Source organism: Schistocerca americana, chromosome 6, assembly GCF_021461395.2.
Source record: "Schistocerca americana isolate TAMUIC-IGC-003095 chromosome 6, iqSchAmer2.1, whole genome shotgun sequence".
In the NCBI taxonomy this organism is placed as follows: Eukaryota; Metazoa; Arthropoda; class Insecta; order Orthoptera; family Acrididae; genus Schistocerca; species Schistocerca americana.
In genome coordinates this window covers 183,425,551-183,531,298 of record NC_060124.1, presented here as the reverse complement: position 1 = coordinate 183,531,298, position 105,748 = coordinate 183,425,551, and the positions used below count along the sequence as shown (strand labels likewise).

At 40.3% G+C, this 105,748-nt stretch overlaps 1 protein-coding gene across 1 annotated transcript; it reads left to right on the top strand.

Moving 5' to 3' along the window:
* Window positions 1-9,251: 9,251 nt before the first annotated feature.
* Window positions 9,252-101,827, top strand: LOC124619876 (cytoplasmic dynein 2 intermediate chain 2-like). Its single transcript, XM_047146499.1, has 10 exons — window positions 9,252-9,712; window positions 9,834-9,918; window positions 40,359-40,586; window positions 40,662-40,783; window positions 46,097-46,212; window positions 67,033-67,225; window positions 68,874-69,058; window positions 84,225-84,379; window positions 99,051-99,241; window positions 101,663-101,827. Exons 1-10 carry the CDS (start codon window positions 9,654-9,656, stop codon window positions 101,745-101,747), a joined length of 1,419 nt encoding a protein of 472 aa, XP_047002455.1. The 5' UTR covers window positions 9,252-9,653; the 3' UTR covers window positions 101,748-101,827.
* Window positions 101,828-105,748: the final 3,921 nt, after the last annotated feature.

Sequence of the window (105,748 nt, the reverse complement as noted above, 5' to 3'; positions counted from 1 at the left end):
CCTGAAATGTGCACGAACAGTCAACCGAACAATTTACATTGGAGGGAAGAACACTCCATCACAATCAGACCATCTTCCTAAAGTTCCACTTGATCACGGAAGCCGCCCAACACATAATAAGTATTAGTTCGCTATTTGCCCATCTAGACGAGGGCAAAGTTAATTCATATACATTCCTTCAATCGAAGAGGCCTCTACATTCGCACGGATGCTGCTGTTAACATGAGACGTCAGTCATTACTACCACGGACTTCGCATACACGGAATCATGCCTGAAAACCGGTCGCATATATCTTTATCATTGTACCTACAATTAAATGTTACGATCGCGCCCTCAATCGAACAACATCCGAGAATGAGCGAGGTATCGGAAATACACCCTCTTGTCGGCAGTGGCTCTGGAAATTGCTGTGCCGTCCTTACAACTGGACAATCTCCCCCTACTGCTATCACAGTACTCCAAGTCAAATCCTTGCCCTCCCCCCCTCCCCCACAACAGGGCATCCTCATCTCCTTTCCAAAAGCACACATACTTTATAAACCTGATGCTCAAATGCGAACATATCACGCACCCATCAGTAATACTAAGTATATTACTTCGTCAATAACTGACTGCCTACCACACAAAACAATACTGATCGATGGGCGTGCATGTCTCTTAAGTTCTTATTCCGAGTCCTGCCACTGTGTCCTAGAAAGACACACGTAATCGGTGAGAATTTAAAGAAAATAAAACAATCTCAGCAACTAGCGCACGTTACTGTAACAGTCTTGGTTCTGTAGGTGCACACGAGTATCCATGTTAAAACTTATACCCTCATTACGAATCGATGTACGACATTACCTATGAATGAGGTCATTTTTTCTGGACAAATACCATGACGGTGATCATAGGAATACCTATTATCAGCCAGCGATACAGCCTAGGGATAGAATCATTGAACTTTGAAAGTGATTTGGCTAAGGAACGTGGTATGCAAGCGCTGTTTGCGAATCCATCACACCGCACCCAACTACATAATTCATTAGTCTTTGCAACGCATTCTGTCTCCAGACCATATCAGAGGTTCCGCAATATATCTGCTCAGTTATAGGCAATGACAGACAGTAGTAGTAGATGATGTGCTGATTGGGGTCGTAAGAAGAAAAATATACACTAACTTCTCAGATCTCTAACGTTATGCTATATGTTAGAAATTACGTCCATTCAAACACATACTTGCATAGGCTCACACCCACAAGTCAATCATATTTCGCGCACTCTCATATCTCTAAACGAGTCACCTTCCTCAAACCTGTCAGCTACAGTAAAATTACAACCTCGTTTTAATCACACCCTACACATATTGCAGTCGCACCCATTTCTACAGCTTTCCACAAGTGCTCATTCCAATTTGAGTCTGAACTGAGCAGAAGTCGGAGAAAGACATATCCAACACCTTATGCAACCCGTGTAGAAACAGATCGAGCTGAGATACTACAACAGGACCATATTTTGACCATTCGGTGGAAATGCGGGCAATGTGGTACATCCCCAAACTACATACAAGTACTACAGATCCACTTCCATTCAAATCAATCAGCCCAAGAGATAAAAATTACGAACTATAAAAGCTCATAACAAGTAGAAGTTACCAAGGCACCGATGTGAGCGCCATGAGACATAGCTGCCGTCAGCCTCCAGTGCGAAGAAAGAGATTTCACAATAAGTGCCCAGAATAGCGTAGAATGCTGCCATCGAAGCATTCCTAGCGATATAGCCCCTTCCTCACCGGCTCTCACGTCAAACTGCTACTGCTACTCCTGTTGTGTTTATGACACGATTCTATTAAATATACAGACCCCGCAGAGACCACTTTTAAAGTTTCATCACCTATACACTAAGCAAATTATCGTATGAGACGCTCCCTCTGGTCCCGATTCAAACTCTTTTCTAACACGCTTTTGTACGCTGCCAAACATTTCGTTTTCTGCCACGACTTCGAGGTCTGTGTCAGATTCAAAACTGACATTAAGATGCTCTGATCCACGACCTCTCACAGAAAACTAGACATTGCACGGTGTAAATAGTATTCTTATGGCGGATAGCATAACAATCTATCATTTTTAAATAAAACACACTTACAACATAAGGAAACTAGAAGAGTTTGGTAGCGTTATGGAGAGTTTCCAAACTACTGTCCGAAAGTGATTGACGACCTCTACATTTAAACTCATGTGTCACAGTGACGGAATAGATGATGGCTCCGTGTTCCATATCCACTCATTCCTCATATTGCACTCATCTACAGGATCACTGTTTCGCTGCTAGCAACTCCCGGAAGCTGCCATCCATCCACGAAAACGTTTTCCCCAACTCAAACAAGCCATATCAGTCAATCATTATCTGCTAACCAATGCAGGAATGGGATGGAAAAGACACCATCCATGTACTCTAATAATAAACATGAAACTTGATAGCGGGAACAATTTTACACTAACTTCAACACCAGCCAATCATGTGACAGCATGTTTTCTCATTTTCAGTATCATAGCTAAACCATCCATTCTCTACTCGGCGAGTATCATTGCGAACATGGATAGATGATTACTTACCACCCCCATTCAGAGTTAATTCTCAAACACTTAAATCATCGAAGTATACAAGACAGCACTCTACATATTTCTAAGACCTCGAGCATAGTACTTAATTTACGATACATCTCCCTGCGTATGGGAGTCACAGAGCACTCTCAACTCTATTCTTCTAGAGTCTAGGATCTGTACTTGGAAGGTATTGGTAAGAGAGAGAACATAAACACACGCACTCCTAAGACTACAACGTTCTGCACTTAAAAACGGGCTATAATGTTAGATAGATTACCTTTCCGGCCTATCAGACATACATCCTTCTTCACAGTTTCTCTACGCTGAACTATCTTATCGAATCGTAAAACGAAAAAACTACTTCCACAAAACATTTACTTTGCATCATACGAGCACAATATAGCTTTGTGGAGACGTTTAGTGTCAGCTGTTCACATCCGATCACGGTTCGGAAATTATACCATGCCTGCATCAGGCCTATATAAAATGACAGTAGCGGTGGATACATCTTACAAGAAACAGATGAACGCATAGCAACAGCGTCCGACATGTGAAAATTACAAGTCATTCCGCCACTAACTCTGTAAACACAACATATGTCAGGCAAATGTGTACACTGAGATTGTAGCGCATCACAAGCTCATACCGATAACTTAGTCATGATGCTGAAGGCTCGATTTTACACACACAAGATGCGACAGGCGCGATCGCATAAACCAAAGCTCGTTTAGAGGAGTGTGTCAAGTTTCTTTGCACATGAGATGGAAGTCCTCTGATGACAGACAGGTTTACCGTTAACGATCGCACGTAGACAGTGCTTTAAAACACATACGGAACACGTAGCTGTATACAAGTAGAACGAGGGCTATGTTACGTGACTGATGCAACCGGACAGAACACTTGACAAAAAAAAATGACCTCCATCAACTTATCCTTCTCTAGAATGAATCTGTCAGCCATTAAATCATATTTCGTTACAACTCCATCTCAATCGATCACCCAGTTCACTCTCTGTTATCCTTTAATGCAGATAGGAGTAAGTTTAGAAATGAATCGTTCCCCAAAAAGCATTAAGTACAGTAGTCAACTCGCGTGTGTCACTGGTACCTCAATAGACATACAGTATAATGCTACCTCAAAGGGAAAAAAATCACTGCCTCCCTTATTCCCTTCGTTTCGATGTCCACATTTTCCTGGATTCCTCCTGTTGCTGCATACTTGGTCCCATATACAAATTGTTCGGCGCGAACCAGAAGATAGCAAACTACTTCCTCAATTTAACTGCATTTCGGTCTATATTCGGTCAATTTATACCTATTTTCTCGTCATTTTTCGCAATTCTATCGATTTTAGGTCAGATCTATCCATACGATCATGACAGAACATCTCGTTCTGTGTTCTAAAATGGATTGTAAATGTAGCACAGCTGCCAACACCTAGCCCAAATGCACTGATCAGGAGGTGTAATATAGCACTGCACTAGACTGTGTCCAGTCACTTCCACATTCAGACAGCATTTACTCTGCTTTCTGTATGTCTCTGTACATGCAAGCCTCATGGATGGGTCTCATGAACCACTCCCATCCGCTGGTGGACCAAACTTCGAACATTGAATACGAGTCCAGACGTAACGCGTGGTTGGTCCACCCACAGAGTCTATCGCAGATGTGGCGTGTGGTGGATCTGTCTCCGAACATAGCTCTGTATATATAGGCCGTGACAGATCCACACCGGAATACTAACTCAGAGGTGATATATTGTGGATCTGCATCCTAACACAGCTTTGTACATTGCGCGTGACAGATTCACCTCGAAACCTTTTCCCATGCGCGGCATATTGTGGATCTGCATCTCAACATCGATCCAGATATAACATGCAGCGGATCCACAGTTGAACGCTAACTCAGGTCTACTGTGGGTCCTGGGAACCGTCCACGAGGCGTGCATGTACACAGACATACATAAAGCAGAGCAAATGCTCTGCCAATGTGGAGGTGACTAGACACAGTCGAGTGCAGTGCTATTTTACACCTCCCGATCAGTGCGTTTGGGCTAGGAGTTGGTAGCTGTGCTACATTTACAATCAATTTTAGAACACAGAACGAGATGTTATGTCATGATCGCATGGATAGATCTGACCTAAAATCGATAGAATTGCGAAAAATGACAGGAGAACAGGTATAAATTGACCGAATATAGACCGAAATGCGGTTAAATTGAGGAAGTGGTTTGCTATCTTCTGGTTTGTGCTGAACAACTTGTATATGTATATATGGTTCTCGGGCAAGACGTCGGATGTCACAGTGAAAACTCCACAATATTTCATCAGCGCAACTGGCCGACATCTTCAGGTGCGACAAACACACTGCTAAGGCAAGACTAGAGCCCCCTATTTATGCCAGTCTTAGGCAGGAAGTGCGCATGCGTGGAGGCGCCACATTCGATGGCCAATAGCGGTGATATCAACCGATAGCTGGAAGGACAGCAACGCCACCTACAAGATGAAGAACCAAAGAGTCCGGCGCATGCACAGAGGCTGCCACTGCTGCTCTGCGCTGCCATCGCCTGCCCCAGCGACCTCTGTCGGAAGATGCAAGCAAAAATGCGCGTCCGCGTACGGCGCGTGACTATCCTCCCATTGTCAACAGAATATTTATGTTGCTGGCGAATCGTCATCCGTCGTATGACCAATAGTACTCCTCTCAGCTCGATGCGACTTCAATATGCCCACTGCTGGATCCCAAGCTGTACTGAGCTGGAAGCCCTTGTCTCTGTTTACAAGATTCGTCGAGCTACGTATTTCCACTGCTTCCTTAATAACACTGTCCCAGTACGAACTCGTCGACGCGAGAATTTTGGTGTGTTGATAATTCATAGAATGGCCTGCTCCTTCCCGATCATGTTGGCGCGTGTGTCTTGCAATCGCATTGTCATCGGTGTCAAGCGGATAGGAATTTCTCATGTGTTATGTATGAATGGGGGTGCCGCCAACTCATGCTTATGGAAGCCAAGCACGGGCTGTGCGCGGTTTGACATCTGACGGATGCATCACTTATCGTTACCCCCTGTGTACTCTACTGGACAGGGGGTGGCGGACTGTGCCTTCGTGCATTGATTGCATTATTTCGCGAGCGGGTCTGTAGGCCCTGCTATTCGCTATTTGGACAGTTTATGAGTACTGAGCATGTCTACACATCAGTGTGAAGAATTATTTAGGAGGAGTTTGCTATTGTGTACTGTAATCATGAGTTGGTTGCATGTCTGTGGGCTGTGCAACATGACCCCAGGTACATCAAGGTGGATGTTTTGTATTAGTGTGATAGATGTAATCTATCCTTTAATAAGTTGTTTGAAAGTAAATAGAGTGCACTTGATACTTACTCTCTTCGGCAGCCTAGAGAAGGCTGAGTCGTTTCCCCACCATTTCCTATCACCATCTTGGTTTGCATCACGAAAAGGACGACAGCGTCCTCTGCTGGTGGTATTGAGTACTAGACCTCGTGCAGAACACGCTGTTGCCGGCCGGTGTGGCCGTGCGTTTCTAGGTGCTTCAGTCTGGAACCGCGTGACCGCTATGGTCGCAGGTTCGAATCCTGCCTCGGGCATGGATGTGTGTGATGTCCTTAGGTTAGTTAGGTTTAAGTAGTTCTAAGTTCTAGGGGACTGATGACCACAGATGTTAAGTCCCATAGTGCTCAGAGCCATTTGAACCTTAGAACACGCTGTTTGCTGCTGTCATGGATAACTGTACTTGTGTCATCACCTGATGTCACGAAGGCGTCCTCTGGTGGCGACGAAATGTACTAAGACAGTTGGGGTCTGGAGCTTGTGGTGAACCTACTAGGTGGCGCCATTTTAGATTACGGTACTTGCGACATCAGTTGATGTCACTACAGCGTCCGCTAGTGGCATTGATATGAACTAAGTCAGTTGGGCTCTGGACACAGTGGTGAATACACTGGGTGGTCGTGCACCTCTAATTCTTTAAATAAAGGCTGGTGTATGATTTCGACAGTTGACGATTAGCAAGCAGAGTCTTTTAGATGGATTATTATTTTGACAATTTAGGAGTTGTTTGGCTATCTGTACATAAATGCATTGCATTATTTAAAAGTGGTTTGCATGTCTGTACACTGTGCAATGCGTTATTTTTGACAGTTTACAATTAGCACGCGTATGTGTAGAGCCTTATACATGAGTTATGTAGGAGTAGTTTGCAGGTCTGTATGCTGTGGGGTATCTCAGAGCGTGTGGATAACTGTACTTGTGTCATCACCTGATGTCACGAAGGCGTCCTCTGGTGGCGACGAAATGTACTAAGACAGTTGGGGTCTGGAGCTCGTGGTGAACCTAGTAGTTGGCACCATTTTAGATTATGGTACATCCCTAAATAAATTGCGCCCAAATTCCTCTCTCCATCAGCCTAGTGTGGGTTGAGTCCTTTTCCAATAGCACCAGCCCATGCACCAGCTGTGGCGACCGGGCAGCCCCCCGTGCTCGCTAACTGTCAGACGACGTGGCAGCTGTCAACAGCCCCAATGTGCTCCTGAACTGTCGGACAGTGTGGCGTGTTTGGGATGTCAGAGTAATCTTGAATAACGGTACTCGTGTGATAAGCTAACATCACAACAGCGTCCTCAGTGTACCAAGCCACATGGTGGATACACTGGGTGCAGCCATCTTGAATAACGGTACTTGTGTCATGATCTGACATCACAGTGGTGCTCTCTGGTGTCAGGAATATGAACTAGACCAGTTTGAGTCCAGACTCAGTGGCGAACACATCTGCTTGAAATTGGTTAAATAATAAAGACAAGTCCTTTGTTTCCACCTTTTTCTAAAGTGTGACGCATTATTCAGTAAGAATTTGAACTCCCCGCCAATTTTTCTGGAGGGTTAGGTTAGTAGAGGTAGCCCAGTTGACCTACCTTCCCGCCAAAATCCACCATGTTGGATGATGTCATGTGCTGTTGCCAAGTCTACACGACGCCATCTTGGATACATCTGACAACAATGGAATGTGGGGTGACATGCAGGTTGTCCCACTAGTGATGACGAAATACTGTGAGTGTTCAGCCGTACTCGATGCGTGGACCCCGTGATTATAAGGTGATGAGGCTCCAGACGTACGCATCTCCTATTTGCTTTACAGGTGTACTACTCGTTATGACTCTTGCATTCCGTTTTGGAGGTCTTGTCTCTTGAATTCCTTTGTTGTAACACCCGTTAATTTTTTGTTTTCATTTCTGTGAGAGGTGTATGCGCCATCTAACCTGCTCTCAACGTTCAACACAGTTACTTGCGACAGTAATATGTTTTTATCACATAACTGATGCTCTATAACCAGTGTCTAGTATGACAATTGCAAAGACTATAGAAGAAGATCAGGGACGTTAATGACCAGACAGTGAATTCATAATTTTGTGAAAAAAAAGGGGACGAGGGAGATTTGAACATGGATCTCCCACATCGCAGTCCAACGCCGTGACCATATAACCAACACATCACGGTTTTTAGGTTTTACTCGATGTTGCATATGCTTAGCTTGGACCATTCACTGGTTCTGTTTTGTTTCTTTTTCCACAGTTCAGTGCACTTTCTCCCTGTTTTCATGCTTGATCAGTGTTCTGTTTTCGTTGTGCTACCCACTGGGCCATTTTGCCACTAGTTTCCCTTGTAAGTACTGGTTTAAGTCATATCTAGGGAACCAGGTGCAATGCGGTGAGATCTCACATACTTCACGGGCGCTGATGACCACGCAGTTGAGCGCCACACAAACCAAACATCGTCATCATCACATACTACAAAAGGGTTTCTAATAACGAACCTGTCATATACAAATTATATTTGTTGTTGTTGTGGTCTTCAGTCCTGAGACTGGTTTGATGCAGCTCTCCATGCTACTCTATCCTTATTAATATAGTCATACCACAGGGGACAGTCATTTTGCTTATTTACGTTAAGGATTCCCCGTAGTGTGTCGGATGTGGTAAAAAAAAATTCGTTTGCTGATGACAGCAACACAGCAATCACAGCCAGAGAGGAAAGGCTTAATGCAGCCCTCAAAGATGTCCACAGAAAAATAAAGTAACTCTAACTGTAAGGAAAACTAATTGCATGTACTTCTATTTTAATAAAAAACACAGTGATGCTAATAAAAAATACAATTATGCTAGACTAAGAATTAATGATGACGTATTGGACTGTGTAAATAAACAGTGGCACACCAAATTTATAATAGTCTTCCACAAAATGTAAAAATCATATCATCAGTCACACTCTTTTGCAAATCCCTAAGGGTATTTTTATTAGATCACTGTTTCTAATCAGCAGCAGAATTTTTTGAGCATCTAAGGTACAAGAGACTTGAAACAAGACTGCTTCAACTGCAAGCTCTTTTGTGGATAAAGTTAAAAATTATGTATCCGCTGAAATAATACAGTACTTTTGCTGTGATGTGTTACTGTTTTGTTTGGTGTTTGTTCTATGTCCCAGAGTCTGAAAGATTTTTTATGAATAAATAAATAAATTGTTCTACATAAATATTTCATTCAATCATGTACAAACGTAAGATCGCTACACGTTAGATACAACTGAATGAGGTTTTTTTAATAATAGTCTTTGTTAAGACACTGGTCCCATATTCCGGCGAATGGAAGCTCATGCTTAATATGGGCATCGTAATTTACGTTTCCTGTCGGTTTCCTAAGTCATTACAAATGCCCAGTTACTTTCTTCACTAAAGCACACCCTGCCCAGTCCTCGATAAAAACGTGTGTTTATTCATGTGTCTAAAGTGATTCTTAGAGTAACAGGTTATTAATACTAATATGGAAACGTGTAGCTTATACATCTAAAATAATAACATTAGCGCTGATGTAGGTACGGTACCGTGACTTATATTTATGTGGTCAATATTCCGTTGCTTTGGTAGCACTGAATCCAAGTTGCGACAAGTTGTGTTGCTAAGGTAACCGAAAGTAAATAAACAAGGCTAGAGTGAGAAGTACGGAAGGTGTGAAGAGAAGGAGTGTTGACAACGCGGAATCTAAAACTAATAACTTGTTATGTTCAGCGAACATTCTTCGGAATCTGTAGGTTTCTCGTCTGCTTGGAAATCAGAAAGGTAACCAGAAGCGAAATGTAGCCCTGCGGTATTGTGTTCTGAACGTTGATCTCATTTCAGTTGTGATTTAAAATTTCTTACACGGAGCTTCCTACTATGTACAATATTTTATGTATTTCAGAGCTGTCTGTGATGGAGAGACCCAAACAAATGATTGTCAGAGTGTTGACAAAGAGGCCCAAGCGGTGACTTCGAGACATGCGGAGGTAATTCAGTATGATTTATGGTTAATGAAACAAATTGTTTTATTATCGAAATAGAAAAATAACTTTAAACGAAAGGAATGTTGAGCGTACTTAAGGCGACGTTGTCATTCTTAGGATGTATTATTGTACGCTAAAAGGCCTCATTCTTAACTCACATATCGCATAAAAAAATACCTTGGTACCATTGATAACATGTCATTACGATCCTTGTGTAGAGACTATGATACATTCCAACAGAGCATTTGCTAATTGCCACCGAAACATAACTCACTATAGTATAGTTACACTTTTCCCAGTTCCAAACTGTAGAGTAACGCTATTTCAATGAAGTATGCATATGATTGCTGTAGTAATTCTAATGGTCTGAATGGTGTACTTACAACATGAAAAGTTTTGTATAATGCTAGTCTGTAGTTCTAAAAGAAGTAGGCCTATGTAATATGGTGTAGTTATGAATGTCAGGCCAAAATTGGCATATTTTGTTAAAGTAACAAATAGCCACTCACTTTATGCAGATATAGTGAACTTTCAAAAATTGCTCACAACAATGATGAACCCTAACATATGATTGTAGAAGAATTGAATTTCATAGAACAATACTGGTTTATTGTACATTCCCCCCCCCCCTTTCAGTGATAGAGAATATGTGACCTTCTCATTGCCCTGTTGTACATTTATTAGCTATGTTATGTTGTTTTCTTTTTTGTGGTCATCTGAGTTTAAAAAAAGGGAACCTTTGAGAGGTGTTATAATTGCTTGTACAATGAGTGTATTGAAAATTTTTTATTTATTTATTCATCCAGTTATATTATACATCCATCTTGTATAATGGTGCAGGATTTGTCATCATAATACACTGAAAATATACATACCCACAGAACATATAAATATGCTCTATGAGGATAGGACAGGTGGTCGATCTTGGCCTTGATGAAGGAATCACCCTGGCAGTCGCTTGAAATGATTTAGGAAAACTTAATCAGCATGGCCAGACATAGTCAACTCCATCCTCTGGAAGATGAGGTCAGCATATTAACAAATGCACTGGCTCATTTTGTTAGTCCTCATTGTACAATGTTCTTTGATAGAAACACAGTTTTCCTCTTCATTTGCTACACATATCAAGGACACCTGCCAGTGACTCCAGAACTGTGAGCTTGCTTGCTGCTATGCCCCTCGCACTTAACTCTGACCCATTCAGAAAGTTGATTCCATTCCTGTAAACATGCCACTATTCTCCATCTTCATGTTCTCTTTTTAGTCCACCTGAAAAACTGAGCTATCATCCCCCACATGGTGAGTAAGATGTTGTTTATTAGGAGAATAGCGAGACATTACTATCATGCACTGTAGATCTTGGCACTTGATTTTCTTCCAAAAGCATTATGTTATTGTAGTGTGACAAAGTATTGTAGTTATCCCCTTGCATTATTAACCACTACTCCGAATGATGTGTTGCAAAATACTTGTGTGTTCTCCAGCATTGTCCTCTACCATCAGACCTGCCACAGATTGCTGCCTATCCTGCTTAAGTGAGAGGCGAGCCTCTGACCTCCATGTTCTTAGATGAGCTGTGTACATCCAACACATTGGCGCCTACTTGCGGTTCAGCTGCTTCGACCACTTTTCATAGGTATTCACGACAGTAGAATGTGAGCAGCCAGACAGCTTTGCCATTTCAGAGAGGCTTGTTCCCAGGCACCCGGCAGTGTCAGTCTCCCTTTAGTTATTAAAGTTGCGTCTGTCTGTGGATTTTCCCTCTTCGAGCCTGTATCGTCATGAGAAGGATTTCCCGTCATCTCTGCTCCATGTTAAAATGGACTGTACTGTCTCTCATGTCCATAACACCACCAGATAGTATTCAGTCTTGTGGTGGGCATTGGTCATGACATTTTGAGTCGTTGTGTGCAGGCATACCAAACAATATGATGCGTGCCACCATCCACAAGAACTAAATAATGTGATTTAAACAAAACACATGAATAATATCTGCAACAGAAACTTACAGATGAAAACATACCAGATGTCATCTACATGGCATATGTCAGACTTCAAAGAATTTACCTGTGGCTCAAATAGTTCACTAGACACTTTCACTCTGTGTGTTGTGATACACCTTTTGTGTCAGACACAGTAGCATTTTGTCTAAGAATACTGTTGGTTGTGAAATTACGGAATATATTATGTTGAGATCCGTGCAAATTGTGTGGTGCAGTGAGCGAGCACCAAAATTAATCCAAAGGTCTGGGGCTCATCCCCAGTTGGTCTGTTTTTGGTAATTAATTGCTTCTTTCGACTCAGGATAATTCCATGTCAGTTCAACACAGAAAAGCAACATTTTCAACCTGACCTTCTCAGTTTTTGGCACATACGTTGATCCAGATGGGAGATGGAAAACTGCCAGTTTGCAGAGGCGTATGACACTTGAGAAGAAAGTTACAGGTCTGTAAAATTTGGACTTTTTGTTAAATTTACCTGTTTCTGTCTCAGCATAAATGACTGGTAATTCTGGTTCTAATCCAGATGTAGCAGTGAAACTTGTATTATTGGAAAGCTAATGAGTAGAGCTTCATGTTGATATGCAACATGGCAGGTTTCACATAATTTTCACATTGAATGTTATGGACCATAATTTTCACATTGAATGTCATTGACTGTGACCTTTGAGCATTTTACCTCAAAACACCCCACAATTAACATTTTTTATAAAAAAATAAATTGTATTGTTTCAGTATGCTACTATAAACATGTTAAATTTCAATATGGCACAGCAAAGACATATTACCAAAAATTTATTTTATGACTGACAGTACACCATCAGAATGCAGAAGGCAGCACATAAATATGAGACACAAATTACTAAAAAGTACAGTCCATAAGTACTTCTGTATAGAAATATGGTTTATGTCATTTTAGCAGTATTATGAACCACGTACATTGTAGCTTCAGTGAAAAAGCAATAAAATTGGTTAAATCTTGTCTCACAAGTCTTCAGTCAAATTGGTAATGTTCACCACATTTGATGCAGGTAGAGTGTTTGTCCTTCCAGTTGGTGTCACTGGATCCAGTCTTATGAGAACATCACATGTTATGATAACACAAGTGTCTTGTTTGGCAGGAGACACAAGATAGAGATGGTCCATTTGGCTGCAAGAAGCTGGTTCTTTGTAAGTTTGTAAGACATATGCAATCCACCAGTGACTGTCATACATAAAAGCAACAGATCTGTGTGTGTCTGTTAACTGGATGTCTTTCACCACACCAGCCACTGACTCTTCTGTGTTCTCTAAAGAAGCAGAATATGTGTTTCTTTTCACTATACCTTTGTTAATATATATTGTACAATGGTGACTTAGAATCGACCTTGTATTTTTAAAACATTGCTTCAGCTTGGCATTGTCTCAATTATGATTAGAAGCTGATACATAGTGGAAGACACATGGATTAACTTTTTTTCATTGCATCATTAAAACAACAAGTTGTGATGTCAAAATATGGTTTTTATGAGGTTGCTTAAGGCTGTTGTGTGGCTAATATCTTTACAGCCTCTGCAACCTCATCACAAGGTCCTTTACCAGATGCTGTAGCAAAAACAATGCCATTCAACTTCCCCTTGGTAGGACAGATTCATGGAATTCTTTATGTTTTTGTATAGGGCTGCACGTTCACCCAAAAAGTAATAAATGTGTTTCGGTGATGGAAAGTGACATTTTGAGAAATTGATGAATTTCTACTGGATAGAATACTCACATAGTGTATCATGCTCAAGGCAGTCATATTTTTCCACATATGTCACATGGTATATTTCATTAGTATTCTTATCTCTGTAGTAAGCTACATATAGATGACTTGTAACGAATCACAAAGAAGAAGATATTCATCTACTTTGAGTTTCTCTGTGGTGATTCTAAAGAACTGTGACTGTCACAGTGTGATAAATGGGTGCGGTAGTAGCAATTGTAAACTTGCTGCAAACACCTCAATGAAATCATATGTCGATTTTCTTACAGTCTTGATAACTACTCTGCCTGTAGTTAACTAACACTTGTACATAGTTTCATCAGTGCAGTTTATACCAAACAGATAATCAGTCATTCTTGCAACACTTGGACAACATCTAAGAAACATGCTGCAAATGCAGGATTGCCTGTAACAAATGCTAATCAGTGTATGACAGTCATGCGCGTTCTTCACACTTACTTCTCTCCATTTACACACTGTAATCGTTAATGTAAAATTCTGATGTGAGACACACACTGATTTATGGATGACTCTGTGGAATATATGAGTCCCCAAAAAATTATCCTGTTTGCCAATGACACCAGCATATGGCTTACTGGATCCAGCCCAGGAGACATTGTAGTCAACAGCGGGAAGTTCTATGAAAAGACTTTCTGAGTGGTTCACAAAAAACAAAGTCATTGTAAATATTGAAAAAAGTTGTTTGTCAATTTTCACTTATTTCCTCCATATAATCAAAATGTGTATTCGAGCACAGTCAGAAACTGATCCCCTATAATATATGTCACAAAATTTTTGGGTCTTTGGGTTCAGCAGGACTTACGTGGGACATCTACATAAATAACTTGTCTAGGAAACTCTCATCCCTGTGCTATGGTGTAAGAATATTAACGTCTACAGCAAGCAAAACAACAGTACTGCAGGCTTATTATGCACAGTTCGTCACACTGTTTCAACATGGGATCAGTTTTTGGGGACACTCAACCCACAGCGTAAAGATTTTTAGAACATAAAAAAAGAGCTCTAAGAACAATTTGTGGCCATAAAAAAGGTGGAGTCCAATAAATCTCATTTTATTGAGCTTGGTGTTCTGAATGATGAAAACTTATTCATTGATGAAATTATCTTGTTCACTAGAGACTACCTCTTGAAAACAGGAAAACTACTGCAGAACAAAATTGTATACAACTATTGTACCAGAGAAAAATGAAATATGCCAAAAATATAGCAAAAATGCAGCCTAGCACAGGAGCATAATTAACATTGGAATAATATTAGCCTACACAATAAGATACCATAGAAAATAAAAAACAATGCTATGTAGCCAAAATTTAAAATTAAACTAAAGGTGTTACTAATAAAGCATTGTTTCTGCTGTGAAAAAGAATTTCTGAATATGTAACGTTACTTAAAAATTAAATTATAAGAAGAGGTACCTCATTTTAATTTGCTTACTATTTGCTAATACTACATATTATTGCAATTCTTCTTTGACCTGTCCTATATCAGTTGTACAATTTGTGTTGCATGATAAAACTTGACCAATAAAAAAAATCAGTCAATCATCAGACAGCATGGGCCCCAGTGGCGTTGGCAAGAACATGGTACTTTGGCCGCAGCTTCAAAATTTTGACAGTTCAGTATTTATATCTGGGTATGTATCTTCGAAATATGTGTACAAGTCCTTAAGATGTGTAACACTAGCCACTTCTCCTTCTGCACTTTAATTCCATTTCCTTTCATAAAGACAATCTTCATCCTAGCATCACACAGCTTGCATTGATATCACAGTAAAAATCACTTACACATTGAACAGTTTTCTCACACAGTGTTTTATGTGGCTTTGGATTTGGTGTCACCAATATACTGTGTACTACTAGCTATTTTGCTCTTAATACCATATAATCTGAATTTTGCTATACTCCAGCTCTTTAAAAGTGTTGTCAAAATTTGCATTTTGCCACACACACAGTCTGAATTGTGAAACCTATCTTTAAGCTGGGCTGTGCTCCCTCTTTCTCCATTTTTGTCACACACTTCTTATTCCAGCAGTGCCACATAAGTATGATCCATGCTGTGCACACATTTTCTCATGCTGGAGATTCACCTAAATACTGAAGACTAGTATTTAAAGAATCCAGTGTCAGATCTGGTACTATTTCATCTTCACTCACGTCTTCTCTGGAAGTACCTAACACAGCTGAGGCAACACCTGCAGGGGTTGGTGGCTTTTATGATGTTTGCTTTCTATATGTGCTGCAAATTTTTCCACCTAGCAATACACTACAACATTTCTTTACCATCCACTCCTGAACATTCTTTAAAAAATGGATTTCAGCAGTACAGTTTTGACAGGAAATCCATATTTTACAAACTACTACTACTACATACTACTTCACGGCACATGTTCACAGCAGTTGATTAAACAAACCGCACCCGCAAAACAAGCTAATGATGAGTGGTTGAAATAAAAGTGTCTGTAGTTGGGTGTTCGCAGCAAGAAATGTTCACCAGTTAGTCAGAATAATAGTGATTGCTGCTGGCTGCTGTTTTCAATTAAAAAAAAGATACATGGCTGGTTATTACATTTTGTTAGTGTTGTGATGTTGTTGTTGTTGTTGTGGTCTTCAGTCCTGAGAATGGTTTGATGCAGCTCTCCATGCTACTCTATCCTGTGCAAGCTTCTTCATCTCCCAGTACCTACTGCAACCTACATACTTCTGAATCTGCTTAGTGTATTGATCTCTTGGTCTCCCTCTACGATTTTTACCCTCCACGCTGCCCTCCAATGCCAAATTTGTGATTCCTTGATGCCTCCAAACATGTCCTACCAACCGATCCCTTCTTCTAGTCAAGTTGTGCCACAAACTTCTCTTCTCCCCAATCCTATTCAATACCTCCTCATTAGTTACGTGATCTACCCACCTTATCTTCAGCATTCTTCTGTAGCACCACATTTCGAAAGCTTCTATTCTCTTCTTGTCCAAACTAGTTATCGTCTATGTTTCACTTCCATACATGGCTACACTCCATACAAATATTTTCAGAAACGACTTCCTGACACTTAAATCTATACTCGATGTTAACAAATTTCTCTTCTTCAGAAACGATTTCCTTGCCATTGCCAGTCTACATTTTATATCCTCTCTACTTCGACCATCATCAGTTATTTTACTCCCTAAATAGCAAAACTCCTTTACTACTTTAAGTGTCTCATTTCCTAATCTAATCTGCTCAGCATCACCCGATTTAATTTGACTACATTCCATTATCCTTGTTTTGCTTTTGTTGATGTCCATCTTATATCCTCCTTTCAAGACACTGTCCATTCCGTTCAACTGCTCTTCCAAGTCCTTTGCTGTCTCTGACAGAATTACAATGTCATCAGCGAACCTCAAAGTTTTTACTTCTTCTCCATGAATTTTAATACCTACTCTGAATTTTTCTTTTGTTTCCTTTACTGCTAGCTCAATATACAGATTGAATAACATCGGGGACAGGCTACAACCCTGTCTTACTCCTTTCCCAACCACTGCTTCCCTTTCATGCCCCTCGACTCTTATAACTGCCATCTGGTTTCTGTACAAATCGTAAATAGCCTTTCGCTCCCTGTATTTTACCCCTGCCACCTTCAGTATTTGAAAGAGAGTATTCCAGTTAACATTGTCAAAAGCTTTCTCTAAGTCTACAAATGCTAGAAACGTAGGTTTGCCTTTTCTTAATCTTTCTTCTAAGATAAGTCGTAAGGTTAGTATTGCCTCACGTGTTCCAACATTTCTACGGAATCCAAACTGATCTTCCCCGAGGTCCGCTTCTACCTGTTTTTCCATTCGTCTGTAAAGAATTCGCGTTAGTATTTTGCAGCTGTCAACACCTGCTTTCTTTGGGATTGGAATTATTATATTCTTCTTGAAGTCTGAGGGTATTTCGCCTGTCTCATACATGTTGCTCACCAGATGGTAGAGTTTTGTCATGACTGGCTCTCCCAAGGCCATCAGTAGTTCTAATGGAATGTTGTCTACTCCCGGGGCCTTGTTTCGACTCAGGTCTTTCAGTGCTCTGTCAAACTCTTCACGCAGTATCTTATCTCCCATTTCATCTTCATCTAGATCCTCTTCCATTTCCATAATATTGTCCTCAAGTACATCGCCCTTGTATAAACCCTCTATATACTCCTTCCACCTTTCTGCCTTCCCTTCTTTGCTTAGAACTGGGTTGCCATCTGAGCTCTTGATATTCATACAAGTGGTTCTCTTCTCTCCAAAGGTCTCTTTAATTTTCCTGTAGGCAGTATCTATCTTACCCCTAGTGAAACAAGCCTCTACATCCTTACATTTGTCCTCTAGCCATCCCTGCTTAGCCATTTTGCACTTCCTGTCGATCTCATTTTTGAGACGTTTGTATTCCTTTTTGCCTGCTTCATTTACTGCATTTTTATATTTTCTCCTTTCATCAATTAAATTCAATATTTCTTCTGTTACCCAAGGATTTCTATTAGCCCTCGTCGTTTTACCTACTTGATCGTCTGCTGCCTTCACTACTTCATCCCTCAGAGCTACCCATTCTTCTTCTACTGTATTTCTTTCCCCCATTCCTGTCAATTGTTCCCTTATGCTCTCCCTCAAACTCTCTACAACCTCTGGTTCTTTCAGTTTATCCAGGTCCCATCTCCTTAAATTCCCCCCTTTTTGCAGTTTCTTCAGTTTCAATCTGCAGTTCATAACCAATAGATTGTGGTCAGAATCCACATCTGCCCCTGGAAATGTCTTACAATTTAAAATCTGGTTCCTAAATCTCTGTCTTACCATTATATAATCTATCTGATACCTTTTAGTATCTCCAGGATTCTTCCAGGTATACAACCTTCTTTTATGATTCTTGAACCAAGTGTTAGCTATGATTAATTTATGCTCTGTGCAAAATTCTACAAGGCGGCTTCCTCTTTCATTTCTTCCCCCCAATCCATATTCACCTACTATGTTTCCTTCTCTCCCTTTTCCTACTGATGAATTCCAGTCACCCATGACTATTAAATTTTCGTCTCCCTTCACCACCTGAATAATTTCTTTTATCTTGTCATACATTTCATCAATTTCTTCATCATCTGCAGAGCTAGTTGGCATGTAAACTTGTACTACTGTAGTAGGCATGGGCTTTGTGTCTATCTTGGCCACAATAATGCATTCACTATGCTGTTTGTAGTAGCTTACCCGCACTCCTATTTTTTTATTCATTATTAAACCTACTCCTGCATTACCCCTATTTGATTTTGTATTTATAACCCTGTAATCACCTGACCAAAAGTCTTGTTCCTCCTGCCACCGAACTTCACTAATTCCCACTGAATCTAACTTTAACCTATCCATTTCCCTTTTCAAATTTTCTAACCTACCTGCCCGATTAAGGGATCTGACATTCCACGCTCCGATCTGTAGAACACCAGTTTTCTTTCTCCTGATAACGACGTCCTCTTGAGTAGTCCCCGGCGATCCGAATGGGGGACTATTTTACCTCCGGAATATTTTACCCAAGAGGACGCCATCATCATTTAATCATACAGTAAAGCTACATGTCCTCGGGAAAAATTACAGCTGTAGTTTCCCCTTGCTTTCAGCCATTCGCAGTACCAGCACAGCCAGGCCATTTTGGTTATTGTTGCAAGGCCAGATCAGTCAATCATCCAGACTGTTGCCCTTGCAACTACTGAAAAGGCTGCTGCCCCTCTTCAGGAACCACACGTTTGTCTGGCCTCTCAACAGATACCCCTCCATTGTGGTTGCACCTACGGTACGGCCATCTGTATCGCTGAGGCACGCAAGCCTCCCCACCAACGGCAAGGTCCATGGTTCATGGAAATAAATTGGTAGGCCCTAATTTCTGATGGCTCTGAGCACTATGGGACTCAACTGCTGAGGTCATTAGTCCCCTAGAACTTAGAACTAGTTAAACCTAACTAACCTAAGGACATCACAAACATCCATGCCCGAGGCAGGATTCGAACCTGCAACCGTAGCGGTCTTGCGGTTCCAGACTGCAGCGCCTTTAACCGCACGGCCACTTCGGCCAGCCCCTAATTTCTGAAGATTTTTGTATCCAGGTATGTAAGAAACAGGGTATTGGCTCATGCTACTTATTGGAACTTAATGTGCTTCCTGCTCAGTGGGAGCAAGTCATTCATGCTGGCAGAAATGACACAAATCCTTCACCTCTGGAAAATTCACTCTGTGACCAACACTGCCAGCAGGTGTTGATCCTCTGCAGGTTTTCCTATATTCCACTTCGGTTTTCTAGAATTGTGACTTCACTCTGGCAATACATACCTCATTCTTCTTCTCAGACAGCACAGTCATCCACAGACAGCTACTCTGAGCTTCCAGTCTTATCCATAAGATAATTTATTTATTATGTGAATAGTAATGACTATCTGACACAGCCTTGGAGTATACCAAAAACTACTTTCTTGTTTGATGATTTGATGCCTTCTGAATCTTAGGAACAGAAGAAGCCAAGTTTCAGAAGACTTTTGTGTGTAAAATCCATGTGGGTTCCTACAGAGAAGACTTTTGTTCATATAATAGATATTGTAAGCAAGAATCAAATGTGTTCCGTAATTCTACAGCAGATTGTTATCAGCAATGTTTCTTGAAAACAGAAATAATCTGTACATTTTTCAATAGCTTGGATTTATGATAAAATTTTTCTAGAAGAGTTACTAGTTATTTGCAACAATCTGTCAAGAAACATATAGGTGTCCATCATGTCTAGTCACCTTTCCTCTAATGAACAATTTTAGCTATTTTCCTCTATTCTAATAGTAGTAGTTTGGTTGGTCATCTGTAGATCTCCTTTAAAAGAATATTTGAAATTCAGAAATAGTATAATTCACATATACAGACATTTACTACTTTCAGGTCTAATAGGACAAGGGTGGGACCTCTGTGGCCTTATAGTAGGGACCATTCCACCATTCACTGAAGTAATTTGTGGAAACCACAGAAAACATAACCGCAGTGGTTGGATGAAGATTAGAACCATCCCCTTTCCAAATACAAGGCCACTCTTTTTGGAACAGTGTTGCATCATTTGGTTCATCCCTATTGTACAATACCATTCTATAAATAAGTTATTTAGTAATGCAGAAGGCGAGTGCTATGCTGTTCATTCATTTCTTACACTCAGTCACTACACACTCTGTACACACATCGTTTCATAATACTGCACTACACATTCTGTGATTTCTCTTCTCAGTATGTCATTTTAGCGTGTGTGTGGTGAATGAAACGGGGATCTGTAGTATGATCATTCTCAGTTAAACAGCTTTTGAAAACGGTGTTCAGTATTTTGGACTTCTATGTCATCCTCTATTCTGGTGCCACTGTGATCACTGAGTGTCTGTGTAAGTAATTTTGAGCCATTTATTAATTTCACACAAGATCAAAACTAGGATTTTTTTATGAAATCATTGCACAGAATTTTACCATTAAATTCCTTTAATAATATTCACATTGCTATCCTTGTGCAAATTTCACTCTTGATTATCAACAACTCGTCTACTTCATCTGAAACTATGAGGAAGCTCTCTGCTAAACAACTTTCTGACATGACTTCTGAACAAGGGTAGTTTTAACCCATCCCATACAACTTTTCTGTATAGATGCATGTCTATATTGTAATGTTCATTACTCTGTTTTATCAGTGGCTGCTTTGTATTTTATCTCCATAAGGGGTATTGATGTTGCCTTCGCAGGTAAATTGCAATCTGTTTCTTTTTGTACCTTCCAAGCCGAAATATGTACCATTTTTATTAAGATTTCTTTTAATTTGCCATTGATGCTATAGCAGTCCTGTAGTCACTGATTCCCTCCTCTGATTAACTGTACCAAAAAGTTCAATCATTTGTAGATATAACATGTCACCGTCATGAATAGTTTTCCATGCAAATGCTCAAGGTAATTTTGAGATAAGATGTTCTGTACAGTACCACATGATTTTTGTCTCTGAAACCTTTTTGAACAACCCAAGTCTCTGATAAAATGAAATTGCCCCTGTTACCTTAGCCTGATAACAGACTTAATGCATGGCATTCACAGAGTTTTTCCTAAAGCCTTCTTCCAGCACAGTGCCCGAGGCAGATGAGCTATAAAAATAACCAGTGACCATATATGATCCATCTTTGGCAGAAGGTAAGCACCAGATAATTCTACATGCAGAAACTGTCCAAACTTCATTAGATATAATTGATTTTGCTATGGCAATAAATATGCCACCATCATCGATGACTAGCTTATCCTTGCAGTATATATTCCACTGGAATTCACGAAGTTCTACTGTTATTCACTTTTAGTAGCAAACAGTCTTTATTACCATTAATAAGTTAAATGCAGAAGCAGTGCTAGACAGGACAGGCAAGGACATTGTCATCTGAAGGAGTTCTTTTCAATAACCAAGGTAGTTAAAAGTCGACTCATTATATTCAGTGGACAAAGTACATATGAGCATCCTCTGGTTAGCCCTTGAGGCTGTCAGCCAGTCATAGGGATCATGAGAAGAAGTTAATTTCTGTCTCAGATCAAAGCCTGAGAAATAAGGAGAATAGAAATGAATTTATGCCAAGGTTCGCTGAAAGCCAGCGCCACAAAAAGCTTGTGCTGGGAGCCAACACCAGTCTGTGGAGCCCAAGAACAAGTGAACAGTGAGCGTGCCAGCAGTTTACATTCAACAGGCACAGAGAACCTGTGCGTAAATGATGGTCCTGTATGAGAATGTGAAAGTGAAAAAGTAGAAATAAAATCTCAATTTGATGTACCAATAGACTGGCTGGGTGATCTGCACAATTTCTATTTGTAAGGCCCCTGTGCAGGGACCTTTTTTTAACTACACTCCTGGAAATTGAAATAAGAACACCGTGAATTCATTGTCCCAGGAAGGGGAAACTTTATTGACACATTCCTGGGGTCAGATACATCACATGATCACACTGACAGAACCACAGGCACATAGACACAGGCAACAGCGCATGCACAATGTCGGCACTAGTACAGTGTATATCCACCTTTCGCAGCAATGCAGGCTGCTATTCTCCCATGGAGACGATCGTAGAGATGCTGCACATAGTCCTGTGGAACGGCTTGCCATGCCATTTCCACCTGGCGCCTCAGTTGGACCAGCGTTCGTGCTGGACGTGCAGACCGCGTGAGACGACGCTTCATCCAGTCCCAAACATGCTCAATGGGGGACAGATCCGGAGATCTTGCTGGCCAGGGTAGTTGACTTACACCTTCTAGAGCACGTTGGGTGGCACGGGATACATGCGGACGTGCATTGTCCTGTTGGAACAGCAAGTTCCCTTGCCGGTCTAGGAATGGTAGAACGATGGGTTCGATGACGGTTTGGATGTACCGTGCACTATTCAGTGTCCCCTCGACGATCACCAGTGGTGTACGGCCAGTGTAGGAGATCGCTCCCCACACCATGATGCCGGGTGTTGGCCCTGTTTGCCTCGGTCGTATGCAGTCCTGATTGTGGCGCTCACCTGCACGGCGCCATACACGCATACGACCATCATTGGCACCAAGGCAGAAGCGACTCTCATCGCTGAAGACGACACGTCTCCATTCGTCCCTCCATTCACGCCTGTCGCGACACCACTGGAGGCGGGCTGGACGATGTTGGGGCGTGAGCGGAAGACGGCCTAACGGTGTGCGGGACCGTAGCCCAGCTTCATGGAGACGGTTGCGAATGGTCCTCGCCGATACCCCAGGAGCAACAGTGTCCCTAATTTGCTGGGAAGTGGCGGTGCGGTCCCCTACGGCACTGCGTAGGATCCTACGGTCTTGGCGTGCATCCGTGCGTCGCTGCGGTCCGGTCCCAGTTCGACGGACACGTGCACCTTCTGCCGACCACTGGCGACAACATCGATGTACTGTGGAGACCTCACGCCCCATGTGTTGAGCAATTCAGCGGTATGTCCACCCGGCCTCCCGCATGCCCTCTATACGCCCTCGCTCAAAGTCCGTCAACTGCACATACGGTTCACGTCCACACTGTCGCGGCATGCTACCAGTGTTAAAGACTGCGATGGAGCTCCGTATGCCACGGCAAACTGGCTGACACTGACGGCGGCGGTGCACAAATGCTGCGCAGCTAGCGCCATTCGACGGCCAACACCGCAGTTCCTGGTGTGTCCGCTGTGCCGTGCGTGTGATCATTGCTTGTACAGCCCTCTCGCAGTGTCCAGAGCAAGTATGGTGGGTCTGACACACCGGTGTCAATGTGTTCTTTTTTCCATTTCCAGGAGTGTGTGTGTGTGTGTGTGTGTGTGTGTGTGTGTATATATATATATATATATATTTTTTTTTTTTTTTTTTTTTTTTTTTGTGTGTGTCTACCGACGTGCCAGCGCTTTCGTTTGGTAAGTCACATCATCTTTGTTTTTAGATATATTTTTCCCATGTGGAATGTTTCCCTCTATTAATTCACACACACATATATATATGTGTGTGTGTGTGTGTGTGTGTGTGTGTGTGTGTGTGTGTGTGAATTAATAGAGGGAAACATTCCACATGGGAAAAATATATCTAGAAACAAAGATGATGTGACTTACCAAACGAAAGCGCTGGCACGTCGATAGACACACAAACAAACACAAACATACACACAAAATTCAAGCTTTCACAACAAACTGTTGCCTCATCAGGAAAGAGGGAAGGAGAGGGAAAGACGAAAGGATGTGGGTTTTAAGGGAGAGGGTAAGGAGTCATTCCAATCCCGGGAGCGGAAAGCCCGGGATTGGAAAGATGGTCGGTTGCCATACCATTATAAAATACTGTGCAATGATTGCAGCAGATGTTGTATATGGCATGGCTGCCTTCACAGATGGCCTGGCCTCTGATGCAGTAGGGTAACCCCCCCCCCCCCCCCCTGCCCCTCGCTGGGTACGCCCGTGGTGCTCACACTGTACATCCTGAAAAGTGCCAATTAATAACTTTAACAACAAACACAGCGATGCACGTGCATCCTGTCATTAACACTGGCAGCTGAGTCGGCAGGTATATCGATGGCAAGAAGAGCAGGGTTTGACAGTTATGGGCCATGCTGGGCTGGACGATATTTGCACCGTGTCAGTAAGTGGTGGCACCTTTGACGCGCAGTGATTGGCGGAGCTCAGAGTATGAGAAAACTTAACTGCAGGTAGCAAGCTTGACGATCTAAACACGGGGTGCAAAAAACCCAAACGTTGGAGGGTAGCCACCATGGCTGAACCAACTGAATAAAGAAAATATGCAATAAGGGAAACTCTAAATAAAAACTGAACCAAATCAGTGACAGAGAAACCAGACACATGGTTTTAATGACAAAACTTGTAAACGAGTGCGTGAGTGAAGATGCTACAAGTTATTAAATGTTAAATGGTTTTTTTTTAATGTTAAAAGCTCTATACAGATTAATAACTCGCTAACGCCTTAAGCCATTCAGACAAACGCAGACAAACATAGTGTCGATCGATAGGACTCAGTGAGCACTATCGAAGTCGTCCATTCAGTTTCCTGCGAGTGTTTCATATTTCTAACCCCGGGGGGGAATGTATATACCGTACATGTAAAAGTGAATGTTCTTCCAATTGAAACATGTAACAGAAAATAGCGATAGCATTAGTAAATAGAGTTAATGAGAGATGTACGACTATAATTAGTTTAATTGTTTAATGTTTGTTAGTGATATAACAACACAAACGGCACCCATATGATCAAAAACACTACTTGTCAGAAAACCATTAAGGTTACATGAAAACTACGAGCAGCGTTGAAAAGCTTATAAATTTTGCGACCAGATTGACGTGTAATATGTCTTATATAGCATTAAATTTATAGTTTGTATATGTTTTCCAAAGTCCGAAATATTATAACTGATGCGCATTCAATGTGAGGCTATGAAGTATCAGTGGCCCCCAAAATATTTCTAAGTATTCGGCTGGGGCTTCCAAAAGTTTCGTATACGACGATTGTTAGGAATTCTGAAATAATTTCAGCTTGTGATGTTGAATTAATTTACGACACGTGAAGGATTGGTTGCGACTATAAATATTTCATGAGTGTCGATCGCAAAGAGTTTGAAATAATGTTCAGCGTTTGGTCCCTTGAATAATTTTGGGTAAGGCGACATTGTCTAAACCTCTATGAACTGTTCAGCAGTTAACATTGATGGTGATCGGCAATTAAAAACATCATTAGTTTGCGATTACAGAAACTTCAGCTTACAAGTGTGTTGAAGCACATTGAATAATTTCGTGTATTTCCTAAAGGTTAAGCGAACACATGATGATGGTCAACATTTTGATTCTCACACAGAAAAATATTATTTTAATAATAAATTGTTGTGGATACTGTGAAAGAATATTTCGCTTGTTTTTCTGGAATAAATTGAGATTGTGAAAAGTGAACATTATTTCACCGCAAATTCCCACCAGCAATTTTAATAAACCTGTGATTACTTTCATTTAGGGCTAAATGTGATGGATGTATTTGTTGGCTCCTGGACAGAGATGAAGTAAATATTTGGAAATCCACCCACACACTGGAAATCCCTATGAACGGTATTTTTCTTGCTTTAATTAATTTTTTATTCGTGCTGACGCATGTGGTGGTTCACGAGTCAAACTTTGGTGGAAGCAACGGTGAATAACTTCACCATTAGTCATTTACTCTTTCATTAAGCAAGTACCAAAAAGAAGGGAGTGTTTTAAAACAAACATCCCCCCCCCCCCCCCCAAAAAAAAAAAAAAAAAAAAAAAAAAAATTACCCCTACTTCGTTGCAACGTGCAGGCATTGCTGAAATGAGTGTTCTTTAGTGACAAAATGACAGTTTGCTGGTTGAGCGTTAAGAGAGTAAACAAGGAGGGTGGAAGGGTGATTGCAGAAATTGGACTTAGTGGATTTTAGAGAAGATAACCTGGAAAAACATGTTGAAATGGCAAAAGATTTAGATGAATGGACTCAGAGGTGTCACAACCTCAAGGTCTTCTACTTGCACATACTAAGAGTGTCGGCAAGTGGTTGCCGTGAGGTGACTATTCATGTTAAAAGTTTAATGTGAAAGCGCTGTTGGGACTAAGTGCATATACAAGTGATTTTGATGTTTTAACTTACATTTACTGCAATGAAGATGGCTACAAAGTGACCAAAATCTGGATATCAAATAATATTATTTGTGACTGATTATTGTACCCTTCACTACTTTGTACGAAAATTAGTCTGTTGTGACCCATCAGTAGCCTGGCTATACAGTAAGGGCACGAGAATTGGCCGCTGGCCATTCCAATACTGATCATTAGAAGTCGGCACCCTACAGATTCACATTTTGCATTGACTGTTCTATTTCATACCACTGCCAACCTCAGTGACCAGAAAGTTGTGTCACTGTAATTGCCTGACGATATGTTGTTGTTTTCACTCTGTAGCAGTGTCCGCTGATTTGAAACTTACTAGCAGATCACAGCTGTGTCCAGATTAGGGCTCTTACTTGGCACCCACGCCTTATGCAGGTAAATAATCTACCTGAGCACAACACATGACCCAGCCTCATAGCTTTACTTACACCAGGTAACCTGTATTTCAGGTTTGATTCTCAGACTGGCACACAGTCTTAATCTGCCAGGAAGTTTCATGATTACAAATGTTTATTAAATGTTTTTGATGCCTATTTCCTTCTATTTGTTGTATTGTACTACATCAAGCTTAATTTAATTTCATATACCTGACTATAAATGTGTACCGCATGTGAGGATGCCCATCTCTGTACTGCAAATTTACGAATCTATCTTATTTCCATGACAAAATTTGTACCACAGCAGCTGATCGGTACAAGTAGCGAACACCCGTGTTTTCAGTCCTGGAAGACAAACAATAAACATTCTCCATTTCTTATCCTTTAACCCCACAATGGCCACACTTCTTACTCTTCTGCCCCTGAGGTAAGCAGCCACCTGTACTTAGCTTACCACTGAATTCTTCAATGTCAGTTAAAATTAAGCACATATAAATATTTTTGTTTGTTACTGAGCAGGGGAAACTACAGTCTTAACCTTATTTTACATTTTTGGTTTCAGTTCTTGGTTACTAGATGCATATTATTATAAAATAATGGATGAGAACCATGGACGACACGAATACTTGATTCGGGTTGACAGCTACTGCTATAGGCTGTTTAGAGTCATCCCCATTCCTGTGCACCAAAACAGCCCCGATGCCATAGGCAGACGTATCAGTTGCCACTACCAATGGGCAACTGGGAGAGAATGACTTGAGGCAAGGGGCAGATTTCAGCATAGTTTTCAAATGGGTAAAAGCCCGGTCACAGGCAGGAGTCCAGTTGAAGGGCATCCTTTTTTGCAAATGCTCTTCACGGGAAGGTCTTGTGACAGTCATATCATCCTAATAATTCAAACAAGCGAGAATTTGCTGCGAGAGCTGTTCAAGTAACCTTTGGAAAATTGTGGGGACTGAGGCAATGCCAAATGGGAGGCACACGTACTTGCACAATCTAAAAATGTATTAAATGTATTAATTACAATGATGTACTGTGTACCTCATCTCAGGGTAACTGGAGGTAAGCATCAGTGAGGCCAATTTTGTAGTAGTATTCCACTCCAGTTAGTATGGTAAGGTTGTCTTCTGGCCACGGGATAGGATAAGTTTCCACCTGTGATTGAGCGTTGATTGTAGCCGTGAAATCTCTACACAGTTGGAGAGAACCACTGAACTCTCTGATGATGACTGGTGGAGTGGCCCATGTTCTAGATTTCACTGGCTCGATAACCCCAGCAGCCTGGAGACAATTTAGTTCCTGCTTCACATCAGCATGTAAGGCAACTGGAATTGGTCTGGCACAGTAAAAATAATGTGTGGCGTCTGGCCAAAGGATGATATGCACCTGAAAATCTGGGGCACAGCCCAAATCTGGCTCAAATATAGATGCAAACACAGGCAGATATCATACAGTTCCTGCAAAGGAATTGCGGCTGATACAACCTTTACTTCGGTGGAAATAGAAAATCCGAATGGTGTAAAGGGCATTGAGGCCAAAACAGTCAGTAGTAGATGGACAGTCGACAGAGTAATGTGATGACCCATGTGACACTTTTGTAGGCCACAGTTATTGAAAACTCCCCACAAAGTGAAATAGAATGTTCCCCATAGTTCACCAAATGCTGCGAGGATGATGACAACCTGGACATGCCCAGTTCTGCATACATCACCTGATTTATCAAAGAAACAGTGGCCCCTGTGTCCACCTGAAAACAGATGTCTTGGTGAGAAATGCGAAGCATCAGAAACAATTTCTGCATGGAGGGGTCACCTGGAGGGGACTCGTGACTGCAGCACATATACAGTTTCCTGGTGCACTATTGGGGGTAGGGATGGGAGTGGGTTGCACAGATTCGACACACTAAGTTGAGGTGACCCTCTTTGCCACAATGCATGCAGGGCACACAGCAGTCAAGATAGTATGCTAGTGAGTGGAAAGCATTATGGCGTGAATGGAGCGGTTCCCGTGACCTCAGCGAGGAGCTACTGGAGGCTCATACAGCTTAGAGATGTTGGACACCAATGAATCACAGTGTTGCTGCAACCTGGGAGTCGCCCTATGCCTGTGAAGTGGGTTCAGAACACTTGGTGATGCACAAACCCCATAACTATTGGTCTCACTGGAAGTCATTCGTTAGCTGCCTGCATAATTTTGAACAAGTGTATGACGTGCAAGATGCCCTCCAGTAATGAGTTATCCAGTTTTGGTGCTGCTTTGCTTACCTCGGTATTGGCTACCAACTGAACCTCATCACGAATCAAGGAGTCCCCGTTAAAAGCCTTGCAGCCTTGACAGGCTGAGACCTTGAAAGTCACTGGTTCAGAAGCGTGTTTATGGTATTGGTGAAACTTGAGCGTGGAGGCAAGCAAATGATATCTCCATGAATAATAATTAGTCAACAGAGTGCATTTCTCCTGAAAGGAGAGCACAGTGGGCTCAGACAATGGTGCCAAATTGTGGAGCAGAAGAAACATGTCTGGCGACACCTGAGACAGAAATAATGATCACTGCAATGAATTATTCATAACTTTAAACTGTGAAATGGTGCTTCAGTCGATGCAGATAGGTATCCCAGTTCTCCGTAGTGTCATTGAAAAGTGGAAACGACAAGGACAAATGAGGACATCAAGGAGGAGGGGGGGATGGTGCTGAGGCCTCGAGCAAAGTTGCCTTGTGTGCTTGGAGATTGTCCATCTGAAGCTACATTGACTTTAGTAACAAGTCTGTGTGATGCGGTTGCTCCAACAGGCAAACCCATTCTCAAAAGCTTGCAAACTTGAACAAATAATGAAGCCATGAAATTTGTCCCTTGATCTGTATCATACCAGGACTTCCATTAGGTAGAATGAAATGTGTAACTAATACTTTTGCTGCAGTTTCTGCTGTCACATCAGCAATTGGGGCGAAGGCTAGGTAACTTGAAAAGTGATCTGTCACCAATAATATGTACTTATTTTTGTGTTGTGTCTGTGGGTATGGTCCTAGGATGTCCAAAGCTACATTTCAAAGGGGCTGAGGACTTCAAGTAGTGTTTGGAGTAGGATTTTAGTCTTAGACTGTTGTGCATGCTGTGCACAAGGAATACAGTCAAGGATATGATATTCAGTGTTATTCCACTGACCTTTCTACCAATATTTAATGGTCTCACATAGACATTTATTGCTCACGTCCCACCATGTCAAGCTGGAACACTGTCGTGACAGTGGGCTATTAATGTGACTGAAATCCGTTAAATGTTATCAGTAAATTTCCTTGCAGGGTTTTATATTAGAAATCGCCATCTTCCGACACCAATTCTGGTAGAGCAGAAAGTTGCTGGCATTCTTCATCTTTTCCCTGTGACTCTTCCAATTCTTCTAACTGAATTTAGTCCAATTTCAATACACAGACTTTCCTACTTAGTACATCAGCATTTTGGTGAAGTTTGCCAGACTTATCTTGAATTTCGTAATCGTACTCACTGAGTCTTATACTTGGGTCCTTTAAATTTATAAGTCATAGTAGTGCAGAATGGGCAGGGTTACTGTAAAACATCTGCCATGAAGGTACCACTTGAAATAATTTACACTGAGTACTAGAGGCAGCAGCTCGTTCTTGGAAGTAGTGTGATTAATTTCTACTCTGTGAATCTGTTGGGATCCACAAAAAATTGGTTTCTCAACACCCTCTTGTTCTGACTGAGAACAAAACCAAAACTAATTGCTGGCATCGTGTATCAACTTTCTCAGGGTCCCAATAGGATGGTGGATGGGATTTTGTCAAAACATCTTTAATTTTCTCTATTGCCATGTCACATTTAGTAATCTAATGGAAAAATACTCTCTTTTTCAACAATTTAGTCAAAGGCTTTGTGACCATTGCATAATTGCATTGAGTGTTTCATTGACATAGAGGAAGGGATAAGAGTCAAGTGTGATACCTTAATTTACTGCTCACATATAGACACAGAGGTGATAATTTCCTTCCCCATTTATACCTTTTTTAGTTACTATGATGATGCCCACGTCACACAGGCCAGAAGAAGGCTGAATTGTTTCTGGATCTAATTGCTGTTGAAGGCTTTCTTCTATAGTGAACTGCAAGTGATAGGGAATTTGGTAAGGCCTCTATGCTATCAGCTGTGCATCCCCAGTTGGATTTTTGTGCAGTGTTAAATCTGCAGTCAACAAATACTGCCTTCCCTCAAACAACCATGAAGTACAACAGGTTTTTGTCCAGCTGTGACAAATGCATTAATTATCTCTCAGTTTATTTTTAATAGGTTATGAGATTGCATATACTTTTCTGTCCATCAACATTTTCAGATTCTTCATGTATTGTTTTCCATATTTTCTAACGCAGTGGTGAGTCTTCAAAGTTTGGTTAAATAATCCCTTGACCAACAATCAAAGCTACTAGCATTCTGTAGTGATTCAACAAATCCTACATAGGTTCATATGTCTCCTGCCAAATCTAGATGCAGAATAATCAACTGAAACCCATCAGGTCAAGAACACATTCAGCAAGTATTGCACACATTTTGTGGGGACATAGCTTACATCTATTTGTCTATCAAAAGGCATCTCTGCAGCTGTTCCTTTAGTTCCCGATTCCTAGGGATGAGGGCATTTATCTGATCTTGCAAAGATTTAAGTGAAACACTACTGCCTGCTTCTGCAGTATCTTCCACTTGCGGGTGGGTAGTCAGCATTTCATCCACTAAGGTTAGTGACAGGGCATGCACAGCCAAAAACTGAACATAAACGTGTAAATATGCTGTGAGTTCTCCCTTGAATTCGCCACCTAAAAATGCATCAACTTAAACTCTCTGAATGTGGCACATAATGGATCATTAGGTCTGTGGATGTGTTTCTCTATCCTAAAAAGCACATTCATACTCTGCTGCCTAAAGAACCACTCATGTGTGTAGCGCACTTCCAACCTTTTAAGATGGCCTCTTTAATTCTTCACACCATAACAAAAGTAAAATATCCATATCTAAGATCATTGCAGAGTTATTCCATTGGGTCCAAATCGGAGGACTGCAATTGGTTGTGAGAACAATGCTGCCAAGTCTAATTTGTGCTGTAGACTGTTCTCTTGTCAACATGGCCATACTTATGGAGACTTTGATTTGTGAATGAATACTGTGATATATCTGAATTTTCTGTTGCCATTTCATGCTGATTGAAGATAACATCTGTCTGCTCTTTCTGCAGCTTCGTAAAATATGTTTCAATTATGGACAGTTCCTGAGCTTAACCAGAACTTTTTTCCAGAGTTTAAATTGTTCGGTGGAGCTATCCTCTTACCCTGTGTTTCTTCAGACTGAAATAGACTGATGGAAGAAAATCACAACACCAAAAAAAAAAAAAAAAACCAAAAAAAAGAATTGATGTAGAGTAATGAAATTTTTTAGAATACATTTTGCTAGGTAACACATTTAAGAGATTAACAATGCAAGATCAAAGGTAAGTGCAAGATAAGCCATTGCATATGTGAAATGCTGGTACATTAATAACTGTTGTAACTGCCAGGTTGTTGAACGCAAGCATGCAAATGTGCATACATTGTGTTGAACAGGTGCCAGATGTTAGTTTGTGGGATGATGTTCTATGTTTGTTGCACTTGGTCGATCAATACAGGGATGGTTAGTGCTGGTTGTGGACAACACTGGAGTTGTCGTCCTATGATGTCCCATATGTGCTCAATTGGAGAAAGATCTGGTGATAAAGCAGGCCAAAGCAATGTGTCGGCACTCTGTAGAATGTTGGGTTACAACACTGGTATGTGGATGAGCGTTATCTTGTTAAAAAAACACCCACTGTAATGCTCTTCATGAATTGCAGCACAGTAGGCCGAATCATGGATTGACCTACAAATTTGCATTCAGGGTGCATGGGATAACCACAAGAGTGCTCCTGCTGTTGTATGAAGCCGCACCCCAGACCATGAATCTAGATGCGGGTCCAGTATGTGTAGCATACGGACATGGGCTGGTTGGAGGGCCTCAACTGGCCTCTTTCTAACCAACAAGCAGCCATCAATGGCACCAAGGCAGAACCAGCTTTCATCAGAAAACACAACAGACCTGCACCCTGCCCAAGTTCTCACTTGACACCACTGAAATCGCAAACAGCAGTGGTTTGGGATCAGTGGAATTCACACTACAGGGCATCTGGCTCAGAACTGTCCTTGAAGTAACTGATTTGTAACAGTTCATTGTGTTGCTGTGGTGCCAACTGCTGCTCAAATTGCTGCTGCAGATGCTGTACAATGCACCAGAGCCATATGCCGAACGCCCCCTGCGGGTCCTGGGGGTTAGAATAGGCCCGAGGTATTCCTGCCTGTCGTAAGAGGCGACTAAAAGGAGTCTCCCATTTTTCAGCCCTGAGAGTTCAGGTCCCATTCTGTAGTTTGACCTGCCACTTTCAAAATTCTACAGGAGTGTGGGCCATCTGGGGAAGGACGTCTTATGTGGAGCACGAGTTATCCATAGTGCCCTTGTATTTGATCTCTTGAATCTCTTCTCATGGCTTTTCATCTCCACCTACGATTCAACTATTTGGGTGAGGACACTTTCTGGGGTATGTCATCTTCTTACATTGCCTCCTGTCCTCTTTTGCCCCCATGACAATATTGGATTTCTTTGCATCCAATATGGTTGCCAGTCCGTTGTGGTGGGGCCGTCATGTATCCATTTGGTGGTAGCCCCCTGACAACACAGGGATCGCACTGCTGATACCTGAGCTGTAAACTCCCTATGTTATGCCAAGGAGTAGATGCCTGTCTTCTTTGGGCATCAGGGCTCCCAGCAACAGCCATCATGCCAATTGTCCTTTGCTGTGGCTGGGTAACGCCTGTGGGAAGAGCCCCTGATCGGAGTGGGTGACATCAGGGCGGACGACTCGCAATGAAGCGGACTAAGCCATCTCTTGCTGGTGACCGTACGGCACCAGCAGTCCCTTAAGAAAGGCAAGATCGAATACAGTGCCGACAGGTATGACCCTAAATCGTTTCTCTCCCTCACTACACCATGGAAGGAACGTAGGGCTCTAGAATGGAGAAAGCCATATTCACCTCAGTTTTTAGTCTGTAGCAGAACTGATGGGGACTCCTTCCTACCTACGAATCCTCAGTTTTTTGTTGAACACCTTGAGGATAAGTTTGGAGAAGTGACAGTGCTGTACAAGATGCAAAATGGTGCAGTCTTGACTCAGACAGCATCCCCAGCCCAATTCCAAGCGTTACTCACCTGTGACAAGCTGGGTGATATTCCTGTTTCCATCACTCCCCGTAAAAGCCTCAGCATGGTCCAGGGGATCATTTTCCATCATGATCTCCTCTTGCATTCTGACGAGGAGCTCCACGCCAATTTAAAATGGCAAGGTGTTCATTTCATCCAGCATGTTTACAGGTCCCCCAAAGGCAACAGGGTTGCTACCAGTGCTTTCATCTTCGCCTTTGAGGGTGATTCATTGCCTGAAAAGGTCAAGGTGATGGTTTACCGCTGTGACATTAAACCATACGTCCCTCCCCTATGCGGTGCTTTAAGTGCTGGAAGGTCGGGCACATGTCTTCCTGCTGCACTTCCAGCGCCACATGTCGAGACTGCAGATGTCCACTGCACCCAGATACTCTATGAGCGCCACCTCCCACTTGCATCAACTGTGAAGAGCACCACTCCCCCCCCCCCCCCCCCCTGCTTGCCAGACTGCTCAGTACTCCAAAAGGAGCAGAAAATCGTGGAGTACAAGACCCTGGACCAGTTGACTTACACAGAGGCTAAAAGTAAATTTGAAAGATTACACCCCATTTGGCTGACGTCAACATATGCTGCAGCTATGTCACCATCGCCGTCCCAAGTGCCAGTGCTTCCTCACTCTGCCATGAACAGTGAGCCCTCCGGGCCACCAGAATACACTGGCCCCCTTGGTGGTAGGGGCAAATCTTCCTCCAGTGCTCCCAAAGCACCTACTTCAGGAGCAAGGACCCCCAGATGCAGAGGACATCGGTCCTCTCCCCCCTGCTGGAGAAGCAACAGCCTCCTCCAGCTCCTCTCATGTGGAAAGGGGGTCCCCTAGGGGCCCTCTCTCCCAAGGTCTCCACTAATGCCACAGCAGACACTCGCCAGTGGCTCAAGGAGGCAAAAGCTGCTGGACGAAGAGCTTAACAGTCTTCCTCCGTGCCTGAAGCTGCTTCAGAGAAATCTTTCCAGCAAGCCCCTAAAGAGAAGTGAGACAGCAAGCAAACTAAGAAGTAGTCTGCTAAGAAACAGGACCCTCTGGTGACCTCAACACCACCACTCCATATCAATTCTGCATCTGAGGATGTGGTGGAGATCTTAGAGTCCCCTGCGGACCTGTATTTCACTGATGCCTCATCTGCTATAGAAATGGCTGCAAATACTCAATCTGTGGCAGCAGGTGACCCAGAGGCATAACCTGCCTCCTTGCACTCTTCATGCCTTCCCAGCCTCACGATAACGTCATTCTCCAGTGGAATTGCAGTGGTTTTTCCACCACCTGGCTTAGCTACGGCAATGCTTAAGCTTTACACCTGCTTTCTGCTTTGGCCTTCAGGAAACTTGATTCCTGGAAATGTGGACCCTTGCACTTCATGGCTATAGGAGATATTACAAGAACCATAATGACTATTGAGTGTCACGTAGAGTTTGTGTCTATGTCCTGAACTCAGTATGCAGTGTACCTGTGCCCCTTCAAACCCCTCTTGAAGATGTGGCTGTCAGGATAAAAACAATGGAGGAAATAACTGTCTGCAATGTATATCTTCCTCCAGATGGTGCAGTACCCCTGAATGCATTGGCTGCTCTGATTGATCAACTCTCTAAACCTTTCCTACTTTTGGGAGATTTTAATGCTCATAACCTCTTGTGGGGTGGCACCGTGCTTACTGGCCTAGGCAGAGATGTCGTAAATTTACCTATGCCTCTTAAATAAAGGTGCCCCCACACATTTCAGTGTGGCATATGGCACATATTCGGCCATTGGTCTTTCGATTTGCAGTTCTGGCCTTTTCCCATGTATCCACTAGAGAGCATGTGACGACCTGTGTAGTGTGACCACTTCCCCATCTTCCTGTCACTGCCCCGGGATCAGGCCCATGGACATCTGCCCAGATGGGCTTTAAACAAGGCAGACTGGGAAGCCTTCACCTCTGCTGTCACCATTGAATCTCCCCCACATGGTAACAACGATGTGGTGGTTGAGCAGGTAACTACAATGGTCATTTCTGCAGCAGAAAATGCGATCCCTCATTCTTTAGGGTGCCCCCGGCGAAAAACAGTCCTTTGGTAGTTGCTGGAATTACCTGAGGCAATTAAGGAGCATCAGCAAGCTCTACAGCGGCATAAGCGGCACCCTTCCCTGGAGCACATAGCCTTCAAACAGCTCTGTGCCCACATTTGCCAGCTTATCAAATGATGGAAACAGGAGTGCTGGAAGAGGAACGTCTTGACCATTGGGTGCCATACATCACCTTCCCAAGTCTGGTCGAAGATCAAACGAGTTTTTGGGTGCCAAACCTCAACAGGTGTTCCCGGTGTTAACATAAATGACATGTTACCTACCGATGCAAACACGATTGCCAAGCACTTTGCTGAGCACTACGCTCACGCCTCTGCGTCGGAGAATTCCCCCCACCCCCTCCACCCCCCTCCCCTCATCCACCCAGTCTTCCGCACTTTCAAATGGCGGATGGAAGGGAAAGTCCTCTCTTTCACTACACACCACAGTGAACCCTATAACACCCCATTGACAGAGTGGGAGTTCCTCAGTGCCCTTGCACATGGCCCTGACAGAGTATGTGGGACAGATCGTATCCACAGTCATATGATTAAACATCTCTCGTCTGACTACAAGCGACGTCTCCTCATGATCTTCAACCGGATCTGGTGCGGTGACGTCTTTCCATCGCACTGGTGGGAGAGCACCATCATACCAGTGCTCAAATCCGACAAAAACACACTTGATGTGGATAGCTCTCAGCCCATCATCCTCACAAAGGTTCTTTGTAAGCTGCTGGAACGTATGGTGTGTCGGCAGTTGGGTTGGGTTGGGTTGGGTCCTGGAGTCCTGTGGCCTACTGGCTCTGTGCCAGGGCAGTTTCCGCCTGGATTGCTCTAACACTGAATATTGTGTCCCTCGATTGTGCCATCTGAACAGCCTTTTCGAGATGCCAACACCTTGTTGCCATCTTTTTTGATTAACAAAAAGTGTGTGACATGACCTGGCGGCATCGTGTCCTTGCCACATTATACGAGTGGGGTCTCCGAGGCCTGCGCCCAATTTTTACGCAGAATTTACTGTTGCTTCATACTTTCCGCGCAGGGCTCTGTATTGAGTGTATCTCTAGTTTTAGTGGCCATTAATGGTCTAGCAGCAGCTGTAGGGCCATCTGTCTCACTCTCTCTGTGTGCAGACGACTTCTGCATTTCGTACTGCTCCACCAGTACTGGTGCTTCTGAGTGGCACCTACAGGCAGCCATCCACAAGGCGCAGTCATGGGCTCTAGCCACCACAACTTTACCTTATTGCAGTGGAGACATATTGATTTTTAGGACTGGTTTTCGATGCCCAATTGACTTGGCTTCCTCACCTTCGTCAGCTTAAGTGGAAGTCCTTGCAGCACCTCAATGCCCTCCGCAGCCTGAGCTACACCAACTGCGGTGCAGATCGCTCTACACAGCTGCAGCTCTACAGAGCTCTTGTTCAATCCTGCCTTGACTATGAGAGTTTGGTTTATGGTTCGGCGGCACCCCCAGCATTGCATGTACTCGACCCAGTGCACCACTGTGGTGTTTGACTAACAGTGGAAGCTTTTGGGATGAGTCCGGGGACCAGTGTCCTGGCGGAGGCTGGAGTCCCTCCATTGCAGGTCAGGCATGCACAACTGCTCACCAGTTACGTTGCACCCATTTGTAGTTCTCCTGTACATCCACATTACCATCTCCTTTTCCCGCCCACGGCAGTTCATCTCCCACATCGGAGGCCCAGGTCAGGGCTTGCAATAGCAGTTCACATCCAGTCCCTACTATCTGAACTGGAGTCCTTGCCTTTACCACCTATACTCGAGGTCCATTCCCGTACACCTCCATGGTGTACACCTAGGCAGCAGCTTCGCCTGGACCTTTCACATGGCCCAAAGGACTCAGTTCACCCCGCAGCTCTCCGCTGTCACTTCCTATAGATCCTTGACATGTACTGAGGCCATGAAGTGGTTTACACCCAAGGCTCGATGGCTGATGGTCACATCAGCTTCGCATATGTCCATCGAGGACATATTGAACAGCATTCCTTGCCCAATGGTCGCAGTGTTTTCACTGCAGAGCTGGTGGCTATATCTCGTGCTCTTGAGCAGATCCGTTCATCCCCTGGGGAGTTGTTTCTTCTGTGTACTGTCTCCTTGAGCAGCCTACAAGCTATCGACTAGTGCTAGCCTCACCATCCTTTGGCAGCAACCATCCAGGAGTCCATCTATACCCTGGAATGGTCTGATTCAGTGGTGTTTGTGTGGACCCAGGACAAGTCGGAATCCCAGGCAACGAACTTGCTGACAAGCTGGCCAAACAGGCTTCATGGAAACCACTTATGGAGATCGACATTCCAATAACTGACCTCCGTTCGTTTTTACACCACCAGGTTTTTCGGCTTTGGGCAACGGATGGCATAGTCTCAGTCTGCACAACAGACTGCGTGCCATTAAGGACACTACAAATGTGTGGTAATTCTCCATGCGGGCCTCTTGCAAGGACTCTGTGGTTCTCTGCCAGCTCCACATTGGCCACGCTTGGGTGCCCAACGGCCACCTCCTGTGCGTTGATGACCTGCCTGAGTGTCGATGGGGCGCCCTGTTGACAGTGGCCTATATTCTGGTGCACTGTCCCACTTTGACTGCCCTGTGACGAAATCTTTGGTTACGGACTCGTTGCTGCTAATTTGATCTGACAACACCTCATCGGCTTCTTTAGTTTTACGTTTTATTCATGAGGGTGGGTTTTATCATTTGATCTAAGTTTTAGTGCATGTCCTTTGTCCCTCTGTGTCATCCACCTTAGTGCTTTTAGGGTGGAGGTTTGAGTGTGTTGCAGAGTGGCTGGCTTCTCCTTTTTATTCTCATGGTCAGCCAGCCATGGTAATCTGTTTTGTCATTTTAATCTTTTCTACCTGTTTCTTGCGTTTCTGTGGTTTTCTTCTCCCCTTTTATCAATTTAAGTGTTTGTTGCTATTCTGTCGTTCTTGTGGTTTTTCCTTTGTCTCTGTTTTGTGTTGTCAGTCTCACTTGTTTTACTCTCACCCTTGTGGCATTGTTTTATTCAGAACAAGGGACCAATGACCTAGCAGTTTGGTCCCTTCCCCTAGCTTTTTAAACAAACCAATTTCAACTATATGCCGAACACAATGGTCTTCCCTCTCGGTAATGCCACATGGCCATCTGGAGCCCAGTCTTGCGGCCGTACCTTTGCATAGCTACCATTGCCAGTGATTGTGTACATTGGCTACATTCCTACCAAGTCATTTTCAATATCACAGAAGGAACTTCCAGCTTCTCGTAGTCCTGTTACATTACCTCGTTCAGTTTCAGTGAGGTGTTGATAACAGCATCTTTGTCGCCTTAAAGGCATGCTTTGTTAACATCAACCAACTCTGTCCAATCTCAAAGGCAACTAACACTCATTACTGTTACAGCATATATTTAAAGCAAACCTGATTTGCATCATAGTGGTGCTACTAGCGCCACTCTTATGCAACTGGTGTGAAATTTGAATAGATGTCATCTTTAAGATGTAGGTAAATGCCTTCGAACTTCCATTTATGTCACACAACTCCTTCCTAGTGTTGCAACATTTTTTTTCCAGCAGTGTGTATAGTGCTGTGCTGCTAATACTTATCACCATATTGATTCTGCATAGTAAAGTAAGTTAATTATTTGCTATGACTCTGTTTGAGTTATTCTTGTCCAGATTTATATGAATATGAAAGTTTTACTCTTTTTCTTCAGTTGTGTTACACAAGTGTTGCCTACTAAGTAAAACAGTGTTGGTGAACAAGTAAGTACTGTGTTGTATTTTGGTTGCCTATGTTTTTATCTTGTGTGTTCATCATTTCTGTTTTAGATTCAGACAGAGGAGAAAGAGCAGACTTCCTGTGCTCCTCAAGTGGACTATTCTAGACTTGCTTCATTTTTAAACAGGGTTTGCCCTGCAGTTGTAACAGAACTCGAAAAGAATAACAGAAGCCGTGCATTTGATGATTTACGCTATGCAAACAATTATGAAGATGACATAACTCAAGCACAAAAGTTGTACACTCTACAGCCATCCAGTGCAGCATGTGATGTAGAGGTATGGGTCCAGTGTGCTTTATTGAAATGGCTAATATATTTATATAGTATATCTAACTTGTTGCTTCCAAAACAGGTAAAAGTCACAGGAGTGTCATGGAACTGCAATGGCAGTATCTTAGCTGTGGCATCCAGTGCTGTGAAGCATGAGGCATGGTGTGACCACAGGGGATCAGTCTCCCTGTACAGTGTCAGTAGGTAAGATCATGTTAAATGCTGAGTTTTTGTTCACTTAAGGGTTAGGTGTGCTCTGTAATATAGGCTAAATAGGTGGCTTCTAGCTAAAAGGCAAGTTATCACATTTCAGTCTAATTCTATCATGGATAACAAAGTTATCAGGAAACCTTTCACAGACTCCCATTTGTTGCTTCAGACAATCAAAGAAAAAGAAGTGGATGGTACATGCAAAGATAATTGCATTATATAATTACCACTACTTTTACCGATACAAGTGATACCAATCTAAGCTGAAGTGCCATTTGCTGTACTGCAAATTACTGTCTGGCTCAGATAGGACACAAAAAAATATGACACACTTAGGTTCGTGCTGTTGATTCATTGAGGTGTTCAAAATTAGCTGCTGTGATGCATCTGTAGAGTCTGACAGAAGCTCACGAAACAAAACAGGTCAGATTTATCACACAGCATCTTTTAAATCAGTGGCAGTGTTAGGAGACCAGCTCGCGTCTCGCCGTGTGGAGAGGTCTTCAGCAGTGGACAGGCAAGGAGAACAGGATAACAACTTGCCAAACCACAACTGTTCTGTGCAGTGTAAAATTATTTATTGACTGGAGTTTTTACACTATCAGGTTTGAGAAACTGAGCCTTATCTTCAGGTGTCTATAAACATGTGCCCATATCAAAGCTTACTGACAAGACACCACATCTGCCATACATGACTCATCCAATTGAGTTTGCAGATGTGCTCTGCAAAAAAAAAACTTTTCAACTGTAAGTCATCTCATCCTTGTTGAGCAGCATATGTGTTAATTGAATTATCTGAATAGGTACCCATATTGAATGCTGCAAGTGATTGCAGTAAAGTTGGTGGATAGGCTGTTTGCCCAGGCAGCCCTACCTCTAATGTAGAAAAAATGCCAATGACAAGGTTGGGATAGTAGTCACTGTGTGACTGTTTGGAAGAGGCTTGCATCTGGGTAAGGGGCTGGAAGCAGTGTTAAAAGATGGACAGATGAGATTATTATGTAAGGTTGAATGAGCACTGAAAATACCTCTTTGATCAGAGTGCGAAGAGTATCCTCATTTCACGACACAAGAGAGTTAGTCTAAGATCTGTTGGAGAATGGGGTTCACTTGGTCCAGTCCTATGTAGTACTCAGTAATAGACGGGACACTTTCTCAAGATCATCATCAGTGCGTGAGGGATGTTGGATTTATATAGAGATCTGTTTCAGGACGAAATGAGGAGTACAGATTCCATTTGCAAAAGCCTCAACCTGACTTATGGTTTACTGAGTTATTGCTGTATTACACAGCAGATGCTGCAGCCATTGCTGGCAAAGCTGTGTAGAAGAGATTTTTTAGTTTGGAATGGGTGGCAGCTGTTGGAGTTCAGGTATTGCCAGTGACTGGTAAGTTTAATGTGAACAAACATTGTAATGAAGCTGCCGTTAGGTGGAAGTTAACATCCAGGTGGGGTATCCTCTGAGACAAGGAGGGACAATTGGAAGAGAAAGTGTTGAGATTCTGGACAAATGAGGATAGGGTTTCTCTCTTTTGGTCAGGGTCATAAAATGTGTTGTCAATGAGTTTGATGCATGTGAGTGATTATGGATTGTAGGAAAAGATTCCCCCCCCCCCTCTCCCCCATGCTCCTACATAAAATATCAGTTTCGTAACAGTGACCAAACCTGAAGCCCTGTATACGGCCATTTAAAGTTAAGCAAATAACTCTTAGTTGTGAATGTCCTATAGTCGAATCAACATAAGGTCCCTGATATTTGCTATAGGCCGGGCTTGTCAATTTCACATATCTATCTCAACCGGTAATGTAACATGATAATGTAAACATTTCTGTGGTAATGCCTTGGTGTTGCCAGAGCACAGTAGATGGCTATTGTTTCCATCTGCAGCCATTTGCACTTTACAACTGAAAGCTGGCAACAGTGCTACCGGCTGTCTGGAATCTTGTTACTCCAACTCTACTAGACAATGAAAATTTTCCAAGAATTAGATTTGTAATTACTAGAAACACCACATACTAATAGTACAAAAGAAATTCAGAATGAAAGGCCTGTGTTGGATCATCTTCATTTATAAGCTTCATTTTTACATTCCGTACCTCAGTCAATGATTTCTGAAACCTCCGGTGTGCCAGACAGGATTTGGACCCACATCAGTTGAGCTATCTAGTCTAGTGCCACCACTATTATTGGGTGCCACTGACTAAGGGAAACTCCCTATCACACCCCTCTCAGATTCAGTTGTAAGAGTTTTCAGTGGACAGCCCATCAGAAAGATCCAGCATGAAAATAGGAAGAAGGTGTACTGAACTATGAAAAAAAAGCAAAATAGGAACAGTGAATGGCCCAAGGACAAGTGCAGTATAGAGAAGCCTGGAAAAGCAATGGCATTGTGGTTAAGTGGTAACGATGTTGGACAGTCAAGCAGACGAACCACGTTCAAATCTCCCTCCTACCAGTTTCTTTCTTTCTTTTTTCCACTGTGTTCAAATTTGCGTCTGTGTCGTGGTGTAACATCCATTTGCAACAGCAAGGTGTAAGGAAGGGACATACAGTGACAGCTGATTCTGCACAACTACTGTATTAGCAGCCGAAAGGAAGTACCTTTTGAACGGGAACCGCAAATGTTTTATGACAAGTCAACCGAATCCTCCATCAGAAAACTCGTGTGGCGTTTCATACACGGCATTAATGACAGTATGTGTGTCATATGATAGGAATCTCTTATTGACGCATCTAATTTTTGTGCCTAGTGAGTGAGTGAGATATGCCTCCTTGCCTGATTTAGGAGTTCGTATTAATGTGAATGTAATCACTCCCAAGGAAATGATGAAAACATAATAGTTTGTCACAGAAGCAGCAACGAATGAATGAAAGAGTTTCACAATGACACAGGCTCTATGTCAAAGCATATGTTTTTAACATTTTTGAAGTTGCGTTCTGTTTTGAAAGTTTTGACTCTTGAAGTCCTTTGTTGTAACATAGCTAACACCCGTTTATTTGTTGTTTTCGTTTCTGTGAGACCTCTACACAACAGCTCGCCTGCGCTAACTACTCATCACATTTACTTGCAACAGTAATGTAATTTAACCACATAACACATATTCTATAATCATTGTATAGTATGACAACTGCCAAGACTACAGAAAGAGAACAAACGTGTTAGTGACGGGACGGACAGTCCATAATGTTGTGAGGGGGGGGGGAAGTAAATAGCATGAGTGAATTTTGAACACGGCTCATCTAGCTTGCAGTCCAACACTGTAACCAGTTAGCCACAATGCCATGGCTGTTTGATTTCAATCGATATTGCAGTTGTAAAGCTTGGACCCTTCACTGCTGCTTTTTTTCCATGGTTCAGTACACCTTCTTCCTGTTTTCATACTTGACCTGTATTAAGTTCTCGACAGGCTATCCACTGGGCCATCTTACCACTAAATCTGAGGGGGGTGCGATGGGGAGTTTCCCTGTGAGTAAAGTAGCAATGCTGCCCTGGCTGTTGGAAAGGGCCACGGGAGTAGGCAAGTGCATAGCAGACCAAAGTACTGTTACATCAGCTGCAGCAATGCCACTGGTCAGTTTCCACATAGCAAGTTGTGTCAGGGGCCAGCAACTCAGTAACATCGGTACAGCAGAAAAGGCAGCTGTGGCATCAGCTGGCTAGTTGCCACACCTTCGAGCTATGGGTTGTTACAGTGTATGTAGTTTGAAATGGTGCTTCAACAAAACAAGTAGGCCCTGAACCAGAACAAATACCCATTATTTTTAGCCATAAGGCCTCCAGTGTGGCAGCACCTTCTACAAGCCAAAGTCAGTGGTGACACGTTCCTACAAGCAGCCACCATGAAACATGGCATCCCCCATCTGCAGGCCTTCTGCTGATGCTAAGTCCATCGCTGTGGACACTCTGTGTTTTCTTTTGCAAGGGCGGACACCACTGCAGAGGACTGTGCTACCTTCCGCTGCTAGAATCACAGCAGCTGATTGAGCTGCAGAGCCATGTTGAGACAGTACACGTGCTGCCACAAACACCAGGTGTCAGCATTCCTGCCCAGCCGCTGGTGTCAAACAGGCTGCCTTCAGCACACTCACGAGGAGGCGATGGGTTATTGCCACTGCAAAGTATTGCTACGAGTGTTGTTGTGTATTCTTCAATAAAGTTAATGACTAATAATGATGAAACTTCCTGGCAGATTAAAACTGTGTGCCCGACCGAGACTCGAACTCAGGACCTTTGCCTTTCGCGGGCAAGTGCTCTATCATCTGATTTACCGAAGCACGACTCACGCCCAGTCCTCACAGCTTTACTTATGCCAGTATCTCCTCTCCTACCTTCCAAACTTTACAGAAGCTCTCCTGCCTGCTCTCTCTGCCAGGAAGTTTCATATCAGCGCACACTCCACTGCGGAGTGAAAATCTCATTCTGGGCTAATAATGATGTTTCCTTGAGCAACCATTGGTCATACTCCTGACAACAGCCCACCATCTCAACTCAACCCTGCCACTGAGGGATTGTGCTGATATGCCTCACATCATGCTTTTGTACTGTCAGTACTGCCATTATCTCTCCTCTGCTTATGGAATTTCTCCTGCACAACTTGGTGGGCTACCACATTTCTTCACGGAGTTGAGGTACGATGAAAGGTATGCAGCAGCACTCCTGTCGAGTTTGGATAGTAGGAGAGACGTAATGGCAGAACTGAAGCTGTGGACGTGGACTGTGTGTCTTTCTGGGATAGCTCAGTTGGCAATGTAAGGTTCCACACACTCTTAATCTGCCAGGAAGTTTCGAAACAGCACTCACTCTGCTGCAGAATGAAAGATTTATTCTATGTTAATGATTCCTATCAATGTTAACAATGTTGAAACAATGTTGGGAGTTTTTTCTCATACTTTGAAACTGCTACAAGAGATCATGGAGAGGAGGCTGAAGAAAGAAGTTTGGTGTAAGTTTTGCTAGTGAGGAATATTGAGTGCATCAAAAACATATTTTTAGACAAGAAGAAGATTTATTATTAATGTTGTGATCGGTTAAGGGTGGTAATGCTTCAAAAAACATGTAAAACTGTTTTTAGACAAAATAATGAAAGGCACATTATTGCAAATCTACATCAATAAAATGTGACCGTAAGAGAAAGCAGCAATCATTGTGATGGATTATTATAATAAATTATAGATGGAAGATTTCACTCTGAAGTTGACTATAATTTTTGGAAATATAAATGATCATTTTGATGAAATGTTTTTTTCCCATCTGGTTTATACATTTAGACCTAACACTTTTTTATTTGTCGGTGCTACTTAACAGAAAGAATTTCGACCCTACAGCTGCTCCACAGAAAACATTGGAAACAACTTCTTGCACAACGGCCCTCGCATATCATCCATATGTGCCATCTGTACTAGCTGCTGGAACATTCAGTGGTATGTGAAAAAATGTCAGCTTTATGTCTGTAAATATTTTATAAATAGTATTGACTGTGTGGGGCGGCAGGTATAGTTCTTCAAATGATGATAATAGTTGGTTATTTGTACAGTTCACTTTCTTATTCATGCGAGCCTGGCAATTAATTTTGTGGTCAACCAGAAAGTGAAGGGAAACATACTGACCTTAGTTTCCTGTCTGGACAGCCACATTCTGGTTCAGCCCACTGAAAGAAATGTTTCTATTCTCCTTCTACTTAGCGGGATCAGGGCTATGATTTTAAATGACAGTTTAAATTTTTAGTTAATATCATGTTAACAGAATTTTTCATTGGTTCTTGGTAGAACAAAATTATAATAAATGAAAAGCACTAGTTTGCTTTTGTTCTATTGTGCTTTTCATTTATTCTAGTTAATACATATTTTCAGTAAATTCTCATGTATGAGGGTCACTCCAAAAGAAATGCACACTATTTTTGTAAAAATACAGTTTTCATTGTGCATGTGTGAAAGTTTCAGTGTGTAGATACATCCTTCCCGCTTGTTTTCAAACTTAGTTCAACGTGTTCCCATGAGTGGCGCCGTCACAGCATGTCTTCAAAATGGCTGCTACACTTGACTTTCGTCAGAAGCAACGTGCTGTCATAGAATTTTTGAGCTGTGAAAATGAGACAATGGGAAACATCCACAAGAGGTTGAAAAAGGTGTATGGAGATGCTGCTGTCAATCACAGTACAGTTAGTCGGTGGGCAAGCAGGTTACGTGATGAAATCGGGCACAACAATATTGAGGATTGTCCTCGCAGCGGCAGGCCTCATACTGCACACACTCCAGACAATGTGCAGAGAGTTAATGAATTGGTGACTGCTAACAGATGCATCACAGTGAACAAATTGTCACGCTATGTTGGGATAGGGGAAGGAAGTGTTTGCAGAATACTGAAAGTGTTGGTGTTAAAAATGGTTTGTGCCAGGTGGGTTCCCAGGATGTTGACAGTGGCTCACAAAGAAACAAGAAAAACGGTATGCAGCAAAATTTTGGAACAGTACGAGAATGGTGGAGATGAATTTCTTGGAAGAATTGTGACAGGTGATGAAACATGGCTCCATCATTTTTCACCAGAAACGAAGAAGCAGTCAGTGGAGTGGCATCATGCAAATTCACCCAAGAAAAAAAAATTCGAAACCACACCTTCTGCTGGAAAAGTTATGGCTACAGTGTTTTTTGATTCCAAAGGACTCTTGCTTGTGGACATCATGCCAAGTGGAACCACCATAAATTCTGATGCATATGTGACGACACTGAAGAAACTTCATGCTCGACTGAGTCATGTTTGACCACATCGGCAAAAGCAGGATGTTCTGCTGTTGCACGACAATGCACAGCCACATGTCAGCCAAAAAATCATGGAAGCGATTACAAAACTCGAATGGACAACACTGAAACACCCGCCTTACAGTCCTGACCTGACTCCATGTGACTGTCATCTCTTTGGGAAACTGAAAGACTCTCTTTGTGGAACAAGGTTTGAAGATGATGACTCCCTTGTGCATGCTGCCAAACAGTGGCTCCAACAGGTTGGTCCAGAAATTTACCATGAAGTTATACAGATGCTGGTTACAAGATGGCATAAGGCAGTTGAGAGGGATGGAAATTATGTGGAGAAATGAAAATATTGTTGCTAAAGGATGTATCTATACACTGTAAAACTTTCGAACATGTAGAATAAAAGATGGATTTAAAAAAAAATTGTGTGTGTGTTTTTTTTTTTTTTTTTTTTTTTTTTAGTGACCCACGTACAACACTTTGAAATTCACTGTGTACAATCAACAGTAGATATTTCTATTCTAAACAGCACTTTTAAAAGTTCTGAGGTGCCCTCTACGGTAAATTCCTACCAGATTGTCTTTCGACCTGACTAATAATACTCAATTGGAGGTTCGAAATAAATGTTCAAAATTAATGCTTGCCATAAAAATGGGAATAATAGTCACCACTTGCCACACGTATTTCTAAATATCATGGACGGCACACTAACAGTTACTTTGGCGAATTCTAAGTGATCCATTGTCTCAGTCCAGCTGTGACATCATTCGAGGCAGAGCGCGATACGACATTTAACAGACGCGTATCTTACAGTGGCTAAGTGCGAAGTGAACCTCCTTACTGCCTCTCGGGCTGTATTTATATAGGTGCCGTTGCAGCGGACGGCCGAAGGAACATTTTTTTGTCTACTATTTTAACACACAGCAGCAGCCTCGGAACGATCGCTTTCTTGGACACACAATCTTTAATATCATAGTTATTAATTAATTCAGAAACTTCTTAATTTTTACATCTATTCAGGTAAGTTATTTGAAAGCCCAGAAAAAGTTTCAGCTCGCTTGAATAAAAATTTTGCCTTCTAGAATTTTTATAATGGGACTAATGGTAGATCATTACCTCTGAACCATACCTTTGCTTGGCTTGTATTGGCTGTTATTAATGCAACAACTCTAAAATTTGGTGTAGCTCTATTATTTGGTAGGTTTTATCATCTGCTTTAACCAAACTTCGTTACTATTAATATTACAGGTATTTAATCTACAACAATTGGTTATATTTTAGTTCCAAATCTGGTTTTTACTTAATTACTCAAAAACTATAAGAGTTAGCTTAACATGGTCTCTTAGTTATGGTTTTTTTGGGTGAACTGAAGCATAAACCAAATTTTTACCTTTCTAAGTCCCATATTTTGTGCCTTCCATTTTTCCTAAAAACATGGATTCCAGTGTTAATTTCCTTTTTTTAGCTTCGAAACTTGGACCACTTATTATGAGCTCCATAGGCACATTCTGACCAAATTCTGGCTTTCTAGCTTTATTATTTAGCACCACTTATTTTTCTCTTAAAACTGCATTTTTATGGAAACTATCAAGTCTAGGTACATACAGACGTGATATTTGTAACATTATTGTACTAAACTATATTTTAACAAAGTTTTAAACGTAAATTTTGACTTTTAATTTCATACTTAATTGTGGCGTAATACTTGTGCGCTAGGCACAGATGCGTTAAGGTGACATGTCGCTACTAGCAATGAACTGGGTAAGTCCTGGCACACTCACTCGCCTCTCTCACATGATACAGCGCTTTCTTTGCGTCATCACCCCCTATTTATTTTTGTGTAACAATGTATTTTTGAATAAAATTAAATATAAAAAAAAAAAAAAAAAAAAAATGATGTTTACCTCTTTTAAACAAAGTTTTTTTAGAAATTTCCTTATTACTACACATACAAAATTAATCATGCTTATATACACACATAGAAAATATAATGTAAAAGACTTTCAAAAAATCATTTACAAAATTTATATGGAAACATTACATAAATTTTTCAATAGTTACAAAATTATTATTGCTATTTTTTTTTATAAATTTTTCAGTCTTTCCCTGAAAAGAAACTCACATGCATTTTTTTGACTTTACTAGTGCTCACCAGAATTGTAGGCACTAAGGTGGGCATCTGTATTACACTTTTTCACTAAGTGATTATAAATGTGGGAGGAGAATTTACTTTTTCATTCTATTTTATTATAAAAGGAAAGGGAATGTTTCACTTCAGTTTGGGTCATCCATGCGTCCATTCCCACTGTAGCTTGAAGGTAGTCTTTCATGCAGTCTCCATGTCCCTGAGATACAGACAACATAGCCTAAGCTTCTGTTCTGAACTTACATCTAAAGGAGGACAAAGCACATTTTACAGTCTATATTCTGGCAAGAGTGCTAATAATTAAGATGTTGTCAGAAAGACAATTAGCAATAATTTATATTTGAGAAAACAAGTCATTTTACTTCATAATGTAGCCAGAATAACAAACTTTGCATTCATGCTTTTCTTTTCTTTTATATTTCATAGCTTTTATGTATTCCAGTTACCTTTATGTTCTTAAACAGTGACTTTTTGGCAAATTTGCAGTTTATTTTATTATTTGAGATGTTCCATTAACTTAGAAGATTGAATAACTTTTACAAGTTTTACTTTTGCTTGGCTCAATTATCGTGTGGATTAGTTTACTAAAGAAGTCATTTGCTTAACAGCACTTACTTTGCCTTGTTGTATGCATTGTTAAAATTTGTTTTTATTTTCAACATATTGATTTTTATGATCTGCATTTCCCAATGTTTTTGTAGGATTCTGTTGTCTATTTTTACCAATTAAATTTACTATCTGCCTTAAGCAAAATTAAGCGTTTTTCCACCATGTGTTGATATGTGAGGGAAATTATTCATCAATTCTCCATTTAATCTTATATCTCAGCCTATTTGCTTTACTTCTCCATTTACTCATTTTCAAAGTACAATCTATTTCGCCACTTCTTTCTCCCTTTGTCTTTTTGTCAGTCCACTGATCTCCTTATTTATTTATATATTTGGTGTGATCCTCACACCACTTCCACACATCTCCCTTTGATTAAAATGCCTCTAGGAGCATTGCATTCCTACCCTTTCTTCTCCTCAGACAACCTTACTCCCACCGAAATTATTGCTTTATGCAGATTCTAATGGATTGTTTTTAAGCATTCCTAGCTTTAATAACATCATATAATGCAAAGTGTATCTCTACTTTGTAATTACTAACCCTTTTTATCGATCTTATTTTTATCTATTTATTTTTAGCCATGTTTATCATTTTATTGGTACCCAAATTTACTTTCACCATACCTTAGGAAGATTACTTACTAAAAAGACTTTATAACCTAATAGAATATATACAACATGAAGACATACATGATTCTTACTTACTATGATAGAACAGAAGAAGGGAATGAAACTTGAAACAGAAATAAAGTTCCATCCAGCTGGGACTGCACGGTACACTGAACCGTGTATCCGCCGAAGAGTGGCAGACTCCCTACAGTAACTAGTTACTGTTATTTTTGAATCTCTGAAGATCTACAGTATTCCATAGACTTAATTCCTTTGTACCCCTTGGGTATCCCAATACATTATTTTCCTGTAAGTACCTTTTATTCTTCATCACTCTAATAGGCAGTTCCGAGGTTTCATTATTACTGCCTATATGACTTCCTATAAAAGGTTATTTTATCACTTGAGACTCAGGTAAAGTTAAAACTAAATTGTTCTGGTCAATCAATCTTTCTCTGATATTTTGACAGGAAATCAGTACCAATCAACATAACACTTAAGCCTAGCACTATTAAACAAGGATGATCTATTACTACAACACTTATACCAATGGGTATCAAAGCTTCATGCTGAACTGGTCTAGAAACTTTTCCAGTAGCACCTATTATTTTTAAACCACTTACTTTCATGACTGTTAATTCACTTTTATTGGGAATAGAATGAAAAAATGCTTGGGACAAAGCATTTGCTTCACTGCCTCTGTCAAGAAGGCACTGTATTGTTACTCCTGATATGTTTGTTTTGATAACAGGGTTATTTTACTTTGAACATGTTATAACTTCAAGTTGAACAAATATATTTCAAAGAAGACACAATACATGAAAGTCACAGATAAAGTAAACAGAGTAAGACGTGTGTACACTTAAACAGTTAAATCATAACTGAGTCAGAGTCTAGCGGCCGCTGGCTGGCTGGCCGCTTAGGTGGTGCTGCTGCTGCATGGCTGACAGACAGCGCTGCATGTAGAGGACGCGCAGCTGCGCGGCGGCACTTTGAAAGATCGGCGAGTCACAACAGAACAGCTTTCTCATATACATCTTCTAGTAAATCCTTCTCAATTTTCTTCCACCTCATCAATTTCTACATGTTTAGCTGCCTTTTCCAACCTGTCCACTAATTTTAAATCAAAGCACTTGGCAACTCTCTCTACTTCTTTTTGCTGCACATCAGCCAAACTATCCTCTAACTCTGAGCAACTGTGTCTCTGTACAACATTGCTGCTTATATTATGTCATCAGCTTCTACTATTTGTGGAAAGTTAATACAGCTATTAGGTTCCTTCACCTCATTGCTATTGCTACCCCCTTCATTCATCAACTTCTCCTCTTTAAAACTTTGCGAAACTGAGTCTACTTCCGCTACCTCAACTTTAGCTCTTATCGAAGATGTAAGCTTTTGTCTCATCTTCATCCACATCAGATTCAAATCCGTTAAGTACTTTTTCCTATTACCTATAGTGTATTCTTGTTCTTTTTGACCCATTTCTCTAGATTATCAACAATACTATCCACTATATTATGAGAGTGGTTTAACACATCACTGGTACTGTCTGTTCCTATTTCATCATCCCTTTGTTCTGTCTGTGTGTGTTGGCTTCACTGTTGCTTGGGTTTTTGTTACTGGCTGTATTACGGTTACCTCCTGTTGAGCGCCAGTTTCCTCATAGACGGGATTTAGTTTCCCACACGCGGCCTGTTGCGTTCATTTGCTACAGTATTAGATATGGTAGCATTTTGTCCTCCTCCTTGTCTCAGTGGCCCTGTGTTTACATCCCTGCTTTTGTCATAATAATTGTTACAAAAGCATGGTGAGTGTCTACAACCTTATCCTCCGCCACAGCCCCAATTTTGATAATTAGTTCTTGTATTCCTAACCTCCATACTTCTAACATTTATGTTCCCATTGCCCTGATTTCTGTTTTGTACATGACTGTTAGAAGCTCTGTTACTATTCTGCATTTGCTGCTCCGCAGTAGCTATTTTTTCCAGTCTCTCTAGATATTCAATGAATTTATCTACATTATCTCTAGATGTGGAAATGATTCTTTTCTGCCAGTACTAGGGCAGCTTACCTTCTAAACCCATAATAATCATATCCGGTTTCATTTTTTCTGTCTGATGTGACAGTCGTGAAACACATTCCTAGAGAAATCTTTTACTGATTCACGTCCTGGGGCAAACTTTTTACCACTCCAAAATTCTCTTAAAACATAGTTTTGTTTATTGTGTGACCAGTATTCATTAAGAAAAGCAGATTAAATTCAGACAGAGTTTACCACTTTATCATAATGTCAGCTGACTACCACAAAGCATCTCCTGACAAGTGACTTCTTATGAAGAAAATTTTCTCCCTTTATGACCATGCATTAGGCAAAATCTCTTTAAAATCATTCCAGGATTCTAGTGGATGAATTTGTTTGTGTGCATCATAGACATAAGAATTGTCAACACCCGATAAAAGCGGCGTCAACTGAAGCCACATGCTGCACAGTAGTATTACTAGAACTACTAGAGGTCAGTCTATTTTCTAGATTAGCAAAGTTAGTATTCAGTTCTTATAACTGTAATTCTACTGCTTCCACCCTGTCAGAACATGTTTTGTCCACCTCTTCACAAAATTCCACACAAGTTTCTTTTATTTCCTCAATATTTTTCTGACAGGTATCTACTTTAACCTTTACCACATTTATTCTGTTAGAGCAAAGTTTAGATTTGTTGCCTATTCTTTCTGACAACCTCACTTTCAAAAGTTCATCTGCACTTGGAAACCTCTGTGTACCTTGTCAATTATGCAATTAACAGTACTATGCATGCATTTTATTTAACTGTTGCCCTACCTTAACTTGTATATCATGGTGGATAGCATCAGTTTTATAATTTAAACTATTCATTTTTGAGGTCATTTCATCTCTTAACTCTTTATTACTAGAATCAATTTTTCTTTCCAATTTTTTATTACTATCTTTTAACACTTTAGTGTATTATCCCTCATTTCCTTAAGATGTGACTCAAGTTTAGCAAACAATAATTGCATCCAATATGGAGCCTCTATGTTGCCACTTCTCATTTCCACTGATTTCAAAGGAGTTTCTCGCATTTCTTGACCTGACAGAATTTGAGACATATTGAGCTCAGTTTCATTATCTTATAAAGTTATTAATTCTGTTTTAACTTTTTGACTTCGATCTCAATGACTTCCTCATCAGAGACTGGTTCTAACATAGCAGTCTCATTTAAATTCAAATCAGATTCTACTTTTGATAAATCAACCTCCAATTTTATATTTAGTGGCTCAACAGAACCATCCTCTTAAAATTCAGTTTTCTAATTCTGAAGATTCACGGTCAGAGACCGGGTCCTTCTTGATGTTTACATAGGTATCCATTTTTAGTAATCTGTTAGCAGCAGTTAATAAATACTTTAAATATTCTTGACTTAATTGCTTGACCTTGCAAATGGTGTTGGAGTGGTGCACCAGCAACCATGATGCTACAGCTTGCAACGTAATGCAGGCAGCAGCAGCTATGGCGGTGAAGATGGCTGCAGGTATTGCCTACTGCACCGCAGCTTGCAGATGTCTCGCAGACCTACTCAGCTCCATGATGATGCACTGTCTCCTTTTGACCTCAGCGCTGGAGGCAGCCGCGATCCAGTGTCGTCTTCTTCCCTCCTTCCATCATGATCCAAGTTATCATTGTTGACATCCACTGTTTATTCACCACACTTGTGAGTAAATTATAGCACTGTTCTCGCACTGGTTTCTGCCTGTGTCACTTCGGTATCCTGTTAGTGCCTACCGAGTTCATTATTTCCTACCAGTCACTTTCATTGTTCAATCTCATTGATTTCTTTCATTTCCCAGCTGATAAGCACCATATGTGGGGTGGCAGTTATAGTCCTTCAAATGATGGTAATAGTCGGTTATTTGTAAAGTTCGCTGTCTTATTCATGCGAGCCTGGCAACTAATTTTGTGATCAGCCAGAAAGCGAAGGGGAACATACTGACCTTAGTTTCCTGTCCGGATGGCCACATTCTGGTCCAGCCCACTGAAAGAAATGTTTCTATTCTCCTTCTACTTAGAAGGATCAGGACTATGATTTTAAATCAAAGTATGAAGTTCTAGTTAATACATATATTGAGTAAAGTCTCTCACGTACAACACTTAGAAATTCACTATGTACAATCGACAGTAAATCTTTCTATTCTAAACAGCACTTTTAACAGTTCAGAGGCGACCTCTACGGTCAGATTGTCTTTCACCCTGACTAGTAATACTCAATTGAATGTTCGAAATAAATGTTCAAAATTAATCCTCACCATAAAAGTGGGAATAATAGTCACCACTTGCCAAGCATATTTGTAAATATCGTGAACGGTACACTAACAGTTACTTTGGCGAATTCTAAGTCCTTGCGAGTCCACTATCTGCTTTTACCGCAGATGCGTGATTTGTCACAGTCCGGGTGTGATGTCATCCAAGACAGAGCGTGATCCGATGTTAAACAGACGTGGATCTTACAGTGGCTAAGTGTGAAGTGAACCTCCTTACTGCCTATTGGGCTGTATTTATATAGGTGCCATAGCGGAAGGCTGAGGGAACATCTGATTTCTACTGTTTTAACACACACCAGCAGCCTCAGAAAGACCGCCTTCTCGGACACATAATCTTTAATATCATAGTTATTAATTAATTCAGAAACTTCGTAATTTTTACATCTATTCAGGTAAGTTATTTGAAAGCCCAGAAAAAGTTTCAGCTCGCTTGAATAAAAATTTTGCCTTCTAGAATTTTTATAGTGGAACTAACAGTAGGTCATTACCTCTGAGCCATACCTTTACATGAACATGTATTGGCTGTTATTAATAGTACAACTCTAAAATTTGGTATAGCTCTATTATTTGGTAGGTTTTATCATCTGCTTTAACCAAACTTCCTTACTATTAAAATTGCAGTTATTTAATCTACAACAATTTGTTATATTTTAGTTCCAAATCTGGTTTTCACTTAATTACTCAAAAACATGGTCTCTTAGTTGTGATTTTTTGTGTTAACTGAAGCATAAACCAAATTTTAATGTTTTCAAGTCATATATTTAGTCCTTTCCATTTTTCCTAAAAGCGTGGATTCCAGTGTTAATTTTCGTTTTTTAGCTTTGAATCTTGTACCACTTACTTATGAGCTCCATAGGCACATTCTGACCAAATTCTGGCTTTCTAGCTTTATTATTTAGCACCACTTATTTTTCTCTTAAAACTGCATTTTTACGGAAACTGTCAAGTCTAGGTACATGGAGACATGGTATTTGTAACATTATTGTACTAAACTATATTTTAACAACAAAGTTTTAAATATCAATTTTGACTTTTAATTTCATACTTAATTGTGGTGCAATACTTGCGTGCTTGGCGCAGGTGCGTTAAGGTGACATGTCGCTACTAGCAGTGGACTGGGGTAAGATCTGGCACACTCGCTCGCCTCTGTATCTCACACACGATACAGCACTTGCTTTGATTCAACTGGAACTTCAAGTTTTTCATTCAAAGTAACAAAATACTTGCTTGTGCACCTGCTTTTTACGGTATTTACTGAAACAAAATTAAAGATGGCCTCACAAATTATTACAGTATTGCATGTTATCATTTGTGGGCAAATTGTGCTTGATAGAAACCAAAGAATGTATGAGACTGCACAGATCTTGACAGGTTCAGTTAATAGGTCTTGGAAGTTGGTCATATAAATACTGTTGCAGGTGCGGGGTTACCCTTCATCTACATCTACATCTATACTCCACAAGCCACCTGACAGTGTGTGGCGGTGGGTACCTTGAGTACCTCTATAGGTACCTCTATGGAGCATTCTATTCCAGTCTCGTATTGTTCATGGAAAGAAGGATTGTCGGTATGCCTCCATGTGGGCTCTAATCGCTCTGATTTTATCCTCATGGTCTCTTCGCGAGATATATGTAGAAGGGAGCAATATACTGCTAGACTCCTTGCTGAAGGTATGTTCTCGAAACTTCGACAAAAGCCCGTACCGAGCAACTGAGCGTCTCTCTTGCAGAGTCTTCCACTGGAGTTTATCTGTCATCTCTGTAATGCTTTCACAATTACTAAATGATCCTGTAACAAAGCATGCTGCTCTCCGTTGCATCTTCTCTCTCTCTTCTATCAACCCTATCTGGTATGGATCCCACACCGGTGAGCAGTATTCAAGCAGTGGGTGAAAAAGTGTACTGTTATCTACTTCCTTTGTTTTTGGACTGCATTTCCTTAGGATTCTTCCAGTGAATCTCAGTCTAGTATCTGCTTTACCGGCAATTAATTTTATATGGTCATTTCATTTTAGATCACTCCTAATGCCTACTTCCAGATAATTCATGGAATTAACTGCTTCCAGTTGCTGACCTGCAATATTGTAGCTAAATGATTAAGGATCTTTCTTTCTATGTATTTGCAGCACATTACACTTGTCTACATTGAGATTCCAATGCCATTCCCTGCACCATGCGTCAATTCGTTGCAGATCTCCCTGCATTTCAGTACAATTTTCCATTGTTACAACCTCTCAATACACTACAGCATCATCCGCAAAAAGCCTCAGTGAACTTCCAATGCTATCCACAAGGTCATTTATGTATATTGTGAATAGCAACGGTCCTATGACACTCCCCTGCAGCACACCTGAAATCACTCTTACTTCAGAAGACTTCTCTCCATCGAGAATGACATGCTGTATTCTGTTCTCTAGGAACTCTTCAATCCAATCACACATTGGTGTGATAGCCCATATGCTTCCAAAGATATGAAATCCAATGACAAAAGGCCATTCTACAGTCAATGCCTTCAGAGATATCCCTGTTCCTTTGACTCTTGCCAATTGACCCAATGGAACCAGGTGTTGACTCTTGCCAGTTGATTCAATGAAACCAGGAGCACTTCTGAAAATGTCTAGCACTGCTCTGGGGAAACTTTAGCAACAAACATGTTTCATAGACCACAACTACTCAACCTGGACAATTGATCAGCAACTAAGACAACCTCTTATGTAATTTGAGTCAATAATTTTGCTCCAAGTGCCATTCAGTCTTGAATAAACTTTCTCACAGTGAAATATTTCCCTAGTGTAAGCCACATTGCTTGATCTCTACACATGCAAAAATCTGAAAGATCTATGTTTTCCACATTCATATTTACAGACTGAAAAAAATTTGCTGCCAAAAATGTGACTCTTATACACTGACATCTCTGAAATGATACCTAATCCATGTGTGTTAACCACTATTTGAAAGAGCGTTCTTTTTCTCTAAGAATACCAAATTTACAAGGTGATTTTCATTTTCCCTGTAAGTCTTTAATTATCCATAAAGTTTCTCATGCAGATCACTATTTTGGAACATCAAGTTTAAAATCACATAATTTGTTGGAAAGCAGTAACAAGTGCATGCATAAATGAAACCTAGGGTTGTTCCACAATTTTCAGTCTTTTAGAACCTCATACTTGAAGAAATAGTATAATAGTATGTTAAAAAGATAATCAGGTTTAATTTTTACTGTTGACTCTCTGTGCTGCCGTTTTGTAAATCAGATAGATCTGAAAGTGAGGAAGACCTGCCAAAGTGTACTTTTGGTACAAGTTGCTTCAAGTTGCCATTTTCTATCTTATAATTTCCGCAAAAGACTGTAAAGTGTTGGAGACTTTCTTTCCCCTGAATGAAAGAAACTGTTATTGGGTCATTGTAGCCTGATATTAGTTGATGAATCTACAATTTGTCATTAACACTATCAAATTGGCTTCTGTTATAGTTTCAGTTTCATCTAACGACAATGTGCACATGGATATGTGTGAAAAGTTTTAAAGCAGGTTTAACTGTTTTGAAGCATCCCTTCTTAAAATTCATGTAGTCAGTAAACAAGATTTAAAACATTGTCATTTTTCAACTGTTGTATCCCAGAAGGAGCGCCTAATACAAATGTGGTTTAAACCAGCATTTGAAGAATAATGTTGTAGATGACATGGGTAGATTTGTAATAATAAGCTGGTCAGGGATCTAGCAAGTATCTTTCCAAACTGAGTGTGAAACAGTCTCAAAGAGCCACAAGGATATATAAGATAACTTTCCTCAAATGAGCTTTCACAAACCTTGCCAAACTTTCCAGCTGTTGTCATACACGCAAACAACATACTGCCACAGTTGGGATGTCCATCATTTGGTCCTGATATATAGGACACTGGCTAATTCTGTTTGGGCCTTCTCAACAAAAAGATATTCAGATTTTTCTCAAAGCATGCATACAAATCTAATGGCATGAGATTAGGGTTTTCTGTGGATGCTGCAGGCTGACACAAATTTGGGAATAATATGATGATTCCAAATTTATATAAAAATTTCGTACTACTACTTTTCCATCTCATGCTTGAGAAACTGGAACGTATGAATGAAATGTGAAACTTATTTCCTAACATATTGCTTTTTGCTTGTAGTAGGCCTAATAGGCATATGATATTGGTACTTCGTGAATTATATTCTGTCGAGTTATAAAAATGACCATTTGTGCCAAAACAGTCTCGTTTATTTAGTGTGTGTTGCAATTGCTGCAATATTATAAAGGCCTATTTTGTTTTATCTAGCAGACAGTGACAAAATAGACATAATGAGATTGAGAAACCACACCAGTCTTGGGTACTACTTGTATTAACAGCATTTTCAGTATTAGACAACGACATTTCGATTTTTCATGTAGTAAAACGTGACGAACTTTGATGGGGTAATAGATCCTTTCCCATAAAGGAAAGCACACTATGTAAAGCTGTACTAAGATTAGAGAGAAAAAAATGCTAGGAGCTACTAAGGATTGAGAAATGTTTACTGTCTTGCTTGTCTCTTGTCTTTACTGATTTTATGTACCCTATACTTAATTTTACATCACACAAAATAGCAAGTTATTAGCTAATAGACAACAAAGAGTGCAAATTTTCTGAAGGGTTCTTGTTCTCCCAATTACAAGTAATCCCATCTGATTGTGAGGGTTATCTTTTTCTTAAAAAAAGAGGGAGTGGGATGTCTATTAAACTGGCCAACTGACAGGAGGAGAGGCACCACAGGAAAGTTTAATTTCCACTGTCATGAATGTAGTTTGATGGCATCCATTACAAAATATACACATTTCAATTCCACAAAGTGAAATACAGTGACATGCGGTAGAGGAATTCTGTGTGAAGAGGCGTGGTACTACACTTTGGCACACTTAAGACCAAGTAACATGTCTTCCATTTCCTCGAACACATATGTTTTGTGAATCAGACTCTTCAGAAAGATGTGCACTACAAAATGAACATATTTTTGAAAATTCGATTTTTAATTTTTGAATTCCTATCTCAGACCCTCGAGGGAGAGGGGGAGACGCCACTATCTAGTATTGCCACAGTTAGGAAATATTGTAGGTCCAGGGCTGATGTGCAGAGCAGTCCGAGTTATAATGGGGAAGTGGATAGTTTCCACGTGACTCGCATTTACATTTAATGATTTTGCTGTTTCCTCTTCGTTTACTGCTCTCACTTCAAATGAAAACTGATTTCTGTGGCCAGGAGCTATCAAATGAACAAATGAATTAAAACACATTCATATAATTACGGAGGGCTAAAATATGTTATTAGTTTCAGATTTTATTTTATTTCCACCTTTCTGACAGGCAAGCATTAATTGTCTTGCAGAACAATGAAGTTATTTTTGTCAGTTTGCTAAAGAAATTTGTTTTTTTAAATCTTTTCCGCTGAGGCAGTCAATGTATTTAAAACGAAGTGTTTAATTCCACACAATTGGCGAGTTTCAACTGTTCACTGCATTTCAGTTAATGTTTTCATCTTCTAGCACATATGACATTATTCCGTAATAAAGAACCAAACTTGAAATACTACAGTACTGGTATTCCAAGAAAATTTACACCCCAAAAAACATACTGAAAAGCTTAATATACTTCATTGGTAATCTTGGACATATGAATGTGCACCTTAAGTATGCACCTTAACTGTACACATTTTAGTATTGCTCACAAAATTCCGATGCTCTTGGAGTATGTCTAATGTCTTGTTTCTTTTATGATATGCTGTAAGATCTTTTAATGTTTTACATGTATGAACATACGGGCTTATTACACCATGGTAGCTGTGCAAGCGGGGTGGTGCCTGTTATCTGGCGACTGCTTAAACGAACCTATTTGTAACAAATCATGGGAAAACATTGCGAATGATGGTTTGAAAAGTGTTACTTTCAAAGTAAATTTCCTATTACACAAGTTGAACTATGTGCGAGAATGTACGGTGAATTTCTTTAATCACAGAGCATGTGGCTCTCATTTAAAAATCGACTCTTTTCGATGATGAGCCATTTATATAAATTTCGAGCCCAAAAGATCAGACATTTATGTGTCGTTATTAAAAATTTTCCCGGCACATTTGTGTGATATATCTTCAAGTGCAACATGTGATAAAAGAATTACCATATGTGAAAGCTTAGCTTCCGTTGCAGCTTATTAACCTTAGAGACCCATATTATATGTGAAAGCTTTGATTTTCTTGTAGCAACACTATGTATATTAATTTAAACCATTAACTTTTCCTGTTTGTGTGTTCACTTTAGTCAACAGTGATGCTGCTATTGGCTGACTACATCACATGTCCTGTGCTCTGAATAACCTCTGTCATTGGCTGGCGAGATCACGTGACATAAGCTATGACTGGCTTGCAAAAGCGGCATGCTTTGGAAAGTAACAGGTGGTGTTTGGTGGAATTTGAATTTATACTTTTGTAATACGGAAATAGGCAGCGTACAGGTTGCTGCACATCAAAGATCGTGCCAAAATGTGTTTTTTTCCCCTGATTTTCGTTTTCTAAATTGATGGGAAATTCTACAGCCATGTATCAAACCATAACCATAAGTTTTACAGTTCCAAGGTAAAATATACTGTCACTTAACACGGAAAGAGTGTTTTCACCTGGGATAAAGTATATTTTTAACTGGGAAATCCGGGAATTTGTTTTTTCCTTGTCCACATTTACACCCTGTAATAACAGCTGAAATCTGTTTCTACTCATAACATATCTTCAGAATGTGACATTGTAAAAAGGACTTGTACTTCAGTAATGTTCTATCAATAGAAAACAACAAGGTCCCATGTGCAGCAACAGCCCCTGAAATACTTCCGTTTCCACAACATCTGTATCCCTCCATCTTAAGAGCCTGGTTGATATTTCCCTACCGCATTTTTCTGCTTCGTGGCTTGCATATAGATTTGTTTGTTCTCATAATGACGTTGGGTACTCTTCGGGGGTGGCCATTGATGTTAAAATTTTGTAAGTGTTTCAGTCTCACATCCTCGTTGAACACAAATACTGGTGTGTCTTGAGGAATGTTGCTCCACTCATCACTGTTATTTATAGTTCCTGCCATTGGACCAATCTGCTCATCTTCTTCATTGTTTTCACTGTTGTGTGCATCTGCATCTTCACGTGAATGCCTACATGAAGATTATTCATAGAGGCGCCATATGAGGATTCGTCCATAAACCTCGTCCCATTCCGATTCATTCATGTTAGCAAGCTGTTCAAGTTCTACATCACTCAGTTTCCTCTTATTACTAACCATTTTTCAAGGAAAATTGAACACAGGATTACGACAAACGTCAGTGAACAGTCTACAATGAAGACTGAACAAGTACCGAGGCAGTTCCAACAAAGACATGGATCGTGTTGTCAAACATGCATCAAAATATGCAAGCTGGTGACTGACTGTTGACAATGAGTTAACTTGTAGTTGGCATCTGAGTTGAACTTTCCGCTTTGTACGCCAAGTATGAGATAACTCGCAGGCTCTGTTTTAAGTATACAGGTAGACTGCAAGTGAGATGATGAATCATACTGTCTTAACTACTTAGCATGGCTTCCGGGAGCAGTTTACTCATTTTGGCCATGGCAGTCCAGGTGTTAAACATCTAGCAAAATCAATTTGATATTTTGGTGAACTATGTACATACACTCTGAGTGAACACCTGGGGAACAAACAGTGACACTCAATTTTAGCTTGAGTTAACAGAATGTGTAAATTTCTTGAAAATGCTATTTAATGACTAATGGACCTTTCTTTCAAACCGCTTAAGTAGTCAGTTTTGTGTCCGAACATTTATGTCATCAATTCTGACAGAAACACAGTCTTTCATGCCAGAGCAGAGTCTACTGAACTCATCATCCTTGAAACATTTCTACTGTGTTGCTAATGTGACAACCTGAATTTCAAATGATTTCTTCAGGCAATTGTCAGCATCATATATATGTTTCAGGAAGCTCATGGCACTTGGCTGCATTAGGACAGTTTATTTCATTTGCTGCCAGTTTTGGTCAGTGATCATCTTCTGGCATGAAAAATTGACTGATACAAGTCACACATCAACTGCACTGAACTGTAAAATTGTATTGTCCACCTGCTTACCTGATTGGTAACGTGTTTGCATACTGTGCAGCGGGCCCGGGTTTGATTATCAGCTGTATTGGAGATTTTCTCCACCGTGGACTGGGTGTTGTGTTGTCCTTATCATCATCAACACACAAGTCGCCCAGTGTGGCGTCGCCCGGAATAAGATTTGCAACCCGGCAGCCAAACTTCACATTTGGGCCTCCTGGCCAACAATACCACATGATTTTTTTTCATAAAATTGTATTGGCTGTCAAACTCATGAATAATAACAATCAACAACTGTAATTTTCCCCCCATCAACAAGCACAACTTTCGTCATGCACACACAATAGGAAACTGGACATATGCAGCCTCATCATAGCATCTAAGTACACACACACACACACACACACATGGCTGCATGTTAATATGTGTACTCTTGCTAGAAAAAGAACGAGAACACAAAAGCAACTGTAAATACAGTTTTCTGTTTCGGGTATCTATGCTCTGCACATCAGCCTAGTGTAGGCAAGTGGTTGTCTTTTCCTTACTTTATTTAATGTCCATACTAAGTGTAAGATGTAGCTTTGTGGATAAGTCAGTGACTGTCAGAGTACAAATCCCAAGATCCAGGTTTAATCCCCAGCTGGTCCAAGGATTTCCTGCATCACTTATAGCTTTTCTCGCCTCTGCCAATGATTTATTGATATGGAAAATGTCAAGTTGCACCATGGTTCAGAGTCCACAATAAACTGTTGATCCAAGTCAGTCAGTTCAAAGGTTGTAGGAAGACAGGAGCACTCCATCTCCAATGGTTCCATGCTCAGTAAAGCACTGTGCTGTTCAAACCAGACTTCAGGATGAAGAGCGATGTACTATTTTTTTCTTTTACAGTGTACATTTCCATGCTTACTGTTTCCTAATGGTCAAAGTTACACCTTTTTCAGTAAATAATACATAAAACGAATCGTTTTTCCCAATGCAAGATATTTTCCAAGAAAAATATTAAAAATAATATTACTACATACAAAAATGTTTATTTATTTTTTTAAATAATATTACTGTATACAAAATGTTGGAAGAAGGCAATGGCAAACCACCTCCGCCAGGACCTTGCCTAGTACTGCAGTGCGGGTCTCCCACATCATCCCCTACGCTCTGTTACGGAGTATGGGACTTCATTGTCAGACAAAATGTTATGATTTATGACTGTTTTAGACATCAATTTTTTGTGAGTCGAAAAAGAGAAGAAATTCATGACACATGGGCCTAAATTCTTACTAAAAGAGTTCTCTGTGTGTTAAGAAATCGCTTTTTAACTGTCCAAGGTCACCAACTAAATGCTGTCAAATTCTGCCTACCGATTTTCTGCCATTTATTTTAGTTCCATTGTAAATATTTGTGTTTTATTCTGTCTTACCAGTTTCATAATCTAAAGACTTTTCGTTTGCGATGATACAAACATTGCAATAAGTAGCAAATCAAGTGTAATCTTAGATCAGCTAATAAAATATTTGTGGACATTAATCACTCGTTCCTAGCCAATTCTTTGTCACTAAACTTTGAAAAAACACATTACATGCAGTTCAGAACTTGTAAGGGGTGTCCCACGAGTATATGCCTAACATACGATGACAAGCAGATAGAAGAAGTGAACAGTGTTAAATTCTTGGGATTACAGCTTGATAATAAATTCAACTGGGAAAAATCACGCCACAGAACTGCTGAAGCGTCTGAACAAATCTCTATTTGCAATGCGAATTGTGTCAGACATAGGGGATATAAAAATGAAAAAGCTGGCATACTAATCTTACTTTCATTCCATAATGTCATATGGGGTTATTTTTTGCGGTAATTCATTAAGCCAAGCTAAAGTTTTCTGGGCACAAAAACGTGCAGTAAGAGTTATAAGTGGTGTGAACTCAAGAACATCCTGTAGAAGCCTATTTAGGGAACTGGGGATACTAACTACTGCTTCCCAATATATTTATTCTTTAATGAAATTTGTCATTAAAAATATATCACTTTTTCAGACCAACAGCTCAATTCATGGAATCAGTACTAGAAATAAGAGTAATCTTCACAAGTATTTAAAGTCACTTAGTCTTGTACAAAAAGGTGTGCATTATTCAGGAACACACATTTTCAATAACTTGCCAGCAGCCATAAAAAGCTTAACAAGCAATGAAATTCAGTTTAAGAAAAGCCTAAAGGATTTATTGGTGCCCAATTCCTCCTACTCCATTGATGAATTTCTCAGTAGATGCTGTAACTTACCAAACAAGAAAGCATTGGTATGTTGATAGACACAAATTTCAAGCTTTCGCAACCCAAGGTTGCTTCATCAGGAAAGAGGGAAGGAGAGGGAAAGACGAAAGGATGTGAGTTTTAAGGGAGAGGGTAAGGAGTCATTCCAATCCTGGGAGCGGAAAGACTTACCTTAATGGGGAAAAAAGGACAGGTATACACTCGCGCGCGCGCGCGCACACACACACACACATATCCATCCGCACAAATACAGACACACGCAGAAATATCTGTCTATCAACATACCAACGCTTTCTCGTTTGGTAAGTTACAGCATCTTCGTTTTTATATATGTTTTTCCCCACGTGGAAATATATATATATATATATATATATATATATATATATATATATATATATATATATATATATATATATTTTTTCCACACGGGAAAAATATGAGGCAACAGTTTGTTGCGAAAGCTTGAATTTTGTGTGTATGTTTGTGTGTCTATCGACGTGCCAGCGCTTTCGTTTGGTAAGTCACATCATCTTTGTTTTTAGGTGTGTGTGTGTGTGTGTGTATATATATATATACATTTTCAATAACTTGCCAGCTTATATATATATATAACTTCTGCAGTTTCAGTGCAGTAATGTGTTCATTGTGAATAAGTGTGTGTGTGTAAGTACAATCTAACTTCTGCACTATTTCAGTGCAGTAATGTGTTCATTGTAAATAAGTACTAGAGTAGTTGTATTACACGTTTATTACCCTATAAGTGAATAAATACCTTTTTTTATTTTAAATTCAGTTCATTAGTATTTGTAAAATGATTCTTTCATATAGCGTTCATTAAAAAATGACGATCGGTCCACTTGCGATCCGTGGAATGGTGCATTAGCGTGGAATGGTACATTAGCTTATTTGTTTGAGTTGTAAATATTTGTCGTGTATTGTTGTTTTTCTGACATGTTCCACATACTGGGGGACCTCCTCACTATGGATCAATTGGAATGAAAGTAAATCTAATCTAATCTAATCTGTGTTTCTGTTCATTATGAAGTCATAAAATTTATGTTCTATCACTTGGAAATTTAAAAAAATTATTCCATTTACAGCTTGTTGCTCAAACCTATGTTAGAAATTCATATGTACAAGTATCAAAGATGTGTGTGGACTAACAATATGCAATAAGTGCCTCTTTATACTGAACCTCTTTGACTACAGTTTTATTCCGATGTTTTGTTTTTATGTACGTGTACCCAGTTATGTTATGCTGTGTTAATATGTGCAAAATAAAGTGTCGTGCACTTATTACTTGTATTTTGTGGTTGCCATTAAACATTCATATGTAGATCCACCCATCTAATAAGCATGTGAAATCATGATGTGGCAGTGGCTATTACATTGGGCTATTGATGCATTATTTTTGCAGGTCATGTTATTGTATGGAAGGAAGGTGGTGAAATTGAGATGAGCTCATGTTTACATAAGGATATGGTCAGTCAAGTGCTATGGCTTTCAGAGCATATGAAGTCTCAGCCATTACTCATATCATCAGGCAGAGATGGTCGCCTACTATCTTGGCATGTCTCTACCACTGGAAGTAACTTACAGCTGGCTGTTGGGTATGTGAACTGAAGCACTTACATTATGTTGTACTTATGAGTAGTTTTTCTCTACCCAAAGTAATAGAGCTACAAAATTGGAGTATTTGCAGTAGTATCCTTAGAACTGAATAATAAGTGAGATTCAGAGAACACAGAAAAGTGAGAGAGAAAAATTGCGCAGAAAACATTTGGATCATAAATTGAATGAGGGCCAGGTGAAGCTAGAGAACAGTCTAAAAGGTGAATAAAAAATGCACTTGTGCAAATAAATGCCAGAAATTAGACTTGATCTGAGAGCTAATAAATGAAGTACACTAGAATACTTGGCAATCATATTTCAGAATCCATTCTCCAGAAAAGAAGAAATGAAACTAGATTGAAAGGATGATAAGAAAAAATCAATACTGCTCAGAATGCAAGAAAATTTAAGACCTGGAAACTGAAACATGAATATTTATTCCCGTGATCAACGATGAGCCGAGCCATGGAGAGGTTATGGAAAGAGGGGAGGAGTGCAGTTGCAGCAGCAATTAATAAAACAGGCTTATTGTCAGGGCTGATAAGTGGACAGAGATAATGGATGAAATGAAAGAAAACACCATGGAGAATGTGGGTTGAGAATACCTTAAGTGGTACATTGAAATCTAGTTGTGCCAACAAATTCAAGGCAAGTAGCTGGCTAAAAGTTGAGATTCACAAGTTATAAAAGATATACTGTATAAGAAAAAAATTTCTGCATGTTTCTCTAGTATATATTTAACTAAATTTCATTTTTTATTATGGAAAATCTGGGGTGGAATGTAACAATGTTAAGAAAAGGAAAGTCGCTACTCACCATATAGCGGAGATTCTGAGTCACAGATAGGCACAACAAAAAGACTATCACAAATAAAGCGCGCGCGCGCGCACACACACACACACACACACACACACACACACACACACACACACACAGTCTCAGGCAGTGTGCTTTCAGTTGCCTCGGACTACAGTCGTATTATGACTACTTCATTGTGTTGGCAGTGAGAAACAACACTTCATTGAACAGAAGCATTTGGAGGTACCCTTTGTTTTCACAAAAATCTTTACTGAAAGAGTTGATGAAAACTGAAATAGATGATAACTGAAATCGATATAAACGAAGGTACTACCACACTCTAATAATTCAACATGCATCTCAGTTTCTTTTTTTAATTTTGTGGTGTCTAATTTTTAATGAAATGTTAGAATTCAGATAAGAACAATATGTTGAGAACCTGTGATGGCTGTGGCTCAACCCTTTTAGGAGCAATGTCAGTTAAGTATTATTTTTAAGCGTGCATTTTCACATGAAAGTAAAATATTCAGTTTTATTCCTGCAGTGTTTGAAAGGATTGAAATAACATCAGATCGTAAGTTAGGGTTGAACTGAAGCATGTACAGTCTCTATTAGAGGAAAAAAGTTTTTGCCTTCTGTTGTGGCAGAGTAATTTGGGCAGTGAAACTACTCCTGATATTGTTACATACTTTCAGTATAAAAGCTATGAATATTTGCTGTCTTACTTTTTAAAGCAAGAAATAACAGCTAGATTGGTAGTCTAATAAGCATACTTCGGATATAAATAATATTATATTTCCCTGTGTCTGAATGAAGGGATTAAAGTATGATTTGCTATGTTATGAACAGGTTTATGATTACAATGGATCATGGAATTCAACGAGTTCATTCACCTCTAGGATCACATGGTGTAGGCAAGGAGTTGGGCATCATGTGCTTCAGCTTCTTTAAGCAGGATTCGTCGTCATTTGTGGTTGGAGTGGAGGGGGGAGGAGTTCTTCGCTGTTCCACGCTTACTTCAAAACCCTCAACAGGTAAATTGCTACAATGATATATGTGCCACAGTATTTGTAATAGAAAACGTGCATTTTCACACTGACAGGACCACAAACAGTTTTTTTCGTGTAATTTGCCACTGTATAATGCCACGAACCCGCTCTACTGTGCAAGAAAAGTTATCTCAATAAGGACACCGTTACGGTGTGGCTAATGGCTGTATAGTACTTTAGTAGAGTTGGCCATGATGTCTCCTTTATTTTCAATATGTCTGATTGTGTCTGTATGTGTGGATGGATATGTGCGTGTGTGCGAGTGTATACCTGTCCTTTTTTCCCCCTAAGGTAAGTCTTTCCGCTCCCGGGATTGGAATGACTCCTTACCCTCTCCCTTAAAACCCACTTCCTTTCGTCTTCCCCTCTCCTTCCCTCTTTCCTGATGAGGCAACAGTTTGTTGTGAAAGCTTGAATTTCGTGTGTATGTTTGTGTTTGTTTGTGTGTCTATCGACCTGCCAGCGCTTTCGTTCGGTAAGTCACCTCATCTTTGTTTTTATATATAATATTGTATTTTTCATATACATTTATATTTTTGGGAGAGAAATGGGATTTGTGATTATCTGTTGGGATTACTGTCTGTTATATGATCAATAGGTGCAAACAGTGAGTAGTTACTCATATTCAGTGGGTCATTTGGCAGCATCTTCCTTTCAGCCTTTGTTTTGTACATGTGGTAATTTTCTTGTAACATTAAGAGGTGTCTTTCATTATTTATTTAACTACTTTCTTGCCTTTCTCACTTGTAGTAGGTCAGTGATTATTTTCTTGTAAATGTTCTACAAAAGTAGAGCTCATGTCCCATATTTCCATGCTGTGATATGTTCTTTGATCCAGGTGTCAAATGTTCTACTGGTCTGTCCTACATATCTTTCACCACATGTGTTGCATTGTAGTTGGTTTATTCCTGCTATCTGGTAGATGTCTGTGTCTTTTGTTATTTTTGAAATGTTCTTTTAGATTGAACTATCTGTTTTGAATGTTTTGTTTACATCTTGTCTTTTGAATAAGTTTGTTATTTTATGTCTGAGTTTGTGCTTGTAGGTCGGTGTGTACCATCTTGAATCTTCTTTCGTGTCTTCGTGTACTCTTTGTGCCATTGTTGTTCTGTTGCTGCGTACTTGTTCATGTGGTGTTGTGTTGTGCTATTCCTTTTGGCTGAATGTGTGTCATGTTTATTGACTGTGTTTGTTTGTTTAATTTTGTGACTAGATTACTATTGTACCCACTGTTTATTGATATTTGTATGATGATGTCAGTTCTTTCTGGTAGTTAATATTAAAAACAGTTCATCAAATCTTTGTACTCAATAAACAGACTTTATCTCAAAAGCTACATAAAACTCATGTACAGCTTGCAAATAATGTTAAAAATACAGCTGTTTTATCTTATCTCGTTAAGAAGGTTGAAAGTTACCCAGACATTATCACGGAAGAAATTTAAGAAAAACGTAAGAAAAAGATGACACAGCTCATGATAAGAAAAAGATGACACAGCTCATGAGACAACAAATACAACACACAAATGTATTTATTTATTTATTTGTCCCGTAGATCAAATCAGTACAATGGCTTGTACAACTGATATGGGATAAGTCAATACAAATATACCGTTTACAGGAGTCTAAAACAGTAAACAAGAACACAGAAGAATGATTATTTTACATTACCTACAAATTATGTTACTTGAAGTTACAGCTTTACAGAGAATTGTTACATGATGTGACAAAATTGACTTAATAACATTCAGCTTTCATACATTATCATGCACTAAGACAATTTTGATTCCAAATATTCCTGGATGGTATAAAAGCAGTCTTTTATTAAAAGAGATTTCACCGTCTGTTTGAATTTATTTATTTCTTGGATTTCTTGTATAAAAGTTGGAAGATGGTTATATAATTTTATTTCCATGCACTTGACACCATCACTGTACAGTTTTGTTGAGTGGGGAAATATTCTTAGATAGGTTTTTGATCTTATGTCATAATCGTGGTAATCCATATTTTTGCTAATTTTGTTGATACTTTTTTTGGTAAAGAATAATAATTCTAGTATGTATTGGCATGGGAGGGGCAAAATATTTAGTTTCTTAAATAATGGTTTACAAGTGTCTCTTTTGCAGTTTGAATATCACAATTGATTCAGAATTTTGGCCCCTGAAGATGACTCCATAGTTACGTACAGAGTGAAAGAGTGCATGGTACATTGTGGTTAGGGTACTTGTGTTAATGACATTCCTTATTGATCTAATCATGAAGCACGCTTTACTAAGATTTGTGCTGGTAATGTCAATGTGCCTTTTCCATGTGAGCGTATCAGTAATAGTGACCCCCAAAAATTTTATTTCATTTTCAAGTTTAACTTTTTTTTCTTTTTTTTTTTTCTAGTGATATAGTTGGTAGTAATGGATTTCTGTTTTGGGCGGTGTGGAAGGTCAATCCACTTGTCTTTTTTGCATTAAGAAGCAGCCTGTTACTTTGAAGCCAACGACTTATTTGATCTGTGGTCCTATCTATATTAGATTGCAGAATTTGTTCGGGCACAGATATGAGTACAGAGGTTTCATCAGTAAACAAAAGGGTTTTTGTGTCTGGTAGGCTGTGAAGAAGGTCATTATGTAAAGTAAGAACAGCAAGGGGCCCAGGACAGAGCCTTGGGGAACGCCTTGCTTTATGGTATGTGTGGAGGAATGTACAGTGCTAGCTGTACCTGAGAGCTTAGTTTCATTTAATTCAACATACTGCTGTCGTTCTTCCAGATAGCTTTTAAACCGGTCATAGGCATTTCCTCTTATTCCATAGGAATGCATCTTTTGCAAAAGTATACTGTGATTAACGATGTCGAAGGCCTTTGTTAGATCTAAGAAGATACCTATGGCTGGGAGTTTTTTGTCCACAAGCTCCAGTGCATGATCTAGAAATTCTTTTATTGCATCAGTTGTAGCTTTCTTACTTTGGAAGCCGAACTGATCAGGTGACAGGATATTTTCTTTGTCTAGAAAGGACATGATTCTGGTGGCCATTATATATTCAAATACTTTACTAAAAGTTGAAAGCAGTGCAATGGGTCGATAATTACTGGGATCCTCTTTGCTTCCTTTTTTGTGGACAGGTATAATTTTTGCAATTTTGAGCATACCAGGAAATGCACCATTCAGGAATGAGAAGTTAATTATGTGGGCTAGGGGTTTACTGATAAAGTTACTGCAATTATGAAGGAGGAAGCATGGAATTTGATCTTGTCCAGCAGATGATTTTTTTTAATTTTGCTATGAAGTGTCTTTTCTATTTCAATTTCAGATGTAGGCCTTAAAAGTAGAGTCTCAGAGCATAAGTTTGGTTTTAGTTGTAAGGGACAGCTATTTTTAAGATGGTTAGCCAGGTTTTCTACTGTTTCTGTAAAGTAGTTATTGAATTCCTCTGCTGTTTCTTTCCCACTGGAGACTAATTTTCCATTTATTTTGAAGGTAATATCACTTTGTAGTTGTTTTCCTCTATTAGTATTCATATTAATAAGTTGCCACATGCTTTTGCTCTTATTTGATGACAATTTGAGGTAGTTATCATTCTGTAGCTTTTTGGTTGCGTTTACTACGTTCCTTAATATCTTTTTATATAGAGTAAAGTATGACTTAAATGCTTCACTACTGCCTAGTTTGGATTTGCTAATGTAAAAAAGTTCTCTTTTTCTTTGTGATTATCTGATGAGTCCTGGGGTGATCCAGCTGGAGAGCTTTCTATCTTTGTTGATACATTTTGTTTGTAAGGGAAAGTGGCAATTAAAATAATAACAGAAAATATCCAAGAATGCTTCATATTTGCTGTCAACTGTTTGAGCCTCATATACATTTTGCCAGTTTTCATTTTGTATATCAAAGAGGAAAGTATGCATGTGGGTTTTATTGAAATTTCTCCTCTGTACAGAGATTTTATTGTGTTCGTGACTGTTATTTTGCAACCAGACCTGCATAATTAATGCATTGTGGTCTGAAAATCCTAGTTTGGCGGAGGATACAGTAAAATTTATATTGCTTGCTACTTGGTCCAGACAGGTGGTACTGTGATTTGTTATCTTGGTTGGAGTGTTGACCATTAGGTCTAGGTTGTAGCTGTTCATAAAATTTTTAATGCTTAGATGGCTAGAGTTTTCTGAGAGAAAATCTATATTATAGTCACCACATATTAGAACACTATATGATTTTCTTTTACTTAGATTTTCTATTACTGGTGCTAGATTTTTGTAGAAAGTCCCTATGTTACCAGAGGGTGACCTGTAAAGTGCTATTATATAAACATTTAGATCTGTAAGCTCTACACCTGACAGTTCTATATCTTTTTCAATACTATACAAATTGCAAATATCAAGAGGTGTAGCAGTAATGTTGTCTTTTACAAATATGCAACTACCTCCACCTTTGTTAGATGTTCTTGAGAAGTGACCTACGCGTTTAAAATTTGGTATCACAACACTTTCTATTTCAAAAGACCTCATGAAATGTTCATTAATACATAATATCTGTGTATCTGACAGTTCACTTGCAGTTGATAACAAAATTTTTAATTCATTAAGTTTGGTTTTGAGCCCTTGTACATTATGGATGTATGCTTTCATATCAAGAATTTTTTTGTTTAATTTTTTTATACATTGGTGAGGAGGTTCAGACTTTACTTTATTTACTACAATTTGCTGATGGAGTCCTTTGCAAGTTTTATGGTGTATCTTTAACTTGTTTGATGATGCTATCTTTAACTTGTTTGGTGATGCTAAGTTTTTTCTTTTCTCAGAGGGGGATAGAAAAAATCCTCCTCCTTGGGTATATTCCGCCTTGATCTTAAATTAACACTTACAGGTGTAGCTGCTGCAGTCCTTTGTGGATCTTCTGATGTCACACCAATTTTACCCAAGACTGATGAATCTCACAGCCACACGTTTAAACAATGAAGAATATGAACACAAAAGTAGATGAATAATATATAAAAAAGCACACACACTATACAGTCAGAAGCTATTCTGAAATGGAAGGAGAGATGTGGAAATAGCAGTGTGAACACTGGGCCAACAAGATAACTGATAAAAAAGAAATACATAAAATTGTAACAGACATGAAAAAGCAGAATTACAAGAACAATAAAAACACATACTCCAGAATAGTCAATAAACTTGGAAAAAAACTCCAAAATGAAAATGTAAGTATTTCCAAAGCAGACAAAGGAAATGCAGGTATCCTTATGGAGAAACAACAATACATTGATGAAACGCAGAGGGTTCATTTCACAAAATAATGTTAAAAAACTGGAATCAGATCCAACAAACAGATTTCAGGCGAAGGTAAAAAAAATCTTTAAAAATGTAGACTACACATTATACTGAAATTACTATGTGAAACCTATAAAATAGAAGAAGATGAAACTATAAGAAACACCTTCAATTTAATACAAGTCATAAAAGACATAAATCCCAGAGACAGCTACCCTTCTCTCTCTTGACATGTACTTTAACATACCAATAGCAGAAACAATAAACATCATAGAACAAAATCTGAAGGATAACAGCCAACCACCAGATGAACACGTCACAGTAATATACAAATTGCTGGAACTGATAACTGAATAGAACTTTCAATTTAATAATGAGTACTGTTTACAAGCAGATGGCCTACCAATGGGATCCCCAGTGTCAGGTGCCCTAGCCATCATTTTCATAAACTATGTAGAAAACCTGATTTTTAGAAACATTATCACTAAGAATTACAACATACTTTATTGGATCAGATACATGGATGATGTCATGTGTTTAATTGATGAACTTCCGCCAAGAATGCATGCAGATATAAACACAATACACAAAAACATAAGATTCACAATGGAAAAAGAATGTGACAGCCCAATAAACTTCCCAGATATAACCATCAAAAAAGAAAACAGTCAACACAGCTTTGAAATTTACCGTAAACTTGCATCAACAGACACTATCGTACATCAGATTTCAAATCACCCATACTCACAGAAGCAACCAGCACTCGGAAACATGCTTCATAGATTCAACACAGCACCATTCAGCACAGAAAACTACTAGAAAAACTAGACATAATCACACAAATAACAACAAATGATGGGCACAATAGTAATCTTGTCACAAAGTTAAACAAAAAAAATTAAATGGCAAATACAGCCAATAAACATGACACATACTCAGCCAAAAAGAATAGCACAACAAAACACTCCACAAATAAGCATGCAGCAACAGAATAACAATGACACTAAGAATACATGAAAACAAGAAAGAAGATTCAAGATGGTACACTGACCTACAAGCACAAACTTACACATAAAGTAACAAACATATTCAAAAGACAAGGCATAAACATAGCATTCAGAACAGATAGTTCAATCCAAAAATACATTCCAAAAATAACAAAAGACACAGAACAGATAGTTCAATCCAAAAATATATTCCAAAAATAACAAAAGACACAGACATCTACCAGAAAGGAGGAATATACCAACTACAGTGCAACACGTCATGGAACATGTGTAGGACAAACCAGTTGAACATTTGACATCCAGTACAAAGAACATATCAGAGCATAGAAATGTGAGACAAGCCCCTCAAGTTTGCAGAATACTGAAGAAAGAATAATTACCAAGTACAAGAGAGAGAGAGATGTAAAAAATGGTTAGAATAAATAAAGAAAGACACCTCCTAACCTTACAAGAAAATTACCACATATGCAAACCCAAGGTTTAAAGGAAGATACTACTAAATGACCCAGCAAATATGAGCAACAACTCACTGTTTTTGTAAATAAATGTGAAAAAATACAATGAAAACACAGTAACATAAAAATAATTAAAAATGGAAAAGTACACACACACACACACACACACCAACAACAACAACAACAACAGCCACACATATATTCAAAGAAATAATGTTTGAAAGCAAAACCGGTGAAAGTTGGCTACACTTCAGAAACAAATGACACTAAACACACAGAAAATAGCAGGTAAATTACTATATGTTGAAAACGGTGACCAAAAGGAAAAGTGCAAATTTCAACCAGTCTGACACCTGAGAGAAAGCTGTTTGGCTTAATAATAATGAATCAGATGATGATTGATAAGTACTTTCCCATTTACTATTATTCACATATGGGCCCAATAGGACCACACGAGGTACCATCAATCAATGTCACTATTGATGGTTGGCCTTCCTATGTGTCCAAATTTGTTTCACCTTTCCAGAATGAAGTCTCTGTCTTTCATTGGACCACAGTGTTCCAGTCCATTTTATAATTTCCTTCTGACCAACTTTCCAATCAAATATCTTTTATCTGAATGTTTTTCTATCTGTGACACCTGCCTGAATTATACAGACTAGTTTAAGATCCTCCTTAATCACAGTGATCCATTTAATTGGTTCAGTTTTGGCCTTGCTTCTGTTCCCATGGAATTCTACTACCTGTTTTGTCAACGTAGTGGGTGCCATTCTTTTAATATGTCAATAAAATTTAAGTCTTAGACCCGCCAGGATAGCAGAGAGCACTAATGCACTGCTTTCTGGACTCGGGCCGGCGCGCTAGCCCCAGATCAAATCTGCCCTGCAGATTACTGACAAGGGCCAGTATGCATACCAGCCTGGATGTGGTTTTTAGGCGATTTTCCACATCTTGCTAGGTGAATACTGGGCTGGTCCCCACTTTCCGACTCACAGACATTTGAAAATGTTTCCACTATTCCATGGCTTACACTAGACGCAGACAGCTAGGGTACACTATTTCCGTCCCGCAGGGTACGGGGTGGCAGCAGGAAGGGCATCTGGCTACCCTCTGCAGCTAACATTGCTAAATCAATAGTAAGAATGCTGACCCCACATGAAGCAGGACAAAGGCCCCACGAAAGAAAGAAAGAAAGAAAGAAAATTTAAGTCTTCATTGTCTCATGTCACCACATATGTCTGTGTATTCTTCTATTTCCTTATTACTTCTTAGCCCTATTTCCTTATTACTTCTTAGCCTATAAGTTTCTCCATCAGTAATATTTTCCTAATAATCTTTCTTTCTTTTGAATTTCTTCAGTATTTCTCTTTCTGTTTAAAATTAAAGTTTCTGCTCCGTAAAGACTTTAAGAGTTCGATTACAGTGCTGCAATGCCTATTTTTTCTGAATTTAAAAAGTGATTTTTTATTATAGATATTTTGTGTTAATCTGAATGCAGTTGCCATTTTTCGACAGCAAACTTCGTGCATCTTTTTCATGATTGTTTTCTTGTATGATTTCCCCCAGGTATTTGATATGGGAAACCCCTTTTATTTTTCCATATTTTGTGTTCAAAAACGTTGGTTCTTGTTTGTTGCATGTCATACATTTGTTTTTTTGAATGATGTTTGTACTCCTACTTTTTCCGCAACTTCTTTAAGAATTTAAATTTGTTTTTGAGCTGTGGTAATATCCCTAGTTAAATTTGCCAGATCATTTGCAAAGGTGTGGCAATCTACTCTAATATTACTTCTACTTAACTTGATTGATTGGTCTGTGTTTTGACTCTACTTTTGCTCTCACCATTCTGTAGTTACCTTTTTCAAAACACAGCTGAACATTAATGGGGAGAGTACATCTCCCTGCCTAACACCAGTCTTCATATTAAATAGTTCAGAAATTTTTCCCATGAATTTAACTGTAGAGCTAGTGTCAGTCTAACGTTTGCGTAATCAGTATTAGAGTTCTATTATCTAGTCCCTTATCCTTTAAAATTTTGGAAAGAGATTCATGATCAACTCAGTTGTAGGCCTTTTTAAAAATCCACAAATGTACATACAATATTGTTACTAGAAATTCTTTGGTGCCCAATTCAGAATTTGCGCCAGGCAGAATCTGTTTGATTTAAGTCTGCTTGGTACTCACCAATTTTAGCTTCTAACTGTTCTTGGGCTCAGTCAAGTAAACATTGAGAGATTTTTGTATGTGACCGGGAGAAGAGAGATTCCTCGGTAATTATTAGGTAACATCAGTTCTATCCCCTTTGCTATGCAATGGATGAATTAGGGCAGTTTTCCAGTCCTTCGGGTATTTCTCTGTTTGCCAAATAAGTCCTATTAGTTGGGTGATCTTTTTATAGTGTTAGTAGTTCTGCAATTATACCACCTTTTCCAGATGCTTGATTGTTGTTAAGTCTCATAAGTTGCTTAGCTATTTCGATTTCATCGGGTTCTTTAGAGTTATGGGTGGTGTTATTAGTTTGCTGTGGTTGGAATTTATTCACTGGTTCTAGACAGTTTAAGAGTTTTTCAAAATTATTATCAATTACCTTACAATTTTCCTGGTTGTTAAGAGCCAAACTGCCATTTTCATTTTTTAAGCAAGGACTTTGAGGTTGGTAGCTAGTTATTTTTGTTTTGAATGTCTTATAAAAGTGCTCCCTGCCGTCGTTGGATAAGCAGCTGCAGCAGCAAGTTGTATACTCCTAGCTCACTCATTTGTTACATAGTTTAATTCTTAATTTCTTTGCGTGTTTTTGGTACTTGCATTGTCTAATTCATAAATTTCTGGCGTATTATAGTATTTGAGAGTTGTAGCATCACGTTTTAGTACCTGAATAGTGTAAAATCGCGTAGTCTCCTTCCGCCGCCGAGCAGTGTGTCAGCAGTGCGCAAGTAGCAGCATTACTGCATTTATTAGGCAATCTTGTATTTTAATAACCGTTTAAATTTTGTGTCGATTTGTTTGCGCTCTCTATAGATTAGTTCAGACGTTCTTTGCACAACAGTTTTTAGCATGGATAGGGACTGCAACTGGTGTGTTCGGATGCAGGCTGAGTTGGCATCCCTTCGCTCCCAGCTTCAGGCAGTGTTGGCTTCGGTCATACAGCTTGAGGCTGTTGCCAATGGGCATCACTGTGGGGTTCTGGATGGGGGTTTGACGGGGACGGCCAGCTCGTCCCATGCATCCCCCGATCGGACTACGACTGTGGTTGCCCGGAATACTGCCCGCATTGAGGCTAATCCCTCACCTGTGGTAGAGTGGGAGGTCGTCTCAAGGTGTGGCAGGGGGCGAAAGACATTCCGGAGGGCTGAACGGAAGGCCTCTCCAGTTTGTCTGACGAACCGGTTTCAGGCTCTGGCTCAGGCTGATACTGATCTTCGGCCTGACATGGCTGCTTGTCCTGTTCCAGAGGTCGCCCCTCAGTCTGCAAGATCCGGGCGGTCGCAGAGGGTGGGCTTACTGGTAGTTGGGAGCTCCAACGTCAGGCGCGTAATGGGGCCCCTTAGGGATATGGCAGCAAGAGAGGGGAAGAAAACCAATGTGCACTCTGTGTGCATACCGGGGGGAGTCATTCCAGATGTGGAAAGGGTCCTTCCGCATGCCATGAAGGGTACAGGGTGCACCCATCTGCAGGTGGTTGCTCATGTCGGCACCAATGATGTGTGTCGCTATGGATCCGAGGAAATCCTCTCTGGCTTCTGGCGGCTATCTGATTTGGTGAAGACTGCCAGTCTCGCTAGCGGGATGAAAGCAGAGCTCACCATCTGCAGCATCGTCGACAGGACTGACTGCAGACCTTTGGTACAGAGCCGAGTGGAGTGTCTGGATCAGAGGCTGAGATGGTTCTGCGACCGTGTGGGCTGCAGATTCCTCGACTTGCGCCATAGGGTGGTGGGGTTTCGGGTTCCGCTGGATAGGTCAGAAGTCCACTACACGCAACAAGCGGCTACACGGGTAGCAGGGGTTGTGTGGCGTGGGCTGGGCGGTTTTTTAGGTTAGATGGCCTTGGGCAAGTACAGAAAGGGCAAGAGCCTCAACGGGTGCAGGGCAAAGTCCGGACATGCGGGGACCAAGCAGCAATCGGTATTGTAATTGTAAACTGTCGAAGCTGCGTTGGTAAAGTACCGGAACTTCAAGCGCTGATAGAAAGCACCGAAGCCGAAATCGTTATAGGTACAGAAAGCTGGTTGAAGCCAGAGATAAATTCTGCCGAAATTTTTACAAAGGTACAGACGGTGTTTAGAAAGGATAGATTGCATGCAACCGGTGGTGGAGTGTTCGTCGCTGTTAGTAGTAGTTTATCCTGTAGTGAAATAGAAGTGGATAGTTCCTGTGAATTATTATGGGTGGAGGTTACACTCAACAACCGAGCTAGGTTAATAATGGGCTCCTTTTACCGACCTCCCGACTCAGCAGCATTAGTGGCAGAACAACTGAGAGAAAATCTGGAATACATTTCACATAAATTCCCTCAACATGTTATAGTCTTAGGTGGAGATTTCAATTTACCAGATATAGACTGGGACACTCAGATGTTTAGGACGGGTGGTAGGGACAGAGCATCGAGTGACATTATACTGAGTGCACTATCCGAAAATTACCTCAAGCAATTAAACAGAGAACCGACTCGTGGAGATAACATCTTGGACCTACTGATAACAAACAGACCCGAACTTTTCGACTCTGTATGTACAGAACAGGGAATCAGTGATCATGAGGCCGTTGCAGCATCCCTGAATATGGAAGTTAGTAGGAATATAAAAAAAGGGAGTAAGGTTTATCTGTTTAGCAAGAGTAATAGAAGGCAGATTTCAGACTACCTAACAGATCAAAACGAAAATTTCTGTTCCGACACTGACAATGTTGAGTGTTTATGGAAAAAGTTCAAGGCAATCGGAAAATGACGTTTTAGACAGGTACGTGCCGAGTAAAACTGTGAGGGACGGGAAAAACCCGCCGTGGTACAACAACAAAGTTAGGAAACTACTGTGAAAGCAAAGAGAGCTTCACTCTAAGTTTAAACACAGCCAAAACCTCTCAGACAAACAGAAGCTAAACGATGGCAAAGTTAGCGTAAGGAGGACTATGCGTGAAGCGTTCAGTAAATTCGAAAGTAAAATTCTATGTACTGACTTGACAGAAAATCCTAGGAAGTTCTGTTCGTACGTTAAATCAGTAAGTGGCTCGAAACAGCATATCCAGACACTCTGGGATGATGATGGCATTGAAACAGAGGATGACACGCGTAAAGCTGAAATACTAAACACCTTTTTCCAAAGCTGTTTCACAGAGGAAGACCGCACTGCAGTTCCTTCTCTGAATCCTCGCACAAACGAAAAAATGGCTGACATCGAAATAAGTGTCCAAGGAATAGAAAAGCAACTGGAATCACTCAACAGAGGAAAGTCCACTGGACCTGACGGGATACCAATTCGATTCTACACAGAGTACGCGAAAGAACTTGCCCCCCTTCTAACAGCCGTGTACCGCAAGTCTCTAGAGGAACAGAAGGTTCCAAATGATTGGAAAAGAGCACAGGTATTCCCAGTCTTCAAGAAGGGTCGTCGAGCAGATGTGCAAAACTATAGACCTATATCTCTGACGTCGATCTGTTGTAGAATTTTAGAACATGTTTTTTGCTCGAGTATCATGTCGTTTTTGAAAACCCAGAATCTACTATGTAGGAATCAACATGGATTCCGGAAACAGCAATCGTGTGAGACACAACTCGCTTTATTTGTTCATGAGACCCAGAAAATATTAGATACAGGCTCCCAGGTAGATGCTATTTTCCTTGACTTCCGGAAGGCGTTCGATACAGTTCCACACTGTCGCCTGATAAACAAAGTAAGAGCCTATGGAATATCAGACCAGCTGTGTGGCTGGATTGAAGAGTTTTTAGCAAACAGAACACAGCATGTTGTTATCAATGGAGAGATGTCTACAGACGTTAAAGTAACCTCTGGCGTGCCACAGGGGAGTGTTATGGGACCATTGCTTTTCACAATATATATAAATGACCTAGTAGATAGTGTCGGAAGTCCCATGCGGCTTTTCGCGGATGATGCTGTAGTATACAGAGAAGTTGCAGCATTAGAAAATTGTAGCGAAATGCAGGAAGATCTGCAGCGGATAGGCACTTGGTGCAGGGAGTGGCAACTGACCCTTAACATAGACAAATGTAATGTATTGCGAATACATAGAAAGAAGGATCCTTTATTGTATGATCATATGATAGCGGAACAAACACTGGTAGCAGTTACTTCTGTAAAATATCTGGGAGTATGCATGCGGAACGATTTGAAGTGGAATGATCATATAAAATTAATTGTTGGTAAGGCGGGTACCAGATTGAGATTCATTGGGAGAGTCCTTAGAAAATGTAGTCCATCAACAAAGGAGGTGGCTTACAAAACACTCGTTCGACCTATACTTGAGTATTGCTCATCAGTGTGGGATCCGTACCAGATCGGGTTGATGGAGGAGATAGAGAAGATCCAAAGAAGAGCAGCGCATTTCGTCACAGGGTTATTTGGTAACCGTGATAGCGTTACGGAGATGTTTAACAAACTCAAGTGGCAGACTCTGCAAGAGAGGCGCTCTGCATCGCGATGTAGCTTGCTCGCCAGGTTTCGAGAGGGTGCGTTTCTGGATGAGGTATCGAATATATTGCTTCCCCCTACTTATACCTCCCGAGGAGATCACGAATGTAAAATTAGAGAGATTAGAGCGCGCATGGAGGCTTTCAGACAGTCGTTGTTCCTGCGAACCATACGCGACTGGAGCAGGAAAGGGAGGTAATGACAGTGGCACGTAAAGTGCCCTCCGCCACACGCCGTTGGGTGGCTTGCGGAGTATAAATGTAGTTTCTTGTATTGTTCTTTTGGAAGTCTTTTTCAGTTTCTAAAAGATGGGCATTTTCGTAGTTTCTTTTAGTCTTTCTGGTTAATTTGGATGTTTATTTTCTTACAGTTAGAAAGGTGGTGTATGTAATTTCAGTGTGGTGGTGTACGTAATTTCAGTGTTGTTATTACTCCAATTTTTGAATGCTGTTTCACTATCCACATTGTCAAATTTGCTTGTTAGAGCTAGGGTTATTTTAAACTTGGACATTTAAAATTTCTTTGTAGTTAGGGTGTGAAATTGCTACATGATCAATATGAAATTCCCTAATAAATGTATTGGGTACCTGTCAAGTTTTTTTTTAGAAGGGTTCTTTTAAAAATGTGTTGACATGATTTTAAGGTTAAAATTTTAGCACATTTCAATAAATCTTTGATCATTGTGATTTGTCAATTTAAGCATAAGAAATCCACCCACCGCTTTCTTATATTTTTTGTCTTTACCGAATCGAGCATTAAAATCACCCAATAAATTTAATGGTTTGGGGGAATTTATAAGAATAAGATTTCTAATGTTTCCCAAGCTTCATTAATTACTTCAGGTTCTTTACAGTTATCCTCATTGATTGTCATATGGGCATTACTTGAAGTGTATGCTTTATTTGCTCATTTAAGAGCAATTGTCATTAGTGTATTATTAATGAGTTTTGCTTCCATTACTGAATTTAAAATATTTTTGGAGACTGCAAAAGCAACTCCCCAATGTAATGTATTGTTAGGTATTCTTTTATCAGTTTGACTTTTAAAAAGATGATAATTGTCAAAATCCATGGTGGTGGTGTCCATCATTCAAGTTTCTTGAAGTGCCAAAATTTGAATGTTCTGTTCTTGTAATATATCTCCCAATTTATGAAGTTTACTTGGTTGCAAAAGTGTTTGCATATTAAGTGTTGCAAAAAATGTATTTTTTTGGTTTTAAGTTGGTCAGAGGAATCCATCTTCCTGTGTTGAATCACATTGCATTTTAACCTGGCCATCCCAGAATTCAAAAGACCAATTGCACCGGTACTACTGGTGGTAGATTGATCTGCTGGGGTAATACTGTGATTATCAGAGTGCTCCACATTGATTGCACCTGGAATCAGGTGGGGTTGAGTAGACTCATTGAGTGAACTGAGAGTGTTAAGACTGGAAGTGTTAGTTCCAGAATATAAATTTCAGCCGCACCACAGGTAAACAGACTTTTCCATTTATTATAAAAACCTTGAGGAACTGTTTAAAAACTGTTATCTATAAGTTCAGACAATAACCTGCATGTGTAAATGAAGAATTAATGTATTATTTCAGGACACGCATTAAAGATGCCTTGTAAGTAAGGTGGAACACATCTGGGTGCAGAAGATAAATTAAAAAAAACTGAATATGCAGCTTGCATAATGCGTTTTTCTGTTGAACTATGTAATTTATATACAGCTGCTGCAAATTTGTCCACGACAAGAAACTTGTTATTTTTTGTGTATTTATCAAAATCTCTCTTTCTTTTCAGTATCTGATCCTGATATTCCACTGACAGATCCAGTACTTAGTTCATTTCAGCATCACATTGGTGCTGTAACATGTGTTATGTGTTCACCTCATGATCGTGATCTGTTTGTATCATGTGGGACTGATGAAATGCTCCACATTTACAGCTATTTGCAGGTGGGATCTCAAGTATAAGCCATTTCCTTATATAAATTAATCAGTAATACCAAGTTCTCTACCATAAACTAGGTCTGCTTTGCACGTAGAGGCGTTTCACTCATTTCCAATATATGGCACCACCTGTCATACCACCAGATGCTGGGCCTTTGGGGGATGGTGGGTGACAGGAGAATTAAGGCACAGGAGATCTGTTTTGGGAGGGTAAAATTACAGTCTGTGAAGGCCTCAGTGAGACCCTCAGTGTATTTCAAGAGGGACTGCTCATCACTACAGATGTGACAGCCACGGGTGGCTAGGCTGTATGGGAGGGACTTCTTGGTCCGGAATGGGTGGCAGCTGTTGAAGTGAAGGTGTTACTGGTGGTTGGTAGGTTTGATATGGAGAGAAATACTTATGTAGCCATCTTTGAGGTGGAGGTTAACATCGAGAAAGGTGGCTAGTTGGGTGAGTAAGGCCAGGTGAAGCAAATGGGGGAGACGGTGTTAAGGTTCTGCAGGAATGTGAATAAATTCTCGTCGCCCTCGATCCAGGTTGTGAAGATGACAGCAGTGAATGTGAACCAGGGGAGGTATTTGGGATTCTGGGTGTTTAGGAAGGATTCCCCTAGATGGCTCGTGAATAGGTTGTTGTAGAATGGTGCCATTGGGTGCCGATAGCTGTAATGCCTTCAAAGGAGAAGTAGTTGTGGTTGAGGATATAGTCAGTCGTGACTAGAAAGAGGTTGTTGGTTTGGAATCCATTGGGCATTGGGCAATGTAGTGCTCAATAGCAGTAAGGCCATGGGCATTAGGAATGTTAGCATAAATGGAAGTGGAATCAATAGTGACAAATAGCACACTGTATGGTAAAGGAAGAGGAACTGTGGGGAGTCTGTGGAGGAAATGGTTGGTGTCTTTTATATTGGAGGGTACATTGCGGGTAAAAGGCTGAAGCAGAGATTCTCTCAGTGGGGCCACGGTAACCAGGCACAATGGGGCATCCTGGATGGTTGGGTTTATGGTTTTTAGGAATCATTTAGAAGGTAGGAGTGTGGGGAGTGGCAGGGGTGAGGAGAGAGATGGAATCGGGGGTGAGGTTCTGGGATGGGTGTAAGGATTTGAGGAGAGACTTGAAATCCTACTGGAGTTCTGGAGCAGGGTCACTGTGGCAGAGTTTGTAGGTGGAGAAACCTGACAGCTGGTGGAGTCCTGCCAGGTAATTCTTGTGGTTCAAGACAACAATGATGGAGCCTTTTTCAGCAGGTAGAATTATGAGATCGGGATCAGTTTTTAGTTGGTGAATTTCATTTCATTTTGCAAATGTAATGTTAATTAGCATTCTGAGGAATTTGGGGAATGATGGCAAGGCAAGGTGTGAGGTTAGGAAATTCTGGAAAGTTAATAGGGGGTGATTCAAGGGCAATAAGGGGGGGGGGGGGGGGGCACGGTGGGATGGAGGAGTGAACTGTGTATCAGGTAGGGTTCAACATTGGTTTCCGGTTGATTCTGATTGGTAGAATTGTTGGCGAAAATGTGTTTCCACTGTAGGGACCAGGAGAAAGAGAAGGCCTTTAACGAGTCATGCATGGTTGAATTTGGGAGTGGGGCAAAAAGTGAGGCCTTTGGAAAGGACTGATATTTCTGCAGGGCTAAGGCCTTCTGAGGAAAGATTCAAGACTGTGTTTTGGGTCTGTTTACGTTCTGGATTGTGTCTGGTGGTGGAAATGAGTTTTGGAGGGTGGGGTAAACGTAGTAGGTCTGCGAGACAGGGTTTGTCAGCTGTGAGGGGATGTGGGGGAGGTTTGAAGGTTGTTGTAGAGGTGGTGGACAGTGGTAGTCCAAGGCGGGAGTAGGAGGTGAGCAGGGAGGAGAGTTTTTTAAGGTGGTGTAGTGCTTGTTGCTCTAGTTTCTGAAGGGCAAATGTTTCAGTGGGTGTTACGGGATCCAGGAATTTGGGATTACATAGCAGGAGAATTTTACCAATGGAGAGACGATATTGCAAGGTGGTTTGGGTTTGATTGATATGGTTTTGCAGGACTATGTTGGTGAGTGCTAAGGATTGGCAGAATCTGAACAGATGCAGGTCATTGTGGAAGGAAGGATGACAGCCAGAATTGGGTAATTAGATGATAATGCCATTGGAGGGGATTCCCTGAGCGAAGCAACAATGCAGGAATAGTATGTGGGTCTGGGTTCTGGCTAGGGAAAAGGAAACTTTTCTGTATTGATGCAGATTGAAGGAGCAAGGATCCATGGTGGTGGTAAAATCTACAGCTCATGGTCTAGTGACTAGTGTTGCTCTCTCTGGATAATGGGGTCCCAGGCTTGATTCCCAGCCAGGTTGTGGCCGGGGACAGGGTGTTTGTGTTGTCCTCATCATTTCATCATCATCATTTGTGACAGAGACGAGATTGGACTGAGTAAAAAACTGGACTGTGTAAAATTTGGAATTCATGCAGGCATTGATGACCGCGCAGTTGAGTGCCCTACAAATCGGTCATCATCATCATGATGGTGGAAAAAAATGTAAAAAATACGTAACTAACTTAGAATTACATCTGAAAAAATGGAAAAAAAAACCACAAACGCATGAGAAAAGTCATGAAACGAATGAAATAAGGGGAAACAAGATGAAATCTGAGAGAGTATGTCGATAGTGAAAGGTGAAAACCAACTGAAATTGGCATGAAGTCACAAAGAGATCAAAGAGAGAGAATTTGTACAAAAGTAGATCTCCCATGCCTTATCTTTTAGTCATCCACCACCTCCCAAGTCCCATTCTCTGGCCACAGAGGAGCATTCCCCTAGTGACTCAGTATCACCCTGGACTGGAGAACAGAATTACATTCTCCACCAGGCTTTTGAATACCTCTCATCATGCCTTGAAATGAGAAATATCTTACCCACTATCCTTCCAACCGCCCCCCCCCCCCCCCCCCCCCCCAAACACGCAATGGTATTCTGCCAACCACCAAACCTACACAATATCCTTGTCCATCCCTACACAACCCCTGCTCCCAAACCCTTGCCTTTTGGCTCATATCCCTGTAATAGACCTAGGCACAAGACCTGTCCCATACATCCTCCCACCACCACCACCTATTCCAGTCTGGCCACAAGCCACATATCCCATCAAAGGCAGGGCTACCTGTGAAAGCAGTCGTGTGATCTACGAGCTAAGCTGCAACCACTGTGCTGCATTCTGCGTGGGCATGACAACCAACAAGTTGTCTGTCCGCATGGATGGCCACTGATAAACTGTAGCTGAGAACAAATGGAGCACTCTGTTGATGAGTACACCACCCAACACGACGTTCTTCATTTCATTTACTACTTTACAGCCTGTGCCATCTGTATTCCTCCCACCAACACCAGCTTTTCTGAACAGTGCAGATGGGAACTCTCCTTGCAATATATCCTACATTCCCATAATCCCCCTGGCCCAACATTCATTAGTCATTACCCCTTCCCTGTTCCCATTCCAGCACTACACAGCCCTCTATTCCACTAACACACACAGTCCTTTTACTTTTCTCCTTTTCCGCTAACCCCCGTCCCCACCCTCTCTTCCCTGCACACCGTCTAGCCTTGCAACTGCACCTAGCTGCCCTACCCTCTCTCCACCTCATCCCTGCACCCTTACGCTGTTGTTCCTACCCCTCCCCATCCTAGTCTCTTTCTTTCTCCCACCCTGTTGCCTCTCCTATCATACACCGCTTTTCTTAGTCTGGCTCCAGCTTCCAGAGACTATGGTTGTGTGTTGTGAGCTGCATTTGCATGTGTGTGTGTGTGTGTGTGTGTGTGTGTGTGTGTGTGTGTGTGTGTGTGTGTGTTTTGTCTATTTTTGACAAAGGCCTTGTTGGCCGAAAGCTCATTTTGTGACAATCTTTTTGTCGTGTCTATCTGCAGATCGTCATCTCCACTATATGGTGAGAGTAGCAACTATCCTTTTCATAATGTTGTTAGATTCCATCCTGGATTTCCATTGTTTAATGTTACTATTAGCTTTTCACAGTGGAAGGAAGCGAACAAATCTTGAAAATAAAACATTGGAAACACCACGTTGGAATAAATCAGTATAAGGAAAAGATAGCTTACTACTCACTATAGAGATGACACAGTGAGTTGCAATCAGGCACAACAGAAAGACACTTAAACATTAGCTTTTAGCCAAAGCCTTATTCAGAAAAGGAAACCCACACACATTCATTTACACAAACAAGCACACACCTCACGCACACTTAATAGAGCTGCCGAAGATTGCAGTCATGTGTGCCTGAGGTGTGCGTATTTGTGTGAATGAATGTGTGTGTTTCCTTTTCTGAAAAAGGCATTGGCTGAAAGGTAATGTTTTTTCATTGTGCCTGTCTGCAGCCCAGCATGTCATCTTTACAGTGAGTAGCAATCTAACCTTTCCGTATATTGTTAAATTTTGAAAATTATTCCACAACCACCAAGATTTGCATGAAATTCCCACAAGACTTGCAAAGAGGTTCAAAAAGATGTAAACAAGTGATCTCACCTACTTTTTTTGGCAGAATATTGTGCTTGAATTCTTTATGCTGCATTGTAGACACTTTGATACACTGGCGTAAGTCACATTCTTTAATAATCAGTTGCACTAACTGAGACTTATTGTTGAATATCACTTGTTTTTGAAGTTGCTGTAAATATTCCTTCAGATCAAAATGTGCAAAACTGTAGTATATATATTTCATCAGAACATCAATCATTTACTGTGATATACAAAGGTCCATGAGTCTGAATTCAAATCTGTTCTTTGGTACGAGATATTGTTATGAATTAAGTAATAGTGTCAAATTTTAATCTCTGTTTCATCTGAATACATTGCCTTTACCATTTTTAATATCTCATCTGCCTCTTGCTCTGTTTTTATGTTATATAAACACCAACCAATTTTGGATTTTCCACTCCTCTCATGAAATTAATTTTGATATCGTTTTACACATGATGTCTCAATGCAAACATGTTTCAAATTTTCTGGAAGACATGACAAAGCCTCAGGTACCACATTTCTTTCACCTGGTATGTATTATGTCTCAAAACTGTACTCCTAAAGAGCAAAGGCCCATCTGACAAGATGATTATGCAATAATTTACTGCGAAGAAGGAAAAATAATGCCCTATTGTCTGTCCTTACAATGGTGTGTCAATCAAACAGAAAATAGCAAAGCCTTTCAAAGCCCCAAATTATCATGAGTGCTTCTTGCTCAGTCACTGCATTTTTACTTTCCCACATTATCAAAACATGATTTGCGAATGCAGCTGTATGATACTGTTTCACCTTCTTCATTAACTATTTGATACAGATGAACACCAAATCCAAATTCGGTAGCATCCAGCCCTAGATGAAATGGTTCATTAAGGTCTGGTAGGTGTAATAGTGGAACTTCTGAAAGTTGTTTCAGTACATCAAATGCTTCTTCTAGCTAGGTCCCCCATGTCCAAACTCAATTCTTCTTTATTAACAACACCAATGTAGGTGATAATAGACAATGATCTTTCATATATCAGTAGTAATATCCACAAAAACCAAGAAAAGATTGAAGTTGCTTCTTACAAGCTGGCAATTAAAAATTTTGAACTGCTTCTAATTGCTGTAAATCTGTTTCAATCCCTGCTAACGAGATAACTTGTCGCAAAAATTGCATCTTCTTCTGCATGAACTCCAGCTTTTGCAAAATGAGTATGGCTCCAGCTGATTTAAATGTATACAGAACTTTACTTAGTGTGTGTATGTGCTCTTCCCACGATTGACATGCAATCAAAACATCGTCACATCCTAAAAGTTGTTTTCCAAGAATCTCTTTCAAAGCTCTAACAAATGCTGCTGGCAAAATGTTTAAACTGAATGACATCTTTTTGAAGTGATAACACAGTCTATTGTAGAAGAGCGCAGTGAATTTTGGCTTCTCCCCTCCAGTTCCAGCTGCCAAGAGTTACTTGTCATGTCCAGGATACTAAGGTAACAAGTACTATCAAACTTCTGAAAAATCTCTTCAATATTCTCAGGCTATCCTGCTGGGGTACAATAATGCAATTAATAGTTCAAGAATCCAGAGCAAGTCTGACCAACCCATCCTTCTTAATTAGTGGAAATATTGGATTCCTATATTCGCTATATGACCTCTCAATTATGTCACGATTTATCATGCATTTAATCTCCTTCTCTGGAGCTTCTCTTCTAGCTAATGGCATTGAATATGATTTGATTTTAAGTGGTTCATTCAGACATACTTTAATCTGACATTAACATTCCTTCACTAGTCTTGGTTTACTTGAAGAGTCTTCAGCATGCATAAGTAAAACTTCTCGTGATTCTTCTCTGCAGGAAAAGAGCCAGTTACTCAAATCATCTGTTTTCTCTTGAATCTTTCATGTGACATGCTGAATCTCCTCTCATTTTTTCCGTGGACCTGTGATGAAGCAAGCTGGGATGCTTTTAATTCCCCTCGTTTTGCCATCTGCTTCCTTAAAATTCATTTTGTTACTTTTAACAATTTAACATTAGCATACATGAATATAATCTGCATTTTCATAAAAGAGAAAGGTTGGCCCTCAGTTTTATAGAATATAACACCAGATCTAATTTCATGCTTCATTTTATGTATGTAATTGATTTTCTAATTTATTTTGACTATTCCTAGTTGGTATCTTTTGTTATAGGGCGAAATTAGTAATTGTTTTGTAACTTAAATTCTATTGTTGACGTATAAACAAATATACAGGGTTATTACAAATGATTGAAGCGATTTCATAAATTCACTGTAGCTCCATTCATTGACATATGGTCACGACACACTACAGATACGTAGAAAAACTCATAAAGTTTTGTTCGGCTGAAGCCGCACATCAGGTTTCTGCCGCCAGAGCGCTCAAGAGCGCAGTGAGACAAAATGGCGACAGGAGCCGAGAAAGCGTGTGTCGTGCTTGAAATGCACTCACATCAGTCAGTCATAACAGTGTAACGACACTTCAGGACGAAGTTCAACAAAGATCCACCAATGCTAACTCCATTCGGTGATGGTATGCGCAGTTTAAAGCTTCTGGATGCCTCTGTAAGGGGAAATCAACCGGTTGGCCTGCAGTGAGCGAAGAAACGGTTGAACGCGTGCGGGCAAGTTTCACGCGTAGCCCGCGGAAGTCGACGAATAAAGCAAGCAGGGAGCTAAACGTACCACAGCCGACGGTTTGGAAAATCTTACGGAAAAGGCTAAAGCAGAAGCCTTACCGTTTACAATTGCTACAAGCCCTGACACCCGATGACAAAGTCAGACACTTTGAATTTTCGGCGCGGTTGCAACAGCTCATGGAAGAGGATGCGTTCAGTGCGAAACTTGTTTTCAGTGATGAAGCAACATTTTTTCTTAATGGTGAAGTGAACAGACACAATGTGCGAATCTGGGCGGTAGAGAATCCTCACGCATTCGTGCAGCAAATTTGCAATTCACCAAAAGTTAACGTGTTTTGTGCAATCTCACGGTTTAAAGTATACGGCCCCTTTTTCTTCTGCGTAAAAAACGTTACAGGACACGTGTATCTGGACATGCTGGAAAATTGGCTCATGCCACAACTGGAGACCGACAGCGCCGACTTCATCTTTCAACAGGATGGTGCTCCACCGCACTTCCATCATGATGTTCGGCATTTCTTAAACAGGAGATTGGAAAACCGATGGATCGGTCGTGGTGGAGATTATGATCAGCAATTCATGTCATGGCCTCCACGTTCTCCCGACTTAACCCCATGCGATTTCTTTCTGTGGGGTTATGTGAAAGATTCAGTGTTTAAACCTCCTCTACCAAGGAACGTGCCAGAACTGCGAGCTCGCATCAACGATGCTTTCTAACTCGTTGATGGGTACATGCTGTGCCGAGTGTGGGAGGAACTTGATTATCGGCTTGATGTCTACCGAATCACTAAAGGGGCACATATCGAATATTTGTGAATGCCTAAAAAAACTTTTTTAGTTTTTGTATGTGTGTGCAAAGCATTGTGAAAATATCTCAAATAATAAAGTTATTGTAGAGCTGTGAAATCGCTTCAATCATTTGTAATAACCCTGTAAATTCTATATCTAAAAACAAAGATGATGTAACTTACCAAACGAAAGCGTTGGCATATTGATAGGTGTGTCTATCAACATGCCAACGCTTTCGTTTGGTAAGTTACATCATCTTTGTTTTTAGATGTATTTTTCCCACGTGGAATGTTTCCCTCTGTTATATTCAAATATAAATTCTGTACTAATTGTAAGCATTTGGAAGATGAAATACTAGTAATCTTAAAGAATCTGTTTAGCTCTATTTGACAACATGTTAGCAAAGCAAGTCCTTAATCATTTCCAAAGTAATTAACAGTTTGTCCAAAGTATTGTTTGCGTACTTATATTTGTTAATTTCATGATTTAAACATATAATTTGGCTTAACCCTCATAGTAGAAGAAACTGTTAAAAAGAACCAGTTTTTTTATGTATTCAGTTAATTTAATGAGATAAGTTTTAATTGTAATTTCTGTAAATTAAACTTCGAACGGTGTGTAGTTTCAGTACCTATTATTGCAAAGATATAGAAGAGCCCATTTTTTGATCACAAGACAGTCAATCCACAGCCGAGCTTCAGACGAGTAACCTCTGCTGGTTAGAACAACAGCAATGCTTCAACTTAACTGTGGAATAAGTGTTAAACAATTAGACCGTGTGTAAAAACAATGACAGTGTCTGCTCCATATGTGCCTGTTTATTCTTCAAGAACTGTGAATTATGTGGTTATGTTTTTACTGCTTGTAGATGTTCAATAGTGAACTATTGCAGCAGTATGTGGAGGTTCGCCTGCAAACTATTAATGAGGCTTATCGAAAGTTAAATAATAGTGCGCTGGCCATATATAACTGTGTATTATAGGAGGGTTGTGAACATAAAGTCAATGATAGTGAAACACAACTGTGCATTTGTCGGCTACATTATTTATCGTGTCAGTTTCCAAATTACAAACCCCATCTTTCAGCCAGTGTAGCAACGCAGTACATTGACACCGAGGACAACGTAAATAAAGCAGGTGGAACCGCTACAGACCCATCATCTTTTTTATATACTAGTACTTCAATTCCATCATCACTGTCTTCTCAGTAATTCTAATTCCTAACACAGCAGACACTTCTACCTTTTCTCCGACGAACCTGATGAAATTAACCTCCAATTCTTCATTCCTGTAACAGGTACTTAAACAGCCTCTTCCATAGTCAATATTACATCTTATTTCTGCCAGCCAGTCATTACCAAACATCCAATCCACAACCAAAGAATCAAGAATCAATACAACATGTCAAACTATCTATCTAAAGTCTTACACCTAATTTACACTTAATGACAGCATGAACTCTGTGCCCTCTTGTTGCAATTAAACCTAAAAGTGCTGTAATTTTCTGGCCGTTTACACCAAGTTCAATCAATGGCTCTGAGCACTATGGGACTCAACTGCTGAGGTCATTAGTCGTTCAATCAATGAATTCAACACCTCATTAACAACTTGCACATCTTCTCTCAGTATGTCAGTCCTAATATCTTCATTTTTGTATTTTATCATTTGTATTGTCCCATCTGTCCCATTAAGCTGTCCATACGTTCCAGAGCGAGCCTCATCTGAAACTAATTTTAGTTTAACAATGATTGCACATGTTATCAGTTTCTGTCATCCATATCTTGGAGTAGCGAATGATCCTAAAATCTTCCATCAAACACTACCCATTGATTCCGTCAGCCAAACTCATTTTCCCTCCTCTCACCATTTCTAAACTGATCATCATTGATACACAGTTTCATGAACATCTATCTCTTCGCATTTCATCATGTACTACTGTTGATTATTATTTTATTGATTCCATGTTGGACGTCCAAAATTATCGTGCTGCAGTGCATCATGATGCTGTAAATGTTTATTACAATGAATCAAATTTTGCTCCAATCCCACTGATGTTCCTTTGTTGTCAGTCTCTTCCAAATGATCTATAACTCTTAATAACTCATCATAATCATCAAATGTTTGTGATGCTAACTGTTTTCTTACTTTACATGGTAGAAGCTTTATCAAAATTATGATCAAATCATCATTGCTAACAGGATTGTCAAGATAACTATTATGTTCCCATTGTTTCTGACGAAAGTTACACATTGACTACTCATGCTGATTGTAATCGTACATGGAAAATAATTTATTGTACAAACTGCAGTAGTGCATCCGTCCTTCCTGCAACCTCAACACTATTATTATGTATTCCTGCTTCACATGTTTCAACATCTACATTTAAATGTAAATTTGCATTTTCTTACTGCATCTACATTTTGAATTCTGCTAATTAACTCCATTTCATTGACAAAATCCATATCAACATTGTTCTGGGTAATGCTGTTCTCTTCATTAATTTCAGCAATTTATAATGAAATTAATTATTCACTGTCTATAATACTTTTCCTGTTCAACATTGTTAGGAAATCAAGGCACCACTAAAAATGTCTAAATTCACTCACCACACTTTGGCGTGGCAATCAGACTCTGGATCTGAAGATCATTGCGGGATGCGACATCCTTTTCACCATTGCCCATGTATAATAGACAGCGGTGGCAGTGCTGTAATTATGTTAATTCTGCTGCCTCTTTCAACTCCATTTATTAAGAGACAGATATAATCTAATGATTGATGCTTTGAGGAAGTGAATAATGACAGGTACTTGAAGAACAGTTACTGTTCGGAGGTCACGAACGGTTCTATTTATTGTCGAAAACACAACACAGCAAATCCTATGAAGCATTCACAATTAATTAATATTCTTCATGCCACTATACAACTTCTATCATTCCACTCTGAAACTCTCAAATGAAATAATGTGGTGCGAGTTGTCATATATTAAACAGATTATCAACTTTAACCAAACGTTGCTGACTCATAGTTATTCTCAACCCAACTGTGTGGCTCAAGCAACACAGCTCTCCCGGCTGACTGCATACTGTCAATTGCTGCTCAGCATCAGTGCTTAGCAACAACAACCAGGCTTATTCAAGGCATTACCAGTGGGCAGCAATAGCTACATGCAACATAGTTACTGTGATTATTGAATTCGGTAAATTTATGCTCAACTCTTAGAAATGATAGTAAATAACTAGTTTCTGGAAGCAATAATAAATTATATCTTCACTTGATGTAAAGCTGCATTGCATTGTAATATTCAAAGGTGGACCATAAACTACAAACTAAATCAAAGACATGTAAAACAAAACAGTATTTTCCTTCCTCATTGACATACGTCATTGAGAATCTGCATCCTCACTTTAAGAAAAGTCTAGAAACTGACTTCCAATAATGCAGAATTCGTCCATGTGATGTTGAACCTTTACTTGAAAAGCTAGCCAGCAGACAAGTTAAGCCATTACCTATTACCTCTCTTAGAAGCTCTGGAGTGTACAAGAGAGGCATGAAGCATAAATCCAAGGCTTATAAGGAAGAAAAACGTTAGTGTATCTGCAGGAAGAAGTGTCTCCCATTAGGATTTGGTTGAAATGCAACTAAATGTCGTTGGACAAACTGCAAATGAAAATCAACAATGCCCTGCTGTGGGTCAGCCACAGCCTGGTACCAACAAAATGTCCAAAGAAGGCAAACTGTCTAAGAACAGAAAGAGTTGTAAAGCATGTGGAAAAATCGGGTCTACTGCCGGATGTTTGTGTCGCTCTGGCACAATATTTCGGCCACGTAACTCGTTGCCTTCTTCAGGTGCTACCTGAGACTGCCGTGTTGGAGGATCTTGTCCAGTATTTATGCCCAGAGGGTGCTGGGTGCTCTCTTTGCCGTCCGCGCCCGCCTGGCGCTACTTGTAATGTGTTGTCTCCGGCAGTAGACCCGATTTTTCCATATGTCAAGATCTCGCCGGGAAAGCCTGAAGAGTTACAGTTGTAAAGCACTTCACTGTGCTGAACTTATTCTTGATGACAGTTCAGATGATATGCACCCACATATATACTCTGCAAGCTACCATATAGTGCATCGCTGAGGGTATCTTGAATTGTGCCAGTCATTCCCTTTCCTATTCTACTTGCAACAGGAGTGGGGAAAAAATGACTATCTATACACTTCCATGTGAGCCCTGATTTCTCTTGTCTTATCTTCATACTCCTTCATAACTTTTCCAAAATCTACCCCTTTTTCTAGATCTCTCCAGTTCTTTTACTTAACCTCTCTTCCCTCCGCTTCAACCCTTCCGTGTGAAGAAGGTGCCACTGACTCCAAAAGCTTGCCTAATTATAGCCTTCTTTTATGTGTCTCTCTGTCACTGCTTGGTGAAGAGATTTTTTATCTATCCAGTGGTATTACTTTATCGAAAATGGATTGATTTCGTTGTCACATCCTCAGAAAATCACTCAAAGACGACACTTTCCTGTACTCTGCAGCGTCATCAGCAAACGATCGCAGATCGCTGCTTACTCCATTTGTCAGATGGTTTAGGTTTATAGAGAACAAGAGCATTCTATAACACTTTCCTGAGGCACTCTTGACAGTCCCTTTGTCTCCAACGTCCAGGGCAACATACTGAGCTCTGTTACATAAGAAGTCTTCAAGCCACTCACATACCTGAGAACACATTCCATATACTCAGACCTAATGATGATTGGGAATTGTACAGAAACAAGAAAACAGAAGAGAGAAACACATCTGAACAGAATGAATGAGCCCTACCAAAATCTGCAGCTTCAAATGAGCAAATTTGTTTGTTGACAATGCATATAAATGTAGAATGAGATTTTCACTCTGCAGCAGAGTGTGCGCTGATATGAAACTTCCTGGCAGATTAAAACTGTGTGCCCGACCGAGACTCGAACTCGGGACCTTTGCCTTTCGCGGGCAAGTGCTCTACCATTTGAGCTACCAAAGCACGACTCACGCCTGGTACTCACAGCTTTACTTCTGCCAGTACCTCGTCTCCTACCTTCCAAGATGTCATTGAAAGTTATGATGAGGATGGAGCATTCACGAGTGTCATGATAAAATCTTCAAATAATTAGAAGTGGACTGTAAATAATGATGTCTTTTGGGAAGAAATGCACGTCTTTCTGCCTTCTCTCTCTCTCTCTCCCTCCCTCCCTCCCTCCCTCCCTCCCTCCCTCCCTCCCTCCCTCCCTCCCATTTCCCTCTCTCTCTCCCCCTACCCCTCTTCCTGTTTTCTATCCCTCTCCCTTACTCCCCCCCCCCCCCCCCCCCGTCCCTGTCTCACCTGTCATCACCACCTTCCTTTCCTCTCCTCCCCCTCTCCCTCTCTTAATCCCTTATGTGCACTATCCTCTGTAGTCCTTACATCTTGTTGACTCAGCGGCTGCACATATGGTGAAAGAACTGCCTCACATTACCCTAGTACCACTTCATTGCCCTGTGCATCCTTCACTATTCACTCCCTACCTCTATCTACCTAGGCAACTACTTTCAGTAATCAATATTCAATTATCAGTCTCATTGCTACCACAAGCACGTCCATTCAGGGTGCCTGTGTGATTGTGTGTGAATTTATGTTCTCCTACTAGAAAAAAAGTAAGAACTTGAAACTAGTGTTCACTATTTTCTATAAGTTAGTCGTTGCCTTTCTCTTCTTTTACATATATTGATCACTTTTTTATTCATTTTAATTAACTGTGAAATTATGTACATTTTTATTTTTGGACTGATGATAGTGGTGCCATGCATGCTATTCCAAACAACAAAATAATATCAATTATCATTTTTATCCTATGTTACATTTATCTTGTAATATTTTTTATCTCCTAATCCATTATCTCTTTGTGCTGCCCTACATCAGGCAGTATAATCCATACTTTACACTTTAATACCTTTTTCATGTCGAGTTCCACAGCCACAAATTTATAAAGACAGTTCCACATTCCACTTTGGCTGTTATACACTCTGTCATTTACTTTATCAAGTGAACATTTCATACTCGTTAATGTCATATGTCATTTTAAATCATTGATAAGAATGGAATGGTGCTCCCACTCAATGAGTATGGAACGTTGTTCACACATGTGCCTTCTGTGATAGTGGTTACATATTAAAATGACAGTAACACATTTGTAAATACCCACACAGTGTGCCCGTATGAAATTACAGTGATAGGTGAAGCATAAGAATCTGGCAAATTGCCAAAATCAGCTGATCATATAATATAAATGGCAGTGATTGTATAACAGCCAAGGGCAAAATAGAATTGTCTGTACAATTTGTTTTAATTTCCAGTATCTTAAAACCCTCATCTTTCCTTTGTTCCATTTATTATAATTACTACTAGTGATAACATGAAGAAGGTGTTGGGAGAAGAGGAGGAAAAAATCATAACTCTGGGAGAAAGTCTTTCCATATGTGCTGCATAATTTTTGCTTTCCTGAATTTCAATCTTTTGAGGTGGAGGAGGGATGGGGTTAAAGATATTCCAGAAGATAGGTATTTGGTTACCATTCATCTTTCAGCTGTCTTATAGACATGGAACAATACACAAATCTCAAAGTGTATTTTTGTGACTACTCTGTCATAGAAGTATTTCACTGTTTCATGGAACAGACTAAATAAATCTGTTTAATCTAGAATTGTCATTTATGACACTTCTTCTACATTATGTATGTGAATCTTCTTTCAGAATGCTCCAATGCAGTGTGTACATACTAGAGGCATTGGAGTGTCGTTGACTTGGTGGCCTACTGAAGACAATTTGATTGCAGTTTGGGGAACCTCACTTGAAATCATCAACGTGCTCAACTGCGATAAAATAGCTGCTCCAAAGCTAAATGGGTTGTATCCCATCTCTTGTGTCAGCTCTCATCCCCAAAGGTAAAGTATTCAGTATGTTATGTAGAACTGATTATTTCTCTTTCAAGAGAGGAAATCAGAAAGTTAAAAACTGAGAGAGGCATAAAGTTAATAATGTTATTGATAGAAAATATGTATTTATTATGTAGAACTGGCTATATGTATCCCACCCAATTTTCCTTTCAGTTTCATGCCACATGTTTGATATCGCGTAAGTAAAAAAATGTGTTTAATGTGTTTGTATTTGAAGTGAGTAGTGACTTCCATTTCCTTATTGTCAGTGTCAGAAAATCATTTCCTCGGATGCTTCTTCTTCTTCTTCCACTTCAAGGAATTAGTGTTGTCCCATTCCAAAACCAAAGGAATTACACAAAACTGTAGTCAGTAGTCACCTTTTTGTTGGCCATCCTATATCCCATTTTCCAGTTTGGTTGAAATGTAATGCTTGCCATAGCAAGTGCTAAAGGTGGCATCCTGTTGATGTGGTCATACCATTCCTCTTCTTCTTTTTTTAAAAAATCTCTTCTGTCATTGCGGTTTTTATATCTAGTTGTTATCTTATATCTTCAGTCCTCAGTCGGTCCAAGAAGATGTTGCTCCTGTCATGCGCAGTGTTTGAAGGAAGGATGACATCAGAGAAACAAAAAATATTCCACTAAGGAAATCTGAATAAAAATTACAAGAATTTATTAGTGCTGTGTCTTAAAAATACAAACATGGGGCTTGGTAACATTCTTACAGGAAAATTAAACAGTGGAAAATCCAGGATGGAATAATAACAGTATTGTGAAAAGGATTGATTGCTACTCATCATATAGTGGAAAGGCACAACAAAAAGAAACAACTTGTTTAGCAGTCATTTTGTTGTGGCTGTCTGACTCAACAGTTCCACTATTTGGTGAGTGCAGTCTATCCTTTGTCTTTACAGAAAAAGTAAATATAAATGGAGAACTGATGACACTGTTGCTTCAAATGAAGGGTAGGGAGCTGATAAAATGAGAAACATACTGCTGCAGCTATATTTAGCAGTATTGTTGGCTTGTTAATGAGAAATGAGACATCTTTTATAAAAATTTATTCTGAAACTGTGTATTTATAACCTACAGGCATGGGATGGAGGGAATCCTGGAACAATTAATAAGATGTGTTCAGGGCTAAGAACATTGATACAAAGCACTGGATGCAGAGGTCGAGAACCCCCCTCTAGAGTGAAAAAGTTAGAAAATGAGCGATATTAGTAGTAGGAGACAAGACTTGGAAGTTCAGTACCATCAAAGGTACTTTTGGAATGAAAAGCGATTTTGTGCACTGTCAGATTAGTAATACATGTAAAAATTTGTAACATGAAGCACGTAAGGTTTATTTCATGTATTACATGCCAGGGATAAGATTTTGCATGAATGCTACCAGTGACTGAAGTTTCTTTCATCTAATAAAGACAACTAGAATTTAATTATGTGCATCCAAATGAATGATCAGAGTTACAATGTACACCAAAGAATCACACAAAAAAAAATTTATGGGGAACGTATGAAATGAACAGACTTGGAGTACAAAGACAAGGCTTACAGTTGAAGCTGGACATGTCACATGTATTTTATTGTAATGCAAGTTGCAAGCCATCTGCAGTACAGTATTTAAAACTAGAACTGGCTAAACAGTAATCAATAACAATTCATAGCGTTCAACAACTTTAAATGCATGGAAAGGATACATTCCTACTCTCCACATAGAGAAGGCGTTGAGCTGCAGACTGACACAATGCAAAATACTGATAAAATATTAAGCTTTTGAACAAAATCCTTCTTCTAAAATAGAAAACACACCCACGCATTCCAGTGCCTGGAGACAGAGGCCATGTGTGAGTAAGTTAAGTTTGCATGTTTTCCATTTCGAAAGAAGGACTTGCCTAAAAGCCTAATATTTCAACAGTCGTTTTCATTGTGCCTGTCTAAGACTCAGTGCCTCCTCTGTGTGGTGAGTAACAGTCTATCCTTTCCGTATTGTAGTTATTCAATCCAGGAATTTCCATTGTTTCACTTTAAATGTATGACACATTATAGAAAATTTTTCAAGAGAGAATTCTCTCACAAGCAATAAAACATATTAGATTATGGGTCCTGTCTTACATTAAAATTATCCACTTCTGTCTTTGTGAATCTCATCATACATGCAACTATACCAGGTTGACAACCTGGGAGGGCATTGTCTCTTGAAACACAGTGATGTAGTATGTGAAGTACATTTTACGTAACTGAATACTATCACCAGTTACTACTAATAAAATATGGCAGTTATTATCATACACCCAACAAACAGATAATGTTAAACACATGAATCATTTTTCTTTATATTTCTAGCAGTTTGATGTTATGAATATTAAGTATACAATCATTTAGTGTTATAAAATGAGTGTAAAACATATATGTTTGAATTTTCCAGTACTTACATGGTTGCCATTGGAAATGTTAGAGGATCCGCAACAGTATGGAGAGTTCCTTTGAAAATGGAACTTGGGAATCAGTAGAGGAACGAGAAATGGGAAATCTAATTTAATATTATAAGAACAGTGTATTTTAAATAAACAGTATTATTTGCTGAATATTATCCAGATATTATAAACACAAATCTCCTTGGAATGAGAGAGAGAATGTGTGTGTGTGTGTGTGTGTGTGTGTGTGTGTGTGTGTGTGTGTGTGTGTGAGAGAGAGAGAGAGAGAGAGAGAGAGAGAGAGAGAGAGAGAGAGAGAGTAATGTTTGCATGGAAAATGAGAATGAAGATGATAGAGAACTTAAAAAGGCGTAAGGTGAAGTTCCACATGAGGTAAGTCAGCCAAGACTGTACATAAAAGAGCAGCAGTTAATGTTATTGATTCTTCAGTAAACTCTTCAAATGAGGAAATATGACAAAGAACATATAAATAAAAATTAGTTTTATATAGAAACTACTTCTGAATCCAGTGGTCAAGTGTTGTGTAGCATCTGTTGAAGATGCAAATTGTTATCCATGTTAATAGACTCAAACAGCTTCATGTACCGTAAATCACTAAATAAACATGTACCTTGCAGAGCAGTATCCCTATTGCATCCTTTTTGGCTACATCCTCATTTTTTGATTGTCTGTTTCAGTTGCATATGATGGGACTTTCTTGAGTTGTCGGGTGTACAGCCAGATGTTATCTTCCTTGTCTGATGTTGTGTTTATGTGACCTGTCACCCTCATTAGGTGCTACATTAGTGTGATCATTGGATGGAGTTTGTCCATAATTTATACCCTCTGTCTTCCCACTCTGCCTGTGGTCTGCTCCCACAGGCACTGTTTGTGGTCCGTTTCCATTTTGGTTGTCCTGGGATGTTCTGGTGCTACTCTGTTCAACCGTACAGTGTGCCTGATGTTCCTGTGCTGATGAGTTCTGCATTCATCGTGTTTTTAATAGATCCAGTGCAGAATCCCAAGCTTTACTCAGCTGAGAGCACATGTCTGATTGATTAAGTGCTCCATCAGTTAAACCTCGATCGACTCTCTCACAACATTGTCCTAATGTCTGGGTACCTGGCTAGGATTATCATCTCTTTGTAGTTCATGAAACATGAGGAGATTCTGGGTGGAAAAACTGTGAAATTTTTGGTGTGGGTTTCTTCATCAAATTGAAATTAATCGGTAATTTTCTTGTATTAACATTTTCTTCAGAATAATTTTCAACAATCTTAGATGAAGATTAACTTTTATTATAGATTCAGGTAAAGAGATCTGTTGTGAGTGGATACTAATTTGTCACTAACATAAAACTAAAGACTTTTTACAAGAGGTTTAACATAAATGATACTCGGCAAAGCTACGATCCCCCTTGTAAATATCTTCTGCAGATGGGGATGAAATGTTGGGTTTTTAAAGTGTAATCCCTTTGACCATGGCATAATAGCCCAGAATATTTTATTAATTGTGACAATTCTGGCTGTGAAAGTTTACATTTTACATAAATGATATTGGCATTCTTGTCTTGATGTTTCATTGGTGACCCTTCTAGGTTACTATTCTGAGGCCCTCCTAGGTAGTCTGAGCAGTTGGTAGCGCCATGTGGCACTTCCTTTGATGAAAATGATTTCTAATAATTGGCGGCTCTCTGTTGAAAATGTTCTGTTTGCAACTGCAAAATTGACATGCGACTTGAAGTTAGAACACAAAAATTCAGCAATCGTTTTAAAAATATGGTAAATTCAAAACAAATGTCTACAGAATCAGATCCTGAACCAAAACAGAATTATAAAAATGTTTTTGTACGTGTTGGAACAAACTTAATGATTGAATATAATAGAGGGAAACATTCCACGTGGGAAAAATATATCTAAAAACACAGATGATGTGACTTACCGAACGAAAGTGCTGGCAGTTCGATAGACACACAAACAAACACAAACATACACACAAAATTCAAGCTTTCGCAAGAAACTGTTGCCTCATCAGGAAAGAGGGAAGGAGAGGGAAAGACGAAAGGATGTGGGTTTTAAGGGAGAAGGTAAGCAGTCATTCCAATCCCGGGAGCGGAAAGACTTACCTTAGGGGGAAAAAAGGACAGGTATACACTCGCACACACACACACACATATCCATCCGCACATACACGGACACAAGCAGACATTTGTAAAGGCAAAGAGTTTGGGCAGAGATGTCAGTCGGGCGGAAGTAAAGAGGCAAAGATATTGTTGATAGACAGGTGAGGTATGAGCGGCGGCAAATTGAAATTAGCGGAGATTGAGGCCTGGCGGATAACGAGAAGAGAGGATATACTGAAGGGCAAGTTCCCATCTCCAGAGTTCTGACAGGTTGGTGTTAGTGGGAAGTATCCAGATAACCCGGACGGTGTAACACTGTGCCAAGATGTGCTGGCCGTGCACCAAGGCATGTTTAGCCACAGGGTGATCCTGATTACCAACAATTGTGGGATGCGGAAGCTGTTTTCAGGTTGTTGGTGTAATGGTTCAGGGATTCCGGACTGGAGCAGATTCGTTTGCTATGAAGACCTAGGCTGTAGGGAAGGGACCATTTGATGTGGAATGGGTGGCAGCTGTCATAATGGAGGTACTGTTGCTTGTTGGTGGTCGATCACCTGCCACCCTACCAAAAACCTCTTTCCTCATTACCTTAGCCAGCTTCATCCTGACCCACAACTTCTTCACTTTCGAAGGCCAGACATACCAACAATTAAAGGGAACAGCCATGGGCACCAGGATGGCCCCCTCGTACGCCAACCTATTCATGGGTCGCTTAGAGGAAGCCTTCTTGGTTACCCAGGCCTGCCAACCCAAAGTTTGGTATAGATTTATTGATGACATCTTCATGATCTGGACTCACAGTGAAGAAGAACTCCAGAATTTCCTCTCCAACCTCAAGTCCTTTGGTTCTATCAGATTCACCTGCTCCTACTCAAAATCCCATGCCACTTTCCTTGACGTTGACCTCCACCTGTCCAATGGCCAGCTTCACTCGTCCGTCCACATCAAAGCCACCAACAAGCAACAGTACCTCCATTATGACAGCTGCCACCCATTCCACATCAAACGGTCCCTTCCCTACAGGCTAGGTCTTCGTGGCAAACGAATCTGCTCCAGTCCGGAATCCCTGAACCATTACACCAACAACCTGAAAACAGCTTTCGCATCCCGCAACTACCCTCGAGACCTGGTACAGAAACAAATAACCAGAGCCACTTCCTCATCTCCTCAAACCCAGAACCTTGCACAGAAGAGCCATAAAAGTGCCCCACTTGTGACAGGATACTTTCCGGGACTGGATCAGACTCTGAATGTGGCTCTCCAGCAGGGATACGACTTCCTCAAATCCTGCCCTGAAATGAGATCCATCCTTCATGAAATCCTCCCCACTCCACCAAGAGTGTCTTTCCGCCATCCACCTAACCTGCGTAACCTCTTAGTTCATCCCTATGAAATCCCCAAACCACCTTCCCTACCCTCTGGCTCCTACCCTTGTAACCGCCCCCGATGTAAAACCTGTCCCATGCACCCTCCCACCACAACCTACTCCAGTCCTGTAACCCGGAAAGTGTACACGATCAAAGGCAGAGCCACGTGTGAAAGCACCCACGTGATTTACCAACTGACCTGCCTACACTGTGAAGCTTTCTATGTGGGAATGACCAGCAACAAACTGTCCATTCGCATGAATGGACACAGGCAGACAGTGTTTGTTGGTAATGAGGATCACCATGTGGCTAAACATGCCTTGGTGCACGGCCAGCACATCTTGGCACAGTGTTACACCGTCCGGGTTATCTGGATACTTCCCACTAACACCAACCTGTCAGAACTCTGGAGATGGGAACTTGCCCTTCAGTATATCCTCTCTTCTCGTTATCCGCCAGGCCTCAATCTCCGCTAATTTCAATTTGCCGTCGCTCATACCTCACCTGTCTTTCAACAACATCTTTGCCTCTTTACTTCCGCCCGACTGACATCTCTGCCCAAACTCTTTGCCTTTACAAATGTCTGCTTGTGTCTGTGTATGTGCGGA

Bases quoted from the DNA above. Each gene is read 5' to 3' on its own strand.
- LOC124619876 (XM_047146499.1), top strand. From the start codon at position 9,654: ATGTTCAGCGAACATTCTTCGGAATCTGTAGGTTTCTCGTCTGCTTGG. The intron at 40,587-40,661 runs GTATGGGTCCAG...CTTCCAAAACAG, and splicing joins GTGCAGCATGTGATGTAGAG to GTAAAAGTCACAGGAGTGTC. The intron at 40,784-46,096 runs GTAAGATCATGT...GCTACTTAACAG, and splicing joins TCCCTGTACAGTGTCAGTAG to AAAGAATTTCGACCCTACAG.